Source organism: Leptosomus discolor, unplaced genomic scaffold (assembly GCF_034619465.1).
Source record: "Leptosomus discolor isolate bLepDis1 unplaced genomic scaffold, bLepDis1.hap2 HAP2_SCAFFOLD_29, whole genome shotgun sequence".
In the NCBI taxonomy this organism is placed as follows: domain Eukaryota; kingdom Metazoa; phylum Chordata; class Aves; order Leptosomiformes; family Leptosomidae; genus Leptosomus; species Leptosomus discolor.
The window spans coordinates 3569806-3713984 of NW_028237772.1; positions in this window are offsets into that span (position 1 = coordinate 3569806).

Genomic DNA, 144179 nt, shown 5'->3' on the forward strand with positions numbered 1-144179 from the left:
ACCCCACCTGAAGGCAGAGACAGGGGTATGGGGGGGCATAGACAGGTGCAGATGTGGTGCACATCCTCATGCTACTCGATAATCTCACCTTCAGTCCTAGGAAAGGAAATGGGATCACAAACCCTTGTCACAAAAAACAAGTTGCCATCCTGCAGGAAGTTCAGAATTCCAGGAAAATCCAGTGCACCTATGTCTTGGTTTGAAAGACAGGTGTCTGTGGAGGAAGGCAGGAGCCTCCCTTGAAATGGAAAGTGCAACCCCCTTCCCTCCAAATTATTATAATTTTGAAATTAACGGGCGTTCAGGCAAAGATATGGGGAATAGGAATAACAGTTCTTTACTAATATATATATATATATAAATATATATAAATATATATATATATAACACAAGGCAGGGAAAAAACAAACAACCCACTGGTTTACACTGACAGAGTCAGGAATACAACCTGACACCCTGTTAGGGTGGCAGTAGCAGTCCGATAAGATGCTGGCTGCAGTCCTCCTGAAGCGATGGATGTAGTTCTGTGGAAGCAGCAATCAGGTAAAAGAGTCTGGTCTTCCTCCGAAGGTCCAGTGGTAGGTAGGTAGCTCTTGTCCTCTGGAACTCCAGTGGGGGGAAAAGCTCCTCTGGGAATCCACTGGAAGAAGGCTGCTAGGGTGTTCAAAATCTCTGTTTTTATTTGGCATGGACTGCTTGGCTCCTTCCCCCCCGCCCCCCGCCCCCCCCCCCCGGGCGGAGCATCTCACAATGGGATGGGGAGTCGTGAGGCAGTTCCTTGATGGGCCATTAACAGGAGATAGTCCAGGAGCGAGTTATCGATGAGTCAGGCGATAAGGCATTGTTGTGCCCAGTAACAGGAGATAGTCCGGGGGGGGGGGGGGGGAGGCAGAGAGCACCGCCCCACCTGGTCTCAACAGCTCCTGAAGATGGTAATAGAATATTTTTTTCTTTTGGCACATTTTGCACTGTAACCCAGGACAACCTAGAACAAAACCACAGCAAAACTGTCAGTTAAAAAAGCTGTGTGTTTTAGAACCCTCTCATCACCCCTTAACACTCCGTATGAAACTGCTGACAAATAATAAAAAAAAAAAGCCCAAGCTGCATCCCAGGGCTCTCTCTACTGTGGGTGCTGCTGGAGCTTGCCCAATCCCACAGCTCTCACCTCGCACAGAAGGAGCTCCCTGGGCAGAGCCCGGGACTCATCTACCCCAGGCCCCGCCCACTGCCTTTCCAAACATCCCCAGGGGAAGGGGCCGCCGCGGGGCACAAAGGTGAGAGCGTCCGGTGCGTAGCCCACTCACTGTAGGCGGTAGCAGGAGAGAGCGCGGCAGCGCGCACCCGGAGCTGCAGTACCGTCTTTTGGTCACAGGGTGGCAGCAGGGTGCGCGGCAGCGCCGCCGGGGCTGCATAACCGCTTTTTGGTCATAGGGTGGCAGCAGGGAGCGCGGAAAGCTCCGCTGGGCCTGCAGTACCGACTTTCGGTCACAGGGTGGCAGCAGGGAGCGCGGCAGCGCCTTCGGGGCTGCAGTACTGCTTTTTGGTCACAGGGTGGCAGCAGAGAGCGCCACAAATCGGTGTCACCACACACGCGCGTGTACCACGCCCCAGTACCCAACCCTAGTCAAATCGTGGTAGCAGAGCGCGCCGCGGGCGGCCGCCAGCGCGCATGCGCGTACCCCGGCCTGCAGTACCGCACACCCCCCACGCGCAGGCAGCACAAAGCGCCGTTTCACGCAGCACCCCCGTGCGGTCACAGCGGCGCAGCAGCACCTGCGTCTTTCTCTGACACTGGGGGTACAGGGGGACCCGGAGAGGGGTGGGGGATGACCGACACCAACGGCTCTCCCCGGCATAACCCACAGACGAGCACTCACCTGCCACAGCCCACGAGACAGAATCCATGCTCGATGCCTGCCCCCCGCCAGATCATCGACGCCGGCTGCCGCACAGCAGAGGGGTGGCAGGGCGTCCGCCAAAGGACGGTGCCATGGCTCTTGCTCGCACTCGGCTCTGCCACGTTCCCCGTCTCGGACCACGCCCGGACGGGCTCCCCAGAGCAACAACTGCCCCTTTCCCCACCGGACAGCCGTGGCAGAAAGCTTGGACAGAGACAGAGCTGGCCCCGCGGGGCGAGAGTGCTGAGCCACCGGCAGGCAAACCTGGGGGGGGGGGCGAGCTGCTGCGCAGCACCGGACACTCACAGCAAGACATCGGGAAACAAAAGGCCCCAGCCATAGTTCAGCACATTAGAAGAACAACACAGAAGCAAGGAGAGGAATTCAATAGAACGAGGGACAGGAGAGCAGTCGAACTGAAGGAGACCAGCCCGAAATACAGACACATCCTCTACAAACCAGAGTGATTTGAATACTTAACACTCCATAGAAAGACAAACAGATACGATTTCCAACCCCTTCTTAGCAGAAAAGCAACTGCTCTTGCTCATGTTTGATGCCCTTCCTTAGAGCGCTGCTGCAGAACAAGGCTGTACACCCCCATCTAGATCTATGCTTACACCTGTCTCCAAAATACACAGTTGTTAATTGACTCTGCTCCTGCCCCACCTTGTTCTATCATGTCACATGATTAGAAACCAAGTACTTCAGAGCGCTCTGTCAAAACACAGGGAAGAAACTCAGTAACATGCAGCTGCCTCTGGCTTGGAAAGAGTTAGAGAAACCCCTGACCGCTTAAGTACACCTCATACATTACATGCTGTACTGATTCGGCAGCGAGTTTAAACCGCGTTAGTCATTCTGCCAATTATACAATTTTAACTTTCTCTAGAGTTTCATATATGACAGGAAAAGATCAGTGAAATAATAGATCCCCCACATGGTTTTACTCATTAAAAAGAAAAAAAAAAAAAAAGAAATTCAAATCCCCAGGGCTGCAACAGGTAAGGCCACCGAACAGGACTGGCAGATGCACTAAGGCTTCTGGCTGTACCAAAGCACGCAGAGGAACATTTTTTAATCGTATCTCGACCGTTGCAACCAAGAATGTAAAGACCAGCGACGCCATCCACTTTTGGAACACTTGCTGTGCTTCAGTCTTTGGAAACAAATTGACTTTGCTGTTGTTTTGTTTTTCAAAAGAGGGCAAAAAGTCTCACTGCTCATGACTTCTACAGCCAAGCACACAGAGTCCGACAGGCAGTTCGTACAACGCAATTTCTTTGAAGGAGAAAGATTTCCATTCCAGGAAAATCCCTTTTCCAACTGAAATCAAAGTTACGCACTGCAGGACAACGGTCCCTGGTCCCTCAGCTTCGCTTCCAGAGGGCTGGGGATCCGCGTCCATCCTCAGCAGAAACCACATCAACTAACCTGATTACTCCTGCAGTTGCCACGTTCCTCCTCATCGCCTACAGAAAAGAAAAAAAAAAAACCACACACACCGCTGACAGTGGTAGCTGTCACACGGGTCACCACAGACCTCCTCGAAACACCCTCCTCCTCAAAAGGAACGTGGTCTTCCGCTCAACTGCTCCGCACCGATTCCCGTGTTGGACGCTGCAGCTGTCATCGCTTGCGGCCCCCCTAAGGTAGCAACAGACAGAGAAATACCGTCACGCTTGGGAGAAATCACCAGCCCCACGCTCCTCCTTGCTGCTCCTTAGCTCACCACCTCAAAAGCTCACCCAACTCCAAAGGCAGCTGCGTAACACCTGCACAAACGCACAGAAACGCTTGACCGAGCTGCCGCAGGATGCTCCGCTCTTGGACGCCGGCCCGGCTGACAACCGCCTCGCCTCCTCAGGCCGCTGGTCGGCGCGCAGCTTCGCCCCTCCGAGGCTACGTGCGTGACCTGCGAAAGCCAAAACAAAAGGCACGTGCTGAGATACCGCCCGAAACCACAGCCTGCCCGTGCCCATTCCCCTCTCCTCCTCCTCTACCTCGGCCGCCCACCCACCCTACCTCTGCCAGCTGCCGCGTTGAGGCTCCGGTACCACCTGTAAAACACAACCCATAAGGGATGCTTATAAACTTCACAAACGACACAACGCCTGAAAAGTAACTTCTCTGCTGCAGCCCACCAGTCCCAGCTCACCTCGCCCCAGCCACCCGCAGTGCCGATACCCTGCTTCGCTCGCTACTTCGTGCCTTTGGAATACAACAAACCTACCAAGACCTGTCAGCTGCTCACACAGCCATCGGCCGCATCTGCCCGCTGACACTGCGTGCCAACCCACCTTCTTATGGCCGCTCCCCCGCCCCTCCTCTAACCCTTTGGTGCACGGCTCGTCTCACTGCATCTGAAAACGGCATCGAACGAGTCACCCGGCTGCGGAGCAACAGCTTAACGGTTCCGGAGATCTCCTTTCCATGTAGGAATACCCTCTAGACTCCAACAACAGCCAGCCAGCCATCACAGAAAACCAAAGCCAAAGCAACACCTGGCCCTACGCGTACGACCCTTAGCACCTTCCACCCCGGAAGTCAAATGCCACGGCCCCTGACGAAAAGATACGGCCGCGGCCGCAACCGCAACGGTGGACGCGCGAGAAGCCGGGCCCCAAGACCCAACATCCACAGGACGCGGAGAAGTCGTCGTCCCAGAAGAGGGCTCCGTGAGAACAGACCGCTCGACAGCGGATACCCCAGCGCATCCTGGACCACTCGTCACCTTCTCGGACACGAGACGTGCTGGACAGATCTGTGTGTGGAGCTTCTCGCGCGAGACGGGGAGCGCTCGGTCGGCGGTACCCCGGTGAGTCGAGGAGCACGAGACCCTCGGTGCGGCTACCGATGCGCCCGCCTACCGCAAAAGAATAAACCTCCGGAGCATCGAGACCTCATTAATGTGCAGTATAGCGCACACGGAACAAGCACCACCGACCGCCTCCTTACCACTGAACCCCTCAAGGAATCACAGCGGCGGTCAGCTGACGGAAAAACCACGGCGGCTGAAAGATCTAACACAGGCACCTTACAACCACAGAAACCGGTGCTAAACACACAACAGGTGAAAAACTACACGGAAACGTAACTGCTGTGACCGGCACTACGACACGTCTCATCAGGCGCGTCATGAAAAAGTCAGAAACGGAGTAATGGGAAGGCTCGCGTGCCCGGGCCTACGACAGAAGACAGACCCTGGCTGGAGACTGTTACCAGCGCAAAGAACGCAGACCCTCTTCTCTGAGAAGTTCTGGGGAAGATGCCTTCTCGAGAAACTCTCAAGCTCCGTATACAGGCGAGTACAAGATGCTCACCCTAACCCTCGCTGGACAATTTCACCATCAGTCCTATTAAGAGAGAAAAAAGAGCATAGATCAAGACATCAGCAACTTACACAGCACACAGTAAAAACGGTGGGGAAAAAAAACAAGGTTCCATCTCCCATAGTCAGGAATTCCAAAAAAATGCAATGCATCTAAAATTTAAAAAAAAAAAATGGCAGGCTATTAAACCATTTTGCCACCCCCAAACCCTCAGCGGAAAACCGCCAGCCTGAAACAACAAAAACAACTGCATAAAAGGGTACTTCCTACTATGCCTACAGCCGAACCTCGGCCGGTCTCGAAACTCTTCCCTCACACCGACGCCTCCGCTTCTTGCCGTGAGCAAACCCCCGACGCCCGCGCAGCCCAGCCGGCTCCAAGAGCTGCCGCCAGCGACCAGACCAGCGGAGCGCCCGCACCGCAGCAGCCCCGGAGCAGAACGGGCTCCCTGTGCAGAGGCCAGGGCTCGTACACCCGGGGCCCTGCTCACCACCCTTCCTGCAATCCCCTGGGAAAGGGGCTGGGGCGACCCCCAGCAGACACAAGGGCGGCCGGAGGAGCAGCGGGGAGTTTCCTCACCTGCCTCCGTGTCACGGGGTACAAAGCACTGAGCAAAGACAGCGACCCGTACCGCAAAGGCCGACACCTGCTCTTCTACTGCAGGTATCTGCGGCACCAGCAACGTGACCGGGCAGGGAATTAAACTAACGGAACCGCTTTAACTGGGAGAATAAGGACACAAACCTGAGCCAGGTGCAGTCAGCAACATCCCCGGGGAGGAACCGGCAACCAAGTCCTCAGCGCTGCCCCTGGGAGACACAAAGAACGGCCAACTGTTGTCCACAGCGACGGCCACCCCTTTCCCCAGGCAGGAACCCCTCCTTCTGCAGGAGCTCCTGGAGACGCCCCCTCCTGCCCCAGACCATTGCCAACGGCACCCGTGCTTATGGGGCAATAAAGCACGTTCACGGGTCAGCTTGCTGCTGCGAGGGCAGGGTCTGGGGTGGTCAGGGGCTACGGGACAGGTGCTGGAGCTGTGGGCAGCTGCATGGGGCGCGCAGGCTGGAGCACTTTTCCAGGGGGTGGGAAGGCCTCCAGGTGCCCGGAGGCAGCCATCTGCCCCTCTTCCTCCTTCCTCTCCACCAGCTCACAAAACCCCTGGGAGCTGCCCTGACGGGGCCCGACGTCTGCTGTCGGCACTCTCGGGCAGGCGTGCCCTAGCAGCACCATCCCCTGGGGCTGCGGCCCCATGACACAGAGCGGCCATCGCCATCAGCCTCGCTGGCTCCCTCCGGGGCTCCTCCGGCACCAGCCCGCAGCTGCAGCCATGGCCCCTTACCCCCGCTGTGTACCTGCTCCCCTGGACTCTCTGACCGCTGCTCAGCAAGTACAAAGGAGACAGAGCGAGGGTTTATTTGCAAACCCATCTAAGTGCGAGGAACACGCCTGCTCTGGGGCTCAGAGCCCGTCCACTCACCCTTCCCTGGGACCGCTCGGCAGTCCACGCTGGGGCAGCAGGTACGGAGAACGAAAACACAGCCATGGGGAGCTGGGCAGAGGAACAGAAAGAGAAAAATAAGGTGAGGGAGAGGAACTGAGGAGCAGAGAAAGAGAGGTACCGGGAAAAGAACAGAGAGGGGGAGACACAGATAAAGAAAGGACACAGAGTCCTGGTCTGTGGAAGGAAAACGGGGTCAGGGAGCCAGGCGGGTGAAAAGAGCACGCCCACCAGCCCTGTGCCCAGGGGGCAGCAGCGGCCTTTCCTCACGGGGAAGTGGCAGCGGGCACGGCGGCCCCATCCCACAGGCCCTGCAGCATCGCGCGGCCGTTACCGGCGGCGCCCGCCGGCAGGACAGCCTGCTGCTCGCCGGATGCAGCGCTGAGCATGGTGCCCGAGCCGGACGCCCGCAGGCAGCCATGCGGCCCTGGCAACGAGCCCACAGCTCGTGCGGCGGCTGTGGCGAGGGCTGGGCCGTGCCGCAGGAGCGGGGGGCCATCACTCGACCCCCGCAGCGCAGCACCTCCTCCCCTGGGCTCCCTCACAGCCCCTCGCCTGCTGTGAAGGGACTGCAAACGCAGCTGGGAGGGCAAAGGAGACTGCGAACGTTTCTTCAGTCACGCAGGTAGCGGATGCAGCGAGAGCGCCTGAGGCAGGGAACAGGATGGCGAGAGAAAGACAGGGACAGGGAGCCCGACAGGTGGAGAAAGAAGCAGCAGGGAGAGAAGAAGAGAGGCAGCAGATAGAGGGAGAAGGGAGCAGGGCAGAGACTGACAAAGGAGGACGGAGACGCAGGACAAAACTGGGACAGGCAGCACGACAGAGAGGAAGGAAAGAAGAACAGGGGCAGGAAGCTGGACCGAGACACATGAAGAAAGACAACAAAGAACAGGGCAGAGAGGGAGGATGAAACAACAGGGACAGGGAGCCAAGACAGCCAACGATGGAGGGGAGGGGCGGGGGTGGGGGGAACAACAACACGGTACAAACCACAGAGCTACACACTACAGGTGGAAGAATTAAAAAATAGAGCCGGGGAGCCAGGAAAAAAAAAAAGCTGGAGAGCAAAAAGTATAGCGATTCATACAAAAAGGGAGGGAATATTAAAATAGCGTCATCAGGGAGCCAGAGAAAGCGAGACGGAGAAAGGACAAAAGCAACAGGCTACAGGGCAGAGAGGGAGGAACTCATGAGCAGCAACAGAGCTCCGGCCAGAGAGAGACAGAAAAAAGTACAAGACTGCAGGGGCTGCAGGGCAGAGAAGGAAGAATTGACCAACAGGGACAGGGGACCAGACAGAGCGTGATCGAGAACAGAAAAAAACAGCAGCGGGCTACAGGGAAGAGGAATTCAAGAGCAGGGACTGGGAGCTGGACAAAGAGACAGAAAAAAAAAAAACAAACCACGAAACAGTGATGGGCTATGAGACAAATAAGGAGGAAAGAAAAAACAGCAGCAGGGAGCCAGACAGAAGAGACTGAGAAACACAGACAAATAGCCTGGGGCTATGGGACAGAGAATGTGGAATGAAAAGGCAGAGAGAGGGAGCCAGACAGAGAGCAGGGGGAAAATCCAGACAGGCTACGGAGGGGCAGAAGAAGGAATTAAAATCTGGGGACAGAGAGCTGAACAGAGAGGGATGGCGACAGCAGGGAATAGCAGCGGGTGCAGGAGTAAGAGGGAGAAAATAATCGATAGGGACAGGGAGCTGGATACAGAGGGTCAGAGAAAGGTGAAAATAGGGGTAGGGTAGAGGGCAGAGAGTAAGAATTAAAAAATGGGGGCACTGAGACACAGAGATGGAGAAAAGAAAAAAGCAACAGGCTACACAGCAAAGGAGGAGGAATTAAAAAACACGGACAGGAAGTGCGAAAGTGAGAAGGGGCTGGGGGGGGGGGGTGGGCCGGGGACTCCAGGACACACGACTCCTGACAGGCAACAGGACAGAGAGGGAGGAATTAAAAGGGAGGGACTGGGAGCTGGGAGAGGGGGAGAAAGAAAAAGAATCACGGCACACTACAGGGCTGAGAAGGAAGAAACTGAACAACAGGGACAGGGAAACGGCCAAAGAGAGCCCAACGAAAGAAAATGTGCCGATGGGCTACAGGACAGAGAGGGAGGAGTGAAACAACAGGGAGCCAGAGCCAGGCACAGAGAGATCGAGACAGAAAAAACAGCCAGGAGCAACGAGGCGGGGCAGGGGTGGGGGGAAGCTGCGAGGATCTGGAGCCAGACAGAGCAACAGCAAAAGAAAATGACAGCGACAAGCTCCAGGGAGGAGCGGGAGGAATGAAAAGACAGAGATGAGGGGCCGGACCCAGTGTGACACACGCAGGAAGCACAGCAACAGCTGGAGGGCAGAAAGGGAAGAATTAAAACACAGGGACAGGGCGCCAGAGGTGGAGTGGGGAGACAGATAAAGGGGGAGAGGGCAGACAGAAAGACAGGCTACAGGGAGAAGCAGGAGGAATTAAAGAAATGGGATCCACAGCCGGACAGAGAGAAGGAGAAAGCAGCACAATCACCACAGGCTACAGGGCCCAGAAGGAAGAAACTGAAAAACAGGGAAGCGGGAGCCGTCCAGAGAGAGATATGAAGAAAGGGAAGATAGCGGGGAGCCGCCACACGGCAGCAAGGGAAGGATTAAAAAGATGGGGCAGGGAGACGGACAGGGAGCGATGGAGAAAGAAACAAAGCCCCTTGATGGGCTACAGGACAGAGAGGGAGCAACTGAAGACTCGGGGAAAAGGAGCAGGACAGAGAACGGAAAACCAGTGACGGGCCACAGGGCAGAGGGAGGAACCACATATGTGGGGAGAGGCAACTGGCCAGAGAGAGATGAGGACAGACAGATAACAGCAGTGGGCTACAGGGCTGAGAGAGAGAAACTGAAAAACGGGGACCGAGAGCCGGGAACAGGAGACACGCAGAAACACCAAATCGCAACAGGCCACAGGACAGAGAGGGAAGAAATAAACATCTGGGACCAGGAGCAACCTACAGAGAGACGTCGGGAAACGGAAGTTTCAAGAACAATGCATACGAGGCAGAGAGGAAGGCATTTTTAGAAGTGGGTCAAGACAGGGACAGGGAGCCCAACAGAGACAGAGAGAACAAGAAAGCAACAACGGGCTGCGAGACAGACAGGGAGGAATTGAAAAATCCCAGCAGGGAGAGACGGCAAAAGGAATGAAATCGCAACACGAACTTCGAAAGCGACAGGCTGCAGGGCAGAGAGGGAGGAATTTTAAAAAATCCGGATCTTGTGCTGGACCAAGAGAGACCGAGCAAATAAAAATGGTGAGGCCTAAAAGGGCACACAGGAAGGAATTAAACAACAGGGACAGAGAGCCAGACAGAGAAAAGTCCTGACAGGCTTCCAGAGAGAGAGGGGAATTTAAAATTAGAGACCAGGAGCTGGACAGAGAGAGACTGAGACAGGGGAGGGATAAAAAAAAAAAAAAAAAAAAAAAGACGGGGGCGGGCAAGGGGGAAATCACAGCACCATGTGAAAGACAGGGGGCCAGGGGAGGGGGATAGGGAGGGCCTGGGACACACAAGTGGGGCGATGGGGCCCCGAGGGCCCAGGACTCACCGCATCCCTTGTTCTCAGTGCTGCCAGGAGAATTTGCCCGTTCAGACGCTTCCTTCTCTTCCTCTCCTCCCTTCCTCTTCTGCAGCTCCGGTCACATGGTGGTTCTCCACCTAAAAGATTACATGGCTGTCTCAACTCTTGCGAGACAAGGCTTCCTAGACATGTAGCCTCGCTCGTTCATGCGTCACACGGCCGTACCACGCCGTGGGTTACGCACATGGACTCTCCGCTTGCCTGCGGTGGGAGGCAGCTGCCGGCCGGCCGGCCTCTGATTCCTTCTTCTTTACCTTTCTCTGGCCTCTCCAGCTTCAGCCGCAGCAGCTCCTGTCCACTGCCCACAGCCAGCAAGCGCTCCGCCCGCCCCTTTTTGCCCCCACGCCGCGACGAGAGCGAGGTCAGGCAGAGACAACCCAGGCAAGACCGAGGCGGGTGCAGACAACAGCATCCTCAGGGGAGGAAGGGACACCTGTGCCCTCAGTGCAGCCTCTGGGAGACAAGGAGAATCAGTGACCATTATGACCGTCGATCATCCCCGGCCAAATCGCCTCCTTCCACAGCAGCTTCTGGAGATGCCACTTTTTCCCTGCACTGCAGCTAATGGCATCCACGTTAAGGCAGAATCAAGTGCATCCGAGGGCCAGCTTGCTGCCATCACAACAGGATGACCTGGGGAGACAGGCTGCAGGGGAGGTGCTGGAGCTGGAGGCAGCTGCGCGGGGCCAGCGGGGCCGGGGAAGGCTCAAGGGGAGCTCTGGCGAGTTGGGAAGGCACCCGGCGCCTGGAGGGGCGTCCGCCTCCTTCCCCTCTTCCCTCCCACCAGCTCCCGGGAGCTCCCCGGGGCTGCCCGCCGCAGCACGGGCCTTGAGGCTTCCCGTCCCGCCACCCCCGGCGGCCAGCGGCCAGCAGAGACTCCCGCACCAGCCGAAGGAGCGAGCTCGCCTCACCGCCGGCCTCGCCCCTCACCCGCCGCCATGCTGCTCTCGCGCACCACGCATGCGCGAGCCGCCGCCGGCGCGCCGGAAGGTCCACGCCCGGCGCGCGACCGCCGCGCTGCGGGACCGCGCTTTGGCCGCGCGGCAGCAGCGCCCGCCGGGCGGCGCGTGCCCGGGGCGGCCCCGACGCTGCAGCCCCGCGCGTTGCGCGCCGAGCGCCCGCCGGCCCCGCGCCCCTGGGGCGGGAGGACACGCCCCCGGCGGGGCGGGAGCGGGGAAGGGGCGGGTCTGAGCTTGGGCTGGGGGCGAGGGGCAAGTCGGCGGGTGCAGGCGGCACCCGAGGGGCGGTGGGAGGGCGGTGCCGAGCATGGTGGGGCGGAGGGGGCACAAGGTCGGAGGGCAGGGGGTTCGGGGGCACGTCCCGCAAAAACCTCGCATGGGGCAACATCTCCATGGGAATCACTTGGGGGGGGGGGGGGGGGGACGGGACGGGACGACACGACGGACGACAGGGATGGGGGGGGCGGGGGCGGGCAGAACAGCGGGGAGGAGACCCTCTGGGCCCCGGACTCTCCCCACCGGACAGCCCCGGCTGCAGCACCCGCAGGTCCCCGCTGGAGACAGAGCCAGGAGCCTCCGGCCGCAGGGCTGGCGCCGCCGGGCGAGCACGCTGAACGGCCGGCAGGCAAACCTGGGCAGGGGGAGCTGCCGAGCAGCACCAGACACAACACGGCAGCTCAAGAACAAAAATCCCAAGTTATGTCTCAGCATATGAGAAAAGTAACACAGGAGAAAGCAGAAGAATTCAGTGAGAATGAGGGATAGGATAGCAGTTGAGCTAAAGGAGGTCAGCTCAAACTACAACACATCTGTTCAAAGCCAGAGCCATCGGTACGCTTAAAAAAAAATTTAAAAAAAAAAATCAATACTAAGACTCATCAATACAATTTTGAAAGCATTCTCAGCATAAAAGCAAACACCCTTGATAGTGCTGGAAAACGTCTCGTCCCTTTCTCACAGCACCCCTGGGGGGAGATACACACCCCCCCCCCCCCCCCCGCCCGTGAGACCGCATGAAGACCTCGTACCATCCTCGGACTCACCATAACAGCTACAGCCCTTGCGCCACCGCCGCTGCTGCTGCACGTCTCGCTTGCTCAGTCAATAAATCTGCAGAGTGAAGTGTAAAACTCTAAATAAACATAACAAAGTCATGTTTAAAACGTTCTTTAAAGAAAGAACAAATCTCAGTCGTTCACTTTATACCGAAAAAGCACGTGGATGTTCATGTACATCCAACAAAAACGCTTACACTACCAAAGTATTTGATTTGATGTTTGCGTTAACTGCACTCACCCAGCTGCAAGCAGATACCATTAAATCACCTGTCTCCAAAATACACCGTTCCCATCCGACTGGGGGGTTTCTTGTGCATTACACCATTAGGAGGGACATCTGGGCAGCTGCACCGCCCAGGAGAGATGCCACCAAATGGCCAGGGAAATGCACCACCGAAAGCCAGACAGAAATAAAGTACTTTGGAGTGCTCCCTCCAAATATGGGGAAAACCACCCATAACATTCAGCAGCCTCTCTTTTTAAACACATAGAAGAAATACCGAATTGCTTAAACACCCTCTTCAATCGTACCCTGAAGCTCGCGGGCGGTTACAGTTTAAACAAGGCAAGTTCATTTGTATATTACACAACATGAACTGTTTGGGGTTTTTTCCTATCAGAAATGAAACTTATAAAAAATTAGTAAGATAAGAGATCCCCATACTATTTTACTTTGGGGGACACACACACACACGACACACACACGGACGGGACGATGACGGACAGGGATGACGACACAATGCAGAAATCAACTACCCAGTTCTGCAATGCTTAAGGCTACCAAACAGGACTGGAAGATTTGCCAGAGAGAGGTGGGGGGAAAAAACCCACCAAACAAGCAAAAAAACCCCAAACAACAAAACAAAACAACACAACACAAAAAAAACCCCAACCCACGACCTTGATTGCTCTTAGTACAGATGTCAGTATCTCAGTCAGGTTTTCACGTACCCCTATGAGATATTTTAAACACTTAAGGACTGAAAAAGGAGAAAGCTTTTATCTGGAACACAGTCCATTTCTTCAGAACATCCAAACTCTGACACACAGTTTCTTTCCCCTTTCAGCACCACACGATTCTCACAGAATCGTTTCTCAGCAAGCACACAAAACAGAAAGCTACGCACGCTCTCAGGAAGAGCAAATAAACGGAGGGGAGTACACTTCACACAGGCACAACGTGCTCCAGAACAGATCTTATTTTGAGTGTTTCTGCTGAAGCACTTCCTATCAAAACTAGAGAAGGAGAGCTGGCACGTTCTTCACGTTCACTTTAAAGTCCGTACTACAAGTACCTGGGGAAAAATGCAGACGCACGGGGCAGATGTACCTTGTCCTTGCAGGCCACTCGGGATCCTCTGGGCCAGTCTTGTACCTCCAGGGCAGAAGAAAGGGTCACCATGGTGAAATGATGCCAGCTGATAGTCTGCTGAGAGAGGAAAAAAAAAAAAAACAAGCCACCTTTTAGCACAAAGCGGGCTAGGAATCAAAAGCTTCCTATTTCGGCGAAGGTTTGCAATGACTACAACCGAGTGGAGGAAAAAGCATTTTGCATCATCTTTGGTACAGCTGTTGAGACAGGCCACTAGAGATTTTGGTTTTCATAGAAAACTGGGTGCTTTCTGCCTTTTTTTTTTTTTTCTTTTTTTTCCTCCTTCTGACTCATTGGCAGCTTCAGTCTCACCAGAACTCCCTTCCTTAGATCGACACAGATAACTACGCACCTTTTCTCAAGCCTACACAGAGCCAGGGTTTCCTCACCCTAGACATCCCAAATCGAATACTATCCTTAAAATGTACAGCGACCCACCTGTCCTTGTCAACCGCCTCCTTGCAGAAACTGCCCCTTCACAGCTCGTCCCCGTCTCGGCGGATTGTCCTGCTGGAGGATGAAGTGCAGAAGATGCGTATCCCCACAGCATTTGTCTGTGAGGGTACATGTTCAGAAATACTCTGAATCTGTAAGACAGACAGTTGTCATTTCTGTGATTTCAATCATCAGAACTCAATTGTGAGGAAACAAACTAACGTTTAAATGAAGGGTCTGTACACTACAGTCCTAGGAGAGGGGCAGGGGGGAGAAAGGCATTACAAATTGGAAAAAAAAAAAAGGGCATGATTCGGAGCTCCCAATCATGACGGAGCGGTGGGGACAGTAACAAAAGCAAAGACAAACAGCAGCAACGTTAAGTGAAATCCAGCTTTAATTCTGATCACGTCTTTAAGAGACTCCCCAAGTCTATACCTCAGTCCTACGAAGGACTAGTTCTTTTTTTTGAAGGACAAGCTTTTTTTTTTTTAACACATAAAAGTCCCAGACTGAGGGCTCCACGGAATAGCATGTGGACTGAACCACAGGACAAGCAGTCATCAACACTCTAATGAAAAAACCAAATCGACTATAAACCAAGTTTAAACATCACTGTCCATCCTGTGTCTTTGGTTACATTTCTACCGGCATCTAGGTGCTCAAGAGTTCACTGTCCTCACACCACAGGTTACTGACAATGTACTCGGGCATCTAAAAATAAAAAGCCATCTCCACCCCACCCATAAAATCAGGGTGAACCACGAGAAGAGAAACTCTCAAGGCGGCAACAGGCAGCTCTGCACTTACCACGGAGGAAAGTCTGTTCCTCGGCCCGGAAAAAAAAACCACTCTCGACTCCCAAGAGACCTCCCGGGGAACGAACCGTGCTCCATTAACGGCGTTTTGTCTCCAGCTTCTCTGCCCCGGGCTTGGGTGGGGAGGGGCGGCGGGGCCCTTCCACTCGCCCTGGCCCCTCCGCGCTCCCCCAGCCCCACGTGGGCCATCGCCCAAGCACCGACCGCATCCGCCCGCGCGGGATCTCCCTCGTGGGACGCGGAACGCGACGCCGGGAAGAGGCGGCGGAACAGGAACCTCTTGGTCAGGTCGCCCGGCCAGCGGCGAGAAGACCGAGCAAGGTTCTGCCCGAGGGGCCGGGCAGGGCCCCCTGGAGCCCCAGCCGGCCCCTTTCCGTCCCCTTTGCCCGGCACCGAGCAGGCCCCGCCGCCCCGCCCCAGACACCGGCGAGCACCGCCCGGCCCGCTCCGGCGCACCGGCAGGGCAGCCCGGCAGCGCCGCGCCCCGGGACCGCCGCTCCCGCCGTGTCGCGAGAGGCGCCTGCCCGGCTTCCGGCCCTGCGGGGACATCGCCCTCCCCACCCTCCCCCCCACGGCGCGGCTCCCCCCCGCTCCTTCCCACACGGCGCGGCTCCGCCCGCAGCCCCCCCCCGCTCCGCGCCTCCGACACGGGCCCCGCCGGCCTGGCCGCCCGCCTCACGGCTTTCCCCGGGACCCACCGGTCGATCGCCCGCTCCCCACTCACCCGCTCCCCCGGCGGAGCCCGAGCCAGAAGAGCCCCAGCCGCAGCCCCAGCCCCGCAACGTTCGGTGACCGCGCCGCTCCTGCCGCGACTCGCACTGCCGGGCGGTGCACCGGAGAGTGCAGGAAGCCACGCGCCCCGGAGGGGCGGGGAGAGAGGCGGAAGTGACGCTTCCGGCGGCGCGACAGGATGCAGGAACACGCGCCCACCAGGACGGGGGGATGCGGCAAAGCGCGCCCCCTGCCGGGCGGGGGGAGCATGGAAGACACACCCCTGGGCGGGCGGGAGCACCGCTGGGCAGCGCCAAAGCACGCGCACCAGGGGCGGGAGAAGGGAGCGGGACGGCACCTCCGGGCCGCCGCCGACCAGGAGACCCCGCGCACCCGCCGAAAGGGATGACTCGCTCGCCTCACCGGTGGCCTCGGCCCTCCCCCGGCGCGCCGCCGTGCTGCTGCCGGGCACGCGTTTGCCCGGCACGCGCTTGCCCCGCCCACCACCGACGCGCCGGAGGGGCCGGAGCCGGCGCGCGAACGGGCAGAGGGCGAGGGGCAGAACGGCAGCGCCGGCCCCGCGCCCGCGGAGCGGCAGCGGGGCTGCCTTACCGGGAGGCAGCAGACGGCGCCAGGCAGCCCCCGCGGTCTCGCATGGCCGCTGCGGGCGAACGGCAGCGTGGAAACAGCGAGCGACACCGCGCATGCGCGGGTCGGGGCTGCAGTACCTGCCCTTGGCCGCATGGTGGCAGCAGAGCGCCGCAAAGCGAACTGAAACGCGCAGAAAGCCCATTTAAGAAGCGCGGGCTCTGAGGAAATCCGGGGGCGATGGACAGAAAAGGCAGCGAACGTGCCCCTCCAGCCCGTGTCCGGGGCTACACGGCAACAGCTGCCCTGTCCCCCGATGACCCCTCACTAGCCAGGGAGGGGCGTCGAGAAAAGGGGAGGAGACCTGCGGGTCGAAGTGAAATCGGGTTTAACGAGACAGCACCACTACCAACAGAGGCATGCAAAGTTACACTGGGCCAAATGAACGTGCAGCAGCCACGATCGACAGGAGAGGGGTCCTCGGGAGCAAGGAGAAGCAGGGAAAGGAGAGAGCCCTGCAGGAGCCCCGCGGGAGATCCCCTTCCTCAGCAAACCTTCCCGCTTTATACTGAGCATGACACAATGGTCCGGGCTACACCTGTAGCTGACTCAAACTGCTAACAGCCTGCTGAGCATTGCTGGGCTGTGATTCTGGACCAGCCAAACCGTGACAGTGAAACACAGACAAGCAAGTCTGTAGACAGAAACTTTTAAAAGTGATGGGGATTAAGGAAATAAGGGAAAAAAATAAAAATAGTAATGGAGAAGTAGAAAGAAAAATCTATAAAGCAAAGGCACTGAAGAAAAAGAAAAAGTTAAAACTTAAGATATCAAAAAGCAAAGAGTAGATGTAGAAAATACAGTGTAAGCAATAGGGATTAGGGAAATAAAGGGGAAAGATATAAAAATACAGAAAGTGACAGCCAACAAAAATGGAGACAGAGAAAGAAAAATTTAAAAGGATGGTGGTAAGGAAAGATAAGGCATAATTAAAAAATAAAGACAGGATGTGGGATAAAAGTAGATAGAAATCTTTAAGAGCAACAGGGTACAAGAAACAGAAATAATTTAAAAATAGGGTCGGGGAGGTGGATAGAAGAAAATTGAGGAAGAATTTTTTTTTTTTTTTAAGTGAGAGCATACAGGACAGAGAGAGGAATTAAAAAAGGAGGGACAGGGTGCCAGAGGGAGGGAAAATGAGAAAGAGAAATTGCAATGCAGTGAGGCACAAGAAACACGGGAAAGCATTAAGAAATTGGGAGAGGGAGCCAGAAAATGGGACACCATGAACAAGAGAGGGATGGAGAGGGGGACAAGGGTGTAGAGAGGAGAGCTGAGAGATTGCACCAGAAAATAGGGACTGAGAGACAAATGGGAGAGATGGGGAGTGAGGCAGAAGGGACTGACGAGACAGAGGCAAAACAAGGGCCAGGGACAAATTCTAAAGCAACAGGGGAAAAGAAACATAGGCAAGAAATTAAAAATAGAAACAGGGAGCCAAATAGAAACACATGTAGAACAAATATTTCAAAAAGCGATGGAGTACGGGAAACACAGGCAAGAAATAACACATGGGGGCAGGGTGACAGATGGAAGAAGCAAAACTGAAGAAGTGGTTGGGTAGAGGACACAGAGGGAAGAATTAAGAACTAGAGACAGGGAGATGGACAGAGGGAAAAGCAGAAAGAATATTTTAAATGTGAAAGGGTACAAGAATTAAAAGAATAGGTATATGGACCTGCGTAAAGGGATGCAGGCAAAAATGTGAAAAACAACAGGAGACGAGAAACATAGGCAAGAAATTAAAATTAGGTCAGGGAGGGGGAGAGCAAGAGAGAGGTTGCAAGAAAATTTAAAAAGCGACTGGGTTCAAGAGACTTAAGTGAGAAGTTAAAAGACAGGAACGGAGAGGTAGAAACTTTCAAAAGCGATGGGGTACAAGAAACATGCAAGAAGGAAAAAACAGGAACAGAGAGCCCAGTAGAAGCAAACTGCCATGGGTTGACCTTGGCTGGCTGTTGAGTGCCCACCAAGGTGCTCCATCACTTCCTTTCCTCAACCAGAGGAAGAAAATACAACAAAAGCGCCAGTGGAAACCCACCACACTTCCCACAATCAACAGGGACCTGGATAAATGGAGGCAGGGAGAGAGGGAGACCTAGAAATGCCCTTTTCACAAGCAAAAGAAACTTTACAGCAAACTGAAGTCACATCCACTTCCTGTCACCCCAGTTTTGGCAGGAGAGCATAAAGGGCCTTTAATCCTCAGTAGTCCCAGAGTTTCAGGAGCTTGCCCAATGATTGCTGGAAAGTCAGTGTCATAGGGAAGACCAGAGCCCCATTGCTAGTCCCTGCTCTGACTGGTCTGCTAACATGAATGAAAAGAGACTCAAGCAACTAAAACAGTTCATAAAATAAAACCAACTTAGAAAGATGTCCAAAGAGGAACAAATCTGAAGTAAGGAAAATCCGACAGTGAAGCACTTATCATATGCAGCTGTAGTGCACAGTTGATTTTAAGGACTCCAGAATTAGGACTGCAGTGTGCTGTGTTGATCAGCATGCGACACACTGGCAAATCACATTGAGTGCACTAGAAATCTTTTTGCATGTGCACTTGCCTTTTGGTAATAATCATATTTCACACAATAAGTGCAAAGCCTTTGGTCTTTTGCACGTGCATTGATGTGGCTTGTGCTTGCTTTGGTACTGCACGCCTGTTTCTTGTGTCATGCTGAAGTACAGCAAAACACTCGAGTATCTTTTTTAAGAACAAAGCCAATCAGATGCAAATTTGGACACAGGCATATGCATCTTTTTGAGTCAGAGTTAAGCAGACGTGTATGCTTTTCAGTGATGCAGTTATTCCCTCTGCTTTGCCTGATGCCATGAAGCTGCCTGCTTAATCCAGCGCTTTTATAAACTGTATTTTTCAGCTCCACTTTGACACCACCAGTCATTATAATCTGTTTTAAACATGTATGCTGATTAATCCAAGGTGTCTTGTTTGCAGCAACCTAGAACTTTGAATCTTATTCTCTAACTTAATCTCCTCATTAATTTTGAGGCTTAATTTTGGAATACAAATGACAGTGAGCAGGAGTGAGCCATGGAAGATGCCAGGCACTGCTTGCTGGCATAGGAAATGGTCTCCCAGTGGAAGCCTTGAGCCATCTTGCAGGTTGCTGCTTAGACTCTGGTAGCCTGGTACCTGTCAGAGGAAGGGGAAAGAAGCACATCCTAACAGCTGGACATGTATCCTGGTGGTCTGTCATAGTCATCAAGATTCCAAGCCTAAACCTGGGAATGTGCCGAGAGCTGATGGGTTAAGCTGGTGGTTAGGATGGCATGCTGCCTTATGAATGGTGCCAGTGTTACAAGTACTTCTTTTATTATAGGAGTACTGAGAGTTCCCAGTTATGCTGGATGCTGCCCAGTAATTCATGGGGTAAAAAATAGTCCACGACCAAAACAGCTGACCACGATATTCAGCAAGACAGTCAATGGAAGGTGCTTTACTTGAGGGGATGTTATTAGCTGTATTCTGCATATAGGTGAACTGAGGTAGAGGAGGGATGAAAATTACTAGTGCAGGGAGGATGTCTCTGACAGAATGGTTGAAGCGATTCAGGCTACAGCATGAAGCAGTTATGCCTGTAGTTTTTGAAGTGTCTGGCCTGGCATAAAAAAATAGGAAAACTGCTGTCTTGAAAATGAATCCGAAAGAAACATTTCCCATCCTTAATCCATTACACCTCTACATCCAGTCTGTACACTGCATTTTGGACTCCTTTGGAACCAAATCTTGCGGGTGGTTGTTGTTAGTATGAAAGGATACTTTCTGTAATAAATTCCAAGACTGCTTCTTGCTGGAAAAGCCTGATGTGGCATCCTGTACACCACTGGCAAATCTCCTACTGACTTGGCCAGCAGGATCTCACCTGAGCCATTTTTACAAAGCACAGCATCTGGCATTGAGCAGAAGCTGGTTGATTGTTTTATTTTTTTAGCTAGTTTCCCAGTCCACTCTGGAAAAAGACCAGCCTATCAGAATCGGCAGAGGACAAGGGTATGTTAGGATGGGGCTTGGCAGAGAAAAAATGGGCAAAACATGCTGCCATGTGACCTACTGCTTGCCAGGAAAATTGATTCTCTCCCTTCCCAGAGCTCTCCCAGCTGGGATGCCAGGGAGAGGAATAGCAATGGTTTTGGCATATAAATTGCAGTGAGCACTAGGATAAGCTGAGGAAGGACTGGCATCATTTGAAGCGTGCACGTTTGTCAGAGGAATAGAAACCATAATGTTCCTCCATCGCAGATCCAATGCATCCTTGCTACAAAATTGGCTGGCTCATGAACAAACTGCCCCCGACAGCCGTAACCTCTTACTTGTCAGTACGAAATGCACACGCATGCCGCCATTCAGTTTAAACCTTAGAGAAATCTTTTGCTAAGGGCCGATTGCCAGAAGGGACAGAATTTGTGACATACTTGCTCTGGACTGAAACTCTTAAACAGTAAACACTCGTGCAGTAAACCTTTCTATGGGAGTCTTCTCTAAAAGAAGGCATTTTGCAGGTAATTGGGAAATGGAGAGTCAGCAAGAGGATGAGCAAATACCTGCTGCAAAAAAAAGCCTGCCACATTTTTCCTCTAAAAATTCCAAGTGTTCCCACGTGCTTGCCACCTGGCTGTCTGTGAAGGTCATCTGTTTGCAGGAAGACAACAGACTCTGTGGGAATCAGGTATGTGTTGGCTCCTCTCTGAGCTTCCCTATTTGCCAGTCCTTGTCAGACTACCATTTGCTGAGGTGAAATGTCAGTATCTGCAAAATTCAGTCATTAATGTTGCAGAAGTAGGAGCCCTGAACTGAGTCCTCTTTGAGGTCAGACACTGTGCTTCTGCTCTGCCCCAGCAATGGCAGGAAACCAATGACTCAATACTCTCAGGAGTTTCCTCACCAGAGGGAAGCAACACAGACTGACCTGTCAGTCTGTGCACAAAAAACAGAGACAGCTTTACTTTCAGCTTTTAGCTAGAGATAGTGCTTTCTTGCCAAGCGGAAAAGGTACAGTATGAGAAGTGGTTACACATCTGCAGGCAACACTAAATTTATTCTCACAGCCCAGTTTAAGAGTAAGTGGAGTGTAGATGGGATAGACCCAGGCATACTGAAACTCCAGGTGCTCATACAACACCACAAATCACACATATCCATTCTTCCTACTGCGTGCTCTTCAGTCCTTCATTTCAGCTTCTATTCTCACTTCTTTGCTCCTTAGTTGCTTTCAGTACAGAGACCCTGAGGATCCTGCTTTATTCTCACTCCTCTTTTGGCAGTGGCAGAAGAGAGCGGTAGTGGAGAGATATAGTCTTAGTCTCGTCACGAGCAGAATTTTGGCTGGCAGGAGTACGGAGGTTGCCAGTACCAGAACTGTCCAGCATCTTTCACAGCAAGCCCTTTAGACTCTTTTGATGGCAGAGAACAAGGCCTTCGATTACTTTACAGAATTTAAGGTATGTTTTTCAAGCTGTTGAGGAGAGAAGGGGGAAGGGAGAGGCAGACTTGACCTGGGAAGCAATGTACCATAGGAGATAAATGGCCCTGCTCCAGCCAGATAAAGCGCACAAGTAACTATGTGAGAAGAAAAGATAGAAAGAGACATGGAAATCATATGTGGCTGGGGCTGGTGACAGCATTGTTCTCTGACACCTTGCTGAAAGCAGCATTCCCACAGGGAAAACATTTTCCACCCCAGTGGGTACCTATGAGAGAATACAGCAGTTGTGTCTCACTGCCTTTCTGGAAGGAAAGCATCTCTTCTTAGATTTTTTTTTTTTCCCTGTCAAAGCAGAGACAGCTTCCCTGCTGGCATTGATCCCTGCTGCCCTATTGGTTTATGAAGCTTTGCCAGCGTGAGAAGAGCTATGTCTGCCATTGGAAGTTACTGCGCAATAAGGTATGATACAAATTTGCTGTGCACTAATTAATCAGCATGCTTTGTGAAGAGTGAGACTGAGGAACTGATTCCATTCAAGGGTAGTCTTACTGCATGCCAAGAACCAGACTAGCCACACACTGCTGCCCAGTGAGAGTGGTCTTCTTCCTTTCCAGTCGCCACTCTCAGTGTCACTCTCAGTGCTACCAGTTCTTTCCTGCTCTGTCCGTTGCTGACTGAGCTTACTAGCCCAGAAGAGGGCAAATCCATTTCTTTTTTGCTTGGACTGGTTTTCTGTTGGGTTGAATGATTGAATTGCCTCATGAAGTGTTCTGATGAACCCAGAAATGGCATGACACAAACAGTGGGAGTGAGGATGGTAACAGGAGACTTGGCTTTCCGTCTTGGCCACAGTGTACCATTAGATTAGATCAACCATATCATCTCTCTTAACCCCATGAGTGTCTGTATAAGGAACAGGTGTAGCATATGCCGTATGCTGCACATTCATGACCTCCCTCACTCTGAATGAACTTCCTTTTAGATGGGAGTTCCTTCCTTCGAGAAGGGTGTGCTTTTCTGGTCAAATTGCAGAAGAGGATCTTTTTTTGATTACTCCTAGGTGCATTCACATTAAATTTCCGTCTTTTTCATTGTCTCCTCTGTGTTGTCGTGTACTTCAAAGGGGATGGAGGAGAAAGGCTGCTATATTGTGTCTGTTCTTCAAAGGGATAAGATCCATTATCCTTTTCTCACTTGTGTTGGCAACCAGCCAGAGTCTTAGTCTCCTGAAAACACGGGCACTGTATGCGAGTTTTATGCTGGTCCCTAAAGGCCAAGGGAGTGTGTCCTTTAGAAGACTGCTCTTAACAAATCCGTAAGCAGAGGAGTCTGACTTTGTGGACAGTAATAGGGGCATCAGCAGAGGTAAAGCTCTATCAGTAAATGATACTATAACCCAGGAGAACTTTCCAGTTGCTCCAGAGTTTCTCAAGGCCTTGAACCTTAACATGCACTTTGCCAGTTTGAGCCCTAAAAGAGAAGGAAAAAAAAACTGGCCAGTTTTACGCCGGAACAGGAGAAGCGAGTTGCCTTGTGTGTGATGGCAGTAACCAATGAGGAAATGATCAGTATGTATCTTTTCACTGAAGAAAGAGGTTTTGCAGTCTTAGAGTATGGCTTTCCAAGTTGTCCCTGTCTTGCAGACCCATCTTTCCACCTCACATGGTCTCTCTTTCTCTTGCCTGAGAGCATTGCTCTAAGTTCCTCCTTAATTCAAAGGCATTTTGATGACCAAAAAGGACACGGAAGATGTATATGGGCAAGGAGCACTTGGAATCCTTGAATCAATGTATTGTGTCTCATTGTTTTCATTACTGTCTCAATTTTGCTTTTCCAATTGGGAAGGAAGAGACAGAATGGAAAGGTAAAAATAAAATGTGTGTTGGGAAAGGGAGCTGTTGATCCCATGGGTTACTCAGAGTGCACAGCTTTGCCCTAAACCTCATTGTTATCTGGGCCGCAGGCCAAATGTTTGGCTGAAAAAAATATGCATAGTTCCAAAACACTGTGTTAATTTATGTCCTCTATTACAATACCACTGAGTAAGAGCATAATTCTTTTTAGTAAACATCTGATAGCATGATAAATACAGTCATCTTTTCAGAGAAGCTACCCTAGCTCCGGCCGTGGTATTTATCAGAGCAAGCAAGAACAGCCAAACAATTTTGCATGTCTGGTTTTCTTCTTGAGCCTGTCTCCTCTTTAGGTCAAATCACATCTTACCCAGGAAGGTTTGGATGGATACCAAAAAATAACTCCTAATTTACCTTATGTAATATCATTATCAAAATTCAGCATTTCTTAAAAACTGAAAGATGGAATCCAGGTTATGCTGTCTTTAGGTGTCTTTCCGCTCTTATACTTGCAATGCATTTAATCTCTCGAGCCTTACAGGCCTTTAGATGCAGCTGTCCAGGTGAAAAACAAGGGCAGTGACCCAGGAGTTTTATAAAAACATGAAGGTAGAAGTTCTTAGTATGACAGTCCTCCGCTTCTTTCCTTCCCTTCAAAATATTTCAGAAGGGCAGAAACTATATTTGGCTTAAATTTTACTGAGGAGCTGCCTCCAAGTCCTATTTTCAAGCAATGAACGGATGTCCCTTCTTCACACAGGGTTGAAGTATAACGGTAGAATATCTCTCCTAGGTAGCAGAAAGACTGCTTTTTCTGCAGTCGAGTTTGCCAGATTGTTGCAGGTGACTGAAGAAAAGCTGGAGGTGATATCCCCTACCACTGAAACAGAAGAATCCTGAAGGGGACATCTGTCCACCACGTTTGATACCTACATGCTGATTCTCTTCTCATTCAGCTTTATACAGCCACAATTCCACTGAGCACATCGAATTAGTCTAGATTTACACCACAGATAAACAGAACCTGGATCAGATCTTTGGAACTAGACCGTTAACAGGCATAAGAACCCATGACTTTAAATCCTCTATATTACTGTGCTAAGCCTGTTTACCCTCTAGTTCAGTAGTCACAGTGAACGCAGTTGTAGTTTATGTCCTTAACAATTATGTTAGGAGGAGGAGGCAGCAAGATCTATGCTTCATCTCAGGACCAGCTTGCAGTAACCTGAGTAAATGGGAGTCATTAGAGTTACTCCAGTTTTAATTACAGTGGTGCACCTGCACAGAGAACGTGGCCCATGCTGGAAGGAACAAACTAGCTTTGCTCAAATCCTTTTGCAACTAAAGGGAAGAACCACGAGAAAATCACAGGCAATTGCTGTATGCAGCATTGCCACAGACTTCTTAGGGGGAGCTCCATGGAGGTATGCTAGCATCTGTGTGCGTAGAGCCCCTTTGAGAAAAGGCAGGCAGCTCAAGCATTTCTGGGTCCTATCCTATGAGAAGCCATGCGTCAGACTGTGTAACAGGGCCATGCATGTGTATGCCAATGCCTTGCAGCAGGGAACAGTCAATGGCTGCATCCAGAGACAGGATGCCTTTCAGTTGGGCTCCTTCAAATTAAAGACCTACTTAAACGGCACGCCTTCTCTGGCTACTCCTCAGCACAGATGCAGTTAGGCCGGTGTCCCTTCAACTACACTGGCCTTTGGGCAACAATGCTGAGCACATAACTCACTACAGGCCATCACTCCTCTCTCCTCGGTTGGCCTGGGCTGTAACTGTAGAAAGTAAACATCTTCCAGATGTTTACACCAAGTGAACATTTAGATCAGATCCAAAGTGTTAAAAAATTCCCTCAGTGATTTTGGAGTGAGACCCTCATTCAATGTAGCCGGTCCTTTGCGGCTTTACCACTTCATGTATATTTAAGAAGTGACCCATTAAATCTCCAAAGAAAGCACCCCCAATATATTCTTGTTCTGTCACCATTTGCCATTGAAATATATCTTTCAGCATACTCTTTAAATGCATTCTGGCAAAATGATACTATAGTTACGCGCGTATTTTTAACACCACAGTGCTATTAAAATACCATGAAAAGCAGTTTACTATGCAGTGGACGTAATCCGTGAACACTCAAGACTAAAAGAAAACTTTTTCTTTCCCAAATCTGAAGCTCAAATGCGCATGTTAAAGGGAACCTCTGGATCATTCAGAACTTGCCAACTAATATTAGCTTATATTTATTTTTGGTGCATTTTATGCCAGTGATTGAGTAATCACCTGTTTTATCACGTTCCATATATGCTAGCAAATAATTCGAAACAATGTAAAGCCAAATGCTTGGATATAAATTTGCTTACTGTGTTTACAGGAGTGGGTTCAATTGTTTGGATGAAGTTTAATTTGGATGATCTTGTGGCCTGTTTGATGTGCCAAATTTTCACTCTCAAACCACAGGGAAAACAATTTAGACCTTAGCACTAGAAATTGAACTATTGTACTCTAGTATTTTTGTACTAGAGCACTGGGTTGGTGTCAGAGATTTGAACCACTGGGAAAAAAAAATTATGGCAATGGATCAGTGCAGATCTGCCAGAACAGCTACACAGGTTTTTACAAAAACACACACACACATATATAAAACCATTGGCATTGAGCTTTAGTGTGAAGTAAAGCTTGGAACATTTAATGGGTTATGTAATACGGTGTTATTTCCTGTCCCCATCAAATAAGACAGACTTCTTTCTTTGCTTTTCCTTTTACCATCTTATCGGGAATCTTAATAGACTTGCGGAAGCGTTTCTATTCTCTGCTTAGAAACACATGTCCCGACGTAGAGCCCAACGCACGTCCCGACGTAGAGCCGAAAGTTAGCTAACTACAGACGTAGAGCCCAACGCACGTCCCGACGTAGAGCCCAACGCACGTCCCGACGTAGAGCCCAACGCACGTCCCGACGTAGAGCTGAAAGTAAGCTAAATCCCGACGTAGAGCCCAACGCACGTCCCGACGTAGAGCCCAACGCACGTCCCGACGTAGAGCCCAACGCACATCCCGACGTAGAGCCCAACGCACGTCCCGACGTAGAGCTGAAAGTAAGCTAAATCCCGACGTAGAGCTCAACGCACGTCCCGACGTAGAACTGAAAGTTAGCTAACTACAGACGTAGAGCCCAACGCACGTCCCGACGTAATGCCCAACGCACGTCCCGACGTAGAGGCCAAAGCACGTCCCGACGTAGAGCTGAAAGTAAGCTAAATCCCGACGTAGAGCCCAACGCACGTCCCGACGTAGAGCCCAACGCACGTCCCGACGTAGAGCCCAACGCACATCCCGACGTAGAGCCCAACGCACGTCCCGACGTAGAGCCCAACGCACGTCCCGACGTAGAGCCCAACGCACGTCCCGACGTAGAGCTGAAAGTTAGCTAATTACAGACGTAGAGCCCAACGCACGTCCCGACGTAGAGCCCAACGCACGTCCCAACGTAGAGCCCAACGCACGTCCCGACGTAGAGCTGAACGTAAGCTAAGTCCCGACGTAGAGCCCAACGCACGTCCCGACGTAGAGCCCAACGCACGTCCCGACGTAGCGCCCAACGCACGTCCCGACGTAAAGCTGAAAGTTAGCTAACTACAGAAGTAGAGCCCAACGCACGTCCCGACGTAGAGCTGAAAGTTAGCTAACTACAGACGTAGAGCCCAACGCACGTCCCGACGTAGAGCCCAACGCACGTCCTGACGTAGAGCCCAACGCACGTCCCGACGTAGCGCCCAACGCACGTCCCGACGTAGAGCTGAAAGTAAGCTAAATCCCGACGTAGAGCCCAACGCACGTCCCGACGTAGAGCCCAACGCACGTCCCGAGGTAGAGCCCAACGCACGTCCCGACGTAGAGCTGAAAGTTAGCTAACTACAGACGTAGAGCCCAACGCACGTCCCGACGTAGAGCTGAAAGTAAGCTAAATCCCGACGTAGAGGCCAACGCACGTCCCGACGTAGAGGCCAACGCACGTCCCGACGTAGAGCTGAAAGTAAGCTAAATCCCGATGTAGAGGCCAACGCACGTCCCGATGCAGAGGCCAACGCACGTCCCGACTTAGAGGCCAACGCACGTCCCGACATAGAGGACAACGCACGTCCCGACGTAGAGGCCAACGCACGTCCCGACGTAGAGCTGAAAGTAAGTTAAATCCCGACGTAGAGCCCAACGCACGTCCCGACGTAGAGCCCAACGCACGTCCCGACGTAGAGCTGAAAGTTAGCTAACTACAGACGTAGAGCCCAACGCACGTCCCGACGTAGAGCTGAAAGTTAGCTAACAACAGACGTAGAGCCCAACGCACGTCCCGACGTAGAGCCCAACGCACGTCCCGACGTAGAGCCCAACGCACGTCCCGACGTAGAGCTGAAAGTAAGCTAAATCCCGACGTAGAGGCCAACGCACGTCCCAACGTAGAGCTGAAAGTAAGCTAAATCCCGACGTAGAGCCCAACGCACGTCCCGACGTAGAGCCCAACGCATGTCCCGACGTAGAGCTAAAAGTTAGCTAAATCCTGACGTAGAGCCCAACGCACGTCCCGACGTAGAGCCCAACGCACGTCCCGACGTAGAGCTTGAAGTTAGCTAACTACAGACGTAGAGCCCAACACACGTCCCGACGTAGAGCCCAACGCACGTCCCGACGTAGAGCTGAAAGTAAGCTAAATCCCGACGTAGAGCCCAACACACGTCCCGACGGAGAGCCCAACGCACGTCCCTACGTAGAGCCCAACCCATGTCCCGACGTAGAGCCCAACGCACGTCCCGATGTAGAGCCCAACGCACGTCCCGACGTAGAGCTGAAAGTTAGCTAACTACAGACGTAGAGCCCAACGCACGTCGCGACGTAGAGCCCAACACACGTCCCGACGTAGAGCCCAACACACGTCCCGACATAGAGCTCAAAGTAAGCTAAATCCTGATGTAGAGCCCAACACACGTCTAGACGTAGAGCCCAACACACGTCCCAACGTAGAGCCCAACACACGTCCCGACATAGAGCTCAAAGTAAGCTAAATCCTTATGTAGAGCCAAAACCACGTCTAGACGTAGAGACCAACACACGTCCCGAGGTAGAGCCAAACGCACGTCCCGACGTGGAGCCCAACACACGTCCCGACGTAGAGCTGAAAGGAAGCTAAATCTTGATGTAGAGCCCAACACACTTCCCGACGTAGAGCCCAACACACTTCCCGACGTAGAGCCCAACACACTTCCCGACGTAGAGCCCAACACACGTCCCGACGTAGAGCCCAACACACGTCCCTACGTAGAACCCAAACCACGTCCCAACGTAGAGCAGAAAGTAAGCTAAATCCTGATGTAGAGCCCAACACAAGTCCCGAAGTAGAGCCCAACACACGTCCCGACGTAGAGCCGAACACACGTCCCGACGTAGAGCTGAAAGGAAGCTAAATCCTGAAGTAGAGCCCAACAGACTTCCCGACGTAGAGCCCAACACACTTCCCGACGTAGAGCCCAACGCACAACCCGACGTAGAGCCCAACGCACGTCCCGACGTAGAGCTGAAAGTAAGCTAAATCCCGACGTAGAGCCGAACGCACGTCCCGACGTAGAACTGAAAGTTAGCTAACTACAGACGTAGAGCCCAACGCACGTCCCGACGTAATGCCCAACGCACGTCCCGACGTAGAGCCCAACGCACGTCCCGACGTAGAGCTGAAAGTAAGCTAAATCCCGACGTAGAGGCCAAAGCACGTCCCGACGTAGAGCTGAAAGTAAGCTAAATCCCGACGTAGAGGCCAACGCATGTCCCGACGTAGAGCTGAAAGTAAGCTAAATCCCGACGTAGAGCCCAACGCACGTCCCGACGTAGAGGCCAACGCACGTCCCGACGTAGAGCCCAACGCACGTCCCGACGTAGAGCCCAACGCACGTCCCGACGTAGAGCTGAAAGTAAGCTAAATCCCGACGTAGAGCCCAACGCACGTCCCGACGTAGAACTGAAAGTTAGCTAACTACAGACGTAGAGCCCAACGCACGTCCCGACGTAATGCCCAACGCACGTCCCGACGTAGAGCTGAAAGTAAGCTAAATCCCGACGTAGAGGCCAAAGCACGTCCCGACGTAGAGCTGAAAGTAAGCTAAATCCCGACGTAGAGGCCAACGCACGTCCCGACGTAGAGCTGAAAGTAAGCTAAATCCCGACGTAGAGGCCAACGCACGTCCCGACGTAGACCTGAAATTAAGCTAAATCCCGACGTAGAGCCCAACGCACGTCCCGAAGTAGAGGCCAACGCACATCCCGACGTAGAGCTGAAAGTTAGCTAACTACAGGCGTAGAGCCCAAAGCACGTCCCGAAGTAGAGCCCAACGCACGTCCCGACGTAGAGCCCAACGCACGTCCCGACATAGAGCCCAACGCACGTCCCGACATAGAACCCAACGCACATCCCGACGTAGAGCTGAAAGTAAGCTAAATCCCGACGTAGAGCCCAACGCACGTCCCGACGTAGAGCCCAACGCACGTCCCGACGTAGAGCCCAACGCACGTCCCAACGTAGAGCCCAACGCACGTCCCGACGTAGACCTGAAAGTTAGCTAATTACAGACGTAGAGCCCAACGCACGTCCCGACGTAGAGCCCAACGCACGTCCCGACGTAGAGCCCAACGCACGTCCCGACGTAGAGCTGAACGTAAGCTAAGTCCCGACGTAGAGCCCAACGCACGTCCCGACGTAGAGCCCAACGCACGTCCCGACGTAGCGCCCAACGCACGTCCCGACGTAAAGCTGAAAGTTAGCTAACTACAGACGTAGAGCCCAACGCACGTCCCGACGTAGAGCTGAAAGTTAGCTAACTACAGACGTAGAGCCCAACGCACGTCCCGACGTAGAGCCCAAGGCACGTCCTGACGTAGAGCCCAACGCACGTCCCGACGTAGCGCCCAACGCACGTCCCGACGTAGAGCTGAAAGTAAGCTAAATCCCGACGTAGAGCCCAACGCACGTCCCGACGTAGAGCCCAACGCACGTCCCGAGGTAGAGCCCAACGCACGTCCCGACGTAGAGCTGAAAGTTAGCTAACTACAGACGTAGAGCCCAACGCACGTCCCGACGTAGAGCCAAACGCACGTCCCGACGTAGAGCCCAACGCACGTCCCGACGTAGAGCTGAAAGTAAGCTAAATCCCGACGTAGAGCCCAACGCACGTCCCGACGTAGAGCCCAACGACGTCCCGACGTAGAGCCCAACGCACGTCCCGACGTAGAGCCCAACGCACGTCCCGACGTAGAGCTGAAAGTTAGCTAACTACAGACGTAGAGCCCAACGCACGTCCCGACGTAGAGCCCAACGCACGTCCCAACGTAGAGCCCAACGTACGTCCCGACGTAGAGCTAAAATAAGCTAAATCCCGACGTAGAGCCCAACGCGCGTCCCGACGTAGAGCCCAACGCGCGTCCCGACGTAGAGCCCAACGCGCGTCCCGACGTAGAGCTCAACGCGCGTCCCAACGTAGAGCCCAACGCGCGTCCCGACGTAGAGCTGAAAGTTAGCTAACTACAGACGTAGAGCCCAACGCGCATCCCGACGTAGAGCCCAACGCGCGTCCCGACGTAGAGCCCAACGCGCGTCCCAACGTACAGCCCAACGCGCGTCCCGACGTAGAGCTGAAAGTAAGCTAAATCCCGACGTAGAGGCCAACGCGCGTCCCGACGTAGAGGCAAACGCGTGTCCCGACGTAGAGCTGAAAGTAAGCTAAATCCCGACGTAGAGCCCAACGCACGTCCCGACGTAGAGGCCAACGCACGTCCCGACGTAGAGCCCAACGCACGTCCCGACGTAGAGCCCAACGCACGTCCCGACGTAGAGCTGAAAGTAAGCTAAATCCCGACGTAGAGCCCAACGCACGTCCCGACGTAGAACTGAAAGTTAGCTAAATCCCGACGTAGAGGCCAACGCACGTCCCGACGTAATGCCCAACGCACGTCCCGACGTAGAGCCCAACGCACGTCCCGACGTAGAGCTGAAAGTAAGCTAAATCCCGACGTAGAGGCCAAAGCACGTCCCGACGTAGAGCTGAAAGTAAGCTAAATCCCGACGTAGAGGCCAACGCACGTCCCGACGTAGAGCTGAAAGTAAGCTAAATCCCGACGTAGAGGCCAACGCACGTCCCGACGTAGACCTGAAATTAAGCTAAATCCCGACGTAGAGCCCAATGCACGTCCCGAAGTAGAGGCCAACGCACATCCCGACGTAGAGCTGAAAGTTAGCTAACTACAGGCCTAGAGCCCAAAGCACGTCCCGAAGTAGAGCCCAACGCACGTCCCGACGTAGAGCCCAACGCACGTCCCGACATAGAGCCCAACGCACGTCCCGACATAGAACCCAACGCACATCCCGACGTAGAGCTGAAAGTAAGCTAAATCCCGACGTAGAGCCCAACGCACGTCCCGACGTAGACCTGAAAGTTAGCTAATTACAGACGTAGAGCCCAACGCACGTCCCGACGTAGAGCCCAACGCACGTCCCGACGTAGAGCCCAACGCACGTCCCGACGTAGAGCTGAAAGTGAGCTAAGTCCCGACGTAGAGCCCAACGCACGTCCCGACGTAGAGCCCAACGCACGTCCCGACGTAGAGCCCAACGCACGTCCCGACGTAGCGCCCAACGCACGTCCCGACATAGAGCTGAAAGTTAGATAACTACAGACGTAGAGCCCAACGCACGTCCCGACGTAGAGCTGAAAGTTAGCTAACTACAGACGTAGAGGCCAACGCACGTCCCGACGTACAGGCCAACGCACGTCCCGACGTAGAACTGAAAGTAAGCTAAATCCCGACGTAGAGGCCAACGCACGTCCCGACGTAGAACTGAAAGTTAGCTAACTACAGACGTAGAGCCCAACGCACGTCCCGACGTAATGCCCAACGCACGTCCCGACGTAGAGCCCAACGCACGTCCCGACGTAGAGCTGAAAGTAAGCTAAATCCCGACGTAGAGGCCAAAGCACGTCCCGACGTAGAGCTGAAAGTAAGCTAAATCCCGACGTAGAGCCCAACGCACGTCCCGACGTAGAGCCCAACGCACGTCCCGACGTAGAGCCCAACGCACATCCCGACGTAGAGCCCAACGCACGTCCCGACGTAGAGCTGAAAGTAAGCTAAATCCCGACGTAGAGCCCAACACACATCCCGACGTAGAGCCCAACACACGTCCCGACGTAGAGCCCAACACACGTCCCGAAGTAGAGCTGAAAATAAGCTAAATCCTGATGTAGAGCCCAACACACGTCCCGACGTAGAGCCCAACACACGTCCCGACGTAGAGCCCAACACACGTCTCGACGTAGAGCTGAAAGGAAGCTAAATCTTGATGTAGAGCCCAACACACTTCCCGACGTAAAGCCCAACACACGTTCCGACTTAGAGCCCAACACACTTCCCGACGTAGAGCCCAACACACTTCCCGACGTAGAGCTCAACACACTTCCCGACGTAGATGCCAACACACGTCCCGACGTAGAGCTGAAAGTAAGCTAAATCCTGATGTAGAGCCCAACACACGTCCCGACGGAGAGCCCAACGCACGTCCCTACGTAGAGCCCAACCCATGTCCCGACGTAGAGCCCAACGCACGTCCCGATGTAGAGCCCAACGCACGTCCCGACGTAGAGCTGAAAGTTAGCTAACTACAGACGTAGAGCCCAACGCACGTCGCGACGTAGAGCCCAACACACGTCCCGACGTAGAGCCCAACACACGTCCCGACATAGAGCTCAAAGTAAGCTAAATCCTGATGTAGAGCCCAACACACGTCTAGACGTAGAGCCCAACACACGTCCCAACGTAGAGCCCAACACACGTCCCGACATAGAGCTCAAAGTAAGCTAAATCCTTATGTAGAGCCAAAACCACGTCTAGACGTAGAGACCAACACACGTCCCGAGGTAGAGCCAAACGCACGTCCCGACGTGGAGCCCAACACACGTCCCGACGTAGAGCTGAAAGGAAGCTAAATCTTGATGTAGAGCCCAACACACTTCCCGACGTAGAGCCCAACACACTTCCCGACGTAGAGCCCAACACACTTCCCGACGTAGAGCCCAACACACGTCCCGACGTAGAGCCCAACACACGTCCCTACGTAGAACCCAACCCACGTCCCAACGTAGAGCAGAAAGTAAGCTAAATCCTGATGTAGAGCCCAACACAAGTCCCGAAGTAGAGCCCAACACACGTCCCGACGTAGAGCCCAACACACGTCCCTACGTGGAACCGAACCCACGTCCCGACGTAGAGTAGAAAGTAAGCTAAATCGTGATGTAGAGCCCAACACAAGTCCCGAAGTAGAGCCCAACACACGTCCCGACGTAGAGCCGAACACACGTCCCGACGTAGAGCTGAAAGGAAGCTAAATCCTGAAGTAGAGCCCAACAGACTTCCCGACGTAGAGCCCAACACACTTCCCGACGTAGAGCCCAACGCACATCCCGACGTAGAGCCCAACGCACGTCCCGACGTAGAGCTGAAAGTAAGCTAAATCCCGACGTAGAGCCCAACGCACGTCCCGACGTAGAACTGAAAGTTAGCTAACTACAGACGTAGAGCCCAACGCACGTCCCGACGTAATGCCCAACGCACGTCCCGACGTAGAGCCCAACGCACGTCCCGACGTAGAGCTGAAAGTAAGCTAAATCCCGACGTAGAGGCCAACGCACGTCCCGACGTAGAGCTGAAAGTAAGCTAAATCCCGACGTAGAGCCCAACGCACGTCCCGACGTAGAGGCCAACGCACGTCCCGACGTAGAGCCCAACGCACGTCCCGACGTAGAGCTGAAAGTAAGCTAAATCCCGACGTAGAGCCCAACGCACGTCCCGACGTAGAACTGAAAGTTAGCTAACTACAGACGTAGAGCCCAACGCACGTCCCGACGTAATGCCCAACGCACGTCCCGACGTAGAGGCCAACGCACGTCCCGACGTAGAGCTGAAAGTAAGCTAAATCCCGACGTAGAGGCCAAAGCACGTCCCGACGTAGAGCTGAAAGTAAGCTAAATCCCGACGTAGAGGCCAACGCACGTCCCGACGTAGAGCTGAAAGTAAGCTAAATCCCGACGTAGAGGCCAACGCACGTCCCGACGTAGACCTGAAATTAAGCTAAATCCCGACGTAGAGCCCAACGCACGTCCCGAAGTAGAGGCCAACGCACATCCCGACGTAGAGCTGAAAGTTAGCTAACTACAGGCGTAGAGCCCAAAGCACGTCCCGAAGTAGAGCCCAACGCACGTCCCGACGTAGAGCCCAACGCACGTCCCGACATAGAGCCCAACGCACGTCCCGACATAGAACCCAACGCACATCCCGACGTAGAGCTGAAAGTAAGCTAAATCCCGACGTAGAGCCCAACGCACGTCCCGACGTAGAGCCCAACGCACGTCCCGACGTAGAGCCCAACGCACGTCCCGACGTAGACCTGAAAGTTAGCTAATTACAGACGTAGAGCCCAACGCACGTCCCGACGTAGAGCCCAACGCACGTCCCGACGTAGAGCCCAACGCACGTCCCGACGTAGAGCTAAACGTAAGCTAAGTCCCGACGTAGAGCCCAACGCACGTCCCGACGTAGAGCCCAACGCACGTCCCGACGTAGCGCCCAACGCACGTCCAGACGTAAAGCTGAAAGTTAGCTAACTACAGACGTAGAGCCCAACGCACGTCCCGACGTAGAGCTGAAAGTTAGCTAACTACAGACGTAGAGCCCAACGCACGTCCCGACGTAGAGCCCAACGCACGTCCTGACGTAGAGCCCAACGCACGTCCCGACGTAGCGCCCAACGCACGTCCCGACGTAGAGCTGAAAGTAAGCTAAATCCCGACGTAGAGCCCAACGCACGTCCCGACGTAGAGCCCAACGCACGTCCCGAGGTAGAGCCCAACGCACGTCCCGACGTAGAGCTGAAAGTTAGCTAACTACAGACGTAGAGCCCAACGCACGTCCCGACGTAGAGCCAAACGCACGTCCCGACGTAGAGCCCAACGCACGTCCCGACGTAGAGCCCAACGACGTCCCGACGTAGAGCCCAACGCACGTCCCGACGTAGAGCCCAACGCACGTCCCGACGTAGAGCTGAAAGTTAGCTAACTACAGACGTAGAGCCCAACGCACATCCCGACGTAGAGCCCAACGCACGTCCCAACGTAGAGCCCAACGTACGTCCCGACGTAGAGCTAAAATAAGCTAAATCCCGACGTAGAGCCCAACGCGCGTCCCGACGTAGAGCCCAACGCGCGTCCCGACGTAGAGCCCAACGCGCGTCCCGACGTAGAGCTGAAAGTAAGCTAAATCCCGACGTAGAGGCCAACGCGCGTCCCGACGTAGAGGCAAACGCGTGTCCCGACGTAGAGCTGAAAGTAAGCTAAATCCCGACGTAGAGCCCAATGCACGTCCCGACGTAGAGGCCAACGCACGTCCCGACGTAGAGCCCAACGCACGTCCCGACGTAGAGCCCAACGCACGTCCCGACGTAGAGCTGAAAGTAAGCTAAATCCCGACGTAGAGCCCAACGCACGTCCCGACGTAGAACTGAAAGTTAGCTAACTACAGACGTAGAGCCCAACGCACGTCCCGACGTAATGCCCAACGCACGTCCCGACGTAGAGCCCAACGCACGTCCCGACGTAGAGCTGAAAGTAAGCTAAATCCCGACGTAGAGGCCAAAGCACGTCCCGACGTAGAGCTGAAAGTAAGCTAAATCCCGACGTAGAGGCCAACGCACGTCCCGACGTAGAGCTGAAAGTAAGCTAAATCCCGACGTAGAGGCCAACGCACGTCCCGACGTAGACCTGAAATTAAGCTAAATCCCGACGTAGAGCCCAATGCACGTCCCGAAGTAGAGGCCAACGCACATCCCGACGTAGAGCTGAAAGTTAGCTAACTACAGGCGTAGAGCCCAAAGCACGTCCCGAAGTAGAGCCCAACGCACGTCCCGACGTAGAGCCCAACGCACGGCCCGACATAGAGCCCAACGCACGTCCCGACATAGCACCCAACGCACATCCCGACGTAGAGCTGAAAGTAAGCTAAATCCCGACGTAGAGCCCAACGCACGTCCCGACGTAGACCTGAAAGTTAGCTAATTACAGACGTAGAGCCCAACGCACGTCCCGACGTAGAGCGCAACGCACGTCCCGACGAAGAGGCCAACGCACGTCCCGACGTAGAGCTGAAAGTGAGCTAAGTCCCGACGTAGAGCCCAACGCACGTCCCGACGTAGAGCCCAACGCACGTCCCGACGTAGAGCCCAACGCACGTCCCGACGTAGCGCCCAACGCACGTCCCGACGTAGAGCTGAAAGTTAGATAACTACAGACGTAGAGCCCAACGCACGTCCCGACGTAGAGCTGAAAGTTAGCTAACTACAGACGTAGAGCCCAACGCACGTCCCGACGTAGAGCCCAACGCACGTCCCGACGTAGAGCCCAACGCACGTCCCGACGTAGAGCCCAACGCACGTCCCGACGTAGAGCTGAAAGTAAGTTAAATCGCGACGTAGAGGCCAACGCACGTCCCGAGGTAGAGCCCAACGCACGTCCCGACGTAGAGGCCAACGCACGTCCCGACGTAGAGCTGAAAGTTAGCTAACTACAGACGTAGAGCCCAACGCACGTCCCGACGTACAGCCAAACGCACGTCCCGACGTAGAGCCCAACGCACGTCCCGACGTAGAGCTGAAAGTAAGCTAAATCCCGACGTAGAGCCCAACGCACGTCCCGACGTAGAGCCCAACGACGTCCCGACGTAGAGCCCAACGCACGTCCCGACGTAGAGCCCAACGCACGTCCCGACGTAGAGCTGAAAGTTAGCTAACTACAGACGTAGAGCCCAACGCACGTCCCGACGTAGAGCTGAAAGTTAGCTAACTACAGACGTAGAGCCCAAGGCACGTCCCGACGTAGAGCCCAACGCACGTCCCGACGTAGAGCCCAACGCACGTCCCGACGTAGAGCTAAAACTAAGCTAAATCCCGACGTAGAGCCCAACGCGCGTCCCGACGTAGAACCCAATGCGCGTCCCGACGTAGAGCCCAACGCGAGTCCCGACGTAGAGCTGAAAGTTAGCTAACTACAGACGTAGAGCCCAACGCGCGTCCCGACGTAGAGCCCAACGCGCGTCCCGACGTAGAGCTGAAAGTAAGCTAAATCCCGACGTAGAGGCCAACGCGCGTCGCGACGTAGAGGCCAACGCGCGTCCCGACGTAGAGCCAAACGCGCGTCCCGACATAGAGCTGAAAGTAAGCTAAATCCCGACGTAGAGCCCAACGCACGTCCCGAAGTAGAGGCCAACGCACGTCCCGACGTAGAGCCCAACGCACGTCCCGACGTAGAGCTGAAAGTAAGCTAAATCCCGACGTAGAGCCCAACGCACGTCCCGACGTAGAGCTCAACGCACGTCCCGACGTAGAGCCCAACGCACGTCCCGACGTAGAGCCCAACGCACGTCCCGACGTAGCGCCAAACGCACGTCCCGACGTAGAGCTGAAACTTAGCTAACTACAGACGTAGAGCCCAACGCACGTCCCGACGTAGAGCTGAAAGTTAGCTAACTACAGATGTAGAGCCCAACGCACGTCCCGACGTAGAGCCCAACGCAAGTCCCGACGTAGAGCCCAACGAAAGTCCCAACGTAGAGCCCAACGCACGTCCCGACGTAGAGCTGAAAGTTAGCTAACTACAGACGTAGAGCCCAACGCACGTCCCGACGTAGAGCCCAACGCACGTCCCGACTTAGAGCCCAGCGCACGTCCCGACGTATATCCCAAAGCATGTCCCGACGTAGAGCCCAACGCACGTCCCGACGTAGACCTGAAAGTAAGCTAAATCCCGACGTAGAGCCCAACGCACGTCCCGACGTAGAGCCCAACGTACGTCCCGACGTAGAGCCCAACGCACGTCCCGACGTAGAGCTGAAAGTAAGCTAAATCCCGACGTAGAGCCCAACGCACGTCCCGACGTAGAGCCCAACGCACGTCCCGACGTAGCGCCCAACGCACGTCCCGACGTAGAGCTGAAAGTTAGCTAAATCCCGACGTAGAGCCCAACGCACGTCCCGACGTAGAGCACAACGCATGTCCCGACGTAGAGCCCAACGCACGTCCCGACGTAGAGCTGAAAGTAAGCTAAATCCCGACGTAGAGGCCAACGGACGTCCCGACGTAGAGCACAACGCATGTCCCGACGTAGAGCCCAACGCACGTCCCGACGTAGAGCTGAAAGTAAGCTAAATCCCGACGTAGAGGCCAACGGACGTCCCGACGTAGAGCTGAAAGTAAGCTAAATCCCAACGTAGAGGCCAACGCACGTCCCGACATAGAGCCCAACGCACGTCCCGACATAGAACCCAACGCACATCCCGACGTAGAGCTGAAAGTAAGCTAAATCCCGACGTAGAGCCCAACGCACGTCCCGACGTAGACCTGAAAGTTAGCTAATTACAGACGTAGAGCCCAACGCACGTCCCGACGTAGAGCCCAACGCACGTCCCGACGTAGAGCCCAACGCACGTCCCGACGTAGAGCTGAAAGTGAGCTAAGTCCCGACGTAGAGCCCAACGCACGTCCCGACGTAGAGCCCAACGCACGTCCCGACGTAGCGCCCAACGCACGTCCCGACGTAGAGCTGAAAGTTAGATAACTACAGACGTAGAGCCCAACGCACGTCCCGACGTAGAGCTGAAAGTTAGCTAACTACAGACGTAGAGCCCAACGCACGTCCCGACGTAGAGCCCAACGCACGTCCCGACGTAGAGCCCAACGCACGTCCCGACGTAGAGCTGAAAGTAAGTTAAATCGCGACGTAGAGGCCAACGCACGTCCCGACGTAGAGGCCAACGCACGTCCCGACGTAGAGGCCAACGCACGTCCCGACGTAGAGCTGAAAGTTAGCTAACTACAGACGTAGAGCCCAACGCACGTCCCGACGTAGAGCCCAACGCACGTCCCGACGTAGAGCCCAACGCACGTCCCGACGTAGAGCTGAAAGTAAGCTAAATCCCGACGTAGAGGCCAACGCACGTCCCGACGTAGAGCCCAACGACGTCCCGACGTAGAGCCCAACGCACGTCCCGACGTAGAGCCCAACGCACGTCCCGACGTAGAGCTGAAAGTTAGCTAACTACAGACGTAGAGCCCAACGCACGTCCCGACGTAGAGCTGAAAGTTAGCTAACTACAGACGTAGAGCCCAAGGCACGTCCCGACGTAGAGCCCAACGCACGTCCCGACGTAGAGCCCAACGCACGTCCCGACGTAGAGCTAAAACTAAGCTAAATCCCGACGTAGAGCCCAACGCGCGTCCCGACGTAGAACCCAATGCGCGTCCCGACGTAGAGCCCAACGCGAGTCCGACGTAGAGCTGAAAGTTAGCTAACTACAGACGTAGAGCCCAACGCGCGTCCCGACGTAGAGCCCAACGCGCGTCCCGACGTAGAGCTGAAAGTAAGCTAAATCCCGACGTAGAGGCCAACGCGCGTCGCGACGTAGAGGCCAACGCGCGTCCCGACGTAGAGCCAAACGCGCGTCCCGACATAGAGCTGAAAGTAAGCTAAATCCCGACGTAGAGCCCAACGCACGTCCCGAAGTAGAGGCCAACGCACGTCCCGACGTAGAGCCCAACGCACGTCCCGACGTAGAGCCCAACGCACGTCCCGACGTAGAGCTGAAAGTAAGCTAAATCCCGACGTAGAGCCCAACGCACGTCCCGACGTAGAGCTCAACGCACGTCCCGACGTAGAGCCCAACGCACGTCCCGACGTAGAGCCCAACGCACGTCCCGACGTAGCGCCAAACGCACGTCCCGACGTAGAGCTGAAACTTAGCTAACTACAGACGTAGAGCCCAACGCACGTCCCGACGTAGAGCTGAAAGTTAGCTAACTACAGATGTAGAGCCCAACGCACGTCCCGACGTAGAGCCCAACGCAAGTCCCGACGTAGAGCCCAACGAAAGTCCCAACGTAGAGCCTAACGCACGTCCCGACGTAGAGCTGAAAGTTAGCTAACTACAGACGTAGAGCCCAACGCACGTCCCGACGTAGAGCCCAACGCACGTCCCGACTTAGAGCCCAGCGCACGTCCCGACGTATATCCCAAAGCATGTCCCGACGTAGAGCCCAACGCACGTCCCGACGTAGACCTGAAAGTAAGCTAAATCCCGACGTAGAGCCCAACGCACGTCCCGACGTAGAGCCCAACGTACGTCCCGACGTAGAGCCCAACGCACGTCCCGACGTAGAGCTGAAAGTAAGCTAAATCCCGACGTAGAGCCCAACGCACGTCCCGACGTAGAGCCCAACGCACGTCCCGACGTAGAGCCCAACGCACGTCCCGACGTAGAGCTGAAAGTTAGCTAAATCCCGACGTAGAGCCCAACGCACGTCCCGACGTAGAGCACAACGCATGTCCCGACGTAGAGCCCAACGCACGTCCCGACGTAGAGCTGAAAGTAAGCTAAATCCCGACGTAGAGGCCAACGGACGTCCCGACGTAGAGCACAACGCATGTCCCGACGTAGAGCCCAACGCACGTCCCGACGTAGAGCTGAAAGTAAGCTAAATCCCGACGTAGAGGCCAACGGACGTCCCGACGTAGAGCTGAAAGTAAGCTAAATCCCAACGTAGAGGCCAACGCACGTCCCGACGTAGAGGCCAACGCACGTCCCGACGTAGAGCTGAAAGTAAGCTAAATCCCGACGTAGAGCCCAACGCACGTCCCGACGTAGAGCTGAAAGTAAGCTAAATCCCGACGTAGAGCCCAATGCACGTCTCGACGTAGAGCCCAACGCACGTCCCGACGTAGAGCGCAACGCACGGCCCGACATAGAGCCCAACGCACGTCCCGACGTAGAGCTGAAAGTAAGCTAAATCCCGACGTAGCGCCCAACGCACGTCCCGAAGTAGCGCCCAACACACGTCCCGACGTAGCGCCCAACGCACGTCCCGACGTAGCGCCCAACGCACGTCCCGACGTAGAGGTGAAAGTAAGCTAAATCCCGACGTAGAGGCCAACGCACGTCCCAACGTAGAGCTGAAAGTAAGCTAAATCCCGACGTAGAGCCCAACGCACGTCCCGACGTAGAGCCCAACGCATGTCCCGACGTAGAGCTGAAAGTTCGCTAAATCCTGACGTAGAGCCCAACGCACGTCCCGACGTAGAGCCCAACGCACGTCCCGACGTAGAGCCCAACGCACGTCCCGACGTAGAGCTTGAAGTTAGCTAACTACAGACGTAAAGCCCAACGCACGTCCCGACGTAGAGGCCAGCGCACGTCCCGACGTAGAGCCCAACGCACGTCCCGACGTAGAGCCCAACGCACGTCCCGACGTAGAGCTGAAAGTTAGCTAACTACAGACGTAGAGCCCAACGCACGTCCCGACGTAGAGCTCAAAGTTAGATAACTACAGACGTAGAGCCCAAGGCACGTCCCGACGTAGAGCCCAACGCACGTCCCGACGTAGAGCCCAACGCACGTCCCGACGTAGAGCTAAAACTAACCTAAATCCCGACGTAGAGCCCAACGCGCGTCCCGACGTAGAACCCAATGCGCGTCCCGACGTAGAGCCCAACGCGAGTCCCGACGTAGAGCTGAAAGTTAGCTAACTACAGACGTAGAGCCCAACGCGCGTCCCGACGTAGAGCCCAACACGCGTCCCGACGTAGAGCTGAAAGTAAGCTAAATCCCGACGTAGAGGCCAACGCGCGTCGCGACGTAGAGGCCAACGCGCGTCCCGACGTAGAGCCAAACGCGCGTCCCGACATAGAGCTGAAAGTAAGCTAAATCCCGACGTAGAGCCCAACGCACGTCCCGAAGTAGAGGCCAACGCACGTCCCGACGTAGAGCCCAACGCACGTCCCGACGTAGAGCCCAACGCACGTCCCGACGTAGAGCTGAAAGTAAGCTAAATCCCGACGTAGAGCCCAACGCACGTCCCGACGTAGAGCTCAACACACGTCCCGACGTAGAGCCCAACGCACGTCCCGACGTAGAGCCCAACGCTCGTCCCGACGTAGCGCCAAACGCACGTCCCGACGTAGAGCTGAAACTTAGCTAACTACAGACGTAGAGCCCAACGCACGTCCCGACGTAGAGCTGAAAGTTAGCTAACTACAGATGTAGAGCCCAACGCACGTCCCGACGTAGAGCCCAACGCAAGTCCCGACGTAGAGCCCAACGAAAGTCCCAACGTAGAGCCCAACGCACGTCCCGACGTAGAGCTGAAAGTTAGCTAACTACAGACGTAGAGCCCAACGCACGTCCCGACGTAGAGCCCAACGCACGTCCCGACTTAGAGCCCAGCGCACGTCCCGACGTATATCCCAAAGCATGTCCCGACGTAGAGCCCAACGCACGTCCCGACGTAGACCTGAAAGTAAGCTAAATCCCGACGTAGAGCCCAACGCACGTCCCGACGTAGAGCCCAACGTACGTCCCGACGTAGAGCCCAACGCACGTCCCGACGTAGAGCTGAAAGTAAGCTAAATCCCGACGTAGAGCCCAACGCACGTCCCGACGTAGAGCCCAACGCACGTCCCGACGTAGAGCCCAACGCACGTCCCGACGTAGAGCTGAAAGTTAGCTAAATCCCGACGTAGAGCCCAACGCACGTCCCGACGTAGAGCACAACGCATGTCCCGACGTAGAGCCCAACGCACGTCCCGACGTAGAGCTGAAAGTAAGCTAAATCCCGACGTAGAGGCCAACGGACGTCCCGACGTAGAGCACAACGCATGTCCCGACGTAGAGCCCAACGCACGTCCCGACGTAGAGCTGAAAGTAAGCTAAATCCCGACGTAGAGGCCAACGGACGTCCCGACGTAGAGCTGAAAGTAAGCTAAATCCCAACGTAGAGGCCAACGCACGTCCCGACGTAGAGGCCCACGCACGTCCCGACGTAGAGCTGAAAGTAAGCTAAATCCCGACGTAGAGCCCAACGCACGTCCAAACGTAGAGGCCAACGCACGTCCCGACGTAGAGCTGAAAGTAAGCTAAATCCCGACGTAGAGCCCAATGCACGTCTCGACGTAGAGCCCAACGCACGTCCCGACGTAGAGCGCAACGCACGGCCCGACATAGAGCCCAACGCACGTCCCGACGTAGAGCTGAAAGTAAGCTAAATCCCGACGTAGCGCCCAACGCACGTCCCGAAGTAGCGCCCAACACACGTCCCGACGTAGCGCCCAACGCACGTCCCGACGTAGAGCTGAAAGTAAGCTAAATCCCGACGTAGAGGCCAACGCACGTCCCAACGTAGAGCTGAAAGTAAGCTAAATCCCGACGTAGAGCCCAACGCACGTCCCGACGTAGAGCCCAACGCACGTCCCGACGTAGAGCCCAACGCACGTCACGACGTAGAGCTGAAAGTTAGCTAACTACAGACGTAGAGCCCAACGCACGTCCCGACGTAGAGCTGAAAGTTAGCTAACAACAGACGTAGAGCCCAACGCACGTCCCGACGTAGAGCCCAACGCACGTCCCGACGTAGAGCCCAACGCACGTCCCGACGTAGAGCTGAAAGTAAGCTAAATCCCGACGTAGAGGCCAACGCACGTCCCAACGTAGAGCTGAAAGTAAGCTAAATCCCGACGTAGAGCCCAACGCACGTCCCGACGTAGAGCCCAACGCATGTCCCGACGTAGAGCTAAAAGTTAGCTAAATCCTGACGTAGAGCCCAACGCACGTCCCGACGTAGAGCCCAACGCACGTCCCGACGTAGAGCTTGAAGTTAGCTAACTACAGACGTAGAGCCCAACACACGTCCCGACGTAGAGCCCAACGCACGTCCCGACGTAGAGCTGAAAGTAAGCTAAATCCCGACGTAGAGCCCAACGCACGTCCCAACGTAGAGCTGAAAGTTAGCTAACTACAGACGTAGAGGCCAACGCACGTCCCGACGTACAGGCCAACGCACGTCCCGACGTAGAGCTGAAAGTAAGCTAAATCCCGACGTAGAGGCCAACGCACGTCCCGACGTAGAGGCCAACGCACGTCCCGACGTAGAGCTGAAATTAAGCTAAATCCCGACGTAGAGCCCAACGCATGTCCCGACGTAGAGCCCAACGCACGTCCCGACGTAGAGCCCAACGCACGTCCCGACGTAGAGCTGAAAGTAAGCTAAATCCCGACGTAGCGCCCAACGCACGTCCCGACGTAGCGCCCAACGCACGTCCCGACGTAGAGCTGAAAGTTAGCTAACTACAGACGTAGAGCCCAACGCACGTCCCGACGTAGAGGTGAAAGTTAGCTAACTACAGACGAAGAGCCCAACGCGCGTCCCGACGTAGAGCTGAAAGTTAGCTAACTACAGACGTAGAGCCCAACGTGCGTCCCGACGTAGAGCCCAACGCGTGTCCCGACGTAGAGCTCAACGCACGTCCCGACGTAGAGCCCAACGCACGTCCCGACGTAGAGCTGAAAGTAAGCTAAATCCCGACGTAGATGCCAACGCACGTCCCGACGTAGAGGCCAACGCACGTCCCGAAGTAAAGGCCAACGCACGTCCCGACGTAGAGCTTAAAGTAAGCTAAATCCCGACGTAGAGCCCAACGCACGTCCCGACGTAGAGCCCAACGCACATCCCAACATAGCGCCCAACGCACGTCCCGACGTAGAGCTGAAAGTTAGCTAACTACAGACGTAGAGCCCAACGCACGTCCCGACGTAGAGCAGTAAGTTAGCTAACTACAGACGTAGAGCCCAACGCACGTCCCGACGTAGAGCCCAACGCACGACCCGACGTAGAGGCCAACGCACGTCCCGACGTAGCGCCCAACGCACGTCCCGACGTAGAGCTGAAAGTAAGTTAAATCCCGACGTAGAGGCCAACGCACGTCCTGACTTAGAGGCCAACGCACGTCCCGACGTAGAGGACAACGCACGTCCCGACGTACAGGCCAACGCACGTCCCGACGTAGAGCTGAAAGTAAGCTAAATCCCGACGTAGAGCCCAACGCACGTCCCGACGTAGAGCCCAACGCACGTCCCGACGTAGAGATGAAAGTTAGCTAACTACAGACGTAGAACCCAACGCAGGTCCCGACGTAGAGCCCAACGCACGTCCCGACGTAGAGCTGAAAGTAAGCTAAATCCCGACGTAGAACCCAACGCACGTCCCGACGTAGAGGCCAACGCACGTCCCGACGTAGAGCTGAAAGTAAGCTAAATCCCGACGTAGAGCCCAACACACATCCCGACGTAGAGCCTAACGCACGTCCCGATGTAGAGCCCACCGCACGTCCCGACGTAGAGCCCACCGCACGTCCCGACGTAGAGCTGAAAGTAAGCTAAATCCCGACGTTGCGCCCAACGCACGTCCCGACATAGCGCCCAACGCACGTCCCGACGTAGAGCTGAAAGTAAGCTAAATCCCGACGTAGAGGCCAACGCACGTCCCGACGTAGAGGCCAACGCACGTCCCGACCTAGAGGCCAACGCACGTCCCGACGTAGAGGCCAACGCACGTCCCGACGTAGAGCTGAAAGTAAGCTAAATCCCGACGTAGAGCCCAACGCACGTCCCGACGTAGAGCCCAACGCACGTCCCGACGTAGAGCCCAACGCACGTCCCGACGTAGCGCCCAACGCACGTCCCGACGTAGAGCTGAAAGTTAGCTAACTACAGACGTAGAGCCCAACGCACGTCCCGACGTAGAGCCCAACGCACGTCCCGACGTAGCGCCAAACGCACGTCCCGACGTAGAGCTGAAAGTAAGTTAAATCCCGACGTAGAGGCCAACGCACGTCCCGACGTAGAGGCCAACGCACGTCCCGACTTAGAGGCCAACGCACGTCCCGACTTAGAGGCCAACGCACGTCCCGACGTAGAGCTGAAAGTAAGCTAAATCCCGACGTAGAGCCTAACGCACGTCCCGACGTAGAGCCCAACGCACGTCCCGACGTAGATCCCAACGCACGTCCCGACGTAGAGCTGAAAGTTAGCTAACTACAGACGTAGAGCCCAACGCACGTCCCGACGTAGAGCCCAACGCACGTCCCGACGTAGAGCTAAAAGTAAGCTAAATCCCGACGTAGAGCCCAACACACGTCCCGACGTAGAGCTGAAAGTAAGCTAAATCCCGATGTAGAGGCCAACGCACGTCCCGACGTAGAGGCCAACGCACGTCCCGACGTAGAGCTGAAAGTAAGCTAAATCCCGACGTAGAGGCCAACGCACGTCCCGACGTAGAGGCCAACGCACGTCCCGACGTAGAGCTGAAAGTAAGCTAAATCCCGACGTAGAGCCCAACGCACGTCCCGACGTAGAGCCCAACGCACGTCCCGACGTAGAGCCCACCGCACGTCCGGACGTGGAGGCCAACGCACGTCCCGACGTAGAGCTGAAAGTAAGCTAAATCCCGACGCAGAGGCCAACGCACGTCCCGACGTAGAGGCCAACGCACGTCCCGACATAGAGGCCAACGCACGTCCCGACGTAGAGCTGAAAGTAAGCTAAATCCCGACGTAGAGCCCAACGCACGTCCCGACGTAGAGCCCAACGCACGTCCCGACGTAGAGCTGAAAGTAAGCTAAATCCTGACGTAGAGGCCAACGCACGTCCCGACGTAGAGGCCAACGCACGTCCCGACGTAGAGCCCAACGCACGTCCCGACGTAGAGCTGAAAGTAAGCTAAATCCCGACGTAGAGCCCAAAGCACGTCCCGACGTAGAGCCCAACGCACGTCCCGACGTAGAGCCCAACGCACGTCCCGACGTAGCACCCAACACACTTCCCGACGTAGAGCTGAAAGTTAGCTAACTACAGATGTAGAGCCCAACGCACGTCCCGACGTAGAGCTGAAAGTTAGCTAACTACAGACGTAGAGGCCAACGCACGTCCCGACGTAGAGCTGGAAGTTAGCTAACTACAGACGTAGAGCCCAACGCACGTCCCGACGTAGAGCCCAACGCACGTCCCGACGTAGAGCCCAACGCACGTCCCGACGTAGAGCCCAACGCACGTCCCGACGTAGAGCTGAAAGTAAGCTAAATCCCGACGTAGAGGCCAACGCACGTCCCGACGTAGAGGCCAACGCACGTGGCGACGTAGAGCCCAAAGCACGTCCCGACGTAGAGGCCAACGCACGTCCCGACGTAGAGCTGAAAGTAAGCTAAATCCCGACGTAGAGCCCAACGCACGTCCCGACGTAGAGCCCAACGCACGTCCCGACGTAGAGCCCAACGCACGTCCCGACGTAGAGCCCAACGCACGTCCCGACGTAGAGCTGAAAGTTAGCTAACTACAGACGTAGAGCCCAACGCACGTCCCGACGTAGAGCCCAACGCACGTCCCGACGTAGAGCCCAACGCACGTCCCGACGTAGAGCTGAAAGTAAGCTAAATCCCGACGTAGAGCCCAACGCACGTCCCGACGTAGAGCTGAAAGTAAGCTAAATCCCGACGAAGAGGCCAACGCACGTCCCGACGTACAGGCCAAAGCACGTCCCGACGTAGAGCTGAAAGTAAGATAAATCCCGACGTAGAGGCCAACGCACGTCCCGACGTAGAGGCCAGCGCACGTCCCAACGTAGAGGCCAGCACACGTCCCGACGTAGAAGCCAGCACACGTCCCGACGTAGAGCCCAACGCACGTCCCGACGTAGAGATTAATGTAAGCTAAATCCCGACGTAGATCCCAACGCACGTCCCGAAGTAGAGCCCAACGCACGTCCCGACGTAGAGCCCAACGCACGTCCCGACGTAGAGCCCAACGCACGTCCCGACGTAGAGCTGAATGTAAGCTAAATCCCGACGTAGAGCCCAACGCACGTCCCGACGTAGCCCCCAATGCACGTCCCGACGTAGAGCTGAAAGTTAGCTAACTACAGACGTAGAGCCCAACGCACGTCCCGACGTAGAGCTGAAAGTTAGCTAACTACAGACGAAGAGCCCAACGCGCGTCCCGACGTAGAGCTGAAAGTTAGCTAACTACAGACGTAGAGCCCAACGCGCGTCCCGACGTAGAGCTCAACGCACGTCCCGACGTAGAGCCCAACGCACGTCCCGACGTAGAGCTGAAAGTAAGCTAAATCCCGACGTAGAGGCCAACGCATGTCCCGACGTAGAGGCCAACGCACGTCCCGAAGTAGAGGCCAACGCACGTCCCGACGTAGAGCTGAAAGTAAGCTAAATCCCGACGTAGAGCCCAACGCACGTCCCGACGTAGAGCCCAACGCACGTCCCGACGTAGCGCCCAACGCACGTCCCGACGTAGAGCTGAAAGTTAGCTAACTAGAGACGTAGAGCGCAACGCACGTCCCGACGTAGAGCAGAAAGTTAGCTAACTAGAGACGTAGAGCCCAACGCACGTCCCGACGTAGAGCCCAACGCACGTCCCGACGTAGAGCCCAACGCACGTCCCGACGTAGCGCCCAACGCACGTCCCGACGTAGAGCTGAAAGTAAGTTAAATCCCGACGTAGAGGCCAACGCACGTCCCGACGTAGAGTCCAACGCACGTCCCGACTTAGAGGCCAACGCACGTCCCGACTTAGAGGCCAACGCACGTCCCGACGTAGAGGACAACGCACATCCCAACGTAGAGGCCAACGCACGTCCCGACGTAGAGCTGAAAGTAAGCTAAATCCCGACGTAGCGCCCAACGCACATCCCGACGTAGCGCCCAACGCACGTCCCGACGTAGAGCTGAAAGTTAGCTAACTACAGACGTAGAGCCCAACGCACGTCCCGACATAGAGCCCAACGCACGTCCCGACGTAGAGCTGAAAGTAAGCTAAATCCCGAAGTAGAGCCCAACACACGTCCCGACGTAGAGCTGAAAGTAAGCTAAATCCCGACGTAGAGGCCAACGCACGTCCCGACGTAGAGGCCAACGCACGTCCCGACCTAGAGGCCAACGCACGTCCCGACCTAGAGGCCAACGCACGTCCCGACGTAGAGGCCAACGCACGTCCCGACGTAGAGCTGAAAGTAAGCTAAATCCCGACGTAGAGCCCAACGCACGTCCCGACGTAGAGCCCAACGCACGTCCCGACGTAGAGCCCAACGCACGTCCCGACGTAGAGCCCAACGCACGTCCCGACGTAGCGCCAAACGCACGTCCCGACGTAGAGCTGAAAGTAAGCTAACTACGGACGTAGAGCCCAACGCACGTCCCGACGTAGAGCCCAACGCACGTCCCGACGTAGAGCCCAACGCACGTCCCGACGTAGCACCCAACGCACGTCCCGACGTAGAGCTGAAAGTAAGTTAAATCCCGACGTAGAGGCCAACGCACGTCCCGACGTAGAGGCCAACGCACGTCCCGACTTAGAGGCCAACGCACGTCCCGACTTAGAGGCCAACGCACGTCCCGACGTAGAGCTGAAAGTAAGCTAAATCCCGACGTAGAGCCCAACGCACGTCCCGACGTAGAGCCCAACGCACGTCCCGACGTAGAGCCCAACGCACGTCCCGACGTAGCGCCCAACGCACGTCCCGACGTAGAGCTGAAAGTTAGCTAACTACAGACGTAGAGCCCAACGCACGTCCCGACGTAGAGCCCAACGCACGTCCCGACGTAGCGCCAAACGCACGTCCCGACGTAGAGCTGAAAGTAAGTTAAATCCCGACGTAGAGGCCAACGCACGTCCCGACGTAGAGGCCAACGCACGTCCCGACTTAGAGGCCAACGCACGTCCCGACTTAGAGGCCAACGCACGTCCCGACGTAGAGCTGAAAGTAAGCTAAATCCCGACGTAGAGCCTAACGCACGTCCCGACGTAGAGCCCAACGCACGTCCCGACGTAGATCCCAACGCACGTCCCGACGTAGAGCTGAAAGTTAGCTAACTACAGACGTAGAGCCCAACGCACGTCCCGACGTAGAGCCCAACGCACGTCCCGACGTAGAGCTAAAAGTAAGCTAAATCCCGACGTAGAGCCCAACACACGTCCCGACGTAGAGCTGAAAGTAAGCTAAATCCCGATGTAGAGGCCAACGCACGTCCCGACGTAGAGGCCAACGCACGTCCCGACGTAGAGCTGAAAGTAAGCTAAATCCCGACGTAGAGGCAACGCACGTCCCGACGTAGAGGCCAACGCACGTCCCGACGTAGAGCTGAAAGTAAGCTAAATCCCGACGTAGAGCCCAACGCACGTCCCGACGTAGAGCCCAACGCACGTCCCGACGTAGAGCCCACCGCACGTCCGGACGTGGAGGCCAACGCACGTCCCGACGTAGAGCTGAAAGTAAGCTAAATCCCGACGCAGAGGCCAACGCACGTCCCGACGTAGAGGCCAACGCACGTCCCGACATAGAGGCCAACGCACGTCCCGACGTAGAGCTGAACGTAAGCTAAATCCCGACGTAGAGCCCAACGCACGTCCCGACGTAGAGCCCAACGCACGTCCCGACATAGAGCCCAACGCACGTCCCGACGTAGAGCTGAAAGTAAGCTAAATCCTGACGTAGAGGCCAACGCACGTCCCGACGTAGAGGCCAACGCACGTCCCGACGTAGAGCCCAACGCACGTCCCGACGTAGAGCTGAAAGTAAGCTAAATCCCGACGTAGAGCCCAAAGCACGTCCCGACGTAGAGCCCAACGCACGTCCCGACGTAGAGCCCAACGCACGTCCCGACGTAGCACCCAACACACTTCCCGACGTAGAGCTGAAAGTTAGCTAACTACAGATGTAGAGCCCAACGCACGTCCCGACGTAGAGCTGAAAGTTAGCTAACTACAGACGTAGAGGCCAACGCACGTCCCGACGTAGAGCTGAAAGTTAGCTAACTACAGACGTAGAGCCCAACGCACGTCCCGACGTAGAGCCCAACGCACGTCCCGACGTAGAGCCCAACGCACGTCCCGACGTAGAGCCCAACGCACGTCCCGACGTAGAGCTGAAAGTAAGCTAAATCCCGACGTAGAGGCCAACGCACGTCCCGACGTAGAGGCCAACGCACGTGGCGACGTAGAGCCCAAAGCACGTCCCGACGTAGAGGCCAACGCACGTCCCGACGTAGAGCTGAAAGTAAGCTAAATCCCGACGTAGAGCCCAACGCACGTCCCGACGTAGAGCCCAACGCACGTCCCGACGTAGAGCCCAACGCACGTCCCGACGTAGAGCCCAACGCACGTCCCGACGTAGAGCCCAACGCACGTCCCGACGTAGAGCTGAAAGTTAGCTAACTACAGACGTAGAGCCCAACGCACGTCCCGACGTAGAGCCCAACGCACGTCCCGACGTAGAGCCCAACGCACGTCCCGACGTAGAGCTGAAAGTAAGCTAAATCCCGACGTAGAGCCCAACGCACGTCCCGACGTAGAGCTGAAAGTAAGCTAAATCCCGACGAAGAGGCCAACGCACGTCCCGACGTACAGGCCAAAGCACGTCCCGACGTAGAGCTGAAAGTAAGATAAATCCCGACGTAGAGGCCAACGCACGTCCCGACGTAGAGGCCAGCGCACGTCCCAACGTAGAGGCCAGCACACGTCCCGACGTAGAAGCCAGCACACGTCCCGACGTAGAGCCCAACGCACGTCCCGACGTAGAGATTAATGTAAGCTAAATCCCGACGTAGAGCCCAACGCACGTCCCGAAGTAGAGCCCAACGCACGTCCCGACGTAGAGCCCAACGCACGTCCCGACGTAGAGCCCAACGCACGTCCCGACGTAGAGCTGAATGTAAGCTAAATCCCGACGTAGAGCCCAACGCACGTCCCGACGTAGCCCCCAATGCACGTCCCGACGTAGAGCTGAAAGTTAGCTAACTACACACGTAGAGCCCAACGCACGTCCCGACGTAGAGCTGAAAGTTAGCTAACTACAGACGAAGAGCCCAACGCGCGTCCCGACGTAGAGCTGAAAGTTAGCTAACTACAGACGTAGAGCCCAACGCGCGTCCCGACGTAGAGCTCAACGCACGTCCCGACGTAGAGCCCAACGCACGTCCCGACGTAGAGCTGAAAGTAAGCTAAATCCCGACGTAGAGGCCAACGCATGTCCCGACGTAGAGGCCAACGCACGTCCCGAAGTAGAGGCCAACGCACGTCCCGACGTAGAGCTGAAAGTAAGCTAAATCCCGACGTAGAGCCCAACGCACGTCCCGACGTAGAGCCCAACGCACGTCCCGACGTAGCGCCCAACGCACGTCCCGACGTAGAGCTGAAAGTTAGCTAACTAGAGACGTAGAGCGCAACGCACGTCCCGACGTAGAGCAGAAAGTTAGCTAACTAGAGACGTAGAGCCCAACGCACGTCCCGACGTAGAGCCCAACGCACGTCCCGACGTAGAGCCCAACGCACGTCCCGACGTAGCGCCCAACGCACGTCCCGACGTAGAGCTGAAAGTAAGTTAAATCCCGACGTAGAGGCCAACGCACGTCCCGACGTAGAGTCCAACGCACGTCCCGACTTAGAGGCCAACGCACGTCCCGACTTAGAGGCCAACGCACGTCCCGACGTAGAGGACAACGCACATCCCAACGTAGAGGCCAACGCACGTCCCGACGTAGAGCTGAAAGTAAGCTAAATCCCGACGTAGCGCCCAACGCACATCCCGACGTAGCGCCCAACGCACGTCCCGACGTAGAGCTGAAAGTTAGCTAACTACAGACGTAGAGCCCAACGCACGTCCCGACATAGAGCCCAACGCACGTCCCGACGTAGAGCTGAAAGTAAGCTAAATCCCGAAGTAGAGCCCAACACACGTCCCGACGTAGAGCTGAAAGTAAGCTAAATCCCGACGTAGAGGCCAACGCACGTCCCGACGTAGAGGCCAACGCACGTCCCGACCTAGAGGCCAACGCACGTCCCGACCTAGAGGCCAACGCACGTCCCGACGTAGAGGCCAACGCACGTCCCGACGTAGAGGCCAACGCACGTCCCGACGTAGAGCTGAAAGTAAGCTAAATCCCGACGTAGAGCCCAACGCACGTCCCGACGTAGAGCCCAACGCACGTCCCGACGTAGAGCCCAACGCACGTCCCGACGTAGCGCCAAACGCACGTCCCGACGTAGAGCTGAAAGTAAGCTAACTACGGACGTAGAGCCCAACGCACGTCCCGACGTAGAGCCCAACGCACGTCCCGACGTAGAGCCCAACGCACGTCCCGACGTAGCACCCAACGCACGTCCCGACGTAGAGCTGAAAGTAAGTTAAATCCCGACGTAGAGGCCAACGCACGTCCCGACGTAGAGGCCAACGCACGTCCCGACTTAGAGGCCAACGCACGTCCCGACTTAGAGGCCAACGCACGTCCCGACGTAGAGCTGAAAGTAAGCTAAATCCCGACGTAGAGCCCAACGCACGTCCCGACGTAGAGCCCAACGCACGTCCCGACGTAGAGCCCAACGCACGTCCCGACGTAGAGCTGAAAGTAAGCTAACTACAGACGTAGAGCCCAACGCACGTCCCGACGTAGAGCCCAACGCACGTCCCGACGTAGAGCTAAAAGTAAGCTAAATCCCAACGTAGAGCCCAACACACGTCCCGACGTAGAGCTGAAAGTAAGCTAAATCCCGACGTAGAGGCCAACGCACGTCCCGACGTAGAGGCCAACGCACGTCCCGACGTAGAGCTGAAAGTAAGCTAAATCCCGACGTAGAGGCCAACGCACGTCCCGACGTAGAGGCCAACGCACGTCCCGACGTAGAGCTGAAAGTAAGCTAAATCCCGACGTAGAGCCCAACGCACGTCCCGACGTAGAGCCCAACGCACGTCCCGACGTAGAGCCCACCGCACGTCCCGACGTAGAGCCCAATGCACGTCCCGACGTAGAGCTGAAAGTAAGCTAAATCCCGACGTAGCGCCCAACGCACGTCCCGACGTAGCGCCCAACGCACGTCTCGACGTAGAGCTGAAAGTAAGCTAAATCCCGACGCAGAGGCCAACGCACGTCCCGACGTAGAGGCCAACGCACGTCCCGACATAGAGGCCAACGCACGTCCCGACGTAGAGCTGAAAGTAAGCTAAATCCCGACGTAGAGCCCAACGCACGTCCCGACGTAGAGCCCAACGCACGTCCCGACATAGAGCCCAACGCACGTCCCGACGTAGAGCTGAAAGTAAGCTAAATCCCGACGTAGCCCCCAACGCACGTCCCGAAGTAGCGCCCAACGCACGTCCCGACGTAGCGCCCAACGCACGTCCCGACGTAGAGCTGAAAGTAAGCTAAATCCCGACATAGAGGCCAACGCACGTCCCGACGTAGAGGCCAACGCACGTCCCGACGTAGAGGCCAACGCACGTCCCGACGTAGAGCCCAACGCACGTCCCGACGTAGAGCTGAAAGTAAGCTAAATCCCGACGTAGAGCCCAAAGCACGTCCCGACGTAGAGCCCAACGCACGTCCCGACGTAGAGCCCAACGCACGTCCCGACGTAGCGCCCAACACACGTCCCGACGTAGTGCTGAAAGTTAGCTAACTACAGATGTAGAGCCCAACGCACGTCCCGACGTAGAGCTGAAAGTTAGCTAACTACAGACGTAGAGCCCAACGCACGTCCCGACGTAGAGCTGAAAGTTAGCTAACTACAGACGTAGAGCCCAACGCACGTCCCGACGTAGAGCCCAACGCACGTCCCGACGTAGAGCCCAACGCACGTCCCGACGTAGAGCCCAACGCACGTCCCAACGTAGACCTGAAAGTAAGCTAAATCCCGACGTAGAGCCCAACGCACGTCCCGACGTAGAGCTGAAAGTAAGCTAAATCCCGACGTAGAGCCCAACGCACGTCCCGACGTAGAGCTGAAAGTTAGCTAACTACAGACGAAGAGCCCAACGCGCGTCCCGACGTAGAGCTGAAAGTTAGCTAACTACAGACGTAGAGCCCAACGCGCGCCCCGACGTAGAGCCCCACGCGTGTCCCGACGTAGAGCCCAACGCACGTCCCGACGTAGAGCTGAAAGTAAGCTAAATCCCGACGTAGACGCCAACGCACGTCCCGACGTAGAGGCCAACGCACGTGGCGACGTAGAGCCCAAAGCACGTCCCGACGTAGAGGCCAACGCACGTCCCGACGTAGAGTCCAACGCACGTCCCGACGTAGAGCTGAAAGTAAGCTAAATCCCGACGTAGAGCCCAGCGCACGTCCCGACGTAGAGCCCAACGCACGTCCCGACGTAGCGCCCAACGCACGTCCCGACGTAGAGCTGAAAGTTAGCTAACTACAGACATAGAGCCCAACGCACGTCCCGACGTAGAGCAGAAAGTTAGCTAACTACAGACATAGAGCCCAACGCACGTCCCGACGTAGAGCCCAACGCACGTCCCGACCTAGAGCCCAACGCAAGTCCCGACGTAGAGCTGAAAGTAAGCTAAAACCCGACGTAGAGCCCAACGCACGTCCCGACGTAGAGCTGAAAGTAAGCTAAATCCCGACGTAGAGGCCAACGCACGTCCAGACGTACAGGCCAACGCACGTCCCGACGTAGAGCTGAAAGTAAGCTAAATCCCGAAGTAGAGGCCAACGCACGTCCCGACGTAGAGGCCAACGCACGTCCCGACGTAGAACTGAAAGTAAGCTAAATCCCGATGTAGAGGCCAAGGCACGTCCCGACGTAGAGGCCAACGCACGTCCCGACTTAGAGGCCAACGCACGTCCCGACGTAGAGGCCAACGCACGTCCCGACGTAGAGGCCAACGCACGTCCCGACTTTGAGGCCAACGCACGTCCCGACTTAGAGGCCAACGCACGTCCCGACTTAGAGGCCAACGCACGTCCCGACGTAGAGGACAACGCACGTCCCGACGTAGAGGCCAACGCGCGTCCCGACGTAGAGCTGAAAGTAAGTTAAATCCCGATGTAGAGCCCAACGCACGTCCCGACGTAGAGCCCAACGCACGTCCCGACGTAGCGCCCAACGCACGTCCCGACGTAGAGCTGAAAGTTAGCTAACTACAGACGTAGAGCCCAACGCACGTCCCGACGTAGAGCTGAAAGTTAGCTAACAACAGACGTAGAGCCCAACGCACGTCCCGACGTAGAGCTGAAAGTTACCTAACTACAGAGGTAGAGCCCAACGCATGTCCCGACGTAGAGCCCAACGCACGTCCCGACGTAGAGCTGAAAGTTAGCTAAATCCCGACGTAGAGGCCAACGCACGTCCCAACGTAGAGCTGAAAGTAAGCTAAATCCCGACGTAGAGCCCAACGCACGTCCCGACGTAGAGCCCAACGCATGTCCCGACGTAGAGCTGAAAGTTAGCTAAATCCTGACGTAGAGCCCAACGCACGTCCCGACGTAGAGCCCAACGCACGTCCCGACGTAGAGCCCAACGCACGTCCCGACGTAGAGCCCAACGCACGTCCCGACGTAGAGCTGAAAGTTAGCTAACTACAGACGTAGAGCCCAACGCACGTCCCGACGTAGAGCCCAAAGCACGTCCCGACGTAGAGCCCAACGCACGTCCCGACGTAGAGCCCAACGCACGTCCCGACGTAGAGCTGAAAGTAAGCTAAATCCCGACGTAGAGCCCAACGCACGTCCCGACGTAGAGCTGAAAGTAAGCTAAATCCCGACGTAGAGGCCAACGCACGTCCCGACGTACAGGCCAAAGCACGTCCCGACGTAGAGCTGAAAGTTAGCTAACTACAGACGTAGAGCCCAACACGCGTCGCGACGTAGAGCCCAACGCGTGTCCCGACGTAGAGCTCAACGCGCGTCCCGACGTAGAGCCCAACGCACGTCCCGACGTAGAGCTGAAAGTAAGCTAAATCCCGACGTAGAGGCCAACGCACGTCCCGACGTAGAGGCCAACGCACGTCCCGACGTAGAGGCCAACGCACGTCCCGAAGTAGAGGCCAACGCACGTCCCGACGTAGAGCTGAAAGTAAGCTAAATCCCGACGTAGAGCCCAACGCACGTCCCGACGTAGAGCCCAACGCACGTCCCGACGTAGCGCCCAACGCACGTCCCGACGTAGAGCTGAAAGTTAGCTAACTACAGACGTAGAGCCCAACGCACGTCCCGACGTAGAGCAGAAAGTTAGCTAACTACAGACGTAGAGCCCAACGCACGTCCCGACGTAGAGCCCAACGCACGTCCCGACGTAGAGCCCAACGCACGTCCCGACGTAGCGCCCAACGCACGTCCCGACGTAGAGCTGAAAGTAAGTTAAATCCCGACGTAGAGGCCAACGCACGTCCCGACGTAGAGGCCAACGCACGTCCCGACTTAGAGGACAACGCACGTCCCGACGTAGAGGACAACGCACATTCCGACGTAGAGGCCAACGCACGTCCCGACGTAGAGCTGAAATTAAGCTAAATCCCGACGTAGCGCCCAACGCACGTCCCGACGTAGCGCCCAACGCACGTCCCGACGTAGAGCTGAAAGTTAGCTAACTACAGACGTAGAGCCCAACGCACGTCCCGACATAGAGCCCAACGCACGTCCCGACGTAGAGCTGAAAGTAAGCTAAATCCCGAAGTAGAGCCCAACACACGTCCCGACGTAGAGCTGAAAGTAAGCTAAATCCCGACGTAGAGGCCAACGCAAGTCCCGACGTAGAGGCCAACGCACGTCCCGACCTAGAGGCCAACGCACGTCCCGACCTAGAGGCCAACGCACGTCCCAACGTAGAGCTGAAAGTAAGCTAAATCCCGACGTAGAGCTCAACGCACGTCCCGACGTAGAGCCAAACGCACGTCCCGACGTAGCGCCCAACGCACGTCCCAACGTAGCGCCCAACGCACGTCCCAACGTAGAGCTGAAAGTAAGTTAAATCCCGACGTAGAGGCCAACGCACGTCCCGACGTAGAGGCCAACGCACGTCCCGACTTAGAGGCCAACGCACGTCCCGACGTAGAGGCCAACGCACGTCCCGACGTAGAGCTGAAAGTAAGCTAAATCCTGACGTAGAGCCCAACGCACGTCCCGACGTAGAGCCCAACGCACGTCCCGACGTAGAGCTGAAAGTTAGCTAACTACAGACGTAGAGCCCAACGCACGTCCCGACGTAGAGCCCAACGCACGTCCCGACGTAGAGCTAAAAGTAAGCTAAATCCCGACGTAGAGCCCAACACACGTCCCGACGTAGAGCTGAAAGTAAGCTAAATCCCGACGTAGAGGTCAACGCACGTCCCGACGTAGAGGCCAACGCACGTCCCGACGTAGAGCTGAAAGTAAGCTAAATCCCGACGTAGAGGCCAACGCACGTCCCGACGTAGAGGCCAACGCAGGTCCCGACGTAGAGCTGAAAGTAAGCTAAATCCCGACGTAGAGCCCAACGCACGTCCCGACGTAGAGCCCAACGCACGTCCCGAAGTAGAGCCCACCGCACGTCCCGACGTAGAGCCCAATGCACGTCCCGACGTAGAGCTGAAAGTAAGCTAAATCCCGACGTAGCGCCCAACGCACGTCCCGACGTGGCGCCCAACGCACGTCCCGAAGTAGAGCCCACCGCACGTCCCGACGTAGAGCCCAATGCACGTCCCGAAGTAGAGCTGAAAGTAAGCTAAATCCCGACGCAGAGCCCAACGCACGTCCCGACGTAGAGCCCAACGCACGTCCCGACGTAGCGCCCAACGCACGTCCCGACGTAGAGCTGAAAGTTAGCTAAATCCCGACGTAGAGCCCAACGCACGTCCCGACGTAGAGGCCAACGCACGTCCCGACGTAGAGCCCAACGCACGTCCCGACGTAGAGCCCAACGCACGTCCCGACGTAGAGCTGAAAGTAAGCTAAATCCCGACGTAGAGCCCAACGCACGTCCCGACGTAGAACTGAAAGTTAGCTAACTACAGACGTAGAGCCCAACGCACGTCCCGACGTAATGCCCAACGCACGTCCCGACGTAGAGCCCAACGCACGTCCCGACGTAGAGCTGAAAGTAAGCTAAATCCCGACGTAGAGGCCAAAGCACGTCCCGACGTAGAGCTGAAAGTAAGCTAAATCCCGACGTAGAGGCCAACGCACGTCCCGACGTAGAGCTGAAAGTAAGCTAAATCCCGACGTAGAGGCCAACGCACGTCCCGACGTAGACCTGAAATTAAGCTAAATCCCGACGTAGAGCCCAATGCACGTCCCGAAGTAGAGGCCAACGCACATCCCGACGTAGAGCTGAAAGTTAGCTAACTACAGGCCTAGAGCCCAAAGCACGTCCCGAAGTAGTGCCCAACGCACGTCCCGACGTAGAGCCCAACGCACGTCCCGACATAGAGCCCAACGCACGTCCCGACATAGAACCCAACGCACATCCCGACGTAGAGCTGAAAGTAAGCTAAATCCCGACGTAGAGCCCAACGCACGTCCCGACGTAGACCTGAAAGTTAGCTAATTACAGACGTAGAGCCCAACGCACGTCCCGACGTAGAGCCCAACGCACGTCCCGACGTAGAGCCCAACGCACGTCCCGACGTAGAGCTGAAAGTGAGCTAAGTCCCGACGTAGAGCCCAACGCACGTCCCGACGTAGAGCCCAACGCACGTCCCGACGTAGAGCCCAACGCACGTCCCGACGTAGAGCCCAACGCACGTCCCGACGTAGCGCCCAACGCACGTCCCGACGTAGAGCTGAAAGTTAGATAACTACAGACGTAGAGCCCAACGCACGTCCCGACGTAGAGCTGAAAGTTAGCTAACTACAGACGTAGAGCCCAACGCACGTCCCGACGTAGAGCCCAACGCACGTCCCGACGTAGAGCCCAACGCACGTCCCGACGTAGAGCTGAAAGTAAGTTAAATCGCGACGTAGAGGCCAACGCACGTCCCGACGTAGAGGCCAACGCACGTCCCGACGTAGAGGCCAACGCACGTCCCGACGTAGAGCTGAAAGTTAGCTAACTACAGACGTAGAGCCCAACGCACGTCCCGACGTACAGCCAAACGCACGTCCCGACGTAGAGCCCAACACACGTCCCGACGTAGAGCTGACAGTAAGCTAAATCCCGACGTAGAGGCCAACGCACGTCCCGACGTAGAGCCCAACGACGTCCCGACGTAGAGCCCAACGCACGTCCCGACGTAGAGCTGAAAGTTAGCTAACTACAGACGTAGAGCCCAACGCACGTCCCGACGTAGAGCTGAAAGTTAGCTAACTACAGACGTAGAGCCCAAGGCACGTCCCGACGTAGAGCCCAACGCACGTCCCGACGTAGAGCCCAACGCACGTCCCGACGTAGAGCTAAAACTAAGCTAAATCCCGACGTAGAGCCCAACGCGCGTCCCGACGTAGAACCCAATGCGCGTCCCGACGTAGAGCCCAACGCGAGTCCCGACGTAGAGCTGAAAGTTAGCTAACTACAGACGTAGAGCCCAACGCGCGTCCCGACGTAGAGCCCAACGCGCGTCCCGACGTAGAGCTGAAAGTAAGCTAAATCCCGACGTAGAGGCCAACGCGCGTCGCGACGTAGAGGCCAACGCGCGTCCCGACGTAGAGCCAAACGCGCGTCCCGACATAGAGCTGAAAGTAAGCTAAATCCCGACGTAGAGCCCAACGCACGTCCCGAAGTAGAGGCCAACGCACGTCCCGACGTAGAGCCCAACGCACGTCCCGACGTAGAGCCCAACGCACGTCCCGACGTAGAGCTGAAAGTAAGCTAAATCCCGACGTAGAGCCCAACGCACGTCCCGACGTAGAGCTCAACGCACGTCCCGACGTAGAGCCCAACGCACGTCCCGACGTAGAGCCCAACGCACGTCCCGACGTAGCGCCAAACGCACGTCCCGACGTAGAGCTGAAACTTAGCTAACTACAGACGTAGAGCCCAACGCACGTCCCGACGTAGAGCTGAAAGTTAGCTAACTACAGATGTAGAGCCCAACGCACGTCCCGACGTAGAGCCCAACGCAAGTCCCGACGTAGAGCCCAACGAAAGTCCCAACGTAGAGCCCAACGCACGTCCCGACGTAGAGCTGAAAGTTAGCTAACTACAGACGTAGAGCCCAACGCACGTCCCGACGTAGAGCCCAACGCACGTCCCGACTTAGAGCCCAGCGCACGTCCCGACGTATATCCCAAAGCATGTCCCGACGTAGAGCCCAACGCACGTCCCGACGTAGACCTGAAAGTAAGCTAAATCCCGACGTAGAGCCCAACGCACGTCCCGACGTAGAGCCCAACGTACGTCCCGACGTAGAGCCCAACGCACGTCCCGACGTAGAGCTGAAAGTTAGCTAAATCCCGACGTAGAGCCCAACGCACGTCCCGACGTAGAGCCCAACGCACGTCCCGACGTAGAGCCCAACGCACGTCCCGACGTAGAGCTGAAAGTTAGCTAAATCCCGACGTAGAGCCCAACGCACGTCCCGACGTAGAGCACGACGCATGTCCCGACGTAGAGCCCAACGCACGTCCCGACGTAGAGCTGAAAGTAAGCTAAATCCCGACGTAGAGCCCAACGCACGTCCCGACGTAGAGCACAACGCATGTCCCGACGTAGAGCCCAACGCACGTCCCGACGTAGAGCTGAAAGTAAGCTAAATCCCGACGTAGAGGCCAACGGACGTCCCGACGTAGAGCTGAAAGTAAGCTAAATCCCAACGTAGAGGCCAACGCACGTCCCGACATAGAGCCCAACGCACGTCCCGACATAGAACCCAACGCACATCCCGACGTATAGCTGAAAGTAAGCTAAATCCCGACGTAGAGCCCAACGCACGTCCCGACGTAGACCTGAAAGTTAGCTAATTACAGACGTAGAGCCCAACGCACGTCCCGACGTAGAGCCCAACGCACGTCCCGACGTAGAGCCCAACGCACGTCCCGACGTAGAGCTGAAAGTGAGCTAAGTCCCGACGTAGAGCCCAACGCACGTCCCGACGTAGAGCCCAACGCACGTCCCGACGTAGAGCCCAACGCACGTCCCGACGTAGAGCCCAACGCACGTCCCGACGTAGCGCCCAACGCACGTCCCGACGTAGAGCTGAAAGTTAGATAACTACAGACGTAGAGCCCAACGCACGTCCCGACGTAGAGCCCAACGCACGTCCCGACGTAGAGCCCAACGCACGTCCCGACGTAGAGCCCAACGCACGTCCCGACGTAGAGCTGAAAGTAAGTTAAATCGCGACGTAGAGGCCAACGCACGTCCCGACGTAGAGGCCAACGCACGTCCCGACGTAGAGGCCAACGCACGTCCCGACGTAGAGCTGAAAGTTAGCTAACTACAGACGTAGAGCCCAACGCACGTCCCGACGTACAGCCAAACGCACGTCCCGACGTAGAGCCCAACGCACGTCCCGACGTAGAGCTGAAAGTAAGCTAAATCCCGACGTAGAGGCCAACGCACGTCCCGACGTAGAGCCCAACGACGTCCCGACGTAGAGCCCAACGCACGTCCCGACGTAGAGCCCAACGCACGTCCCGACGTAGAGCTGAAAGTTAGCTAACTACAGACGTAGAGCCCAACGCACGTCCCGACGTAGAGCTGAAAGTTAGCTAACTACAGACGTAGAGCCCAAGGCACGTCCCGACGTAGAGCCCAACGCACGTCCCGACGTAGAGCCCAACGCACGTCCCGACGTAGAGCTAAAACTAAGCTAAATCCCGACGTAGAGCCCAACGCGCGTCCCGACGTAGAACCCAATGCGCGTCCCGACGTAGAGCCCAACGCGAGTCCCGACGTAGAGCTGAAAGTTAGCTAACTACAGACGTAGAGCCCAACGCGCGTCCCGACGTAGAGCCCAACGCGCGTCCCGACGTAGAGCTGAAAGTAAGCTAAATCCCGACGTAGAGGCCAACGCGCGTCGCGACGTAGAGGCCAACGCGCGTCCCGACGTAGAGCCAAACGCGCGTCCCGACATAGAGCTGAAAGTAAGCTAAATCCCGACGTAGAGCCCAACGCACGTCCCGAAGTAGAGGCCAACGCACGTCCCGACGTAGAGCCCAACGCACGTCCCGACGTAGAGCCCAACGCACGTCCCGACGTAGAGCTGAAAGTAAGCTAAATCCCGACGTAGAGCCCAACGCACGTCCCGACGTAGAGCTCAACGCACGTCCCGACGTAGAGCCCAACGCACGTCCCGACGTAGAGCCCAACGCACGTCCCGACGTAGAGCCCAACGCACGTCCCGACGTAGCGCCAAACGCACGTCCCGACGTAGAGCTGAAACTTAGCTAACTACAGACGTAGAGCCCAACGCACGTCCCGACGTAGAGCTGAAAGTTAGCTAACTACAGATGTAGAGCCCAACGCACGTCCCGACGTAGAGCCCAACGCAAGTCCCGACGTAGAGCCCAACGAAAGTCCCAACGTAGAGCCTAACGCACGTCCCGACGTAGAGCTGAAAGTTAGCTAACTACAGACGTAGAGCCCAACGCACGTCCCGACGTAGAGCCCAACGCACGTCCCGACTTAGAGCCCAGCGCACGTCCCGACGTATATCCCAAAGCATGTCCCGACGTAGAGCCCAACGCACGTCCCGACGTAGACCTGAAAGTAAGCTAAATCCCGACGTAGAGCCCAACGCACGTCCCAACGTAGAGCCCAACGTACGTCCCGACGTAGAGCCCAACGCACGTCCCGACGTAGAGCTGAAAGTAAGCTAAATCCCGACGTAGAGCCCAACGCACGTCCCGACGTAGAGCCCAACGCACGTCCCGACGTAGAGCCCAACGCACGTCCCGACGTAGAGCTGAAAGTTAGCTAAATCCCGACGTAGAGCCCAACGCACGTCCCGACGTAGAGCACAACGCATGTCCCGACGTAGAGCCCAACGCACGTCCCGACGTAGAGCTGAAAGTAAGCTAAATCCCGACGTAGAGGCCAACGGACGTCCCGACGTAGAGCACAACGCATGTCCCGACGTAGAGCCCAACGCACGTCCCGACGTAGAGCTGAAAGTAAGCTAAATCCCGACGTAGAGGCCAACGGACGTCCCGACGTAGAGCTGAAAGTAAGCTAAATCCCAACGTAGAGGCCAACGCACGTCCCGACGTAGAGGCCAACGCACGTCCCGACGTAGAGCTGAAAGTAAGCTAAATCCCGACGTAGAGCCCAACACACGTCCCAACGTAGAGGCCAACGCACGTCCCGACGTAGAGCTGAAAGTAAGCTAAATCCCGACGTAGAGCCCAATGCACGTCTCGACGTAGAGCCCAACGCACGTCCCGACGTAGAGCGCAACGCTCGGCCCGACATAGAGCCCAACGCACGTCCCGACGTAGAGCTGAAAGTAAGCTAAATCCCGACGTAGCGCCCAACGCACGTCCCGAAGTAGCGCCCAACACACGTCCCGACGTAGCGCCCAACGCACGTCCCGACGTACCGCCCAACGCACGTCCCGACGTAGAGCTGAAAGTAAGCTAAATCCCGACGTAGAGGCCAACGCACGTCCCAACGTAGAGCTGAAAGTAAGCTAAATCCCGACGTAGAGCCCAACGCACGTCCCGACGTAGAGCCCAACGCATGTCCCGACGTAGAGCTGAAAGTTCGCTAAATCCTGACGTAGAGCCCAACGCACGTCCCGACGTAGAGCCCAACGCACGTCCCGACGTAGAGCTTGAAGTTAGCTAACTACAGACGTAAAGCCCAACGCACGTCCCGACGTAGAGGCCAGCGCACGTCCCGACGTAGAGCCCAACGCACGTCCCGACGTAGAGCCCAACGCACGTCCCGACGTAGAGCTGAAAGTTAGCTAACTACAGACGTAGAGCCCAACGCACGTCCCGACGTAGAGCTCAAAGTTAGATAACTACAGACGTAGAGCCCAAGGCACGTCCCGAAGTAGAGCCCAACGCACGTCCCGACGTAGAGCCCAACGCACGTCCCGACGTAGAGCTAAAACTAAGCTAAATCCCGACGTAGAGCCCAACGCGCGTCCCGACGTAGAACCCAATGCGCGTCCCGACGTAGAGCCCAACGCGAGTCCCGACGTAGAGCTGAAAGTTAGCTAACTACAGACGTAGAGCCCAACGCGCGTCCCGACGTAGAGCCCAACGCGCGTCCCGACGTAGAGCTGAAAGTAAGCTAAATCCCGACGTAGAGGCCAACGCGCGTCGCGACGTAGAGGCCAACGCGCGTCCCGACGTAGAGCCAAACGCGCGTCCCGACATAGAGCTGAAAGTAAGCTAAATCCCGACGTAGAGCCCAACGCACGTCCCGAATTAGAGGCCAACGCACGTCCCGACGTAGAGCCCAACGCACGTCCCGACGTAGAGCTGAAAGTAAGCTAAATCCCGACGTAGAGCCCAACGCACGTCCCGACGTAGAGCTCAACACACGTCCCGACGTAGAGCCCAACGCACGTCCCGACGTAGAGCCCAACGCACGTCCCGAATTAGCGCCAAACGCACGTCCCGACGTAGAGCTGAAACTTAGCTAACTACAGACGTAGAGCCCAACGCACGTCCCGACGTAGAGCTGAAAGTTAGCTAACTACAGATGTAGAGCCCAACGCACGTCCCGACGTAGAGCCCAACGCAAGTCCCGACGTAGAGCCCAACGAAAGTCCCAACGTAGAGCCCAACGCACGTCCCGACGTAGAGCTGAAAGTTAGCTAACTACAGACGTAGAGCCCAACGCACGTCCCGACGTAGAGCCCAACGCACGTCCCGACTTAGAGCCCAGCGCACGTCCCGACGTATATCCCAAAGCATGTCCCGACGTAGAGCCCAACGCACGTCCCGACGTAGACCTGAAAGTAAGCTAAATCCCGACGTAGAGCCCAACGCACGTCCCGACGTAGAGCCCAACGTACGTCCCGACGTAGAGCCCAACGCACGTCCCGACGTAGAGCTGAAAGTAAGCTAAATCCCGACGTAGAGCCCAACGCACGTCCCGACGTAGAGCCCAACGCACGTCCCGACGTAGAGCCCAACGCACGTCCCGACGTAGAGCTGAAAGTTAGCTAAATCCCGACGTAGAGCCCAACGCACGTCCCGACGTAGAGCACAACGCATGTCCCGACGTAGAGCCCAACGCACGTCCCGACGTAGAGCTGAAAGTAAGCTAAATCCCGACGTAGAGGCCAACGGACGTCCCGACGTAGAGCTGAAAGTAAGCTAAATCCCAACGTAGAGGCCAACGCACGTCCCGACGTAGAGGCCAACGCACGTCCCGACGTAGAGCTGAAAGTAAGCTAAATCCCGACGTAGAGCCCAACGCACGTCCCAACGTAGAGGCCAACGCACGTCCCGACGTAGAGCTGAAAGTAAGCTAAATCCCGACGTAGAGCCCAATGCACGTCTCGACGTATAGCCCAACGCACGTCCCGACGTAGAGCGCAAGGCACGGCCCGACATAGAGCCCAACGCACGTCCCGACGTAGAGCTGAAAGTAAGCTAAATCCCGACGTAGCGCCCAACGCACGTCCCGAAGTAGCGCCCAACACACGTCCCGACGTAGCGCCCAACGCACGTCCCGACGTAGAGCTGAAAGTAAGCTAAATCCCGACGTAGAGGCCAACGCACGTCCCAACGTAGAGCTGAAAGTAAGCTAAATCCCGACGTAGAGCCCAACGCACGTCCCGACGTAGAGCCCAACGCACGTCCCGACGTAGAGCTGAAAGTTCGCTAAATCCTGACGTAGAGCCCAACGCACGTCCCGACGTAGAGCCCAACGCACGTCCCGACGTAGAGCCCAACGCACGTCCCGACGTAGAGCTTGAAGTTAGCTAACTACAGACGTAAAGCCCAACGCACGTCCCGACGTAGAGGCCAGCGCACGTCCCGACGTAGAGGCCAGCGCACGTCCCGACGTAGAGCCCACCGCACGTCCCGACGTAGAGCTGAAAGTAAGCTAAATCCCGACGTAGAGCCCAACGCACGTCCCGACGTAGAGCCCAACGCACGTCCCGACGTAGAGCCCAACGCACGTCCCGACGTAGAGCTGAAAGTAAGCTAAATCCCGACGTAGCGCCCAACGCACGTCCCGACGTAGAGCTGAAAGTTAGCTAACTACAGACGTAGAGCCCAACGCACGTCCCGACGTAGAGGTGAAAGTTAGCTAACTACAGACGAAGAGCCCAACGCGCGTCCCGACGTAGAGCTGAAAGTTAGCAAACTACAGACGTAGAGTCCAACGCGCGTCCCGACGTAGAGCCCAACGCGTGTCCCGACGTAGAGCTCAACGCACGTCCCGACGTAGAGCCCAACGCACGTCCCGACGTAGAGCTGAAAGTAAGCTAAATCCCGACGTAGAGCCCAACGCACGTCCCGACGTAGAGCCCAACGCACGTCCCGACGTAGAGCCCAACGCACATCTAGACGTAGCGCACAACGCACGTCCCGACGTAGAGCTGAAAGTTAGCTAACTACAGACGTAGAGCCCAACGCACGTCCCGACGTAGAGCAGAAAGTTAGCTAACTACAGACGTAGAGCCCAACGCACGTCCCGACGTAGAGCCCAACGCACGACCCGACGTAGAGGCCAACGCACGTCCCGATGTAGCGCCCAACGCACGTCCCGACGTAGAGCTGAAAGTAAGTTAAATCGCGACGTAGAGGCCAACGCACGTCCCGACGTAGAGCCCAACGCACGTCCCGACGTAGAGCCCAACGCACGTCCCGACGTAGAGCTTGAAGTTAGCTAACTACAGACGTAAAGCCCAACGCACGTCCCGACGTAGAGGCCAGCGCACGTCCCGACGTAGAGCCCAACGCACGTCCCGACGTAGAGCCCAACGCACGTCCCGACGTAGAGCTGAAAGTTAGCTAACTACAGACGTAGAGCCCAACGCACGTCCCGACGTAGAGCTCAAAGTTAGATAACTACAGACGTAGAGCCCAAGGCACGTCCCGACGTAGAGCCCAACGCACGTCCCGACGTAGAGCCCAACGCACGTCCCGACGTAGAGCTAAAACTAAGCTAAATCCCGACGTAGAGCCCAACGCGCGTCCCGACGTAGAACCCAATGCGCGTCCCGACGTAGAGCCCAACGCGAGTCCCGACGTAGAGCTGAAAGTTAGCTAACTACAGACGTAGAGCCCAACGCGCGTCCCGACGTAGAGCCCAACGCGCGTCCCGACGTAGAGCTGAAAGTAAGCTAAATCCCGACGTAGAGGCCAACGCGCGTCGCGACGTAGAGGCCAACGCGCGTCCCGACGTAGAGCCAAACGCGCGTCCCGACATAGAGCTGAAAGTAAGCTAAATCCCGACGTAGAGCCCAACGCACGTCCCGACTTAGAGCCCAGCGCACGTCCCGACGTAGAGCCCAACGCACGTCCCGACGTAGAGCCCAACGCACGTCCCGACGTAGAGCTGAAAGTAAGCTAAATCCCGACGTAGAGCCCAATGCACGTCCCGACGTAGAGCTCAACACACGTCCCGATGTAGAGCCCAACGCACGTCCCGACGTAGAGCCCAACGCACATCCCGACGTAGCGCCAAACGCACGTCCCGACGTAGAGCTGAAACTTAGCTAACTACAGACGTAGAGCCCAACGCACGTCCCGACGTAGAGCTGAAAGTTAGCTAACTACAGATGTAGAGCCCAACGCACGTCCCGACGTAGAGCCCAACGCAAGTCCCGACGTAGAGCCCAACGAAAGTCCCAACGTAGAGCCCAACGCACGTCCCGACGTAGAGCTGAAAGTTAGCTAACTACAGACGTAGAGCCCAACGCACGTCCCGACGTAGAGCCCAACGCACGTCCCGACTTAGAGCCCAGCGCACGTCCCGACGTATATCCCAAAGCATGTCCCGACGTAGAGCCCAACGCACGTCCCGACGTAGACCTGAAAGTAAGCTAAATCCCGACGTAGAGCCCAACGCACGTCCCGACGTAGAGCCCAACGTACGTCCCGACGTAGAGCCCAACGCACGTCCCGACGTAGAGCTGAAAGTAAGCTAAATCCCGACGTAGAGCCCAACGCACGTCCCGACGTAGAGCCCAACGCACGTCCCGACGTAGAGCCCAACGCACGTCCCGACGTAGAGCTGAAAGTTAGCTAAATCCCGACGTAGAGCCCAACGCACGTCCCGACGTAGAGCACAACGCATGTCCCGACGTAGAGCCCAACGCACGTCCCGACGTAGAGCTGAAAGTAAGCTAAATCCCGACGTAGAGGCCAACGGACGTCCCGACGTAGAGCTGAAAGTAAGCTAAATCCCAACGTAGAGGCCAACGCACGTCCCGACGTAGAGGCCAACGCACGTCCCGACGTAGAGCTGAAAGTAAGCTAAATCCCGACGTAGAGCCCAACGCACGTCCCGACGTAGAGCCCAACGTACGTCCCGACGTAGAGCCCAACGCACGTCCCGACGTAGAGCTGAAAGTAAGCTAAATCCCGACGTAGAGCCCAACGCACGTCCCGACGTAGAGCCCAACGCACGTCCCGACGTAGAGCCCAACGCACGTCCCGACGTAGAGCTGAAAGTTAGCTAAATCCCGACGTAGAGCCCAACGCACGTCCCGACGTAGAGCACAACGCATGTCCCGACGTAGAGCCCAACGCACGTCCCGACGTAGAGCTGAAAGTAAGCTAAATCCCGACGTAGAGGCCAACGGACGTCCCGACGTAGAGCTGAAAGTAAGCTAAATCCCAACGTAGAGGCCAACGCACGTCCCGACGTAGAGGCCAACGCACGTCCCGACGTAGAGCTGAAAGTAAGCTAAATCCCGACGTAGAGCCCAACGCACGTCCCAACGTAGAGGCCAACGCACGTCCCGACGTAGAGCTGAAAGTAAGCTAAATCCCGACGTAGAGCCCAATGCACGTCTCGACGTATAGCCCAACGCACGTCCCGACGTAGAGCGCAAGGCACGGCCCGACATAGAGCCCAACGCACGTCCCGACGTAGAGCTGAAAGTAAGCTAAATCCCGACGTAGCGCCCAACGCACGTCCCGAAGTAGCGCCCAACACACGTCCCGACGTAGCGCCCAACGCACGTCCCGACGTAGAGCTGAAAGTAAGCTAAATCCCGACGTAGAGGCCAACGCACGTCCCAACGTAGAGCTGAAAGTAAGCTAAATCCCGACGTAGAGCCCAACGCACGTCCCGACGTAGAGCCCAACGCACGTCCCGACGTAGAGCTGAAAGTTCGCTAAATCCTGACGTAGAGCCCAACGCACGTCCCGACGTAGAGCCCAACGCACGTCCCGACGTAGAGCCCAACGCACGTCCCGACGTAGAGCCCAACGCACGTCCCGACGTAGAGCTTGAAGTTAGCTAACTACAGACGTAAAGCCCAACGCACGTCCCGACGTAGAGGCCAGCGCACGTCCCGACGTAGAGGCCAGCGCACGTCCCGACGTAGAGCCCACCGCACGTCCCGACGTAGAGCTGAAAGTAAGCTAAATCCCGACGTAGAGCCCAACGCACGTCCCGACGTAGAGCCCAACGCACGTCCCGACGTAGAGCCCAACGCACGTCCCGACGTAGAGCTGAAAGTAAGCTAAATCCCGACGTAGCGCCCAACGCACGTCCCGACGTAGAGCTGAAAGTTAGCTAACTACAGACGTAGAGCCCAACGCACGTCCCGACGTAGAGGTGAAAGTTAGCTAACTACAGACGAAGAGCCCAACGCGCGTCCCGACGTAGAGCTGAAAGTTAGCAAACTACAGACGTAGAGTCCAACGCGCGTCCCGACGTAGAGCCCAACGCGTGTCCCGACGTAGAGCTCAACGCACGTCCCGACGTAGAGCCCAACGCACGTCCCGACGTAGAGCTGAAAGTAAGCTAAATCCCGACGTAGAGCCCAACGCACGTCCCGACGTAGAGCCCAACGCACGTCCCGACGTAGAGCCCAACGCACATCTAGACGTAGCGCACAACGCACGTCCCGACGTAGAGCTGAAAGTTAGCTAACTACAGACGTAGAGCCCAACGCACGTCCCGACGTAGAGCAGAAAGTTAGCTAACTACAGACGTAGAGCCCAACGCACGTCCCGACGTAGAGCCCAACGCACGACCCGACGTAGAGGCCAACGCACGTCCCGATGTAGCGCCCAACGCACGTCCCGACGTAGAGCTGAAAGTAAGTTAAATCGCGACGTAGAGGCCAACGCACGTCCCGACGTAGAGCCCAACGCACGTCCCGACGTAGAGCCCAACGCACGTCCCGACGTAGAGCTTGAAGTTAGCTAACTACAGACGTAAAGCCCAACGCACGTCCCGACGTAGAGGCCAGCGCACGTCCCGACGTAGAGCCCAACGCACGTCCCGACGTAGAGCCCAACGCACGTCCCGACGTAGAGCTGAAAGTTAGCTAACTACAGACGTAGAGCCCAACGCACGTCCCGACGTAGAGCTCAAAGTTAGATAACTACAGACGTAGAGCCCAAGGCACGTCCCGACGTAGAGCCCAACGCACGTCCCGACGTAGAGCCCAACGCACGTCCCGACGTAGAGCTAAAACTAAGCTAAATCCCGACGTAGAGCCCAACGCGCGTCCCGACGTAGAACCCAATGCGCGTCCCGACGTAGAGCCCAACGCGAGTCCCGACGTAGAGCTGAAAGTTAGCTAACTACAGACGTAGAGCCCAACGCGCGTCCCGACGTAGAGCCCAACGCGCGTCCCGACGTAGAGCTGAAAGTAAGCTAAATCCCGACGTAGAGGCCAACGCGCGTCGCGACGTAGAGGCCAACGCGCGTCCCGACGTAGAGCCAAACGCGCGTCCCGACATAGAGCTGAAAGTAAGCTAAATCCCGACGTAGAGCCCAACGCACGTCCCGACTTAGAGCCCAGCGCACGTCCCGACGTAGAGCCCAACGCACGTCCCGACGTAGAGCCCAACGCACGTCCCGACGTAGAGCTGAAAGTAAGCTAAATCCCGACGTAGAGCCCAATGCACGTCCCGACGTAGAGCTCAACACACGTCCCGATGTAGAGCCCAACGCACGTCCCGACGTAGAGCCCAACGCACATCCCGACGTAGCGCCAAACGCACGTCCCGACGTAGAGCTGAAACTTAGCTAACTACAGACGTAGAGCCCAACGCACGTCCCGACGTAGAGCTGAAAGTTAGCTAACTACAGATGTAGAGCCCAACGCACGTCCCGACGTAGAGCCCAACGCAAGTCCCGACGTAGAGCCCAACGAAAGTCCCAACGTAGAGCCCAACGCACGTCCCGACGTAGAGCTGAAAGTTAGCTAACTACAGACGTAGAGCCCAACGCACGTCCCGACGTAGAGCCCAACGCACGTCCCGACTTAGAGCCCAGCGCACGTCCCGACGTATATCCCAAAGCATGTCCCGACGTAGAGCCCAACGCACGTCCCGACGTAGACCTGAAAGTAAGCTAAATCCCGACGTAGAGCCCAACGCACGTCCCGACGTAGAGCCCAACGTACGTCCCGACGTAGAGCCCAACGCACGTCCCGACGTAGAGCTGAAAGTAAGCTAAATCCCGACGTAGAGCCCAACGCACGTCCCGACGTAGAGCCCAACGCACGTCCCGACGTAGAGCCCAACGCACGTCCCGACGTAGAGCTGAAAGTTAGCTAAATCCCGACGTAGAGCCCAACGCACGTCCCGACGTAGAGCACAACGCATGTCCCGACGTAGAGCCCAACGCACGTCCCGACGTAGAGCTGAAAGTAAGCTAAATCCCGACGTAGAGGCCAACGGACGTCCCGACGTAGAGCTGAAAGTAAGCTAAATCCCAACGTAGAGGCCAACGCACGTCCCGACGTAGAGGCCAACGCACGTCCCGACGTAGAGCTGAAAGTAAGCTAAATCCCGACGTAGAGCCCAACGCACGTCCCAACGTAGAGGCCAACGCACGTCCCGACGTAGAGCTGAAAGTAAGCTAAATCCCGATGTAGAGCCCAATGCACGTCTCGACGTAGAGCCCAACGCACGTCCCGACGTAGAGCGCAACGCACGGCCCGACATAGAGCCCAACGCACGTCCCGACGTAGAGCTGAAAGTAAGCTAAATCCCGACGTAGCGCCCAACGCACGTCCCGAAGTAGCGCCCAACACACGTCCCGACGTAGCGCCCAACGCACGTCCCGACGTAGAGCTGAAAGTAAGCTAAATCCCGACGTAGAGGCCAACGCACGTCCCAACGTAGAGCTGAAAGTAAGCTAAATCCCGACGTAGAGCCCAACGCACGTCCCGACGTAGAGCCCAACGCATGTCCCGACGTAGAGCTGAAAGTTCGCTAAATCCTGACGTAGAGCCCAACGCACGTCCCGACGTAGAGCCCAACGCACGTCCCGACGTAGAGCCCAACGCACGTCCCGACGTAGAGCTTGAAGTTAGCTAACTACAGACGTAAAGCCCAACGCACGTCCCGACGTAGAGGCCAGCGCACGTCCCGACGTAGAGGCCAGCGCACGTCCCGACGTAGAGCCCACCGCACGTCCCGACGTAGAGCTGAAAGTAAGCTAAATCCCGACGTAGAGCCCAACGCACGTCCCGACGTAGAGCTGAAAGTTCGCTAAATCCTGACGTAGAGCCCAACGCACGTCCCGACGTAGAGCCCAACGCACGTCCCGACGTAGAGGCCAACGCACGTCCCGATGTAGCGCCCAACGCACGTCCCGACGTAGAGCTGAAAGTAAGTTAAATCGCGACGTAGAGGCCAACGCACGTCCCGACGTAGAGCCCAACGCACGTCCCGACGTAGAGCTTGAAGTTAGCTAACTACAGACGTAAAGCCCAACGCACGTCCCGACGTAGAGGCCAGCGCACGTCCCGACGTAGAGCCCAACGCACGTCCCGACGTAGAGCCCAACGCACGTCCCGACGTAGAGCTGAAAGTTAGCTAACTACAGACGTAGAGCCCAACGCACGTCCCGACGTAGAGCTCAAAGTTAGATAACTACAGACGTAGAGCCCAAGGCACGTCCCGACGTAGATCCCAACGCACGTCCCGACGTAGAGCCCAACGCACGTCCCGACGTAGAGCTAAAACTAAGCTAAATCCCGACGTAGAGCCCAACGCGCGTCCCGACGTAGAACCCAATGCGCGTCCCGACGTAGAGCCCAACGCGAGTCCCGACGTAGAGCTGAAAGTTAGCTAACTACAGACGTAGAGCCCAACGCGCGTCCCGACGTAGAGCCCAACGCGCGTCCCGACGTAGAGCTGAAAGTAAGCTAAATCCCGACGTAGAGGCCAACGCGCGTCGCGACGTAGAGGCCAACGCGCGTCCCGACGTAGAGCCAAACGCGCGTCCCGACATAGAGCTGAAAGTAAGCTAAATCCCGACGTAGAGCCCAACGCATGTCCCGAAGTAGAGGCCAACGCACGTCCCGACGTAGAGCCCAACGCACGTCCCGACGTAGAGCCCAACGCACGTCCCGACGTAGAGCTGAAAGTAAGCTAAATCCCGACGTAGAGCCCAACGCACGTCCCGACGTAGAGCTCAACACACGTCCCGACGTAGAGCCCAACGCACGTCCCGACGTAGAGCCCAACGCACATCCCGACGTAGCGCCAAACGCACGTCCCGACGTAGAGCTGAAACTTAGCTAACTACAGACGTAGAGCCCAACGCACGTCCCGACGTAGAGCTGAAAGTTAGCTAACTACAGATGTAGAGCCCAACGCACATCCCGACGTAGAGCCCAACGCAAGTCCCGACGTAGAGCCCAACGAAAGTCCCAACGTAGAGCCCAACGCACGTCCCGACGTAGAGCTGAAAGTTAGCTAACTACAGACGTAGAGCCCAACGCACGTCCCGACGTAGAGCCCAACGCACGTCCCGACTTAGAGCCCAGCGCACGTCCCGACGTATATCTCAAAGCATGTCCCGACGTAGAGCCCAACGCACGTCCCGACGTAGACCTGAAAGTAAGCTAAATCCCGACGTAGAGCCCAACGCACGTCCCGACGTAGAGCCCAACGTACGTCCCGACGTAGAGCCCAACGCACGTCCCGACGTAGAGCTGAAAGTAAGCTAAATCCCGACGTAGAGCCCAACGCACGTCCCGACGTAGAGCCCAACGCACGTCCCGACGTAGAGCTGAAAGTTAGCTAAATCCCGACGTAGAGCCCAACGCACGTCCCGACGTAGAGCACAACGCATGTCCCGACGTAGAGCCCAACGCACGTCCCGACGTAGAGCTGAAAGTAAGCTAAATCCCGACGTAGAGGCCAACGGACGTCCCGACGTAGAGCTGAAAGTAAGCTAAATCCCAACGTAGAGGCCAACGCACGTCCCGACGTAGAGGCCAACGCACGTCCCGACGTAGAGCTGAAAGTAAGCTAAATCCCGACGTAGAGCCCAACGCACGTCCCAACGTAGAGGCCAACGCACGTCCCGACGTAGAGCTGAAAGTAAGCTAAATCCCGACGTAGAGCCCAATGCACGTCTCGACGTAGAGCCCAACGCACGTCCCGACGTAGAGCGCAACGCACGGCCCGACATAGAGCCCAACGCACGTCCCGACGTAGAGCTGAAAGTAAGCTAAATCCCGACGTAGCGCCCAACGCACGTCCCGAAGTAGCGCCCAACACACGTCCCGACGTAGCGCCCAACGCACGTCCCGACGTAGAGCTGAAAGTAAGCTAAATCCCGACGTAGAGGCCAACGCACGTCCCAACGTAGAGCTGAAAGTAAGCTAAATCCCGACGTAGAGCCCAACGCACGTCCCGACGTAGAGCCCAACGCATGTCCCGACGTAGAGCTGAAAGTTCGCTAAATCCTGACGTAGAGCCCAACGCACGTCCCGACGTAGAGCCCAACGCACGTCCCGACGTAGAGCCCAACGCACGTCCCGACGTAGAGCTTGAAGTTAGCTAACTACAGACGTAAAGCCCAACGCACGTCCCGACGTAGAGGCCAGCGCACGTCCCGACGTAGAGGCCAGCGCACGTCCCGACGTAGAGCCCACCGCACGTCCCGACGTAGAGCTGAAAGTAAGCTAAATCCCGACGTAGAGCCCAACGCACGTCCTGACGTAGAGCCCAACGCACGTCCCGACGTAGAGCCCAACGCACGTCCCGACGTAGAGCTGAAAGTAAGCTAAATCCCGACGTAGCGCCCAACGCACGTCCCGACGTAGAGCTGAAAGTTAGCTAACTACAGACGTAGAGCCCAACGCACGTCCCGACGTAGAGGTGAAAGTTAGCTAACTACAGACGAAGAGCCCAACGCGCGTCCCGACGTAGAGCTGAAAGTTAGCAAACTACAGACGTAGAGTCCAACGCGCGTCCCGACGTAGAGCCCAACGCGTGTCCCGACGTAGAGCTCAACGCACGTCCCGACGTAGAGCCCAACGCACGTCCCGATGTAGAGCTGAAAGTAAGCTAAATCCCGACGTAGAGCCCAACGCACGTCCCGACGTACAGCCCAACGCACGTCCCGACGTAGAGCCCAACGCACATCTAGACGTAGCGCACAACGCACGTCCCGACGTAGAGCTGAAAGTTAGCTAACTACAGACGTAGAGCCCAACGCACGTCCCGACGTAGAGCAGAAAGTTAGCTAACTACAGACGTAGAGCCCAACGCACGTCCCGACGTAGAGCCCAACGCACGACCCGACGTAGAGGCCAACGCACGTCCCGTTGTAGCGCCCAACGCACGTCCCGACGTAGAGCTGAAAGTAAGTTAAATCGCGACGTAGAGGCCAACGCACGTCCCGACGTAGAGGCCAACGCACGTCCCGACGTAGAGGCCAACGCACGTCCCGACGTACAGGCCAACGCACGTCCCGACGTAGAGCCCAGAGCATGTCCCGACGTAGAGGCCAACGCACGTCCCAACGTAGAGCTGAAAGTAAGCTAAATCCCGACGTCGAGCCCAATGCACGTCCCGACGTAGAGCCCAACGCACGTCCCGACGTAGCGCCCAACGCACGTCCCGACGTAGAGCTGAAAGTTAGCTAACTACAGACATAGAGCCCAACGCACGTCCCGACGTAGAGCAGAAAGTTAGCTAACTACAGACATAGAGCCCAACGCACGTCCCGACGTAGAGCTGAAAGTAAGCTAAAACCCGACGTAGAGCCCAACGCACGTCCCGACATAGAGCTGAAAGTAAGCTAAATCCCGACGTAGAGGCCAACGCACGTCCCGACGTAGAGGCCAACGCACGTCCCGACGTAGAGCTGAAAGTAAGCTAAATCCCGATGTAGAGGCCAACGCACGTCCCGATGCAGAGGCCAACGCACGTCCCGACTTAGAGGCCAACGCACGTCCCGACATAGAGGACAACGCACGTCCCGACGTAGAGGCCAACGCACGTCCCGACGTAGAGCTGAAAGTAAGCTAAATCCCGACGTAGAGCCCAACGCGTGTCCCGACGTAAACCTCAACGCACGTCCCGACGTAGAGCCCAACGCACGTCCCGACGTAGAGCTGAAAGTAAGCTAAATCCAGACGTAGATGCCAAGGCACGTCCCGACGTAGAGGCCAACGCACGTCCCGAAGTAAAGGCCAACGCACGTCCCGACGTAGAGCTTAAAGTAAGCTAAATCCCGACGTAGAGCCCAACGCACGTCCCGACGTAGAGCCCAACGCACATCCCAACATAGCGCCCAACGCACGTCCCGACGTAGAGCTGAAAGTTAGCTAACTACAGACGTAGAGCCCAACGCACGTCCCGACGTAGAGCAGTAAGTTAGCTAACTACAGACGTAGAGCCCAACGCACGTCCCGACGTAGAGCCCAACGCACGACCCGACGTAGAGGCCAAAGCACGTCCCGACGTAGCGCCCAACGCACGTCCCGACGTAGAGCTGAAAGTAAGTTAAATCCCGACGTAGAGGCCAACGCACGTCCTGACTTAGAGGCCAACGCACGTCCCGACGTAGAGGACAACGCACGTCCCGACGTACAGGCCAACGCACGTCCCGACGTAGAGCTGAAAGTAAGCTAAATCCCGACGTAGAGCCCAACGCACGTCCCGACGTAGAGCCCAACGCACGTCCCGACGTAGAGCTGAAAGTTAGCTAACTACAGACGTAGAACCCAACGCAGGTCCCGACGTAGAGCCCAACGCACGTCCCGACGTAGAGCTGAAAGTAAGCTAAATCCCGAAGTAGAGCCCAACACACATCCCGACGTAGAGCTGAAAGTAAGCTAAATCCCGACGTAGAACCCAACGCACGTCCCGACGTAGAGGCCAACGCACGTCCCGACGTAGAGCTGAAAGTAAGCTAAATCCCGACGTAGAGCCCAACACACATCCCGACGTAGAGCCCAACGCACGTCCCGATGTAGAGCCCACCGCACGTCCCGACGTAGAGCCCACCGCACGTCCCGACGTAGAGCTGAAAGTAAGCTAAATCCCGACGTTGCGCCCAACGCACGTCCCGACATAGCGCCCAACGCACGTCCCGACGTAGAGCTGAAAGTAAGCTAAATCCCGACGTAGAGGCCAACGCACGTCCCGACGTAGAGGCCAACGCACGTCCCGACCTAGAGGCCAACGCACGTCCCGACGTAGAGGCCAACGCACGTCCCGACGTAGAGCTGAAAGTAAGCTAAATCCCGACGTAGAGCCCAACGCACGTCCCGACGTAGAGCCCAACGCACGTCCCGACGTAGAGCCCAACGCACGTCCCGACGTAGCGCCCAACGCACGTCCCGACGTAGAGCTGAAAGTTAGCTAACTACAGACGTAGAGCCCAACGCACGTCCCGACGTAGAGCCCAACGCACGTCCCGACGTAGCGCCAAACGCACGTCCCGACGTAGAGCTGAAAGTAAGTTAAATCCCGACGTAGAGGCCAACGCACGTCCCGACGTAGAGGCCAACGCACGTCCCGACTTAGAGGCCAACGCACGTCCCGACTTAGAGGCCAACGCACGTCCCGACGTAGAGCTGAAAGTAAGCTAAATCCCGACGTAGAGCCTAACGCACGTCCCGACGTAGAGCCCAACGCACGTCCCGACGTAGATCCCAACGCACGTCCCGACGTAGAGCTGAAAGTTAGCTAACTACAGACGTAGAGCCCAACGCACGTCCCGACGTAGAGCCCAACGCACGTCCCGACGTAGAGCTAAAAGTAAGCTAAATCCCGACGTAGAGCCCAACACACGTCCCGACGTAGAGCTGAAAGTAAGCTAAATCCCGATGTAGAGGCCAACGCACGTCCCGACGTAGAGGCCAACGCACGTCCCGACGTAGAGCTGAAAGTAAGCTAAATCCCGACGTAGAGGCCAACGCACGTCCCGACGTAGAGGCCAACGCACGTCCCGACGTAGAGCTGAAAGTAAGCTAAATCCCGACGTAGAGCCCAACGCACGTCCCGACGTAGAGCCCAACGCACGTCCCGACGTAGAGCCCACCGCACGTCCCGACGTGGAGGCCAACGCACGTCCCGACGTAGAGCTGAAAGTAAGCTAAATCCCGACGCAGAGGCCAACGCACGTCCCGACGTAGAGGCCAACGCACGTCCCGACATAGAGGCCAACGCACGTCCCGACGTAGAGCTGAAAGTAAGCTAAATCCCGACGTAGAGCCCAACGCACGTCCCGACGTAGAGCCCAACGCACGTCCCGACATAGAGCCCAACGCACGTCCCGACGTAGAGCTGAAAGTAAGCTAAATCCTGACGTAGCGCCCAACGCACGTCCCAAAGTAGCGCCCAACACACGTCCCGACGTAGCGCCCAACGCACGTCCCGACGTACAGCTGAAAGTAAGCTAAATCCCGACGTAGAGGCCAACGCACGTCCCGACGTAGAGGCCAACGCACGTCCCGACGTAGAGCCCAACGCACGTCCCGACGTAGAGCTGAAAGTAAGCTAAATCCCGACGTAGAGCCCAAAGCACGTCCCGACGTAGAGCCCAACGCACGTCCCGACGTAGAGCCCAACGCACGTCCCGACGTAGCACCCAACACACGTCCCGACGTAGAGCTGAAAGTTAGCTAACTACAGATGTAGAGCCCAACGCACGTCCCGACGTAGAGCTGAAAGTTAGCTAACTACAGACGTAGAGGCCAACGCACGTCCCGACGTAGAGCTGAAAGTTAGCTAACTACAGACGTAGAGCCCAACGCACGTCCCGACGTAGAGCCCAACGCACGTCCCGACGTAGAGCCCAACGCACGTCCCGACGTAGAGCCCAACGCACGTCCCGACGTAGAGCCCAACGCACGTCCCGACGTAGAGCCCAACGCACGTCCCGACGTAGAGCTGAAAGTAAGCTAAATCCCGACGTAGAGGCCAACGCACGTCCCGACGTAGAGGCCAACGCACGTGGCGACGTAGAGCCCAAAGCACGTCCCGACGTAGAGGCCAACGCACGTCCCGACGTAGAGGCCAACGCACGTCCCGACGTAGAGCTGAAAGTAAGCTAAATCCCGACGTAGAGCCCAACGCACGTCCCGACGTAGAGCCCAACGCACGTCCCGACGTAGAGCCCAACGCACGTCCCGACGTAGAGCCCAACGCACGTCCCGACGTAGAGCTGAAAGTTAGCTAACTACAGACGTAGAGCCCAACGCACGTCCCGACGTAGAGCCCAACGCACGTCCCGACGTAGAGCCCAACGCACGTCCCGACGTAGAGCTGAAAGTAAGCTAAATCCCGACGTAGAGCCCAACGCACGTCCCGACGTAGAGCTGAAAGTAAGCTAAATCCCGACGTAGAGGCCAACGCACGTCCCGACGTACAGGCCAAAGCACGTCCCGACGTAGAGCTGAAAGTAAGATAAATCCCGACGTAGAGGCCAACGCACGTCCCGACGTAGAGGCCAGCGCACGTCCCGACGTAGAGGCCAGCACACGTCCCGACGTAGAAGCCAGCACACGTCCCGACGTAGAGCCCAACGCACGTCCCGACGTAGAGATTAATGTAAGCTAAATCCCGACGTAGAGCCCAACGCACGTCCCGACGTAGAGCCCAACGCACGTCCCGACGTAGAGCCCAACGCACGTCCCGACGTAGAGCCCAACGCACGTCCCGACGTAGAGCCCAACGCACGTCCCGACGTAGAGCCCAACGCACGTCCCGACGTAGAGCTGAATGTAAGCTAAATCCCGACGTAGAGCCCAACGCACGTCCCGACGTAGAGCTGAAAGTTAGCTAACTACAGACGAAGAGCCCAACGCGCGTCCCGACGTAGAGCTGAAAGTTAGCTAACTACAGACGTAGAGCCCAACGCGCGTCCCGACGTAGAGCCCAACGCGTGTCCCGACGTAGAGCTCAACGCACGTCCCGACGTAGAGCCCAACGCACGTCCCGACGTAGAGCTGAAAGTAAGCTAAATCCCGACGTAGAGGCCAACGCATGTCCCGACGTAGAGGCCAACGCACGTCCCGAAGTAGAGGCCAACGCACGTCCCGACGTAGAGCTGAAAGTAAGCTAAATCCCGACGTAGAGCCCAACGCACGTCCCGACGTAGAGCCCAACGCACGTCCCGACGTAGCGCCCAACGCACGTCCCGACGTAGAGCTGAAAGTTAGCTAACTAGAGACGTAGAGCCCAACGCACGTCCCGACGTAGAGCAGAAAGTTAGCTAACTAGAGACGTAGAGCCCAACGCACGTCCCGACGTAGAGCCCAACGCACGTCCCGACGTAGAGCCCAACGCACGTCCCGACGTAGCGCCCAACGCACGTCCCGACGTAGAGCTGAAAGTAAGTTAAATCCCGACGTAGAGGCCAACGCACGTCCCGACGTAGAGTCCAACGCACGTCCCGACTTAGAGGCCAACGCACGTCCCGACTTAGAGGCCAACGCACGTCCCGACGTAAAGGACAACGCACATCCCAACGTAGAGGCCAACGCACGTCCCGACGTAGAGCTGAAAGTAAGCTAAATCCCGACGTAGCGCCCAACGCACATCCCGACGTAGCGCCCAACGCACGTCCCGACGTAGAGCTGAAAGTTAGCTAACTACAGACGTAGAGCCCAACGCACGTCCCGACATAGAGCCCAACGCACGTCCCGACGTAGAGCTGAAAGTAAGCTAAATCCCGAAGTAGAGCCCAACACACGTCCCGACGTAGAGCTGAAAGTAAGCTAAATCCCGACGTAGAGGCCAACGCACGTCCCGACGTAGAGGCCAACGCACGTCCCGACCTAGAGGCCAACGCACGTCCCGACCTAGAGGCCAACGCACGTCCCGACGTAGAGGCCAACGCACGTCCCGACGTAGAGATGAAAGTAAGCTAAATCCCGACGTAGAGCCCAACGCACGTCCCGACGTAGAGCCCAACGCACGTCCCGACGTAGAGCCCAACGCACGTCCCGACGTAGAGCTGAAAGTAAGCTAACTACAGACGTAGAGCCCAACGCACGTCCCGACGTAGAGCCCAACGCACGTCCCGACGTAGAGCTAAAAGTAAGCTAAATCCCGACGTAGAGCCCAACACACGTCCCGACGTAGAGCTGAAAGTAAGCTAAATCCCGACGTAGAGGCCAACGCACGTCCCGACGTAGAGGCCAACGCACGTCCCGACGTAGAGCTGAAAGTAAGCTAAATCCCGACGTAGAGGCCAACGCACGTCCCGACGTAGAGGCCAACGCACGTCCCGACGTAGAGCTGAAAGTAAGCTAAATCCCGACGTAGAGGCCAACGCACGTCCCGACGTAGAGCCCAACGCACGTCCCGACGTAGAGCTGAAAGTAAGCTAAATCCCGACGTAGAGCCCAACGCACGTCCCGACGTAGAGCCCAACGCACGTCCCGACGTAGAGCCCACCGCACGTCCCGACGTAGAGCTGAAAGTAAGCTAAATCCCGACGTAGCGCCCAACGCACGTCCCGACGTAGCGCCCAACGCACGTCCCGACGTAGAGCTGAAAGTAAGCTAAATCCCGACGCAGAGGCCAACGCACGTCCCGACGTAGAGGCCAACGCACGTCCCGACATAGAGGCCAACGCACGTCCCGACGTAGAGCTGAAAGTAAGCTAAATCCCGACGTAGAGCCCAACGCACGTCCCGACGTAGAGCCCAACGCACGTCCCGACATAGAGCCCAACGCACGTCCCGACGTAGAGCTGAAAGTAAGCTAAATCCCGACGTAGCGCCCAACGCACGTCCCGAAGTAGCGCCCAACACACGTCCCGACGTAGCGCCCAACGCACGTCCCGACGTAGAGCTGAAAGTAAGCTAAATCCCGACATAGAGGCCAACGCACGTCCCGACGTAGAGGCCAACGCACGTCCCGACGTAGAGCCCAACGCACGTCCCGACGTAGAGCCCAACGCACGTCCCGACGTAGAGCTGAAAGTAAGCTAAATCCCGACGTAGAGCCCAAAGCACGTCCCGACGTAGAGCCCAACGCACGTCCCGACGTAGAGCCCAACGCACGTCCCGACGTAGAGCCCAACGCACGTCCCGACGTAGCGCCCAACACACGTCCCGACGTAGTGCTGAAAGTTAGCTAACTACAGATGTAGAGCCCAACGCACGTCCCGACGTAGAGCTGAAAGTTAGCTAACTACAGACGTAGAGCCCAACGCACGTCCCGACGTAGAGCTGAAAGTTAGCTAACTACAGACGTAGAGCCCAACGCACGTCCCGACGTAGAGCCCAACGCACGTCCCGACGTAGAGCCCAACGCACGTCCCGACGTAGAGCCCAACGCACGTCCCAACGTAGACCTGAAAGTAAGCTAAATCCCGACGTAGAGCCCAACGCACGTCCCGACGTAGAGCTGAAAGTAAGCTAAATCCCGACGTAGAGCCCAACGCACGTCCCGACGTAGAGCTGAAAGTTAGCTAACTACAGACGAAGAGCCCAACGCGCGTCCCGACGTAGAGCTGAAAGTTAGCTAACTACAGACGTAGAGCCCAACGCGCGCCCCGACGTAGAGCCCCACGCGTGTCCCGACGTAGAGCCCAACGCACGTCCCGACGTAGAGCCCAACGCACGTCCCGACGTAGAGCTGAAAGTAAGCTAAATCCCGACGTAGACGCCAACGCACGTCCCGACGTAGAGGCCAGCGCACGTCCCGACGTAGAGCCCAAAGCACGTCCCGACGTAGAGGCCAACGCACGTCCCGACGTAGAGTCCAACGCACGTCCCGACGTAGAGTCCAACGCACGTCCCGACGTAGAGCTGAAAGTAAGCTAAATCCCGACGTAGAGCCCAACGCACGTCCCGACGTAGAGCCCAACGCACGTCCCGACGTAGCGCCCAACGCACGTCCCGACGTAGAGCTGAAAGTTAGCTAACTACAGACATAGAGCCCAACGCACGTCCCGACGTAGAGCAGAAAGTTAGCTAACTACAGACATAGAGCCCAACGCACGTCCCGACCTAGAGCCCAACGCACGTCCCGACCTAGAGCCCAACGCAAGTCCCGACGTAGAGCTGAAAGTAAGCTAAAACCCGACGTAGAGCCCAACGCACGTCCCGACGTAGAGCTGAAAGTAAGCTAAATCCCGACGTAGAGGCCAACGCACGTCCAGACGTACAGGCCAACGCACGTCCCGACGTAGAGCTGAAAGTAAGCTAAATCCCGAAGTAGAGGCCAACGCACGTCCCGACGTAGAGGCCAACGCACGTCCCGACGTAGAACTGAAAGTAAGCTAAATCCCGATGTAGAGGCCAAGGCACGTCCCGACGTAGAGGCCAACGCACGTCCCGACTTAGAGGCCAACGCACGTCCCGACGTAGAGGCCAACGCACGTCCCGACGTAGAGGCCAACGCACGTCCCGACGTAGAGGCCAACGCACGTCCCGACTTAGAGGCCAACGCACGTCCCGACTTAGAGGCCAACGCACGTCCCGACGTAGAGGACAACGCACGTCCCAACGTAGAGGCCAACGCGCGTCCCGACGTAGAGCTGAAAGTAAGTTAAATCCCGATGTAGAGCCCAACGCACGTCCCGACGTAGAGCCCAACGCACGTCCCGACGTAGCGCCCAACGCACGTCCCGACGTAGAGCTGAAAGTTAGCTAACTACAGACGTAGAGCCCAACGCACGTCCCGACGTAGAGCTGAAAGTTAGCTAACAACAGACGTAGAGCCCAACGCACGTCCCGACGTAGAGCTGAAAGTTACCTAACTACAGACGTAGAGCCCAACGCACGTCCCGACGTAGAGCCCAACGCACGTCCCGACGTAGAGCTGAAAGTTAGCTAAATCCCGACGTAGAGGCCAACGCACGTCCCAACGTAGAGCTGAAAGTAAGCTAAATCCCGACGTAGAGCCCAACGCACGTCCCGACGTAGAGCCCAACGCACGTCCCGACGTAGAGCTGAAAGTTAGCTAAATCCTGACGTAGAGCCCAACGCACGTCCCGACGTAGAGCCCAACGCACGTCCCGACGTAGAGCCCAACGCACGTCCCGACGTAGAGCCCAACGCACGTCCCGACGTAGAGCCCAACGCACGTCCCGACGTAGAGCCCAACGCACGTCCCGACGTAGAGCTGAAAGTTAGCTAACTACAGACGTAGAGCCCAACGCACGTCCCGACGTAGAGCCCAACGCACGTCCCGACGTAGAGCTAAAAGTAAGCTAAATCCCGACGTAGAGCCCAACACACGTCCCGACGTAGAGCTGAAAGTAAGCTAAATCCCGATGTAGAGGCCAACGCACGTCCCGACGTAGAGGCCAACGCACGTCCCGACGTAGAGCTGAAAGTAAGCTAAATCCCGACGTAGAGGCCAACGCACGTCCCGACGTAGAGGCCAACGCACGTCCCGACGTAGAGCTGAAAGTAAGCTAAATCCCGACGTAGAGCCCAACGCACGTCCCGACGTAGAGCCCAACGCACGTCCCGACGTAGAGCCCAACGCACGTCCCGACGTGGAGGCCAACGCACGTCCCGACGTAGAGCCCAACGCACGTCCCGACGTAGAGCTGAAAGTAAGCTAAATCCCGACGCAGAGGCCAACGCACGTCCCGACGTAGAGGCCAACGCACGTCCCGACGTAGAGGCCAACGCACGTCCCGACGTAGAGCTGAAAGTAAGCTAAATCCCGACGTAGAGCCCAACGCACGTCCCGACGTAGAGCCCAACGCACGTCCCGACATAGAGCCCAACGCACGTCCCGACGTAGAGCTGAAAGTAAGCTAAATCCTGACGTAGCGCCCAACGCACGTCCCGAAGTAGCGCCCAACACACGTCCCGACGTAGCGCCCAACGCACGTCCCGACGTAGAGCTGAAAGTAAGCTAAATCCCGACGTAGAGGCCAACGCACGTCCCGACGTAGAGGCCAACGCACGTCCCGACGTAGAGCCCAACGCACGTCCCGACGTAGAGCTGAAAGTAAGCTAAATCCCGACGTAGAGCCCAAAGCACGTCCCGACGTAGAGCCCAACGCACGTCCCGACGTAGAGCCCAACGCACGTCCCGACGTAGCACCCAACACACGTCCCGACGTAGAGCTGAAAGTTAGCTAACTACAGATGTAGAGCCCAACGCACGTCCCGACGTAGAGCTGAAAGTTAGCTAACTACAGACGTAGAGGCCAACGCACGTCCCGACGTAGAGCTGAAAGTTAGCTAACTACAGACGTAGAGCCCAACGCACGTCCCGACGTAGAGCCCAACGCACGTCCCGACGTAGAGCCCAACGCACGTCCCGACGTAGAGCCCAACGCACGTCCCGACGTAGAGCTGAAAGTAAGCTAAATCCCGACGTAGAGGCCAACGCACGTCCCGACGTAGAGGCCAACGCACGTGGCGACGTAGAGCCCAAAGCACGTCCCGACGTAGAGGCCAACGCACGTCCCGACGTAGAGGCCAACGCACGTCCCGACGTAGAGCTGAAAGTAAGCTAAATCCCGACGTAGAGCCCAACGCACGTCCCGACGTAGAGCCCAACGCACATCCCGACGTAGAGCCCAACGCACGTCCCGACGTAGAGCCCAACGCACGTCCCGACGTAGAGCTGAAAGTTAGCTAACTACAGACGTAGAGCCCAACGCACGTCCCGACGTAGAGCCCAACGCACGTCCCGACGTAGAGCCCAACGCACGTCCCGACGTAGAGCTGAAAGTAAGCTAAATCCCGACGTAGAGCCCAACGCACGTCCCGACGTAGAGCTGAAAGTAAGCTAAATCCCGACGTAGAGGCCAACGCACGTCCCGACGTACAGGCCAAAGCACGTCCCGACGTAGAGCTGAAAGTAAGATAAATCCCGACGTAGAGGCCAACGCACGTCCCGACGTAGAGGCCAGCGCACGTCCCGACGTAGAGGCCAGCACACGTCCCGACGTAGAAGCCAGCACACGTCCCGACGTAGAGCCCAACGCACGTCCCGACGTAGAGATTAATGTAAGCTAAATCCCGACGTAGAGCCCAACGCACGTCCCGACGTAGAGCCCAACGCACGTCCCGACGTAGAGCCCAACGCACGTCCCGACGTAGAGCCCAACGCACGTCCCGACGTAGAGCCCAACGCACGTCCCGACGTAGAGCCCAACGCACGTCCCGACGTAGAGCTGAATGTAAGCTAAATCCCGACGTAGAGCCCAACGCACGTCCCGACGTAGCCCCCAATGCACGTCCCGACGTAGAGCTGAAAGTTAGCTAACTACAGACGTAGAGCCCAACGCACGTCCCGACGTAGAGGCCAGCACACGTCCCGACGTATAAGCCAGCACACGTCCCGACGTAGAGCCCAACGCACGTCCCGACGTAGAGATTAATGTAAGCTAAATCCCGACGTAGAGCCCAACGCACGTCCCGACGTAGAGCCCAACGCACGTCCCGACGTAGAGCCCAACGCACGTCCCGACGTAGAGCCCAACGCACGTCCCGACGTAGAGCTGAATGTAAGCTAAATCCTGACGTAGAGCCCAACGCACGTCCCGACGTAGCCCCCAATGCACGTCCCGACGTAGAGCTGAAAGTTAGCTAACTACAGACGTAGAGCCCAACGCACGTCCCGACGTAGAGCTGAAAGTTAGCTAACTACAGACGAAGAGCCCAACGCGCGTCCCGACGTAGAGCTGAAAGTTAGCTAACTACAGACGTAGAGCCCAACGCGCGTCCCGACGTAGAGCCCAACGCGTGTCCCGACGTAGAGCTCAACGCACGTCCCGACGTAGAGCCCAACGCACGTCCCGACGTAGAGCTGAAAGTAAGCTAAATCCCGACGTAGAGGCCAACGCATGTCCCGACGTAGAGGCCAACGCACGTCCCGAAGTAGAGGCCAACGCACGTCCCGACGTAGAGCTGAAAGTAAGCTAAATCCCGACGTAGAGCCCAACGCACGTCCCGACGTAGAGCCCAACGCACGTCCCGACGTAGCGCCCAACGCACGTCCCGACATAGAGCTGAAAGTTAGCTAACTAGAGACGTAGAGCCCAACGCACGTCCCGACGTAGAGCAGAAAGTTAGCTAACTAGAGACGTAGAGCCCAACGCACATCCCGACGTAGAGCCCAACGCACGTCCCGACGTAGCGCCCAACGCACGTCCCGACGTAGAGCTGAAAGTAAGTTAAATCCCGACGTAGAGGCCAACGCACGTCCCGACGTAGAGTCCAACGCACGTCCCGACTTAGAGGCCAACGCACGTCCCGACTTAGAGGCCAACGCACGTCCCGACGTAGAGGACAACGCACATCCCAACGTAGAGGCCAACGCACGTCCCGACGTAGAGCTGAAAGTAAGCTAAATCCCGACGTAGCGCCCAACGCACATCCCGACGTAGCGCCCAACGCACGTCCCGACGTAGAGCTGAAAGTTAGCTAACTACAGACGTAGAGCCCAACGCACGTCCCGACATAGAGCCCAACGCACGTCCCGACGTAGAGCTGAAAGTAAGCTAAATCCCGAAGTAGAGCCCAACACACGTCCCGACGTAGAGCTGAAAGTAAGCTAAATCCCGACGTAGAGGCCAACGCACGTCCCGACGTAGAGGCCAACGCACGTCCCGACCTAGAGGCCAACGCACGTCCCGACCTAGAGGCCAACGCACGTCCCGACGTAGAGGCCAACGCACGTCCCGACGTAGAGCTGAAAGTAAGCTAAATCCCGACGTAGAGCCCAACGCACGTCCCGACGTAGAGCCCAACGCACGTCCCGACGTAGAGCCCAACGCACGTCCCGACGTAGAGCCCAACGCACGTCCCGACGTAGCGCCAAACGCACGTCCCGACGTAGAGCTGAAAGTAAGCTAACTACGGACGTAGAGCCCAACGCATGTCCCGACGTAGAGCCCAACGCACGTCCCGACGTAGAGCCCAACGCACGTCCCGACGTAGAGCCCAACGCACGTCCCGACGTAGCACCCAACGCACGTCCCGACGTAGAGCTGAAAGTAAGTTAAATCCCGACGTAGAGGCCAACGCACGTCCCGACGTAGAGGCCAACGCACGTCCCGACTTAGAGGCCAACGCACGTCCCGACTTAGAGGCCAACGCACGTCCCGACGTAGAGCTGAAAGTAAGCTAAATCCCGACGTAGAGCCCAACGCACGTCCCGACGTAGAGCCCAACGCACGTCCCGACGTAGAGCCCAACGCACGTCCCGACGTAGAGCTGAAAGTAAGCTAACTACAGAGGTAGAGCCCAACGCACGTCCCGACGTAGAGCCCAACGCACGTCCCGACGTAGAGCTAAAAGTAAGCTAAATCCCGACGTAGAGCCCAACACACGTCCCGACGTAGAGCTGAAAGTAAGCTAAATCCCGACGTAGAGGCCAACGCACGTCCCGACGTAGAGGCCAACGCACGTCCCGACGTAGAGCTGAAAGTAAGCTAAATCCCGACGTAGAGGCCAACGCACGTCCCGACGTAGAGGCCAACGCACGTCCCGACGTAGAGCTGAAAGTAAGCTAAATCCCGACGTAGAGCCCAACGCACGTCCCGACGTAGAGCCCAACGCACGTCCCGACGTAGAGCCCATCGCACGTCCCGACGTAGAGCCCAATGCACGTCCCGACGTAGAGCTGAAAGTAAGCTAAATCCCGACGTAGCGCCCAACGCACGTCCCGACGTAGCGCCCAACGCACGTCCCGACGTAGAGCTGAAAGTAAGCTAAATCCCGACGCAGAGGCCAACGCACGTCCCGACGTAGAGGCCAACGCACGTCCCGACATAGAGGCCAACGCACGTCCCGACGTAGAGCTGAAAGTAAGCTAAATCCCGACGTAGAGCCCAACGCACGTCCCGACGTAGAGCCCAACGCACGTCCCGACATAGAGCCCAACGCACGTCCCGACGTAGAGCTGAAAGTAAGCTAAATCCCGACGTAGCGCCCAACGCACGTCCCGAAGTAGCGCCCAACACACGTCCCGACGTAGCGCCCAACGCACGTCCCGACGTAGAGCTGAAAGTAAGCTAAATCCCGACATAGAGGCCAACGCACGTCCCGACGTAGAGGCCAACGCACGTCCCGACGTAGAGCCCAACGCACGTCCCGACGTAGAGCCCAACGCACGTCCCGACGTAGAGCTGAAAGTAAGCTAAATCCCGACGTAGAGCCCAAAGCACGTCCCGACGTGGAGCCCAACGCACGTCCCGACGTAGAGCCCAACGCACGTCCCGACGTAGCGCCCAACACACGTCCCAACGTAGACCTGAAAGTAAGCTAAATCCCGACGTAGAGCCCAACGCACGTCCCGACGTAGAGCTGAAAGTAAGCTAAATCCCGACGTAGAGCCCAACGCACGTCCCGACGTAGAGCTGAAAGTTAGCTAACTACAGACGAAGAGCCCAACGCGCGTCCCGACGTAGAGCTGAAAGTTAGCTAACTACAGACGTAGAGCCCAACGCGCGCCCCGACGTAGAGCCCCACGCGTGTCCCGACGTAGAGCCCAACGCACGTCCCGACGTAGAGCCCAACGCACGTCCCGACGTAGAGCTGAAAGTAAGCTAAATCCCGACGTAGACGCCAACGCACGTCCCGACGTAGAGGCCAACGCACGTGGCGACGTAGAGCCCAAAGCACGTCCCGACGTAGAGGCCAACGCACGTCCCGACGTAGAGTCCAACGCACGTCCCGACGTAGAGCTGAAAGTAAGCTAAATCCCGACGTAGAGCCCAACGCACGTCCCGACGTAGAGCCCAACGCACGTCCCGACGTAGCGCCCAACGCACGTCCCGACGTAGAGCTGAAAGTTAGCTAACTACAGACATAGAGCCCAACGCACGTCCCGACCTAGAGCCCAACGCAAGTCCCGACGTAGAGCTGAAAGTAAGCTAAAACCCGACGTAGAGCCCAACGCACGTCCCGACGTAGAGCTGAAAGTAAGCTAAATCCCGACGTAGAGGCCAACGCACGTCCAGACGTACAGGCCAACGCACGTCCCGACGTAGAGCTGAAAGTAAGCTAAATCCCGACGTAGAGGCCAACGCACGTCCAGACGTACAGGCCAACGCACGTCCCGACGTAGAGCTGAAAGTAAGCTAAATCCCGAAGTAGAGGCCAACGCACGTCCCGACGTAGAGGCCAACGCACGTCCCGACGTAGAACTGAAAGTAAGCTAAATCCCGATGTAGAGGCCAAGGCACGTCCCGACGTAGAGGCCAACGCACGTCCCGACTTAGAGGCCAACGCACGTCCCGACGTAGAGGCCAACGCACGTCCCGACGTAGAGGCCAACGCACGTCCCGACTTAGAGGCCAACGCACGTCCCGACTTAGAGGCCAACGCACGTCCCGACGTAGAGGACAACGCACGTCCCGACGTAGAGGCCAACGCGCGTCCCGACGTAGAGCTGAAAGTAAGTTAAATCCCGATGTAGAGCCCAACGCACGTCCCGACGTAGAGCCCAACGCACGTCCCGACGTAGAGCCCAACGCACGTCCCGACGTAGCGCCCAACGCACGTCCCGACGTAGAGCTGAAAGTTAGCTAACTACAGACGTAGAGCCCAACGCACGTCCCGACGTAGAGCTGAAAGTTAGCTAACAACAGACGTAGAGCCCAACGCACGTCCCGACGTAGAGCTGAAAGTTACCTAACTACAGACGTAGAGCCCAACGCACGTCCCGACGTAGAGCCCAACGCACGTCCCGACGTAGACCTGAAAGTTAGCTAAATCCCGACGTAGAGGCCAACGCACGTCCCAACGTAGAGCTGAAAGTAAGCTAAATCCCGACGTAGAGCCCAACGCACGTCCCGACGTAGAGCCCAACGCATGTCCCGACGTAGAGCTGAAAGTTAGCTAAATCCTGACGTAGAGCCCAACGCACGTCCCGACGTAGAGCCCAACGCACGTCCCGACGTAGAGCCCAACGCACGTCCCGACGTAGAGCTGAAAGTTAGCTAACTACAGACGTAGAGCCCAACGCACGTCCCGACGTAGAGCCCAACGCACGTCCCGACGTAGAGCTAAAAGTAAGCTAAATCCCGACGTAGAGCCCAACACACGTCCCGACGTAGAGCTGAAAGTAAGCTAAATCCCGATGTAGAGGCCAACGCACGTCCCGACGTAGAGGCCAACGCACGACCCGACGTAGAGCTGAAAGTAAGCTAAATCCCGACGTAGAGGCCAACGCACGTCCCGACGTAGAGGCCAACGCACGTCCCGACGTAGAGCTGAAAGTAAGCTAAATCCCGACGTAGAGCCCAACGCACGTCCCGACGTAGAGCCCAACGCACGTCCCGACGTAGAGCCCACCGCACGTCCCGACGTGGAGGCCAACGCACGTCCCGACGTAGAGCTGAAAGTAAGCTAAATCCCGACGCAGAGGCCAACGCACGTCCCGACGTAGAGGCCAACGCACGTCCCGACATAGAGGCCAACGCACGTCCCGACGTAGAGCTGAAAGTAAGCTAAATCCCGACGTAGAGCCCAACGCACGTCCCGACGTAGAGCCCAACGCACGTCCCGACATAGAGCCCAACGCACGTCCCGACGTAGAGCTGAAAGTAAGCTAAATCCTGACGTAGCGCCCAACGCACGTACCGACGTAGCGCCCAACGCACGTCCCGACGTAGAGCTGAAAGTAAGCTAAATCCCGACGTAGAGGCCAACGCACGTCCCGACGTAGAGGCCAACGCACGTCCCGACGTAGAGCCCAACGCACGTCCCGACGTAGAGCTGAAAGTAAGCTAAATCCCGACGTAGAGCCCAAAGCACGTCCCGACGTAGAGCCCAACGCACGTCCCGACGTAGAGCCCAACGCACGTCCCGACGTAGCACCCAACACACGTCCCGACGTAGAGCTGAAAGTTAGCTAACTACAGATGTAGAGCCCAACGCACGTCCCGACGTAGAGCTGAAAGTTAGCTAACTACAGACGTAGAGGCCAACGCACGTCCCGACGTAGAGCTGAAAGTTAGCTAACTACAGACGTAGAGCCCAACGCACGTCCCGACGTAGAGCCCAACGCACGTCCCGACGTAGAGCCCAACGCACGTCCCGACGTAGAGCCCAACGCACGTCCCGACGTAGAGCTGAAAGTAAGCTAAATCCCGACGTAGAGGCCAACGCACGTCCCGACGTAGAGGCCAACGCACGTGGCGACGTAGAGCCCAAAGCACGTCCCGACGTAGAGGCCAACGCACGTCCCGACGTAGAGGCCAACGCACGTCCCGACGTAGAGCTGAAAGTAAGCTAAATCCCGACGTAGAGCCCAACGCACGTCCCGACGTAGAGCCCAACGCACATCCCGACGTAGAGCCCAACGCACGTCCCGACGTAGAGCCCAACGCACGTCCCGACGTAGAGCTGAAAGTTAGCTAACTACAGACGTAGAGCCCAACGCACGTCCCGACGTAGAGCCCAACGCACGTCCCGACGTAGAGCCCAACGCACGTCCCGACGTAGAGCTGAAAGTAAGCTAAATCCCGACGTAGAGCCCAACGCACGTCCCGACGTAGAGCTGAAAGTAAGCTAAATCCCGACGTAGAGGCCAACGCACGTCCCGACGTACAGGCCAAAGCACGTCCCGACGTAGAGCTGAAAGTAAGATAAATCCCGACGTAGAGGCCAACGCACGTCCCGACGTAGAGGCCAGCGCACGTCCCGACGTAGAGGCCAGCACACGTCCCGACGTAGAAGCCAGCACACGTCCCGACGTAGAGCCCAACGCACGTCCCGACGTAGAGATTAATGTAAGCTAAATCCCGACGTAGAGCCCAACGCACGTCCCGACGTAGAGCCCAACGCACGTCCCGACGTAGAGCCCAACGCACGTCCCGACGTAGAGCTGAATGTAAGCTAAATCCCGACGTAGAGCCCAACGCACGTCCCGACGTAGCCCCCAATGCACGTCCCGACGTAGAGCTGAAAGTTAGCTAACTACAGACGTAGAGCCCAACGCACGTCCCGACGTAGAGCTGAAAGTTAGCTAACTACAGACGAAGAGCCCAACGCGCGTCCCGACGTAGAGCTGAAAGTTAGCTAACTACAGACGTAGAGCCCAACGCGCGTCCCGACGTAGAGCCCAACGCGTGTCCCGACGTAGAGCTCAACGCACGTCCCGACGTAGAGCCCAACGCACGTCCCGACGTAGAGCTGAAAGTAAGCTAAATCCCGACGTAGAGGCCAACGCATGTCCCGACGTAGAGGCCAACGCACGTCCCGAAGTAGAGGCCAACGCACGTCCCGACGTAGAGCTGAAAGTAAGCTAAATCCCGACGTAGAGCCCAACGCACGTCCCGACGTAGAGCCCAACGCACGTCCCGACGTAGCGCCCAACGCACGTCCCGACGTAGAGCTGAAAGTTAGCTAACTAGAGACGTAGAGCCCAACGCACGTCCCGACGTAGAGCAGAAAGTTAGCTAACTAGAGACGTAGAGCCCAACGCACGTCCCGACGTAGAGCCCAACGCACGTCCCGACGTAGCGCCCAACGCACGTCCCGACGTAGAGCTGAAAGTAAGTTAAATCCCGACGTAGAGGCCAACGCACGTCCCGACGTAGAGTCCAACGCACGTCCCGACTTAGAGGCCAACGCACGTCCCGACTTAGAGGCCAACGCACGTCCCGACGTAGAGGACAACGCACATCCCAACGTAGAGGCCAACGCACGTCCCGACGTAGAGCTGAAAGTAAGCTAAATCCCGACGTAGCGCCCAACGCACATCCCGACGTAGCGCCCAACGCACGTCCCGACGTAGCGCCCAACGCACGTCCCGACGTAGAGCTGAAAGTTAGCTAACTACAGACGTAGAGCCCAACGCACGTCCCGACATAGAGCCCAACGCACGTCCCGACGTAGAGCTGAAAGTAAGCTAAATCCCGAAGTAGAGCCCAACACACGTCCCGACGTAGAGCTGAAAGTAAGCTAAATCCCGACGTAGAGGCCAACGCACGTCCCGACGTAGAGGCCAACGCACGTCCCGACCTAGAGGCCAACGCACGTCCCGACCTAGAGGCCAACGCACGTCCCGACGTAGAGCCCAACGCACGTCCCGACGTAGAGCCCAACGCACGTCCCGACGTAGAGCCCAACGCACGTCCCGACGTAGAGCCCAACGCACGTCCCGACGTAGAGCTGAAAGTAAGCTAACTACGGACGTAGAGCCCAACGCATGTCCCGACGTAGAGCCCAACGCACGTCCCGACGTAGAGCCCAACGCACGTCCCGACGTAGAGCCCAACGCACGTCCCGACGTAGCGCCCAACGCACGTCCCGACGTAGAGCTGAAAGTAAGTTAAATCCCGACGTAGAGGCCAACGCACGTCCCGACGTAGAGGCCAACGCACGTCCCGACTTAGAGGCCAACGCACGTCCCGACTTAGAGGCCAACGCACGTCCCGACGTAGAGCTGAAAGTAAGCTAAATCCCGACGTAGAGCCCAACGCACGTCCCGACGTAGAGCCCAACGCACGTCCCGACGTAGAGCCCAACGCACGTCCCGACGTAGAGCTGAAAGTAAGCTAACTACAGAGGTAGAGCCCAACGCACGTCCCGACGTAGAGCCCAACGCACGTCCCGACGTAGAGCTAAAAGTAAGCTAAATCCCGACGTAGAGCCCAACACACGTCCCGACGTAGAGCTGAAAGTAAGCTAAATCCCGACGTAGAGGCCAACGCACGTCCCGACGTAGAGGCCAACGCACGTCCCGACGTAGAGCTGAAAGTAAGCTAAATCCCGACGTAGAGGCCAACGCACGTCCCGACGTAGAGGCCAACGCACGTCCCGACGTAGAGCTGAAAGTAAGCTAAATCCCGACGTAGAGCCCAACGCACGTCCCGACGTAGAGCCCAACGCACGTCCCGACGTAGAGCCCACCGCACGTCCCGACGTAGAGCCCAATGCACGTCCCGACGTAGAGCTGAAAGTAAGCTAAATCCCGACGTAGCGCCCAACGCACGTCCCGACGTAGCGCCCAACGCACGTCCCGACGTAGAGCTGAAAGTAAGCTAAATCCCGACGCAGAGGCCAACGCACGTCCCGACGTAGAGGCCAACGCACGTCCCGACATAGAGGCCAACGCACGTCCCGACGTAGAGCTGAAAGTAAGCTAAATCCCGACGTAGAGCCCAACGCACGTCCCGACGTAGAGCCCAACGCACGTCCCGACATAGAGCCCAACGCACGTCCCGACGTAGAGCTGAAAGTAAGCTAAATCCTGACGTAGCGCCCAACGCACGTACCGACGTAGCGCCCAACGCACGTCCCGACGTAGAGCTGAAAGTAAGCTAAATCCCGACGTAGAGGCCAACGCACGTCCCGACGTAGAGGCCAACGCACGTCCCGACGTAGAGCCCAACGCACGTCCCGACGTAGAGCTGAAAGTAAGCTAAATCCCGACGTAGAGCCCAAAGCACGTCCCGACGTAGAGCCCAACGCACGTCCCGACGTAGAGCCCAACGCACGTCCCGACGTAGCACCCAACACACGTCCCGACGTAGAGCTGAAAGTTAGCTAACTACAGATGTAGAGCCCAACGCACGTCCCGACGTAGAGCTGAAAGTTAGCTAACTACAGACGTAGAGGCCAACGCACGTCCCGACGTAGAGCTGAAAGTTAGCTAACTACAGACGTAGAGCCCAACGCACGTCCCGACGTAGAGCCCAACGCACGTCCCGACGTAGAGCCCAACGCACGTCCCGACGTAGAGCCCAACGCACGTCCCGACGTAGAGCTGAAAGTAAGCTAAATCCCGACGTAGAGGCCAACGCACGTCCCGACGTAGAGGCCAACGCACGTGGCGACGTAGAGCCCAAAGCACGTCCCGACGTAGAGGCCAACGCACGTCCCGACGTAGAGGCCAACGCACGTCCCGACGTAGAGCTGAAAGTAAGCTAAATCCCGACGTAGAGCCCAACGCACGTCCCGACGTAGAGCCCAACGCACATCCCGACGTAGAGCCCAACGCACGTCCCGACGTAGAGCCCAACGCACGTCCCGACGTAGAGCTGAAAGTTAGCTAACTACAGACGTAGAGCCCAACGCACGTCCCGACGTAGAGCCCAACGCACGTCCCGACGTAGAGCCCAACGCACGTCCCGACGTAGAGCTGAAAGTAAGCTAAATCCCGACGTAGAGCCCAACGCACGTCCCAACGTAGAGCTGAAAGTAAGCTAAATCCCGACGTAGAGGCCAACGCACGTCCCGACGTACAGGCCAAAGCACGTCCCGACGTAGAGCTGAAAGTAAGATAAATCCCGACGTAGAGGCCAACGCACGTCCCGACGTAGAGGCCAGCGCACGTCCCGACGTAGAGGCCAGCACACGTCCCGACGTAGAAGCCAGCACACGTCCCGACGTAGAGCCCAACGCACGTCCCGACGTAGAGATTAATGTAAGCTAAATCCCGACGTAGAGCCCAACGCACGTCCCGACGTAGAGCCCAACGCACGTCCCGACGTAGAGCCCAACGCACGTCCCGACGTAGAGCTGAATGTAAGCTAAATCCCGACGTAGAGCCCAACGCACGTCCCGACGTAGCCCCCAATGCACGTCCCGACGTAGAGCTGAAAGTTAGCTAACTACAGACGTAGAGCCCAACGCACGTCCCGACGTAGAGCTGAAAGTTAGCTAACTACAGACGAAGAGCCCAACGCGCGTCCCGACGTAGAGCTGAAAGTTAGCTAACTACAGACGTAGAGCCCAACGCGCGTCCCGACGTAGAGCCCAACGCGTGTCCCGACGTAGAGCTCAACGCACGTCCCGACGTAGAGCCCAACGCACGTCCCAACGTAGAGCTGAAAGTAAGCTAAATCCCGACGTAGAGGCCAACGCATGTCCCGACGTAGAGGCCAACGCACGTCCCGAAGTAGAGGCCAACGCACGTCCCGACGTAGAGCTGAAAGTAAGCTAAATCCCGACGTAGAGCCCAACGCACGTCCCGACGTAGAGCCCAACGCACGTCCCGACGTAGCGCCCAACGCACGTCCCGACGTAGAGCTGAAAGTTAGCTAACTAGAGACGTAGAGCCCAACGCACGTCCCGACGTAGAGCAGAAAGTTAGCTAACTAGAGACGTAGAGCCCAACGCACGTCCCGACGTAGAGCCCAACGCACGTCCCGACGTAGCGCCCAACGCACGTCCCGACGTAGAGCTGAAAGTAAGTTAAATCCCGACGTAGAGGCCAACGCACGTCCCGACGTAGAGTCCAACGCACGTCCCGACTTAGAGGCCAACGCACGTCCCGACTTAGAGGCCAACGCACGTCCCGACGTAGAGGACAACGCACATCCCAACGTAGAGGCCAACGCACGTCCCGACGTAGAGCTGAAAGTAAGCTAAATCCCGACGTAGCGCCCAACGCACATCCCGACGTAGCGCCCAACGCACGTCCCGACGTAGCGCCCAACGCACGTCCCGACGTAGAGCTGAAAGTTAGCTAACTACAGACGTAGAGCCCAACGCACGTCCCGACATAGAGCCCAACGCACGTCCCGACGTAGAGCTGAAAGTAAGCTAAATCCCGAAGTAGAGCCCAACACACGTCCCGACGTAGAGCTGAAAGTAAGCTAAATCCCGACGTAGAGGCCAACGCACGTCCCGACGTAGAGGCCAACGCACGTCCCGACCTAGAGGCCAACGCACGTCCCGACCTAGAGGCCAACGCACGTCCCGACGTAGAGCCCAACGCACGTCCCGACGTAGAGCCCAACGCACGTCCCGACGTAGAGCCCAACGCACGTCCCGACGTAGAGCCCAACGCACGTCCCGACGTAGAGCTGAAAGTAAGCTAACTACGGACGTAGAGCCCAACGCATGTCCCGACGTAGAGCCCAACGCACGTCCCGACGTAGAGCCCAACGCACGTCCCGACGTAGAGCCCAACGCACGTCCCGACGTAGCGCCCAACGCACGTCCCGACGTAGAGCTGAAAGTAAGTTAAATCCCGACGTAGAGGCCAACGCACGTCCCGACGTAGAGGCCAACGCACGTCCCGACTTAGAGGCCAACGCACGTCCCGACTTAGAGGCCAACGCACGTCCCGACGTAGAGCTGAAAGTAAGCTAAATCCCGACGTAGAGCCCAACGCACGTCCCGACGTAGAGCCCAACGCACGTCCCGACGTAGAGCCCAACGCACGTCCCGACGTAGAGCTGAAAGTAAGCTAACTACAGAGGTAGAGCCCAACGCACGTCCCGACGTAGAGCCCAACGCACGTCCCGACGTAGAGCTAAAAGTAAGCTAAATCCCGACGTAGAGCCCAACACACGTCCCGACGTAGAGCTGAAAGTAAGCTAAATCCCGACGTAGAGGCCAACGCACGTCCCGACGTAGAGGCCAACGCACGTCCCGACGTAGAGCTGAAAGTAAGCTAAATCCCGACGTAGAGGCCAACGCACGTCCCGACGTAGAGGCCAACGCACGTCCCGACGTAGAGCTGAAAGTAAGCTAAATCCCGACGTAGAGCCCAACGCACGTCCCGACGTAGAGCCCAACGCACGTCCCGACGTAGAGCCCACCGCACGTCCCGACGTAGAGCCCAATGCACGTCCCGACGTAGAGCTGAAAGTAAGCTAAATCCCGACGTAGCGCCCAACGCACGTCCCGACGTAGCGCCCAACGCACGTCCCGACGTAGAGCTGAAAGTAAGCTAAATCCCGACGCAGAGGCCAACGCACGTCCCGACGTAGAGGCCAACGCACGTCCCGACATAGAGGCCAACGCACGTCCCGACGTAGAGCTGAAAGTAAGCTAAATCCCGACGTAGAGCCCAACGCACGTCCCGACGTAGAGCCCAACGCACGTCCCGACATAGAGCCCAACGCACGTCCCGACGTAGAGCTGAAAGTAAGCTAAATCCCGACGTAGCGCCCAACGCACGTCCCGAAGTAGCGCCCAACACACGTCCCGACGTAGCGCCCAACGCACGTCCCGACGTAGAGCTGAAAGTAAGCTAAATCCCGACATAGAGGCCAACGCACGTCCCGACGTAGAGGCCAACGCACGTCCCGACGTAGAGCCCAACGCACGTCCCGACGTAGAGCCCAACGCACGTCCCGACGTAGAGCTGAAAGTAAGCTAAATCCCGACGTAGAGCCCAAAGCACGTCCCGACGTGGAGCCCAACGCACGTCCCGACGTAGAGCCCAACGCACGTCCCGACGTAGCGCCCAACACACGTCCCGACGTAGTGCTGAAAGTTAGCTAACTACAGATGTAGAGCCCAACGCACGTCCCGACGTAGAGCTGAAAGTTAGCTAACTACAGACGTAGAGCCCAACGCACGTCCCGACGTAGAGCTGAAAGTTAGCTAACTACAGACGTAGAGCCCAACGCACGTCCCGACGTAGAGCCCAACGCACGTCCCGACGTAGAGCCCAACGCACGTCCCGACGTAGAGCCCAACGCACGTCCCGACGTAGAGCCCAACGCACGTCCCAACGTAGACCTGAAAGTAAGCTAAATCCCGACGTAGAGCCCAACGCACGTCCCGACGTAGAGCTGAAAGTAAGCTAAATCCCGACGTAGAGCCCAACGCACGTCCCGACGTAGAGCTGAAAGTTAGCTAACTACAGACGAAGAGCCCAACGCGCGTCCCGACGTAGAGCTGAAAGTTAGCTAACTACAGACGTAGAGCCCAACGCGCGCCCCGACGTAGAGCCCCACGCGTGTCCCGACGTAGAGCCCAACGCACGTCCCGACGTAGAGCCCAACGCACGTCCCGACGTAGAGCTGAAAGTAAGCTAAATCCCGACGTAGACGCCAACGCACGTCCCGACGTAGAGGCCAACGCACGTGGCGACGTAGAGCCCAAAGCACGTCCCGACGTAGAGGCCAACGCACGTCCCGACGTAGAGTCCAACGCACGTCCCGACGTAGAGCTGAAAGTAAGCTAAATCCCGACGTAGAGCCCAACGCACGTCCCGACGTAGAGCCCAACGCACGTCCCGACGTAGCGCCCAACGCACGTACCGACGTAGAGCTGAAAGTTAGCTAACTACAGACATAGAGCCCAACGCACGTCCCGACGTAGAGCAGAAAGTTAGCTAACTACAGACATAGAGCCCAACGCACGTCCCGACGTAGAGCCCAACGCACGTCCCGACCTAGAGCCCAACGCAAGTCCCGACGTAGAGCTGAAAGTAAGCTAAAACCCGACGTAGAGCCCAACGCACGTCCCGACGTAGAGCTGAAAGTAAGCTAAATCCCGACGTAGAGGCCAACGCACGTCCAGACGTACAGGCCAACGCACGTCCCGACGTAGAGCTGAAAGTAAGCTAAATCCCGAAGTAGAGGCCAACGCACGTCCCGACGTAGAGGCCAACGCACGTCCCGACGTAGAACTGAAAGTAAGCTAAATCCCGATGTAGAGGCCAAGGCACGTCCCGACGTAGAGGCCAACGCACGTCCCGACTTAGAGGCCAACGCACGTCCCGACGTAGAGGCCAACGCACGTCCCGACGTAGAGGCCAACGCACGTCCCGACTTTGAGGCCAACGCACGTCCCGACATAGAGGCCAACGCACGTCCCGACTTAGAGGCCAACGCACGTCCCGACGTAGAGGACAACGCACGTCCCGACGTAGAGGCCAACGCGCGTCCCGACGTAGAGCTGAAAGTAAGTTAAATCCCGACGTAGAGCCCAACGCACGTCCCGACGTAGCGCCCAACGCACGTCCCGACGTAGAGCTGAAAGTTAGCTAACTACAGACGTAGAGCCCAACGCACGTCCCGACGTAGAGCTGAAAGTTAGCTAACAACAGACGTAGAGCCCAACGCACGTCCCGACGTAGAGCTGAAAGTTACCTAACTACAGACGTAGAGCCCAACGCACGTCCCGACGTAGAGCCCAACGCACGTCCCGACGTAGAGCTGAAAGTTAGCTAAATCCCGACGTAGAGGCCAACGCACGTCCCAACGTAGAGCTGAAAGTAAGCTAAATCCCGACGTAGAGCCCAACGCACGTCCCGACGTAGAGCCCAACGCACGTCCCGACGTAGAGCTGAAAGTTAGCTAAATCCTGACGTAGAGCCCAACGCACGTCCCGACGTAGAGCCCAACGCACGTCCCGACGTAGAGCCCAACGCACGTCCCGACGTAGAGCCCAACGCACGTCCCGACGTAGAGCCCAACGCACGTCCCGACGTAGAGCCCAACGCACGTCCCGACGTAGAGCTGAAAGTTAGCTAACTACAGACGTAGAGCCCAACGCACGTCCCGACGTAGAGCCCAACGCACGTCCCGACGTAGAGCTAAAAGTAAGCTAAATCCCGACGTAGAGCCCAACACACGTCCCGACGTAGAGCTGAAAGTAAGCTAAATCCCGATGTAGAGGCCAACGCACGTCCCGACGTAGAGGCCAACGCACGTCCCGACGTAGAGCTGAAAGTAAGCTAAATCCCGACGTAGAGGCCAACGCACGTCCCGACGTAGAGGCCAACGCACGTCCCGACGTAGAGCTGAAAGTAAGCTAAATCCCGACGTAGAGCCCAACGCACGTCCCGACGTAGAGCCCAACGCACGTCCCGACGTAGAGCCCAACGCACGTCCCGACGTGGAGGCCAACGCACGTCCCGACGTAGAGCCCAACGCACGTCCCGACGTAGAGCTGAAAGTAAGCTAAATCCCGACGCAGAGGCCAACGCACGTCCCGACGTAGAGGCCAACGCACGTCCCGACGTAGAGGCCAACGCACGTCCCGACGTAGAGCTGAAAGTAAGCTAAATCCCGACGTAGAGCCCAACGCACGTCCCGACGTAGAGCCCAACGCACGTCCCGACATAGAGCCCAACGCACGTCCCGACGTAGAGCTGAAAGTAAGCTAAATCCTGACGTAGCGCCCAACGCACGTCCCGAAGTAGCGCCCAACACACGTCCCGACGTAGCGCCCAACGCACGTCCCGACGTAGAGCTGAAAGTAAGCTAAATCCCGACGTAGAGGCCAACGCACGTCCCGACGTAGAGGCCAACGCACGTCCCGACGTAGAGCCCAACGCACGTCCCGACGTAGAGCTGAAAGTAAGCTAAATCCCGACGTAGAGCCCAAAGCACGTCCCGACGTAGAGCCCAACGCACGTCCCGACGTAGAGCCCAACGCACGTCCCGACGTAGCACCCAACACACGTCCCGACGTAGAGCTGAAAGTTAGCTAACTACAGATGTAGAGCCCAACGCACGTCCCGACGTAGAGCTGAAAGTTAGCTAACTACAGACGTAGAGGCCAACGCACGTCCCGACGTAGAGCTGAAAGTTAGCTAACTACAGACGTAGAGCCCAACGCACGTCCCGACGTAGAGCCCAACGCACGTCCCGACGTAGAGCCCAACGCACGTCCCGACGTAGAGCCCAACGCACGTCCCGACGTAGAGCTGAAAGTAAGCTAAATCCCGACGTAGAGGCCAACGCACGTCCCGACGTAGAGGCCAACGCACGTGGCGACGTAGAGCCCAAAGCACGTCCCGACGTAGAGGCCAACGCACGTCCCGACGTAGAGGCCAGCACACGTCCCGACGTATAAGCCAGCACACGTCCCGACGTAGAGCCCAACGCACGTCCCGACGTAGAGATTAATGTAAGCTAAATCCCGACGTAGAGCCCAACGCACGTCCCGACGTAGAGCCCAACGCACGTCCCGACGTAGAGCCCAACGCACGTCCCGACGTAGAGCCCAACGCACGTCCCGACGTAGAGCTGAATGTAAGCTAAATCCTGACGTAGAGCCCAACGCACGTCCCGACGTAGCCCCCAATGCACGTCCCGACGTAGAGCTGAAAGTTAGCTAACTACAGACGTAGAGCCCAACGCACGTCCCGACGTAGAGCTGAAAGTTAGCTAACTACAGACGAAGAGCCCAACGCGCGTCCCGACGTAGAGCTGAAAGTTAGCTAACTACAGACGTAGAGCCCAACGCGCGTCCCGACGTAGAGCCCAACGCGTGTCCCGACGTAGAGCTCAACGCACGTCCCGACGTAGAGCCCAACGCACGTCCCGACGTAGAGCTGAAAGTAAGCTAAATCCCGACGTAGAGGCCAACGCATGTCCCGACGTAGAGGCCAACGCACGTCCCGAAGTAGAGGCCAACGCACGTCCCGACGTAGAGCTGAAAGTAAGCTAAATCCCGACGTAGAGCCCAACGCACGTCCCGACGTAGAGCCCAACGCACGTCCCGACGTAGCGCCCAACGCACGTCCCGACATAGAGCTGAAAGTTAGCTAACTAGAGACGTAGAGCCCAACGCACGTCCCGACGTAGAGCAGAAAGTTAGCTAACTAGAGACGTAGAGCCCAACGCACATCCCGACGTAGAGCCCAACGCACGTCCCGACGTAGCGCCCAACGCACGTCCCGACGTAGAGCTGAAAGTAAGTTAAATCCCGACGTAGAGGCCAACGCACGTCCCGACGTAGAGTCCAACGCACGTCCCGACTTAGAGGCCAACGCACGTCCCGACTTAGAGGCCAACGCACGTCCCGACGTAGAGGACAACGCACATCCCAACGTAGAGGCCAACGCACGTCCCGACGTAGAGCTGAAAGTAAGCTAAATCCCGACGTAGCGCCCAACGCACATCCCGACGTAGCGCCCAACGCACGTCCCGACGTAGAGCTGAAAGTTAGCTAACTACAGACGTAGAGCCCAACGCACGTCCCGACATAGAGCCCAACGCACGTCCCGACGTAGAGCTGAAAGTAAGCTAAATCCCGAAGTAGAGCCCAACACACGTCCCGACGTAGAGCTGAAAGTAAGCTAAATCCCGACGTAGAGGCCAACGCACGTCCCGACGTAGAGGCCAACGCACGTCCCGACCTAGAGGCCAACGCACGTCCCGACCTAGAGGCCAACGCACGTCCCGACGTAGAGGCCAACGCACGTCCCGACGTAGAGCTGAAAGTAAGCTAAATCCCGACGTAGAGCCCAACGCACGTCCCGACGTAGAGCCCAACGCACGTCCCGACGTAGAGCCCAACGCACGTCCCGACGTAGAGCCCAACGCACGTCCCGACGTAGCGCCAAACGCACGTCCCGACGTAGAGCTGAAAGTAAGCTAACTACGGACGTAGAGCCCAACGCATGTCCCGACGTAGAGCCCAACGCACGTCCCGACGTAGAGCCCAACGCACGTCCCGACGTAGAGCCCAACGCACGTCCCGACGTAGCACCCAACGCACGTCCCGACGTAGAGCTGAAAGTAAGTTAAATCCCGACGTAGAGGCCAACGCACGTCCCGACGTAGAGGCCAACGCACGTCCCGACTTAGAGGCCAACGCACGTCCCGACTTAGAGGCCAACGCACGTCCCGACGTAGAGCTGAAAGTAAGCTAAATCCCGACGTAGAGCCCAACGCACGTCCCGACGTAGAGCCCAACGCACGTCCCGACGTAGAGCCCAACGCACGTCCCGACGTAGAGCTGAAAGTAAGCTAACTACAGAGGTAGAGCCCAACGCACGTCCCGACGTAGAGCCCAACGCACGTCCCGACGTAGAGCTAAAAGTAAGCTAAATCCCGACGTAGAGCCCAACACACGTCCCGACGTAGAGCTGAAAGTAAGCTAAATCCCGACGTAGAGGCCAACGCACGTCCCGACGTAGAGGCCAACGCACGTCCCGACGTAGAGCTGAAAGTAAGCTAAATCCCGACGTAGAGGCCAACGCACGTCCCGACGTAGAGGCCAACGCACGTCCCGACGTAGAGCTGAAAGTAAGCTAAATCCCGACGTAGAGCCCAACGCACGTCCCGACGTAGAGCCCAACGCACGTCCCGACGTAGAGCCCATCGCACGTCCCGACGTAGAGCCCAATGCACGTCCCGACGTAGAGCTGAAAGTAAGCTAAATCCCGACGTAGCGCCCAACGCACGTCCCGACGTAGCGCCCAACGCACGTCCCGACGTAGAGCTGAAAGTAAGCTAAATCCCGACGCAGAGGCCAACGCACGTCCCGACGTAGAGGCCAACGCACGTCCCGACATAGAGGCCAACGCACGTCCCGACGTAGAGCTGAAAGTAAGCTAAATCCCGACGTAGAGCCCAACGCACGTCCCGACGTAGAGCCCAACGCACGTCCCGACATAGAGCCCAACGCACGTCCCGACGTAGAGCTGAAAGTAAGCTAAATCCCGACGTAGCGCCCAACGCACGTCCCGAAGTAGCGCCCAACACACGTCCCGACGTAGCGCCCAACGCACGTCCCGACGTAGAGCTGAAAGTAAGCTAAATCCCGACATAGAGGCCAACGCACATCCCGACGTAGAGGCCAACGCACGTCCCGACGTAGAGCCCAACGCACGTCCCGACGTAGAGCCCAACGCACGTCCCGACGTAGAGCTGAAAGTAAGCTAAATCCCGACGTAGAGCCCAAAGCACGTCCCGACGTGGAGCCCAACGCACGTCCCGACGTAGAGCCCAACGCACGTCCCGACGTAGCGCCCAACACACGTCCCAACGTAGACCTGAAAGTAAGCTAAATCCCGACGTAGAGCCCAACGCACGTCCCGACGTAGAGCTGAAAGTAAGCTAAATCCCGACGTAGAGCCCAACGCACGTCCCGACGTAGAGCTGAAAGTTAGCTAACTACAGACGAAGAGCCCAACGCGCGTCCCGACGTAGAGCTGAAAGTTAGCTAACTACAGACGTAGAGCCCAACGCGCGCCCCGACGTAGAGCCCCACGCGTGTCCCGACGTAGAGCCCAACGCACGTCCCGACGTAGAGCCCAACGCACGTCCCGACGTAGAGCTGAAAGTAAGCTAAATCCCGACGTAGACGCCAACGCACGTCCCGACGTAGAGGCCAACGCACGTGGCGACGTAGAGCCCAAAGCACGTCCCGACGTAGAGGCCAACGCACGTCCCGACGTAGAGTCCAACGCACGTCCCGACGTAGAGCTGAAAGTAAGCTAAATCCCGACGTAGAGCCCAACGCACGTCCCGACGTAGAGCCCAACGCACGTCCCGACGTAGCGCCCAACGCACGTCCCGACGTAGAGCTGAAAGTTAGCTAACTACAGACATAGAGCCCAACGCACGTCCCGACCTAGAGCCCAACGCAAGTCCCGACGTAGAGCTGAAAGTAAGCTAAAACCCGACGTAGAGCCCAACGCACGTCCCGACGTAGAGCTGAAAGTAAGCTAAATCCCGACGTAGAGGCCAACGCACGTCCAGACGTACAGGCCAACGCACGTCCCGACGTAGAGCTGAAAGTAAGCTAAATCCCGACGTAGAGGCCAACGCACGTCCAGACGTACAGGCCAACGCACGTCCCGACGTAGAGCTGAAAGTAAGCTAAATCCCGAAGTAGAGGCCAACGCACGTCCCGACGTAGAGGCCAACGCACGTCCCGACGTAGAACTGAAAGTAAGCTAAATCCCGATGTAGAGGCCAAGGCACGTCCCGACGTAGAGGCCAACGCACGTCCCGACTTAGAGGCCAACGCACGTCCCGACGTAGAGGCCAACGCACGTCCCGACGTAGAGGCCAACGCACGTCCCGACTTAGAGGCCAACGCACGTCCCGACTTAGAGGCCAACGCACGTCCCGACGTAGAGGACAACGCACGTCCCGACGTAGAGGCCAACGCGCGTCCCGACGTAGAGCTGAAAGTAAGTTAAATCCCGATGTAGAGCCCAACGCACGTCCCGACGTAGAGCCCAACGCACGTCCCGACGTAGAGCCCAACGCACGTCCCGACGTAGCGCCCAACGCACGTCCCGACGTAGAGCTGAAAGTTAGCTAACTACAGACGTAGAGCCCAACGCACGTCCCGACGTAGAGCTGAAAGTTAGCTAACAACAGACGTAGAGCCCAACGCACGTCCCGACGTAGAGCTGAAAGTTACCTAACTACAGACGTAGAGCCCAACGCACGTCCCGACGTAGAGCCCAACGCACGTCCCGACGTAGACCTGAAAGTTAGCTAAATCCCGACGTAGAGGCCAACGCACGTCCCAACGTAGAGCTGAAAGTAAGCTAAATCCCGACGTAGAGCCCAACGCACGTCCCGACGTAGAGCCCAACGCATGTCCCGACGTAGAGCTGAAAGTTAGCTAAATCCTGACGTAGAGCCCAACGCACGTCCCGACGTAGAGCCCAACGCACGTCCCGACGTAGAGCCCAACGCACGTCCCGACGTAGAGCTGAAAGTTAGCTAACTACAGACGTAGAGCCCAACGCACGTCCCGACGTAGAGCCCAACGCACGTCCCGACGTAGAGCTAAAAGTAAGCTAAATCCCGACGTAGAGCCCAACACACGTCCCGACGTAGAGCTGAAAGTAAGCTAAATCCCGATGTAGAGGCCAACGCACGTCCCGACGTAGAGGCCAACGCACGACCCGACGTAGAGCTGAAAGTAAGCTAAATCCCGACGTAGAGGCCAACGCACGTCCCGACGTAGAGGCCAACGCACGTCCCGACGTAGAGCTGAAAGTAAGCTAAATCCCGACGTAGAGCCCAACGCACGTCCCGACGTAGAGCCCAACGCACGTCCCGACGTAGAGCTGAAAGTAAGCTAAATCCCGACGCAGAGGCCAACGCACGTCCCGACGTAGAGGCCAACGCACGTCCCGACATAGAGGCCAACGCACGTCCCGACGTAGAGCTGAAAGTAAGCTAAATCCCGACGTAGAGCCCAACGCACGTCCCGACGTAGAGCCCAACGCACGTCCCGACATAGAGCCCAACGCACGTCCCGACGTAGAGCTGAAAGTAAGCTAAATCCTGACGTAGCGCCCAACGCACGTACCGACGTAGCGCCCAACGCACGTCCCGACGTAGAGCTGAAAGTAAGCTAAATCCCGACGTAGAGGCCAACGCACGTCCCGACGTAGAGGCCAACGCACGTCCCGACGTAGAGCCCAACGCACGTCCCGACGTAGAGCTGAAAGTAAGCTAAATCCCGACGTAGAGCCCAAAGCACGTCCCGACGTAGAGCCCAACGCACGTCCCGACGTAGAGCCCAACGCACGTCCCGACGTAGCACCCAACACACGTCCCGACGTAGAGCTGAAAGTTAGCTAACTACAGATGTAGAGCCCAACGCACGTCCCGACGTAGAGCTGAAAGTTAGCTAACTACAGACGTAGAGGCCAACGCACGTCCCGACGTAGAGCTGAAAGTTAGCTAACTACAGACGTAGAGCCCAACGCACGTCCCGACGTAGAGCCCAACGCACGTCCCGACGTAGAGCCCAACGCACGTCCCGACGTAGAGCCCAACGCACGTCCCGACGTAGAGCTGAAAGTAAGCTAAATCCCGACGTAGAGGCCAACGCACGTCCCGACGTAGAGGCCAACGCACGTGGCGACGTAGAGCCCAAAGCACGTCCCGACGTAGAGGCCAACGCACGTCCCGACGTAGAGGCCAACGCACGTCCCGACGTAGAGCTGAAAGTAAGCTAAATCCCGACGTAGAGCCCAACGCACGTCCCGACGTAGAGCCCAACGCACATCCCGACGTAGAGCCCAACGCACGTCCCGACGTAGAGCCCAACGCACGTCCCGACGTAGAGCTGAAAGTTAGCTAACTACAGACGTAGAGCCCAACGCACGTCCCGACGTAGAGCCCAACGCACGTCCCGACGTAGAGCCCAATGCACGTCCCGACGTAGAGCTGAAAGTAAGCTAAATCCCGACGTAGAGCCCAACGCACGTCCCGACGTAGAGCTGAAAGTAAGCTAAATCCCGACGTAGAGGCCAACGCACGTCCCGACGTACAGGCCAAAGCACGTCCCGACGTAGAGCTGAAAGTAAGATAAATCCCGACGTAGAGGCCAACGCACGTCCCGACGTAGAGGCCAGCGCACGTCCCGACGTAGAGGCCAGCACACGTCCCGACGTAGAAGCCAGCACACGTCCCGACGTAGAGCCCAACGCACGTCCCGACGTAGAGATTAATGTAAGCTAAATCCCGACGTAGAGCCCAACGCACGTCCCGACGTAGAGCCCAACGCACGTCCCGACGTAGAGCCCAACGCACGTCCCGACGTAGAGCTGAATGTAAGCTAAATCCCGACGTAGAGCCCAACGCACGTCCCGACGTAGCCCCCAATGCACGTCCCGACGTAGAGCTGAAAGTTAGCTAACTACAGACGTAGAGCCCAACGCACGTCCCGACGTAGAGCTGAAAGTTAGCTAACTACAGACGAAGAGCCCAACGCGCGTCCCGACGTAGAGCTGAAAGTTAGCTAACTACAGACGTAGAGCCCAACGCGCGTCCCGACGTAGAGCCCAACGCGTGTCCCGACGTAGAGCTCAACGCACGTCCCGACGTAGAGCCCAACGCACGTCCCGACGTAGAGCTGAAAGTAAGCTAAATCCCGACGTAGAGGCCAACGCATGTCCCGACGTAGAGGCCAACGCACGTCCCGAAGTAGAGGCCAACGCACGTCCCGACGTAGAGCTGAAAGTAAGCTAAATCCCGACGTAGAGCCCAACGCACGTCCCGACGTAGAGCCCAACGCACGTCCCGACGTAGCGCCCAACGCACGTCCCGACGTAGAGCTGAAAGTTAGCTAACTAGAGACGTAGAGCCCAACGCACGTCCCGACGTAGAGCAGAAAGTTAGCTAACTAGAGACGTAGAGCCCAACGCACGTCCCGACGTAGAGCCCAACGCACGTCCCGACGTAGCGCCCAACGCACGTCCCGACGTAGAGCTGAAAGTAAGTTAAATCCCGACGTAGAGGCCAACGCACGTCCCGACGTAGAGTCCAACGCACGTCCCGACTTAGAGGCCAACGCACGTCCCGACTTAGAGGCCAACGCACGTCCCGACGTAGAGGACAACGCACATCCCAACGTAGAGGCCAACGCACGTCCCGACGTAGAGCTGAAAGTAAGCTAAATCCCGACGTAGCGCCCAACGCACATCCCGACGTAGCGCCCAACGCACGTCCCGACGTAGCGCCCAACGCACGTCCCGACGTAGAGCTGAAAGTTAGCTAACTACAGACGTAGAGCCCAACGCACGTCCCGACATAGAGCCCAACGCACGTCCCGACGTAGAGCTGAAAGTAAGCTAAATCCCGAAGTAGAGCCCAACACACGTCCCGACGTAGAGCTGAAAGTAAGCTAAATCCCGACGTAGAGGCCAACGCACGTCCCGACGTAGAGGCCAACGCACGTCCCGACCTAGAGGCCAACGCACGTCCCGACCTAGAGGCCAACGCACGTCCCGACGTAGAGCCCAACGCACGTCCCGACGTAGAGCCCAACGCACGTCCCGACGTAGAGCCCAACGCACGTCCCGACGTAGAGCTGAAAGTAAGCTAACTACGGACGTAGAGCCCAACGCATGTCCCGACGTAGAGCCCAACGCACGTCCCGACGTAGAGCCCAACGCACGTCCCGACGTAGAGCCCAACGCACGTCCCGACGTAGCGCCCAACGCACGTCCCGACGTAGAGCTGAAAGTAAGTTAAATCCCGACGTAGAGGCCAACGCACGTCCCGACGTAGAGGCCAACGCACGTCCCGACTTAGAGGCCAACGCACGTCCCGACTTAGAGGCCAACGCACGTCCCGACGTAGAGCTGAAAGTAAGCTAAATCCCGACGTAGAGCCCAACGCACGTCCCGACGTAGAGCCCAACGCACGTCCCGACGTAGAGCCCAACGCACGTCCCGACGTAGAGCTGAAAGTAAGCTAACTACAGAGGTAGAGCCCAACGCACGTCCCGACGTAGAGCCCAACGCACGTCCCGACGTAGAGCTAAAAGTAAGCTAAATCCCGACGTAGAGCCCAACACACGTCCCGACGTAGAGCTGAAAGTAAGCTAAATCCCGACGTAGAGGCCAACGCACGTCCCGACGTAGAGGCCAACGCACGTCCCGACGTAGAGCTGAAAGTAAGCTAAATCCCGACGTAGAGGCCAACGCACGTCCCGACGTAGAGGCCAACGCACGTCCCGACGTAGAGCTGAAAGTAAGCTAAATCCCGACGTAGAGCCCAACGCACGTCCCGACGTAGAGCCCAACGCACGTCCCGACGTAGAGCCCACCGCACGTCCCGACGTAGAGCCCAATGCACGTCCCGACGTAGAGCTGAAAGTAAGCTAAATCCCGACGTAGCGCCCAACGCACGTCCCGACGTAGCGCCCAACGCACGTCCCGACGTAGAGCTGAAAGTAAGCTAAATCCCGACGCAGAGGCCAACGCACGTCCCGACGTATAGGCCAACGCACGTCCCGACATAGAGGCCAACGCACGTCCCGACGTAGAGCTGAAAGTAAGCTAAATCCCGACGTAGAGCCCAACGCACGTCCCGACGTAGAGCCCAACGCACGTCCCGACATAGAGCCCAACGCACGTCCCGACGTAGAGCTGAAAGTAAGCTAAATCCTGACGTAGCGCCCAACGCACGTACCGACGTAGCGCCCAACGCACGTCCCGACGTAGAGCTGAAAGTAAGCTAAATCCCGACGTAGAGGCCAACGCACGTCCCGACGTAGAGGCCAACGCACGTCCCGACGTAGAGCCCAACGCACGTCCCGACGTAGAGCTGAAAGTAAGCTAAATCCCGACGTAGAGCCCAAAGCACGTCCCGACGTAGAGCCCAACGCACGTCCCGACGTAGAGCCCAACGCACGTCCCGACGTAGCACCCAACACACGTCCCGACGTAGAGCTGAAAGTTAGCTAACTACAGATGTAGAGCCCAACGCACGTCCCGACGTAGAGCTGAAAGTTAGCTAACTACAGACGTAGAGGCCAACGCACGTCCCGACGTAGAGCTGAAAGTTAGCTAACTACAGACGTAGAGCCCAACGCACGTCCCGACGTAGAGCCCAACGCACGTCCCGACGTAGAGCCCAACGCACGTCCCGACGTAGAGCCCAACGCACGTCCCGACGTAGAGCTGAAAGTAAGCTAAATCCCGACGTAGAGGCCAACGCACGTCCCGACGTAGAGGCCAACGCACGTGGCGACGTAGAGCCCAAAGCACGTCCCGACGTAGAGGCCAACGCACGTCCCGACGTAGAGGCCAACGCACGTCCCGACGTAGAGCTGAAAGTAAGCTAAATCCCGACGTAGAGCCCAACGCACGTCCCGACGTAGAGCCCAACGCACATCCCGACGTAGAGCCCAACGCACGTCCCGACGTAGAGCCCAACGCACGTCCCGACGTAGAGCTGAAAGTTAGCTAACTACAGACGTAGAGCCCAACGCACGTCCCGACGTAGAGCCCAACGCACGTCCCGACGTAGAGCCCAACGCACGTCCCGACGTAGAGCTGAAAGTAAGCTAAATCCCGACGTAGAGCCCAACGCACGTCCCAACGTAGAGCTGAAAGTAAGCTAAATCCCGACGTAGAGGCCAACGCACGTCCCGACGTACAGGCCAAAGCACGTCCCGACGTAGAGCTGAAAGTAAGATAAATCCCGACGTAGAGGCCAACGCACGTCCCGACGTAGAGGCCAGCGCACGTCCCGACGTAGAGGCCAGCACACGTCCCGACGTAGAAGCCAGCACACGTCCCGACGTAGAGCCCAACGCACGTCCCGACGTAGAGATTAATGTAAGCTAAATCCCGACGTAGAGCCCAACGCACGTCCCGACGTAGAGCCCAACGCACGTCCCGACGTAGAGCCCAACGCACGTCCCGACGTAGAGCTGAATGTAAGCTAAATCCCGACGTAGAGCCCAACGCACGTCCCGACGTAGCCCCCAATGCACGTCCCGACGTAGAGCTGAAAGTTAGCTAACTACAGACGTAGAGCCCAACGCACGTCCCGACGTAGAGCTGAAAGTTAGCTAACTACAGACGAAGAGCCCAACGCGCGTCCCGACGTAGAGCTGAAAGTTAGCTAACTACAGACGTAGAGCCCAACGCGCGTCCCGACGTAGAGCCCAACGCGTGTCCCGACGTAGAGCTCAACGCACGTCCCGACGTAGAGCCCAACGCACGTCCCGACGTAGAGCTGAAAGTAAGCTAAATCCCGACGTAGAGGCCAACGCATGTCCCGACGTAGAGGCCAACGCACGTCCCGAAGTAGAGGCCAACGCACGTCCCGACGTAGAGCTGAAAGTAAGCTAAATCCCGACGTAGAGCCCAACGCACGTCCCGACGTAGAGCCCAACGCACGTCCCGACGTAGCGCCCAACGCACGTCCCGACGTAGAGCTGAAAGTTAGCTAACTAGAGACGTAGAGCCCAACGCACGTCCCGACGTAGAGCAGAAAGTTAGCTAACTAGAGACGTAGAGCCCAACGCACGTCCCGACGTAGAGCCCAACGCACGTCCCGACGTAGCGCCCAACGCACGTCCCGACGTAGAGCTGAAAGTAAGTTAAATCCCGACGTAGAGGCCAACGCACGTCCCGACGTAGAGTCCAACGCACGTCCCGACTTAGAGGCCAACGCACGTCCCGACTTAGAGGCCAACGCACGTCCCGACGTAGAGGACAACGCACATCCCAACGTAGAGGCCAACGCACGTCCCGACGTAGAGCTGAAAGTAAGCTAAATCCCGACGTAGCGCCCAACGCACATCCCGACGTAGCGCCCAACGCACGTCCCGACGTAGCGCCCAACGCACGTCCCGACGTAGAGCTGAAAGTTAGCTAACTACAGACGTAGAGCCCAACGCACGTCCCGACATAGAGCCCAACGCACGTCCCGACGTAGAGCTGAAAGTAAGCTAAATCCCGAAGTAGAGCCCAACACACGTCCCGACGTAGAGCTGAAAGTAAGCTAAATCCCGACGTAGAGGCCAACGCACGTCCCGACGTAGAGGCCAACGCACGTCCCGACCTAGAGGCCAACGCACGTCCCGACCTAGAGGCCAACGCACGTCCCGACGTAGAGCCCAACGCACGTCCCGACGTAGAGCCCAACGCACGTCCCGACGTAGAGCCCAACGCACGTCCCGACGTAGAGCCCAACGCACGTCCCGACGTAGAGCTGAAAGTAAGCTAACTACGGACGTAGAGCCCAACGCATGTCCCGACGTAGAGCCCAACGCACGTCCCGACGTAGAGCCCAACGCACGTCCCGACGTAGAGCCCAACGCACGTCCCGACGTAGCGCCCAACGCACGTCCCGACGTAGAGCTGAAAGTAAGTTAAATCCCGACGTAGAGGCCAACGCACGTCCCGACGTAGAGGCCAACGCACGTCCCGACTTAGAGGCCAACGCACGTCCCGACTTAGAGGCCAACGCACGTCCCGACGTAGAGCTGAAAGTAAGCTAAATCCCGACGTAGAGCCCAACGCACGTCCCGACGTAGAGCCCAACGCACGTCCCGACGTAGAGCCCAACGCACGTCCCGACGTAGAGCTGAAAGTAAGCTAACTACAGAGGTAGAGCCCAACGCACGTCCCGACGTAGAGCCCAACGCACGTCCCGACGTAGAGCTAAAAGTAAGCTAAATCCCGACGTAGAGCCCAACACACGTCCCGACGTAGAGCTGAAAGTAAGCTAAATCCCGACGTAGAGGCCAACGCACGTCCCGACGTAGAGGCCAACGCACGTCCCGACGTAGAGCTGAAAGTAAGCTAAATCCCGACGTAGAGGCCAACGCACGTCCCGACGTAGAGGCCAACGCACGTCCCGACGTAGAGCTGAAAGTAAGCTAAATCCCGACGTAGAGCCCAACGCACGTCCCGACGTAGAGCCCAACGCACGTCCCGACGTAGAGCCCACCGCACGTCCCGACGTAGAGCCCAATGCACGTCCCGACGTAGAGCTGAAAGTAAGCTAAATCCCGACGTAGCGCCCAACGCACGTCCCGACGTAGCGCCCAACGCACGTCCCGACGTAGAGCTGAAAGTAAGCTAAATCCCGACGCAGAGGCCAACGCACGTCCCGACGTAGAGGCCAACGCACGTCCCGACATAGAGGCCAACGCACGTCCCGACGTAGAGCTGAAAGTAAGCTAAATCCCGACGTAGAGCCCAACGCACGTCCCGATGTAGAGCCCAACGCACGTCCCGACATAGAGCCCAACGCACGTCCCGACGTAGAGCTGAAAGTAAGCTAAATCCCGACGTAGCGCCCAACGCACGTCCCGAAGTAGCGCCCAACACACGTCCCGACGTAGCGCCCAACGCACGTCCCGACGTAGAGCTGAAAGTAAGCTAAATCCCGACATAGAGGCCAACGCACGTCCCGACGTAGAGGCCAACGCACGTCCCGACGTAGAGCCCAACGCACGTCCCGACGTAGAGCCCAACGCACGTCCCGACGTAGAGCTGAAAGTAAGCTAAATCCCGACGTAGAGCCCAAAGCACGTCCCGACGTGGAGCCCAACGCACGTCCCGACGTAGAGCCCAACGCACGTCCCGACGTAGCGCCCAACACACGTCCCGACGTAGTGCTGAAAGTTAGCTAACTACAGATGTAGAGCCCAACGCACGTCCCGACGTAGAGCTGAAAGTTAGCTAACTACAGACGTAGAGCCCAACGCACGTCCCGACGTAGAGCTGAAAGTTAGCTAACTACAGACGTAGAGCCCAACGCACGTCCCGACGTAGAGCCCAACGCACGTCCCGACGTAGAGCCCAACGCACGTCCCGACGTAGAGCCCAACGCACGTCCCAACGTAGACCTGAAAGTAAGCTAAATCCCGACGTAGAGCCCAACGCACGTCCCGACGTAGAGCTGAAAGTAAGCTAAATCCCGACGTAGAGCCCAACGCACGTCCCGACGTAGAGCTGAAAGTTAGCTAACTACAGACGAAGAGCCCAACGCGCGTCCCGACGTAGAGCTGAAAGTTAGCTAACTACAGACGTAGAGCCCAACGCGCGCCCCGACGTAGAGCCCCACGCGTGTCCCGACGTAGAGCCCAACGCACGTCCCGACGTAGAGCCCAACGCACGTCCCGACGTAGAGCTGAAAGTAAGCTAAATCCCGACGTAGACGCCAACGCACGTCCCGACGTAGAGGCCAACGCACGTGGCGACGTAGAGCCCAAAGCACGTCCCGACGTAGAGGCCAACGCACGTCCCGACGTAGAGTCCAACGCACGTCCCGACGTAGAGCTGAAAGTAAGCTAAATCCCGACGTAGAGCCCAACGCACGTCCCGACGTAGAGCCCAACGCACGTCCCGACGTAGCGCCCAACGCACGTACCGACGTAGAGCTGAAAGTTAGCTAACTACAGACATAGAGCCCAACGCACGTCCCGACGTAGAGCAGAAAGTTAGCTAACTACAGACATAGAGCCCAACGCACGTCCCGACGTAGAGCCCAACGCACGTCCCGACCTAGAGCCCAACGCAAGTCCCGACGTAGAGCTGAAAGTAAGCTAAAACCCGACGTAGAGCCCAACGCACGTCCCGACGTAGAGCTGAAAGTAAGCTAAATCCCGACGTAGAGGCCAACGCACGTCCAGACGTACAGGCCAACGCACGTCCCGACGTAGAGCTGAAAGTAAGCTAAATCCCGAAGTAGAGGCCAACGCACGTCCCGACGTAGAGGCCAACGCACGTCCCGACGTAGAACTGAAAGTAAGCTAAATCCCGATGTAGAGGCCAAGGCACGTCCCGACGTAGAGGCCAACGCACGTCCCGACTTAGAGGCCAACGCACGTCCCGACGTAGAGGCCAACGCACGTCCCGACGTAGAGGCCAACGCACGTCCCGACTTTGAGGCCAACGCACGTCCCGACATAGAGGCCAACGCACGTCCCGACTTAGAGGCCAACGCACGTCCCGACGTAGAGGACAACGCACGTCCCGACGTAGAGGCCAACGCGCGTCCCGACGTAGAGCTGAAAGTAAGTTAAATCCCGACGTAGAGCCCAACGCACGTCCCGACGTAGCGCCCAACGCACGTCCCGACGTAGAGCTGAAAGTTAGCTAACTACAGACGTAGAGCCCAACGCACGTCCCGACGTAGAGCTGAAAGTTAGCTAACAACAGACGTAGAGCCCAACGCACGTCCCGACATAGAGCTGAAAGTTACCTAACTACAGACGTAGAGCCCAACGCACGTCCCGACGTAGAGCTGAAAGTTAGCTAAATCCGGACGTAGAGGCCAACGCACGTCCCAACGTAGAGCTGAAAGTAAGCTAAATCCCGACGTAGAGCCCAACGCACGTCCCGACGTAGAGCCCAACGCATGTCCCGACGTAGAGCTGAAAGTTAGCTAAATCCTGACGTAGAGCCAAACGCACGTCCCGACGTAGAGCCCAACGCACGTCCCGACGTAGAGCCCAACGCACGTCCCGACGTAGAGCCCAACGCACGTCCCGACGTAGAGCCCAACGCACGTCCCGACGTAGAGCTGAAAGTTAGCTAACTACAGACGTAGAGCCCAACGCACGTCCCGACGTAGAGCCCAAAGCACGTCCCGACGTAGTGCCCAACGCACGTCCCGACGTAGAGCCCAACGCACGTCCCGACGTAGAGCTGAAAGTAAGCTAAATCCCGACGTAGAGCCCAACGCACGTCCCGACGTAGAGCTGAAAGTAAGCTAAATCCCGACGTAGAGGCCAACGCACGTCCCGACGTACAGGCCAAAGCACGTCCCGACGTAGAGCTGAAAGTTAGCTAACTACAGACGTAGAGCCCAACACGCGTCGCGACGTAGAGCCCAACGCGTGTCCCGACGTAGAGCTCAACGCGCGTCCCGACGTAGAGCCCAACGCACGTCCCGACGTAGAGCTGAAAGTAAGCTAAATCCCGACGTAGAGGCCAACGCACGTCCCGACGTAGAGGCCAACGCACGTCCCGAAGTAGAGGCCAACGCACGTCCCGACGTAGAGCTGAAAGTAAGCTAAATCCCGACGTAGAGCCCAACGCACGTCCCGACGTAGAGCCCAACGCACGTCCCGACGTAGCGCCCAACGCACGTCCCGACGTAGAGCTGAAAGTTAGCTAACTACAGACGTAGAGCCCAACGCACGTCCCGACGTAGAGCAGAAAGTTAGCTAACTACGGACGTAGAGCCCAACGCACGTCCCGACGTAGAGCCCAACGCACGTCCCGACGTAGAGCCCAACGCACGTCCCGACGTAGAGCCCAACGCACGTCCCGACGTAGAGCTGAAAGTAAGTTAAATCCCGACGTAGAGGCCAACGCACGTCCCGACGTAGAGGCCAACGCACGTCCCGACTTAGAGGACAACGCACGTCCCGACGTAGAGGACAACGCACATTCCGACGTAGAGGCCAACGCACGTCCCGACGTAGAGCTGAAATTAAGCTAAATCCCGACGTAGCGCCCAACGCACGTCCCGACGTAGCGCCCAACGCACGTCCCGACGTAGAGCTGAAAGTTAGCTAACTACAGACGTAGAGCCCAACGCACGTCCCGACATAGAGCCCAACGCACGTCCCGACGTAGAGCTGAAAGTAAGCTAAATCCCGAAGTAGAGCCCAACACACGTCCCGACGTAGAGCTGAAAGTAAGCTAAATCCCGACGTAGAGGCCAACGCACGTCCCGACGTAGAGGCCAACGCACGTCCCGACCTAGAGGCCAACGCACGTCCCGACGTAGAGCTGAAAGTAAGCTAAATCCCGACGTAGAGCTCAACGCACGTCCCGACGTAGAGCCAAACGCACGTCCCGACGTAGCGCCCAACGCACGTCCCAACGTAGCGCCCAACGCACGTCCCAACGTAGAGCTGAAAGTAAGTTAAATCCCGACGTAGAGGCCAACGCACGTCCCGACGTAGAGGCCAACGCACGTCCCGACTTAGAGGCCAACGCACGTCCCGACTTAGAGGCCAACGCACGTCCCGACGTAGAGCTGAAAGTAAGCTAAATCCTGACGTAGAGCCCAACGCACGTCCCGACGTAGAGCCCAACGCACGTCCCGACGTAGAGCCCAACGCACGTCCCGACGTAGAGCTGAAAGTTAGCTAACTACAGACGTAGAGCCCAACGCACGTCCCGACGTAGAGCTGAAAGTTAGCTAACTACAGACGTAGAGCCCAACGCACGTCCCGACGTAGAGCCCAACGCACGTCCCGACGTAGAGCTAAAAGTAAGCTAAATCCCGACGTAGAGCCCAACACACGTCCCGACGTAGAGCTGAAAGTAAGCTAAATCCCGACGTAGAGGCCAACGCACGTCCCGACGTAGAGGCCAACGCACGTCCCGACGTAGAGCTGAAAGTAAGCTAAATCCCGACGTAGAGGCCAACGCACGTCCCGACGTAGAGGCCAACGCAGGTCCCGACGTAGAGCTGAAAGTAAGCTAAATCCCGACGTAGAGCCCAACGCACGTCCCGACGTAGAGCCCAACGCACGTCCCGAAGTAGAGCCCACCGCACGTCCCGACGTAGAGCCCAATGCACGTCCCGACGTAGAGCTGAAAGTAAGCTAAATCCCGACGTAGCGCCCAACGCACGTCCCGACGTGGCGCCCAACGCACGTCCCGAAGTAGAGCCCACCGCACGTCCCGACGTAGAGCCCAATGCACGTCCCGAAGTAGAGCTGAAAGTAAGCTAAATCCCGACGCAGAGGCCAAAGCACGTCCCGACGTAGAGGCCAACGCACGTCCCGACCTAGAGGCCAACGCACGTCCCGACGTAGAGCTGAAAGTAAGCTAAATCCCGACGTAGAGCCCAACGCACGTCCCGACGTAGAGTCCAACGCACGTCCCGACGTAGCGCCCAACGCACGTCCCGACGTAGCGCCCAACGCACGTCCCGACTTAGAGCTGGAAGTTAGCTAACTACAGACATAGAGCCCAACGCACGTCCCGACGTAGAGCAGAAAGTTAGCTAACTACAGACATAGAGCCCAACGCACGTCCCGACGTAGAGCCCAACGCACGTCCCGACGTAGAGCCCAACGCACGTCCCGACGTAGAGCTGAAAGTAAGCTAAAACCCGACGTAGAGCCCAACGCACGTCCCGACGTAGAGCTGAAAGTAAGCTAAATCCCGACGTAGAGGCCAACGCACGTCCCGACGTAGAGGCCAACGCACGTCCCGACGTAGAGCTGAAAGTAAGCTAAATCCCGAAGTAGATGCCAACGCACGTCCCGACGTAGAGGCCAACGCACGTCCCGACGTAGAGCTGAAAGTAAGCTAAATCCCGACGTAGAGCCCAACGCACGTCCCGACGTAGAGTCCAACGCACGTCCCGACGTAGACCTGAAAGTAAGCTAAATCCCGACGTAGAGGCCAACGCACGTCCCGACGTAGAGGCCAACGCACGTCCCGACTTAGAGGCCAACGCACGTCCCGACGTAGAGGCCAACGCACGTCCAGACGTAGAGCTGAAAGTAAGTTAAATCCCGACGTAGAGCCCAACGCACGTCCCGACGTAGAGCCCAACGCACGTCCCGACGTAGAGCCCAACGCACGTCCCGACGTAGCGCCCAACGCACGTCCCGACGTAGAGCTGAAAGTTAGCTAACTACAGACGTAGAGCCCAACGCACGTCCCGACGTAGAGCTAAAAGTTACCTAACTACAGATGTAGAGCCCAAAGCACGTCCCGACGTAGAGCCCAACGCACGTCCCGACGTAGAGCCCAACGCACGTCCCGACGTAGAGCCCAACGCACGTCCCGACGTAGAGCCCAACGCAAGTCCCGACGTAGAGCCAAACGCACGTCCCGACGTAGAGCTGAAAGTAAGCTAAATCCCGACGTAGAGGCCAACGCACGTCCCAACGTAGAGCTGAAAGTAAGCTAAATCCCGACGTAGAGCCCAACGCACGTCCCGACGTAGAGCCCAACGCACGTCCCGACGTAGAGCTGAAAGTAAGCTAAAACCCGACATAGAGCCCAACGCACGTCCCGACGTAGAGCTGAAAGTAAGCTAAATCCCGACGTAGAGGCCAACGCACGTCCCGACGTAGAGGCCAACGCACGTCCCGACGTAGAGCTGAAAGTTAGCTAAATCCCGAAGTAGAGGCCAACGCACGTCCCGACGTAGAGGCCAACGCACGTCCCGACGTAGAGCTGAAAGTAAGCTAAATCCCGACGTAGAGCCCAACGCACGTCCCGACGTAGAGTCCAACGCACGTCCCGACGTAGAGCTGAAAGTAAGCTAAATCCCGACGTAGAGGCCAACGCACGTCCCGACGTAGAGGCCAACGCACGTCCCGACGTAGAGCTGAAAGTTAGTTAAATCCCGACGTAGAGCCCAACGCACGTCCCGACGTAGAGCCCAACGCACGTCCCGACGTAGCGCCCAACGCACGTCCCGACGTAGAGCTGAAAGTTAGCTAACTACAGACGTAGAGCCCAACGCACGTCCCGACGTAGAGCTGAAAGTTACCTAACTACAGACGTAGAGCCCAAAGCACGTCCCGACGTAGAGCCCAACGCACGTCCCGACGTAGAGCCCAACGCACGTCCCGACGTAGAGCCCAACGCACGTCCCGACGTAGAGCTGAAAGTAAGCTAAATCCCGACGTAGAGTCCAACGCACGTCCCAACGTAGAGCTGAAAGTAAGCTAAATCCCGACGTAGAGCCCAACGCACGTCCCGACGTAGAGCCCAACGCATGTCCCGACGTAGAGCTGAAAGTTAGCTAACTACAGACGTAGAGCCCAACGCACGTCCCGACGTAGAGCCCAACGCACGTCCCGACGTAGAGCTAAAAGTAAGCTAAATCCCGACGTAGAGCCCAACACACGTCCCGACGTAGAGCTGAAAGTAAGCTAAATCCCGACGTAGAGGCCAACGCACGTCCCGACGTAGAGGCCAACGCACGTCCCGACGTAGAGCTGAAAGTAAGCTAAATCCCGACGTAGAGGCCAACGCACGTCCCGACGTAGAGGCCAACGCACGTCCCGACGTAGAGCTGAAAGTAAGCTAAATCCCAACGTAGAGCCCAACGCACGTCCCGACGTAGAGCCCAACGCACGTCCTGACGTAGAGCCCACCGCACGTCCCGACGTAGAGCCCAATGCACGTCCCGACGTAGAGCTGAAAGTAAGCTAAAACCCGACGTAGCGCCCAACGCACGTCCCGACGTAGCGCCGAACGCACGTCCCGACGTAGAGCTGAAAGTAAGCTAAATCCCGACGCAGAGGACAACGCACGTCCCGACGTAGAGGCCAACGCACGTCCCGACCTAGAGGCCAACGCACGTCCCGACGTAGAGGCCAACGCACGTCCCGACGTAGCGCCGAACGCACGTCCCGACGTAGAGCTGAAAGTAAGCTAAATCCCGACGTAGAGCCCAACGCACGTCCCGACGTAGAGCACAACGCACGTCCCGACGTAGCGCCCAACGCACGTCCCGACGTAGAGCAGAAAGTTAGCTAACTACAGACATAGAGCCCAACACACGTCCCGACGTAGAGCAGAAAGTTAGCTAACTACAGACATAGAGCCCAACGCACGTCCCGAAGTAGAGCCCAACGCACGTCCCGACGTAGAGCCCAACGCACTTCCCGACGTAGAGCCCAACGCACGTCCCGACGTAGAGCTGAAAGTAAGCTAAATCCCGATGTAGAGGCCAACGCACGTCCCGACGTAGAGCCCAACGCACGTCCCGACGTAGAGCTGAAAGTAAGCTAAATCCCGACGTAGAGCCCAACGCACGTCCCGACGTAGAGCCCAACGCACGTCCCGACTTAGAGCTGAAAGTAAGCTAAATCCCGATGTAGAGGCCAACGCACGTCCCGACGTAGAGGCCAACGCACGTCCCGACTTAGAGGCCAACGCACGTCCCGACGTAGAGGCCAACGCACGTCCCGACGTAGAGGCCAACGCACGTCCCGACGTAGAGCTGAAAGTAAGCTAAATCCCAATGTAGAGGTCAACGCACGTCCCGACGTAGAGGCCAACGCACGTCCCGACGTAGAGGCCAACACACGTCCCGACGTAGAGCTGAAAGTAAGCTAAATCCCGAAGTAGAGGCCAATGCACGTCCCGACGTAGAGGCCAACGGACGTCCCGACTTAGAGCTGAAAGTAAGCTAAATCCCGACGTAGAGCCCAACGCACGTCCCGACGTAGAGCCCAACGCACGTCCCGACGTAGAGCTGAAAGTAAGCTAAATCCCGATGTAGAGGCCAACGCACGTCCCGACGTAGAGGCCAACGCACGTCCCGACTTAGAGGCCAACGCACGTCCCGACGTAGAGCCCAACGCACGTCCCGACGTAGAGCTGAAAGTAAGCTAAATCCCGATGTAGAGGCCAACGCACGTCCCGACGTAGAGGCCAACGCACGTCCCGACGTAGAGCTGAAAGTAAGTTAAATCCCGACGTAGAGCCCAACGCACGTCCCGACGTAGAGCCCAACGCACGTCCCGACGTAGCGCCCAAAGCACGTCCCGACGTAGAGCTGAAAGTAAGTTAAATCCCGACGTAGAGGCCAACGCACGTCCCGACGTAGAGGCCAACGCACGTCCCAACTTAGAGGCCAACGCACGTCCCGACTTAGAGGCCAACGCACGTCCCGACGTAGAGGCCAACGCACGTCCCGACGTAGAGCTGAAAGTAAGCTAAATCCCGACGTAGAGGCCAACGCACGTCCCGACGTAGAGGCCAACGCACGTCCCGACCTAGAGGCCAACGCACGTCCCGACCTAGAGGCCAACGCACGTTACGACGTAGAGGCCAACGCACGTCCCGACGTAGAGCTGAAAGTAAGCTAAATCCCGACGTAGAGCCCAACGCACGTCCCGACGTAGCGCCCAACGCACGTCCCGACGTAGCGCCCAACGCACGTCCCGACGTAGAGCTGAAACTTAGCTAACTACAGACATAGAGCCCAACGCACGTCCCGACGTAGAGCAGAAAGTTAGCTAACTACAGACATAGAGCCCAACGCACGTCCCGACGTAGAGCCCAACGCACGTCCCGACGTAGAGCCCAACGCACGTCCCGACGTAGAGCTGAAAGTAAGCTAAAACCCGACGTAGAGCCCAACGCACGTCCCGACGTAGAACTGAAAGTAAGCTAAATCCCGACGTAGAAGCCAACGCACGTCCCGACGTAGAGGCCAACGCACGTCCCGACGTAGAGCTGAAAGTAAGCTAAATCCCGAAGTAGAGGCCAAAGCACGTCCCGACGTAGAGGCCAACGCACGTCCCGACGTAGAGCTGAAAGTAAGCTAAATCCCGACGTAGAGCCCAACGCACGTCCCGACGTAGAGCCCAACGCACGTCCCGACGTAGAGCTGAAAGTAAGCTAAATCCCGATGTAGAGGCCAACGCACGTCCCGACGTAGAGGCCAATGCACGTCCCGACTTAGAGGCCAACGCACGTCCCAACGTAGAGGCCAACGCACGTCCCGACGTAGAGGCCAACGCACGTCCTGACGTAGAGCTGAAAGTAAGCTAAATCCCAATGTAGAGGCCAACGCACGTCCCGACGTAGAGGCCAACGCACGTCCCGACGTAGAGGCCAACGCACGTCCCGACGTAGAGCTGAAAGTAAGCTAAATCCCGAAGTAGAGGCCAACGCACGTCCCGACGTAGAGGCCAACGCACGTCCCGACGTAGAGCTGAAAGTAAGCTAAATCCCGACGTAGAGCCCAACGCACGTCCCGACGTAGAGCCCAACGCACGTCCCGACGTAGAGCTGAAAGTAAGCTAAATCCCGATGTAGAGGCCAACGCACGTCCCGACGTAGAGGCCAACGCACGTCCCGACTTAGAGGCCAACGCACGTCCCGACTTAGAGGCCAACGCACGTCCCGACGTAGAGCTGAAAGTAAGCTAAATCCCGATGTAGAGGCCAACGCACGTCCCGACGTAGAGGCCAACGCACGTCCCGACGTAGAGCTGAAAGTAAGTTAAATCCCGACGTAGAGCCCAACGCACGTCCCGACGTAGAGCCCAACGCACGTCCCAACGTAGCGCCCAACGCACGTCCCGACGTAGAGCTGAAAGTAAGTGAAATCCCGACGTAGAGGCCAACGCACATCCCGACTTAGAGGCCAACGCACGTCCCGACTTAGAGGCCAACGCACGTCCCGACTTAGAGGCCAACGCACGTCCCGACGTAGAGCTGAAAGTAAGCTAAATCCCGACGTAGAGCCCAACGCACGTCCCGACGTAGAGCCCAACGCACGTCCCGACGTAGAGCCCAACGCACGTCCCGACGTAGAGCCCAACGCACGTCCCGACGTAGAGCTGAAAGTAAGCTAAATCCCGATGTAGAGGCCAACGCACGTCCCGACGTAGAGGCCAATGCACGTCCCGACTTAGAGGCCAACGCACGTCCCAACGTAGAGGCCAACGCACGTCCCGACGTAGAGGCCAACGCACGTCCTGACGTAGAGCTGAAAGTAAGCTAAATCCCAATGTAGAGGCCAACGCACGTCCCGACGTAGAGGCCAACGCACGTCCCGACGTAGAGGCCAACGCACGTCCCGACGTAGAGCTGAAAGTAAGCTAAATCCCGAAGTAGACGCCAACGCACGTCCCGACGTAGAGGCCAACGCACGTCCCGACGTAGAGCTGAAAGTAAGCTAAATCCCGACGTAGAGCCCAACGCACGTCCCGACGTAGAGCCCAACGCACGTCCCGACGTAGAGCTGAAAGTAAGCTAAATCCCGATGTAGAGGCCAACGCACGTCCCGACGTAGAGGCCAACGCACGTCCCGACTTAGAGGCCAACGCACGTCCCGACTTAGAGGCCAACGCACGTCCCGACGTAGAGCTGAAAGTAAGCTAAATCCCGATGTAGAGGCCAACGCACGTCCCGACGTAGAGGCCAACGCACGTCCCGACGTAGAGCTGAAAGTAAGTTAAATCCCGACGTAGAGCCCAACGCACGTCCCGACGTAGAGCCCAACGCACGTCCCAACGTAGCGCCCAACGCACGTCCCGACGTAGAGCTGAAAGTAAGTTAAATCCCGACGTAGAGGCCAACGCACATCCCGACTTAGAGGCCAACGCACGTCCCGACTTAGAGGCCAACGCACGTCCCGACTTAGAGGCCAACGCACGTCCCGACGTAGAGCTGAAAGTAAGCTAAATCCCGACGTAGAGCCCAACGCACGTCCCGACGTAGAGCCCAACGCACGTCCCGACGTAGAGCCCAACGCACGTCCCGACGTAGAGCCCAACGCACGTCCCGACGTAGAGCTGAAAGTTAGCTAACTACAGACGTAGAGCCCAACGCACGTCCCGACGTAGAGCCCAACGCACGTCCCGATGTAGAGCTAAAAGTAAGCTAAATCCCGACGTAGAGCCCAACACACGTCCCGACGTAGAGCTGAAAGTAAGCTAAATCCCGACATAGAGGCCAACGCACGTCCCGACGTAGAGGCCAACGCACGTCCCGACGTAGAGCTGAAAGTAAGCTAAATCCCGACGTAGAGGCCAACGCACGTCCCGACGTAGAGGCCAACGCACGTCCCGACGTAGAGCTGAAAGTAAGCTAAATCCCGACGTAGAGCCCAACGCACGTCCCGACGTAGAGCCCAACGCACGTCCCGAAGTAGAGACCACCGCACGTCCCGACGTAGAGCCCAATGCACGTCCCGACGTAGAGCTGAAAGTAAGCTAAATCCCGACGTAGCGCCCAACGCACGTCCCGACGTAGCGCCCAACGCACGTCCCGAAGTAGAGCTGAAAGTAAGCTAAATCCCGACGCAGAGGCCAACGCACGTCCCGACGTAGAGGCCAACGCACGTCCCGACCTAGAGGCCAACGCACGTCCCGATGTAGAGGCCAACGCACGTCCCGACGTAGAGCTGAAAGTAAGCTAAATCCCGACGTAGAGCAAACCGCACGTCCCGACGTAGAGCCCAACGCACGTCCCGACGTAGCGCCCAACGCACGTCCCGACGTAGAGCTGAAAGTTAGCTAACTACAGACATAGAGCCCAACGCACGTCCCGACGTAGAGCAGAAAGTTAGCTAACTACAGACATAGAGCCCAACGCACGTCCCGACGTAGAGCCCAACGCACGTCCCGACGTAGAGCTGAAAGTAAGCTAAAACCCGACGTACAGCCCAACGCACGTCCCGACGTAGAGCTGAAAGTAAGCTAAATCCCGAAGTAGAGGCCAACGCACGTCCCGACGTAGAGGCCAACGCACGTCCCGACGTAGAGCTGAAAGTAAGCTAAATCCCGACATAGAGCCCAACGCACGTCCCGACATAGAGTCCAACGCACGTCCCGACGTAGACCTGAAAGTAAGCTAAATCCCGACGTAGAGGCCAACGCACGTCCCGACGTAGAGGCCAACGCACGTCCCGACTTAGAGGCCAACGCACGTCCCGACGTAGAGGCCAACGCACGTCCCGACGTAGAGGCCAACGCACGTCCCGACGTAGAGCTGAAAGTAAGTTAAATCCCGACGTAGAGCCCAACGCACGTCCCGACGTAGAGCCCAACGCACCTCCCGACGTAGAGCCCAACGCACGTCCCGACGTAGCGCCCAACGCACGTCCCGACGTAGAGCTGAAAGTTAGCTAACTACAGACGTAGAGCCCAACGCACGTCCCGACGTAGAGCTAAAAGTTACCTAACTACAGACGTAGAGCCCAAAGCACGTCCCGACGTAGAGCCCAACGCACGTCCCGACGTAGAGCCCAACGCACGTCCCACCGTAGAGCTGAAAGTAAGCTAAATCCCGACGTAGAGGCCAACGCACGTCCCAACGTAGAGCTGAAAGTAAGTTAAATCCCGACGTAGAGCCCAACGCACGTCCCGACGTAGAGCCCAACGCACGTCCCGACGTAGAGCTGAAAGTAAGCTAAAACCCGACATAGAGGCCAACGCACGTCCCGACGTAGAGCCCAACGCACGTCCCGACGTAGAGCTGAAAGTAAGCTAAAACCCGACATAGAGGCCAACGCACGTCCCGACGTAGAGCCCAACGCACGTCCCGACGTAGAGCTGAAAGTAAGCTAAATCCCGACGTAGAGGCCAACGCACGTCCCGACGTAGAGGCCAACGCACGTCCCGACGTAGAGCTGAAAGTAAGCTAAATCCCGAAGTAGAGGCCAAAGCACGTCCCGACGTAGAGGCCAACGCACGTCCCGACGTAGAGCTGAAAGTAAGCTAAATCCCGACGTAGAGCCCAACGCACGTCCCGACGTAGAGCCCAACGCACGTCCCGACGTAGAGCTGAAAGTAAGCTAAATCCCGATGTAGAGGCCAACGCACGTCCCGACTTAGAGGCCAACGCACGTCCCAACGTAGAGGCCAACGCACGTCCCGACGTAGAGGCCAACGCACGTCCTGACGTAGAGCTGAAAGTAAGCTAAATCCCAATGTAGAGGCCAACGCACGTCCCGACGTAGAGGCCAACGCACGTCCCGACGTAGAGGCCAACGCACGTCCCGACGTAGAGCTGAAAGTAAGCTAAATCCCGAAGTAGAGGCCAACGCACGTCCCGACGTAGAGGCCAACGCACGTCCCGACGTAGAGCTGAAAGTAAGCTAAATCCCGACGTAGAGCCCAACGCACGTCCCGACGTAGAGCCCAACGCACGTCCCGACGTAGAGCTGAAAGTAAGCTAAATCCCGATGTAGAGGCCAACGCACGTCCCGACGTAGAGGCCAACGCACGTCCCGACTTAGAGGCCAACGCACGTCCCGACTTAGAGGCCAACGCACGTCCCGACTTAGAGCTGAAAGTAAGCTAAATCCCGATGTAGAGGCCAACGCACGTCCCGACGTAGAGGCCAACGCACGTCCCGACGTAGAGCTGAAAGTAAGTTAAATCCCGACGTAGAGCCCAACGCACGTCCCGACGTAGAGCCCAACGCACGTCCCAACGTAGCGCCCAACGCACGTCCCGACGTAGAGCTGAAAGTAAGTTAAATCCCGACGTAGAGGCCAACGCACATCCCGACGTAGAGGCCAACGCACGTCCCGACTTAGAGGCCAACGCACGTCCCGACTTAGAGGCCAACGCACGTCCCGACTTAGAGGCCAACGCACATCCCGACGTAGAGCTGAAAGTAAGCTAAATCCCGACGTAGAGCCCAACGCACGTCCCGACGTAGAGCCCAACGCACGTCCCGACGTAGAGCCCAACGCACGTCCCGACGTAGAGCCCAACGCACGTCCCGACGTAGAGCTGAAAGTTAGCTAACTACAGACGTAGAGCCCAACGCACGTCCCGACGTAGAGCCCAACGCACGTCCCGACGTAGAGCTAAAAGTAAGCTAAATCCCGACGTAGAGCCCAACACACGTCCCGACGTAGAGCTGAAAGTAAGCTAAATCCCGACATAGAGGCCAACGCACGTCCCGACGTAGAGGCCAACGCACGTCCCGACGTAGAGCTGAAAGTAAGCTAAATCCCGACGTAGAGGCCAACGCACGTCCCGACGTAGAGGCCAACGCACGTCCCGACGTAGAGCTGAAAGTAAGCTAAATCCCGACGTAGAGCCCAACGCACGTCCCGACGTAGAGCCCAACGCACGTCCCGAAGTAGAGACCACCGCACGTCCCGACGTAGAGCCCAATGCACGTCCCGACGTAGAGCTGAAAGTAAGCTAAATCCCGACGTAGCGCCCAACGCACGTCCCGACGTAGCGCCCAACGCACGTCCCGAAGTAGAGCTGAAAGTAAGCTAAATCCCGACGCAGAGGCCAACGCACGTCCCGACGTAGAGGCCAACGCACGTCCCGACCTAGAGGCCAACGCACGTCCCGATGTAGAGGCCAACGCACGTCCCGACGTAGAGCTGAAAGTAAGCTAAATCCCGACGTAGAGCAAACCGCACGTCCCGACGTAGAGCCCAACGCACGTCCCGACGTAGCGCCCAACGCACGTCCCGACGTAGAGCTGAAAGTTAGCTAACTACAGACATAGAGCCCAACGCACGTCCCGACGTAGAGCAGAAAGTTAGCTAACTACAGACATAGAGCCCAACGCACGTCCCGACGTAGAGCCCAACGCACGTCCCGACGTAGAGCTGAAAGTAAGCTAAAACCCGACGTACAGCCCAACGCACGTCCCGACGTAGAGCTGAAAGTAAGCTAAATCCCGACGTAGAGGCCAACGCACGTCCCGACGTAGAGCCCAACGCACGTCGCGACGTAGAGCTGAAAGTAAGCTAAATCCCGAAGTAGAGGCCAACGCACGTCCCGACGTAGAGGCCAACGCACGTCCCGACGTAGAGCTGAAAGTAAGCTAAATCCCGACGTAGAGCCCAACGCACGTCCCGACATAGAGTCCAACGCACGTCCCGACGTAGACCTGAAAGTAAATAAATCCCGACGTAGAGGCCAACGCACGTCCCGACGTAGAGGCCAACGCACGTCCCGACGTAGAGGCCAACGCACGTCCCGACGTAGAGGCCAACGCACGTCCCGACGTAGAGGCCAACGCACGTCCCGACGTAGAGCTGAAAGTAAGTTAAATCCCGACGTAGAGCCCAACGCACGTCCCGACGTAGAGCCCAACGCACGTCCCGACGTAGAGCCCAACGCACGTCCCGACGTAGCGCCCAACGCACGTCCCGACGTAGAGCTGAAAGTTAGCTAACTACAGACGTAGAGCCCAACGCACGTCCCGACGTAGAGCTAAAAGTTACCTAACTACAGACGTAGAGCCCAAAGCACGTCCCGACGTAGAGCCCAACGCACGTCCCGACGTAGAGCCCAACGCACGTCCCACCGTAGAGCTGAAAGTAAGCTAAATCCCGACGTAGAGGCCAACGCACGTCCCAACGTAGAGCTGAAAGTAAGTTAAATCCCGACGTAGAGCCCAACGCACGTCCCGACGTAGAGCCCAACGCACGTCCCGACGTAGAGCTGAAAGTAAGCTAAAACCCGACAGAGAGGCCAACGCACGTCCCGACGTAGAGCCCAACGCACGTCCCGACGTAGAGCTGAAAGTAAGCTAAAACCCGACATAGAGGCCAACGCACGTCCCGACGTAGAGCCCAACGCACGTCCCGACGTAGAGCTGAAAGTAAGCTAAATCCCGACGTAGAGGCCAACGCACGTCCCGACGTAGAGGCCAACGCACGTCCCGACGTAGAGCTGAAAGTAAGCTAAATCCCGAAGTAGAGGCCAACGCACGTCCCGACGTAGAGGCCAACGCACGTCCCGACGTAGAGCTGAAAGTAAGCTAAATCCCGACGTAGAGCCCAACGCACGTCCCGACGTAGAGTCCAACGCACGTCCCGACGTAGAGCTGAAAGTAAGCTAAATCCCGACGTAGAGGCCAACGCACGTCCCGACGTAGAGGCCAACGCACGTCCCGACGTAGAGGCCAACGCACGTCCCGACGTAGAGCTGAAAGTAAGCTAAATCCCGACGTAGAGCCCAACGCACGTCCCGACGTAGAGCCCAACGCACGTCCCGACGTAGAGCCCAACGCAAGTCCCGACGTAGCGCCCAACGCACGTCCCGACGTAGAGCTGAAAGTTAGCTAACTACAGACGTAGAGCCCAACGCACGTCCCGACGTAGAGCTGAAAGTTACCTAACTACAGACGTAGAGCCCAACGCACGTCCCGACGTAGAGCCCAACGCACGTCCCGACGAAGAGCTGAAAGTAAGCTAAATCCCGACGTAGAGGCCAACGCACGTCCCGACGTAGAGGCCAACGCACGTCCCGACGTAGAGCTGAAAGTAAGCTAAATCCCGACGTAGAGCCCAACGCACGTCCCGACGTAGAGCCCAACGCACGTCCCGACGTAGAGCCCAACGCACGTCCCGACGTAGAGCCCAATGCACGTCCCGACGAAGAGCTGAAAGTAAGCTAAATCCCGACATAGAGCCCAACGCACGTCCCGACGTAGCGCCGAACGCACGTCCCGACGTAGAGCTGAAAGTAAGCTAAATCCCGACGCAGAGGCCAACGCACGTCCCGACGTAGAGGCCAACGCACGTCCCGACCTAGAGGCCAACGCACGTCCCGACCTAGAGGCCAACGCACGTCCCGACGTAGAGCTGAATGTAAGCTAAATCCCGACGTAGAGCCCAACGCACGTCCCGACGTAGAGCCCAACGCACGTCCCGACGTAGAGCTGAAAGTAAGCTAAATCCCGACGTAGAGGCCAACGCACGTCCCGACGTAGAGGCCAACGCACGTCCCGACGTAGAGGCCAACGCACGTCCCGACGTAGAGGCCAACGCACGTCCCGACGTAGAGCTGAAAGTAAGCTAAATCCCGACGTAGAGCCCAACGCACGTCCCGACGTAGAGCCCAACGCACGTCCCGACGTAGCGCCCAACGCACGTCCCGACGTAGAGCTGAAAGTTAGCTAACTACAGACGTAGAGCCCAACGCACGTCCCGACGTAGAGCTGAAAGTTACCTAACTACAGACGTAGAGCCCAACGCACGTCCCGACGTAGAGCCCAACGCACGTCCCGACGTAGAGCCCAACGCACGTCCCGACGTAGAGCCCAACGCACGTCCCGACGTAGAGCCCAACGCACGTCCCGACGTAGAGCTGAAAGTAAGCTAAATCCCGACGTAGCGTCCAACGCACGTCCCGACGTAGAGCTGAAAGTAAGCTAAATCCCGACGTAGAGCCCAACGCACGTCCCGACGTAGAGCCCAACGCATGTCCCGACGTAGAGCTGAAAGTTAGCTAAATCCTGACGTAGAGCCCAACGCACGTCCCGTCGTAGAGCCCAACGCACGTCCCGACGTAGAGCCCAACGCACGTCCCGACGTAGAGCTGAAAGTTAGCTAACTACAGACGTAGAGCCCAACGCACGTCCCGACGTAGAGCCCAACGCACGTCCCGACGTAGAGCTAAAAGTAAGCTAAATCCCGACGTAGAGCCCAACACACGTCCCGACGTAGAGCTGAAAGTAAGCTAAATCCCGACGTAGAGGCCAACGCACGTCCCGGCGTAGAGGCCAACGCACGTCCCGACGTAGAGCTGAAAGTAAGCTAAATCCCGACGTAGAGCCCAACGCACGTCCCGACGTAGCGCCGAACGCACGTCCCGACGTAGAGCTGAAAGTAAGCTAAATCCCGACGCAGAGGCCAACGCACGTCCCGACGTAGAGGCCAACGCACGTCCCGACCTAGAGGCCAACGCACGTCCCGACGTAGAGGCCAACGCACGTCCCGACGTAGAGGCCAACGCACGTCCCGACGTAGAGCTGAAAGTAAGCTAAATCCCAATGTAGAGGTCAACGCACATCCCGACGTAGAGGCCAACGCACGTCCCGACGTAGAGGCCAACGCACGTCCCGACGTAGAGCCCAACGCACGTCCCGACGTAGAGCTGAAAGTTAGCTAACTACAGACGTAGAGCCCAACGCACGTCCCGACGTAGAGCCCAACGCACGTCCCGACGTAGAGCTAAAAGTAAGCTAAATCCCGACGTAGAGCCCAACGCACGTCCCGACGTAGCGCCCAACGCACGTCCCGACGTAGAGCTGAAAGTTAGCTAACTACAGACGTAGAGCCCAACGCACGTCCCGACGTAGAGCTGAAAGTTAGCTAACTACAGACGTAGAGCCCAACGCACGTCCCGACGTAGAGCCCAACGCACGTCCCGACGTAGAGCCCAACGCACGTCCCGACGTAGAGCCCAACGCACGTCCCGACGTAGAGCCCAACGCACGTCCCGACGTAGAGCCCAACGCACGTCCCGACGTAGAGCTGAAAGTAAGCTAAATCCCGACGTAGAGTCCAACGCACGTCCCAACGTAGAGCTGAAAGTAAGCTAAATCCCGACGTAGAGCCCAACGCACGTCCCGACGTAGAGCCCAACGCATGTCCCGACGTAGAGCTGAAAGTTAGCTAAATCCTGACGTAGAGCCCAACGCACGTCCCGTCGTAGAGCCCAACGCACGTCCCGACGTAGAGCCCAACGCACGTCCCGACGTAGAGCTGAAAGTAAGCTAAATCCCGACGTAGAGTCCAACGCACGTCCCAACGTAGAGCTGAAAGTAAGCTAAATCCCGACGTAGAGCCCAACGCACGTCCCGACGTAGAGCCCAACGCATGTCCCGACGTAGAGCTGAAAGTTAGCTAAATCCTGACGTAGAGCCCAACGCACGTCCCGTCGTAGAGCCCAACGCACGTCCCGACGTAGAGCCCAACGCACGTCCCGACGTAGAGCTGAAAGTTAGCTAACTACAGACGTAGAGCCCAACACACGTCCCGACGTAGAGCTGAAAGTAAGCTAAATCCCGACGTAGAGGCCAACGCACGTCCCGGCGTAGAGGCCAACGCACGTCCCGACGTAGAGCTGAAAGTAAGCTAAATCCCGACGTAGAGGCCAACGCACGTCCCGACGTAGAGGCCAACGCACGTCCCGACGTAGAGCTGAAAGTAAGCTAAATCCCGACGTAGAGCCCAACGCACGTCCCGACGTAGAGCCCAACGCACGTCCCGACGTAGAGCCCATCGCACGTCCCGACGTAGAGCCCAATGCACGTCCCGACGAAGAGCTGAAAGTAAGCTAAATCCCGACATAGAGCCCAACGCACGTCCCGACGTAGCGCCGAACGCACGTCCCGACGTAGAGCTGAAAGTAAGCTAAATCCCGACGCAGAGGCCAACGCACGTCCCGACGTAGAGGCCAACGCACGTCCCGACCTAGAGGCCAACGCACGTCCCGACGTAGAGGCCAACGCACGTCCCGACCTAGAGGCCAACGCACGTCCCGACGTAGAGGCCAACGCACGTCCCGACGTAGAGCTGAATGTAAGCTAAATCCCGACGTAGAGCCCAACGCACGTCCCGACGTAGAGCCCAACGCACGTCCCGACGTAGAGCTGAAAGTAAGCTAAATCCCGACGTAGAGGCCAACGCACGTCCCGACGTAGAGGCCAACGCACGTCCCGACGTAGAGGCCAACGCACGTCCCGACGTAGAGGCCAACGCACGTCCCGACGTAGAGCTGAAAGTAAGCTAAATCCCGACGTAGAGCCCAACGCACGTCCCGACGTAGAGCCCAACGCACGTCCCGACGTAGCGCCCAACGCACGTCCCGACGTAGAGCTGAAAGTTAGCTAACTACAGACGTAGAGCCCAACGCACGTCCCGACGTAGAGCTGAAAGTTACCTAACTACAGACGTAGAGCCCAACGCACGTCCCGACGTAGAGCCCAACGCACGTCCCGACGTAGAGCCCAACGCACGTCCCGACGTAGAGCCCAACGCACGTCCCGACGTAGAGCCCAACGCACGTCCCGACGTAGAGCCCAACGCACGTCCCGACGTAGAGCTGAAAGTAAGCTAAATCCCGACGTAGAGTCCAACGCACGTCCCAACGTAGAGCTGAAAGTAAGCTAAATCCCGACGTAGAGCCCAACGCACGTCCCGACGTAGAGCCCAACGCATGTCCCGACGTAGAGCTGAAAGTTAGCTAAATCCTGACGTAGAGCCCAACGCACGTCCCGTCGTAGAGCCCAACGCACGTCCCGACGTAGAGCCCAACGCACGTCCCGACGTAGAGCTGAAAGTTAGCTAACTACAGACGTAGAGCCCAACGCACGTCCCGACGTAGAGCCCAACGCACGTCCCGACGTAGAGCTAAAAGTAAGCTAAATCCCGACGTAGAGCCCAACACACGTCCCGACGTAGAGCTGAAAGTAAGCTAAATCCCGACGTAGAGGCCAACGCACGTCCCGGCGTAGAGGCCAACGCACGTCCCGACGTAGAGCTGAAAGTAAGCTAAATCCCGACGTAGAGCCCAACGCACGTCCCGACGTAGAGCCCAACGCACGTCCCGACGTAGAGCCCACCGCACGTCCCGACGTAGAGCCCAATGCACGTCCCGACGTAGAGCTGAAAGTAAGCTAAATCCCGACATAGAGCCCAACGCACGTCCCGACGTAGCGCCGAACGCACGTCCCGACGTAGAGCTGAAAGTAAGCTAAATCCCGACGCAGAGGCCAACGCACGTCCCGACGTAGAGGCCAACGCACGTCCCGACCTAGAGGCCAACGCACGTCCCGACGTAGAGGCCAACGCACGTCCCGACGTAGAGGCCAACGCACGTCCCGACGTAGAGCTGAAAGTAAGCTAAATCCCAATGTAGAGGTCAACGCACATCCCGACGTAGAGGCCAACGCACGTCCCGACGTAGAGGCCAATGCACGTCCCGACGTAGAGCCCAACGCACGTCCCGACGTAGAGCCCAACGCACGTCCCGACGTAGAGCCCACCGCACGTCCCGACGTAGAGCCCAATGCACGTCCCGACGTAGAGCTGAAAGTAAGCTAAATCCCGACATAGAGCCCAACGCACGTCCCGACGTAGCGCCGAACGCACGTCCCGACGTAGAGCTGAAAGTAAGCTAAATCCCGACGCAGAGGCCAACGCACGTCCCGACTTAGAGGCCAACGCACGTCCCGACCTAGAGGCCAACGCACGTCCCGACGTAGAGGCCAACGCACGTCCCGACGTAGAGGCCAACGCACGTCCCGACGTAGAGCTGAAAGTAAGCTAAATCCCAATGTAGAGGTCAACGCACATCCCGACGTAGAGGCCAACGCACGTCCCGACGTAGAGGCCAACGCACGTCCCGACGTAGAGCCCAACGCACGTCCCGACGTAGAGCTTAAAGTTAGCTAACTACAGACGTAGAGCCCAACGCACGTCCCGACGTAGAGCCCAACGCACGTCCCGACGTAGAGCTAAAAGTAAGCTAAATCCCGACGTAGAGCCCAACGCACGTCCCGACGTAGCGCCCAACGCACGTCCCGACGTAGAGCTGAAAGTTAGCTAACTACAGACGTAGAGCCCAACGCACGTCCCGACGTAGAGCTGAAAGTTAGCTAACTACAGACGTAGAGCCCAACGCACGTCCCGACGTAGAGCCCAACGCACGTCCCGACGTAGAGCCCAACGCACGTCCCGACGTAGAGCCCACCGCACGTCCCGACGTAGAGCCCAATGCACGTCCCGACGTAGAGCTGAAAGTAAGCTAAATCCCGACATAGAGCCCAACGCACGTCCCGACGTAGCGCCGAACGCACGTCCCGACGTAGAGCTGAAAGTAAGCTAAATCCCGACGCAGAGGCCAACGCACGTCCCGACGTAGAGGCCAACGCACGTCCCGACCTAGAGGCCAACGCACGTCCCGACGTAGAGGCCAACGCACGTCCCGACGTAGAGGCCAACGCACGTCCCGACGTAGAGCTGAAAGTAAGCTAAATCCCAATGTAGAGGTCAACGCACATCCCGACGTAGAGGCCAACGCACGTCCCGACGTAGAGGCCAACGCACGTCCCGACGTAGAGCCCAACGCACGTCCCGACGTAGAGCTGAAAGTTAGCTAACTACAGACGTAGAGCCCAACGCACGTCCCGACGTAGAGCCCAACGCACGTCCCGACGTAGAGCTAAAAGTAAGCTAAATCCCGACGTAGAGCCCAACGCACGTCCCGACGTAGCGCCCAACGCACGTCCCGACGTAGAGCTGAAAGTTAGCTAACTACAGACGTAGAGCCCAACGCACGTCCCGACGTAGAGCTGAAAGTTAGCTAACTACAGACGTAGAGCCCAACGCACGTCCCGACGTAGAGCTGAAAGTTAGCTAACTACAGACGTAGAGCCCAACGCACGTCCCGACGTAGAGCCCAACGCACGTCCCGACGTAGAGCCCAACGCACGTCCCGACGTAGAGCCCAACGCACGTCCCGACGTAGAGCCCAACGCACGTCCCGACGTAGAGCCCAACGCACGTCCCGACGTAGAGCTGAAAGTAAGCTAAATCCCGACGTAGAGTCCAACGCACGTCCCAACGTAGAGCTGAAAGTAAGCTAAATCCCGACGTAGAGCCCAACGCACGTCCCGACGTAGAGCCCAACGCACGTCCCGACGTAGAGCCCAACGCACGTCCCGACGTAGAGCTGAAAGTAAGCTAAATCCCGACGTAGAGTCCAACGCACGTCCCAACGTAGAGCTGAAAGTAAGCTAAATCCCGACATAGAGCCCAACGCACGTCCCGACGTAGCGCCGAACGCACGTCCCGACGTAGAGCTGAAAGTTAGCTAAATCCTGACGTAGAGCCCAACGCACGTCCCGTCGTAGAGCCCAACGCACGTCCCGACGTAGAGCCCAACGCACGTCCCGACGTAGAGCTGAAAGTTAGCTAACTACAGACGTAGAGCCCAACACACGTCCCGACGTAGAGCTGAAAGTAAGCTAAATCCCGACGTAGAGGCCAACGCACATCCCGGCGTAGAGGCCAACGCACGTCCCGACGTAGAGCTGAAAGTAAGCTAAATCCCGACGTAGAGGCCAACGCACGTCCCGACGTAGAGGCCAACGCACGTCCCGACGTAGAGCTGAAAGTAAGCTAAATCCCGACGTAGAGCCCAACGCACGTCCCGACGTAGAGCCCAACGCACGTCCCGACGTAGAGCCCATCGCACGTCACGACGTAGAGCCCAATGCACGTCCCGACGAAGAGCTGAAAGTAAGCTAAATCCCGACATAGAGCCCAACGCACGTCCCGACGTAGCGCCGAACGCACGTCCCGACGTAGAGCTGAAAGTAAGCTAAATCCCGACGCAGAGGCCAACGCACGTCCCGACGTAGAGGCCAACGCACGTCCCGACCTAGAGGCCAACGCACGTCCCGACGTAGAGGCCAACGCACGTCCCGACGTAGAGGCCAACGCACGTCCCGACGTAGAGCTGAATGTAAGCTAAATCCCGACGTAGAGCCCAACGCACGTCCCGACGTAGAGCCCAACGCACGTCCCGACGTAGAGCTGAAAGTAAGCTAAATCCCGACGTAGAGGCCAACGCACGTCCCGACGTAGAGGCCAACGCACGTCCCGACGTAGAGGCCAACGCACGTCCCGACTTAGAGGCCAACGCACGTCCCGACGTAGAGCTGAAAGTAAGCTAAATCCCGACGTAGAGCCCAACGCACGTCCCGACGTAGAGCCCAACGCACGTCCCGACGTAGCGCCCAACGCACGTCCCGACGTAGAGCTGAAAGTTAGCTAACTACAAACGTAGAGCCCAACGCACGTCCCGACGTAGAGCTGAAAGTTACCTAACTACAGACGTAGAGCCCAACGCACGTCCCGACGTAGAGCCCAACGCACGTCCCGACGTAGAGCCCAACGCACGTCCCGACGTAGAGCCCAACGCACGTCCCGACGTAGAGCCCAACGCACGTCCCGACGTAGAGCTGAAAGTAAGCTAAATCCCGACGTAGAGTCCAACGCACGTCCCAACGTAGAGCTGAAAGTAAGCTAAATCCCGACGTAGAGCCCAACGCACGTCCCGACGTAGAGCCCAACGCATGTCCCGACGTAGAGCTGAAAGTTAGCTAAATCCTGACGTAGAGCCCAACGCACGTCCCGTCGTAGAGCCCAACGCACGTCCCGACGTAGAGCCCAACGCACGTCCCGACGTAGAGCTGAAAGTTAGCTAACTACAGACGTAGAGCCCAACGCACGTCCCGACGTAGAGCCCAACGCACGTCCCGACGTAGAGCTAAAAGTAAGCTAAATCCCGACGTAGAGCCCAACACACGTCCCGACGTAGAGCTGAAAGTAAGCTAAATCCCGACGTAGAGGCCAACGCACGTCCCGGCGTAGAGGCCAACGCACGTCCCGACGTAGAGCTGAAAGTAAGCTAAATCCCGACGTAGAGCCCAACGCACGTCCCGACGTAGAGCCCAACGCACGTCCCGACGTAGAGCCCACCGCACGTCCCGACGTAGAGCCCAATGCACGTCCCGACGTAGAGCTGAAAGTAAGCTAAATCCCGACATAGAGCCCAACGCACGTCCCGACGTAGCGCCGAACGCACGTCCCGACGTAGAGCTGAAAGTAAGCTAAATCCCGACGCAGAGGCCAACGCACGTCCCGACGTAGAGGCCAACGCACGTCCCGACCTAGAGGCCAACGCACGTCCCGACGTAGAGGCCAACGCACGTCCCGACGTAGAGGCCAACGCACGTCCCGACGTAGAGGCCAACGCACGTCCCGACGTAGAGCTGAAAGTAAGCTAAATCCCAATGTAGAGGTCAACGCACATCCCGACGTAGAGGCCAACGCACGTCCCGACGTAGAGGCCAACGCACGTCCCGACGTAGAGCTGAAAGTAAGCTAAATCCCGAAGTAGAGGCCAATGCACGTCCCGACGTAGAGGCCAACACACGTCCCGACGTAGAGCTGAAAGTAAGCTAAATCCCGACGTAGAGCCCAACGCACGTCCCGACGTAGAGCCCAACGCACGTCCCGACGTAGAGCTGAAAGTAAGCTAAATCCCGACGTACAGCCCAACGCACGTCCCGACGTAGAGGCCAACGCACGTCCCGACTTAGAGGCCAACGCACGTCCCGACTTAGAGGCCAACGCACGTCCCGACTTAGAGGCCAACGCACGTCCCGACGTAGAGCTGAAAGTAAGCTAAATCCCGATGTAGAGGCCAACGCACGTCCCGACGTAGAGGCCAACGCACGTCCCGACGTAGAGCTGAAAGTAAGTTAAATCCCGACGTAGAGCCCAACGCACGTCCCGACGTAGAGCCCAACGCACGTCCCAACGTAGCGCCCAACGCACGTCCCGACGTAGAGCTGAAAGTAAGTTAAATCCCGACGTAGAGGCCAACGCACATCCCGACGTAGAGGCCAACGCACGTCCCGACTTAGAGGCCAACGCACGTCCCGACTTAGAGGCCAACGCACGTCCCGACGTAGAGCTGAAAGTAAGCTAAATCCCGACGTAGAGCCCAACGCACGTCCCGACGTAGAGCCCAACGCACGTCCCGACGTAGAGCCCAACGCACGTCCTGACGTAGAGCCCAACGCACGTCCCGACGTAGAGCTGAAAGTTAGCTAACTACAGACGTAGAGCCCAACGCACGTCCCGACGTAGAGCCCAACGCACGTCCCGACGTAGAGCTAAAAGTAAGCTAAATCCCGGCGTAGAGCCCAACACACGTCCCGACGTAGAGCTGAAAGTAAGCTAAATCCCGACATAGAGGCCAACGCACGTCCCGACGTAGAGGCCAACGCACGTCCCGACGTAGAGCTGAAAGTAAGCTAAATCCCGACGTAGAGGCCAACGCACGTCCCGACGTAGAGGCCAACGCACGTCCCGACGTAGAGCTGAAAATAAGCTAAATCCCGACGTAGAGCCCAACGCACGTCCCGACGTAGAGCCCAACGCACGTCCCGAAGTAGAGACCACCGCACGTCCCGACGTAGAGCCCAATGCACGTCCCGACGTAGAGCTGAAAGTAAGCTAAATCCCGACGTAGCGCCCAACGCACGTCCCGACGTAGCGCCCAACGCACGTCCCGAAGTAGAGCTGAAAGTAAGCTAAATCCCGACGCAGAGGCCAACGCACGTCCCGACGTAGAGGCCAACGCACGTCCCGACCTAGAGGCCAACGCACGTCCCGATGTAGAGGCCAACGCACGTCCCGACGTAGAGCTGAAAGTAAGCTAAATCCCGACGTAGAGCAAACCGCACGTCCCGACGTAGAGCCCAACGCACGTCCCGACGTAGCGCCCAACGCACGTCCCGACGTAGAGCTGAAAGTTAGCTAACTACAGACATAGAGCCCAACGCACGTCCCGACGTAGAGCAGAAAGTTAGCTAACTACAGACATAGAGCCCAACGCACGTCCCGACGTAGAGCCCAACGCACGTCCCGACGTAGAGCTGAAAGTAAGCTAAAACCCGACGTACAGCCCAACGCACGTCCCGACGTAGAGCTGAAAGTAAGCTAAATCCCGACGTAGAGGCCAACGCACGTCCCGACGTAGGGGCCAACGCACGTCGCGACGTAGAGCTGAAAGTAAGCTAAATCCCGAAGTAGAGGCCAACGCACGTCCCGACGTAGAGGCCAACGCACGTCCCGACGTAGAGCTGAAAGTAAGCTAAATCCCGACGTAGAGCCCAACGCACGTCCCGACATAGAGTCCAACGCACGTCCCGACGTAGACCTGAAAGTAAGCTAAATCCCGACGTAGAGGCCAACGCACGTCCCGACGTAGAGGCCAACGCACGTCCCAACTTAGAGGCCAACGCACGTCCCGACTTAGAGGCCAACGCACGTCCCGACGTAGAGGCCAACGCACGTCCCGACGTAGAGGCCAACGCACGTCCCGACGTAGAGCTGAAAGTAAGTTAAATCCCGACGTAGAGCCCAACGCACGTCCCGACGTAGAGCCCAACGCACCTCCCGACGTAGAGCCCAACGCACGTCCCGACGTAGCGCCCAACGCACGTCCCGACGTAGAGCTGAAAGTTAGCTAACTACAGACGTAGAGCCCAACGCACGTCCCGACGTAGAGCTAAAAGTTACCTAACTACAGACGTAGAGCCCAAAGCACGTCCCGACGTAGAGCCCAACGCACGTCCCGACGTAGAGCCCAACGCACGTCCCACCGTAGAGCTGAAAGTAAGCTAAATCCCGACGTAGAGGCCAACGCACGTCCCAACGTAGAGCTGAAAGTAAGTTAAATCCCGACGTAGAGCCCAACGCACGTCCCGACGTAGAGCCCAACGCACGTCCCGACGTAGAGCTGAAAGTAAGCTAAAACCCGACATAGAGGCCAACGCACGTCCCGACGTAGAGCCCAACGCACGTCCCGACGTAGAGCTGAAAGTAAGCTAAAACCCGACATAGAGGCCAATGCACGTCCCGACGTAGAGCCCAACGCACGTCCCGACGTAGAGCTGAAAGTAAGCTAAATCCCGACGTAGAGGCCAACGCACGTCCCGACGTAGAGGCCAACGCACGTCCCGACGTAGAGCTGAAAGTAAGCTAAATCCCGAAGTAGAGGCCAACGCACGTCCCGACGTAGAGGCCAACGCACGTCCCGACGTAGAGCTGAAAGTAAGCTAAATCCCGACGTAGAGCCCAACGCACGTCCCGACGT